The 102,492-nt window shown below is 32.4% G+C and overlaps 13 protein-coding genes across 20 annotated transcripts; 2 read left to right on the forward strand and 11 right to left on the reverse strand.

The window, feature by feature from the left end:
- Window positions 1–239: 239 nt before the first annotated feature.
- LOC7491717 (NAC domain-containing protein 73) lies at window positions 240–2,636 on the reverse strand. The gene is made up of 3 exons (XM_002309731.4): window positions 2,070–2,636; window positions 1,790–1,979; window positions 240–1,224 (listed from the first exon to the last, which is right to left on the reverse strand). Exons 1-3 carry the CDS (start codon window positions 2,217–2,219, stop codon window positions 668–670), a joined length of 897 nt encoding a protein of 298 aa, XP_002309767.1. The 5' UTR covers window positions 2,220–2,636; the 3' UTR covers window positions 240–667.
- Window positions 2,637–6,363: 3,727 nt separating this feature from the next.
- Window positions 6,364–9,992, reverse strand: LOC7469568 (receptor-like protein kinase HSL1). Its single transcript, XM_002309730.4, has 2 exons — window positions 7,245–9,992; window positions 6,364–7,114 (listed from the first exon to the last, which is right to left on the reverse strand). The coding sequence occupies exons 1-2, from the start codon at window positions 9,961–9,963 to the stop codon at window positions 6,720–6,722; spliced, it is 3,114 nt and encodes a 1,037-aa protein (XP_002309766.4). The 5' UTR covers window positions 9,964–9,992; the 3' UTR covers window positions 6,364–6,719.
- A 15,102-nt stretch (window positions 9,993–25,094) lies between these two features.
- Window positions 25,095–38,345, forward strand: LOC7491716 (homeobox-DDT domain protein RLT2). 4 transcript variants are annotated; one of them, XM_024604818.2, is made up of 18 exons: window positions 25,099–25,914; window positions 26,398–26,871; window positions 28,424–28,506; window positions 28,739–29,167; window positions 29,240–29,329; window positions 29,413–29,577; window positions 29,663–29,885; window positions 30,085–30,185; window positions 31,153–31,239; window positions 31,320–31,472; window positions 31,567–31,722; window positions 32,681–32,890; window positions 32,990–33,673; window positions 33,754–34,314; window positions 34,557–35,183; window positions 35,466–35,570; window positions 36,401–36,664; window positions 37,345–38,345. In XM_024604818.2, exons 1-18 carry the CDS (start codon window positions 25,776–25,778, stop codon window positions 38,140–38,142), a joined length of 5,349 nt encoding a protein of 1,782 aa, XP_024460586.2. In that variant the 5' UTR covers window positions 25,099–25,775; the 3' UTR covers window positions 38,143–38,345. The 4 variants fall into 4 exon arrangements, with proteins under 4 accessions (XP_024460588.2, XP_024460586.2, XP_024460584.2 ...); XM_024604816.2 differs by having other exon boundaries at window positions 25,100–25,914; window positions 37,342–38,345; XM_024604819.2 differs by having other exon boundaries at window positions 25,101–25,914; window positions 26,398–26,862; window positions 37,342–38,345.
- A 1,199-nt stretch (window positions 38,346–39,544) lies between these two features.
- LOC7459973 (uncharacterized) lies at window positions 39,545–64,015 on the reverse strand. 2 transcript variants are annotated; one of them, XM_052454417.1, is made up of 4 exons: window positions 63,920–64,015; window positions 41,861–42,039; window positions 40,696–41,138; window positions 39,545–40,285 (listed from the first exon to the last, which is right to left on the reverse strand). In XM_052454417.1, the coding sequence occupies exons 2-4, from the start codon at window positions 42,023–42,025 to the stop codon at window positions 39,847–39,849; spliced, it is 1,047 nt and encodes a 348-aa protein (XP_052310377.1). In that variant the 5' UTR covers window positions 42,026–42,039; window positions 63,920–64,015; the 3' UTR covers window positions 39,545–39,846. The 2 variants fall into 2 exon arrangements, with proteins under 2 accessions (XP_052310377.1, XP_052310376.1); XM_052454416.1 differs by having other exon boundaries at window positions 41,861–42,050; window positions 63,934–63,951.
- Window positions 43,088–44,404, reverse strand: LOC7459972 (uncharacterized). The gene is made up of 2 exons (XM_002309727.4): window positions 44,024–44,404; window positions 43,088–43,772 (listed from the first exon to the last, which is right to left on the reverse strand). Exons 1-2 carry the CDS (start codon window positions 44,293–44,295, stop codon window positions 43,334–43,336), a joined length of 711 nt encoding a protein of 236 aa, XP_002309763.3. The 5' UTR covers window positions 44,296–44,404; the 3' UTR covers window positions 43,088–43,333.
- Window positions 46,681–71,115, reverse strand: LOC112325789 (uncharacterized). Of its 3 annotated transcripts, XM_052454420.1 has the most exons (3): window positions 70,648–71,115; window positions 70,111–70,411; window positions 46,681–46,958 (listed from the first exon to the last, which is right to left on the reverse strand). In XM_052454420.1, the coding sequence occupies exons 1-3, from the start codon at window positions 70,953–70,955 to the stop codon at window positions 46,821–46,823; spliced, it is 747 nt and encodes a 248-aa protein (XP_052310380.1). In that variant the 5' UTR covers window positions 70,956–71,115; the 3' UTR covers window positions 46,681–46,820. The 3 variants fall into 3 exon arrangements, with proteins under 3 accessions (XP_052310380.1, XP_052310381.1, XP_024448617.2); XM_052454421.1 differs by lacking the exons at window positions 70,111–70,411; window positions 70,648–71,115 and adding an exon at window positions 47,500–47,828 and having other exon boundaries at window positions 46,821–47,262; XM_024592849.2 differs by lacking the exon at window positions 46,681–46,958 and having other exon boundaries at window positions 69,555–70,411.
- LOC112328137 (uncharacterized) lies at window positions 55,102–59,715 on the reverse strand. Its single transcript, XM_052454418.1, has 3 exons — window positions 59,342–59,715; window positions 58,510–59,103; window positions 55,102–55,200 (listed from the first exon to the last, which is right to left on the reverse strand). The coding sequence occupies exons 1-3, from the start codon at window positions 59,647–59,649 to the stop codon at window positions 55,194–55,196; spliced, it is 909 nt and encodes a 302-aa protein (XP_052310378.1). The 5' UTR covers window positions 59,650–59,715; the 3' UTR covers window positions 55,102–55,193.
- On the reverse strand, window positions 55,139–56,321 carry LOC7459971 (uncharacterized). Its single transcript, XM_002309726.4, has 2 exons — window positions 56,015–56,321; window positions 55,139–55,781 (listed from the first exon to the last, which is right to left on the reverse strand). The coding sequence occupies exons 1-2, from the start codon at window positions 56,278–56,280 to the stop codon at window positions 55,343–55,345; spliced, it is 705 nt and encodes a 234-aa protein (XP_002309762.3). The 5' UTR covers window positions 56,281–56,321; the 3' UTR covers window positions 55,139–55,342.
- Window positions 63,394–63,920, reverse strand: LOC7459970 (uncharacterized). The gene has a single exon (XM_052454422.1). It carries the CDS (start codon window positions 63,903–63,905, stop codon window positions 63,573–63,575), a length of 333 nt encoding a protein of 110 aa, XP_052310382.1. The 5' UTR covers window positions 63,906–63,920; the 3' UTR covers window positions 63,394–63,572.
- On the reverse strand, window positions 64,920–66,292 carry LOC112325785 (uncharacterized). Of its 2 annotated transcripts, none has more exons than XM_052454419.1 (2): window positions 65,830–66,292; window positions 64,920–65,641 (listed from the first exon to the last, which is right to left on the reverse strand). In XM_052454419.1, exons 1-2 carry the CDS (start codon window positions 66,177–66,179, stop codon window positions 65,131–65,133), a joined length of 861 nt encoding a protein of 286 aa, XP_052310379.1. In that variant the 5' UTR covers window positions 66,180–66,292; the 3' UTR covers window positions 64,920–65,130. The 2 variants fall into 2 exon arrangements, with proteins under 2 accessions (XP_052310379.1, XP_006380278.3); XM_006380216.3 differs by having other exon boundaries at window positions 64,920–65,569; window positions 65,830–66,287.
- Window positions 71,116–72,619: 1,504 nt separating the features above from the next.
- Window positions 72,620–75,007, reverse strand: LOC7459968 (uncharacterized). The gene is made up of 3 exons (XM_002309723.4): window positions 74,660–75,007; window positions 73,693–74,129; window positions 72,620–73,304 (listed from the first exon to the last, which is right to left on the reverse strand). Exons 1-3 carry the CDS (start codon window positions 74,822–74,824, stop codon window positions 72,869–72,871), a joined length of 1,038 nt encoding a protein of 345 aa, XP_002309759.3. The 5' UTR covers window positions 74,825–75,007; the 3' UTR covers window positions 72,620–72,868.
- Window positions 75,008–78,911: 3,904 nt separating this feature from the next.
- LOC7469567 (signaling peptide TAXIMIN 2) lies at window positions 78,912–79,712 on the reverse strand. The gene is made up of 2 exons (XM_002309722.4): window positions 79,523–79,712; window positions 78,912–79,144 (listed from the first exon to the last, which is right to left on the reverse strand). Exons 1-2 carry the CDS (start codon window positions 79,618–79,620, stop codon window positions 79,021–79,023), a joined length of 222 nt encoding a protein of 73 aa, XP_002309758.1. The 5' UTR covers window positions 79,621–79,712; the 3' UTR covers window positions 78,912–79,020.
- A 12,752-nt stretch (window positions 79,713–92,464) lies between these two features.
- LOC7469566 (transcription activator GLK1) lies at window positions 92,465–95,586 on the forward strand. The gene is made up of 6 exons (XM_002310377.4): window positions 92,465–93,408; window positions 93,748–93,888; window positions 94,270–94,632; window positions 94,748–94,801; window positions 94,945–95,061; window positions 95,160–95,586. The coding sequence occupies exons 1-6, from the start codon at window positions 92,929–92,931 to the stop codon at window positions 95,307–95,309; spliced, it is 1,305 nt and encodes a 434-aa protein (XP_002310413.4). The 5' UTR covers window positions 92,465–92,928; the 3' UTR covers window positions 95,310–95,586.
- Window positions 95,587–102,492: the final 6,906 nt, after the last annotated feature.

Consider the following 102,492-nt stretch of genomic DNA (forward strand, 5'->3'; position numbering starts at 1 on the left):
TCTCCTTGTTTCAAAATGGTGACTTGTAAAAACAACAGCATTTTGTTTTTTTTTACCTTTGTGTCGATATAAATGGGTTTTATTAGATTATCGGGTATATCTTGAACGGAGTTAACCGTGTCAAAAACAAGCTAGAAATGCCTATTGTACTCTGCATAAGACTAATTAATGGACTAGCTGTTCAACTAGTTACCATGATCAATCTAACAGTCTACATAATTTGTGAGGGCATAAACATATAATCACAAGGCAGCATGGGAGAAAGGGAGCTGCATTCTTATTTTGAGGAGTAATCATTACGAAGATTTTACAAAACGAAGTGTGCGTGCGCGCGCGCGCGCGTGTGGTTGAAGAATCATCGATCTTTGTACAGTTCCAAAGTTAACATTCTCTCATAGAAAAAGTGTTAGGACCCATGTGAATTTTACATCAATGTCACAGTGCAGTACAAAGCATGAATTACAAAAGAAGCTGTGAAAGAAGAAGAAGAAGAAAGGAATTAAAGTAGCCAAAAACTTCAATTCTCTAACCCCTGAAGAATCCAGCTCCTTTATTCTTCTCAATGTATCCTGCCTTTTGGCCTCTCCTACGTTTTTATATATGTATATATTAATTTATTTCACCAAGGCTCAATGATTGCAGCCTTACTTTCCCATTTCTTTATTTTTCAAGGGATAAGAGAAGATCCATCATGAAGTGCAAAATGGGGAAGTAGTTGTTGAGGAGGGTTAGGGTTTGTTGATCTATTTTGTCCACTTTGGTCAAAGGATATAAAGGAAGGATTATAGTACTCGACAAGAGTGGTACTGTTCTTAAGGTTAGAGCCCTCATGTCCACTACTTTGTACCTTCAATTTTGAAGGAACTGGAACAGAATCCTTGATGAGTGAACCACATTGTCTAGGTTGTGTTTGGTAGAAAACTTTTGAAACAACAAGCTCTCCATCTTTCTCTTCTTCATTGTTTCCAAGATGGTATTGATGCATTACCCAATTTGTTTTCTCTGGCTTCCTTTGCTTCCCATAGTTGGTGTAAAGCACTAGTATCTTCTTATACCCTTTCACTTTTCCAACAACAACAACTGGCCTAGTCTTGCCTGTTTTGTGCCATCTAGTCTCACCACCTTCTGTGTCTGTGTGTACCTTTCTCCTCTTTCTTGTTCCAGTTGTGTATGCCTTTGATGGTCGATGGAAGAAGTGGCGAATTAGCCCATCTTTGCTCACTCCTGCATGGTGATCACAGTAGGCCAACAGGTCTTAATTCATACAACGTTAATACATGTTAAAAAAAGAAAGATTTTCATAAGCATGCATGAGGGAAAAGTCATTTTTGGGCCTAATAAGCTATAATATTACCATCATTGGAAAGCTAATCCTTCTAGCTAGGAATTATATATCTTTTATGTCTAGGGTTGGTTGGGGGGTTTCTTCATGTCTAAAAGCAAATGCTAACAAATATACAAACGTTAGGTGGTGGGTTTCTTCTAGGATCTAATGGCAAATGCTATACCATAAAGTTTTTGGTTGGTGCTTCAAAGGAGAAGAGTAGGTGAAAGAAGGCATGGTGATCCTCATTGAATCTAAGATCACGAAGAATTTATTATCTTCAAATATGGCAACCTCTACATTGTTTTTCCCTAACAGCATTGTGGGTTAGTTTCTCAAACAACGCAAGGCCTCATGATAAATGGCCTCTTAAGTTGCATGCAAACACTCAAGAGCATGTAAATCAAATTGGATGGTATTATGAACTAGCTAAAAACTGTTGTATTAGTATCCCTGGAATGTCACCTGGTAACTTTTCTGGGTGTGTATAGCAAATCCCATTCTCTCCATCAATTGTAGGGATGAACTCATCAATCAGAGGGTGAACCTTACACGTATCAGACTTCACCTTCCCCTCCAAATGCTCAAGCAGCTCTAGATCAGTCGGGTCAAACTTCACTCCGGCTGGTAGCCCAGGCAAGTCATGAATTCTTGCCTATGCAAACATTATATCATAAACTATTATAGTTAAGGTATTCCAAGCACACAAGTACTATACATGAAGCAAAAAAGGAAAAAGAAAAACCTGGTCTTGGCATTTCATTTGGTGCCCACATGAAGGGCAACTCCTGATCAAACATTCTTTGTGTCTTTGAGCAATAACACTTGCGTTACAAGGTGGAGGTGAGCTTCTTTCAATTGTTTGCACATCGTTGCAGTCATTGCACCAAGTCATTTCCTTAGGTTTCCTCTTATGCCCACATATTCCACAACAGAAAGAAAGACCTCTCCTTGCTAGCCCTCTCCCTCCACTACTGCTACTCCAAAATAAACAAAGACCATGAATGATGTGAGAGAGAGAGACAAAGGGCTTAAAAGAAAAGAAGGGAAAAAGCAATTTGTCTCTTCTAAAGCATGTATTGTCTCTCTTCAAGACATGGTACTTAATCTTTAGGGTAGGGAAGGAATTAAATTCTCCTCCACTTTTGCATGAGAGAACACATGCACATTGCACGCTACCCCCTCTCCCCTCCTTGTCCTTAATTTCTCAAGAGAGACAAAGCTACACCTAAAAAATCCAAATATAGTGTAATTTCTAAAAATGTAGTAGTAATTTGTTGCAAAGAAAGGGAAAAATTTAGGGTTGCTTGGATCTTAAGTTTGGTTGTGTGAGCTCATGGAAATTAATGGGATGCGTATGAAAACTTGTAGGACAATAAATGTAGTTTTAGGGTCTTTTTTACTCTCTTTCTAAAGGCACCATTGTTTTCTTGAAACAAGTTTAAGGATTAATAAAAATTAAAAAAGAAACAAAATCAAAGATTAATCATGGCTAGTTAGGGTTGAGTGGAGATGGGGCAATCTGATTTGTGAGTGCCATTTCACCACCTCTTGGAGAGGGAGAGATTTCAGCTCCAATGTCGACCTAGAGTGTGCACAAAGCTAATATATATACATATAAACTCCTTAAATATTGAAAAAATGAAGACGAAAAGAGATAAAATGGAGTAATAATTAATACATATATTAACAGTCAATATTATCCAACCAAATATAATTATATTTCTTCACGTAGACTTCTCATGTAAAGCAAGAAACCTATCTATCACAGTAAACTGACAACCTCCCTCTCAGCTTCCATGGTTTTATTTAGCCCTTACCTACATGTGCACGATTCAAGAACAGTGCTCCATGTTTGCCACTGCCCCTTCTTCCTGAAAAAGAAAATCAAAATGGGGTGTGTGTGTGTGTGTGGCTGAAATAAGTTGCCCAAATCTAAAGAAGGTTGAATTAAAAAAATCAAAAAAAAAATTAACAAGTTAAAAGTTGAAAGCTGAGTTGTAAAAAAATCAAGTCCAGGTTAATTGGGTCATCAATACAGGTCTTTTACTTAGATTAAATAGGTTTTTTTATTTTTTTAATTAATCTGTATTGATTTAGATTTTAAATTTTTAATAGGTTTGCTTTGTTAGCATACATGAATGAGTTTTTTTTTTATTTTAATGGTATGCACAAAACAAAAGGGGGTGATATATATATATATATATGTGTGTGTGTGTGTGTGTGTGTGTGGAATTTAATTAAATACCACCTTTATCAATATTTCATAAGAAGATAATATTTAAAACAAGAATTGATTCCTTGAAAATGTATGGTTTTTTTTTCACGAGCCAAATATATATATACAATTCTTTTTGTAATCATATATAAATATTTATAACTTCGAATCAATATATATATATTAATTAATAATTTCCAAAAGAAACTATATAACTATGTAATTACTACATCCCTCGTTGAAAAATACATCATATATATTAAAAAAGAAAAAAAAATCTAGCTGTATATCCATTCACTAATATATTTCCCCTTAATTGATTTGAAGAACAAAACGTGCATGTATCACGAGCTTGAGAGGTCATGGGAATTTGAGGACCCTTTACGATAGTTTTTATTCTCTTTTAGCAATATTCATTGATTTTTTTTTATTTTTTTATTTTTTTTTGTGGGGGTTAAAAGGCAACACCTACCTTCATTATCTGGGAAAAGGAAACAAAGCATAAATACCATCGTACTGATATATCATTGTCATGAGTGGGAAATATAATAAAGTAAAAGAGAGGTGCACAAGTAGTAAGAATCCAGCAATATATATTTAATTTCTCCTTTGAATATACTTAGTCCAAGTATCAAGGAATTGTGCTGCCCCACTCCGACCCACACTCTCTTTGTTAGTTTTATCTTATTTAAATTGATCGAGTTTTTCTTAAAATGATGGGTTTTTATTTAGTTTAACGTTGAATCTTGAACTTCCCTTCTAATTATCAGCATTCAAATCTTAAGTCAGTTTAAGAAATATAACTTTTTTATGAATCTTTTTCATATTTTATCGAATTAGAAGAACATATTAATTAATCTTAATCCATAAAAGCCGGTCCGAGATGGATGTTAGTGCCCTTTGTTTTTGTGACGTGCCGTGCTTTTTTAAAAATATATATTTTCAAATAAAAATTATTTTAAAAAATAATCACTATCACAATCTTAAATAATATCATCATATAAGCGGTTATAAAAAAAAATATTATCTATTTTTATTTAGAAATTAAAAACCATATTTGTTAATCTAGTTGTATTCGGATGTGATGAAAAAGGGAAAAATTATAGGTTTTCTCCCATTAAATTGAGAAATGTTCTACTTTTAGCTTTATAGTTAAGACAAGACTTTCAATGTTAGTCCTATAGTTTTTAAAACTTCCAATATTATGCTTTATGTTTATATAGCTAATATAATTTAACAAAAAACCTATTTTTTAGTTTTATTATTATTAATTATTATTATTATTATGAATTTATATTCTTAAGATCTTTATGATATATTAATTATCACATGTAGGGTCTGAAAAGGATAAAAACAATGAGAAAATAAGAAATAATTTTAAAAAAAATTGAAAAAAAGTGAGCCCTCTATTACTTTTTTTTAATTATTTAACAGCTAGGGATGATCTTAAAAGTTTTTCAAAACTATAATGGCCAAATGAACATTCATCATACTATAAAAGTAGAAGTGCAGAAATGTAGATTATATAAAAGTTACTAAACCTAATTGACAGGTTGATTTAATATAAGACTGTAAATAAGGTGAGTTTAAAAAAAATAAAGGTTAAAACCACATTGTTTAAAAAAAATAAAAAAAAAATTAAAGAGTTTTGACTAGATTATGGGTTAACTTGGGTTTTTTATTGGTTTAGTCTGTTTGGGAGTGTGATTGCAGTTGCTTTTTAAAATGTTTTTTATGCTGAAATGTATTAAAATATTTTTTTTATTTTTAAAAAAATATTTTTAAAATCAGCGAATCAAAACAATTCAAAATATAAAATAAAAAATTAATTTTTAACAAAAAAAAAATAATTTTTTTAAAAAACATGAGTTAATTCTATCTAAAACTTGAGTCAACGACTCGTTCGGGTTCACGTCAATGATTTATAACCTCAAAAAATTGTGTTGGGTAAGCTAGCTGGAACTATTCAAAGCCCAAAACAAATAAATGGCCTGAGAAATCAGAATGAAAACAAAATAAGATTCAACCAAATAAGGTTAGAGTCCTCATGCAGTCCAAACACACTTTTTTTTGTTTTTTTGTGTCTTGTCATTTTCCTCAGAAACACATGCATCGTCCTCAGTCCTTCACTCCCGTGGTGCCTCTTGCTTTTACAGAGAAAAGGACCCAATTCTCCTAAAAGAGGGACGACCGAGGAAGACAAGCACCTACATGCACCTATCTCCATTAAATTAGCTCAGGTGTCTCTTGCTACTTGGAACCTTTCCAGGTGATTTCACCAGGCACTGCTTGCAGGCATGGCACTAGAGAACCTTCAAGATTGACCTAGTTAGCAAGTAAAATGATATGGTATTATAGAACCTCGGCTCGAGATTTAATACAAAAAATAATGTACATCACTGAATTGTTGAGTAACTTGAGTCCATTTTTCTTATCTACAAAACTTCATTTTAATTTATTAAAATAAAATTCTTGATTTTAACCCTCGATTTAGCCAACAAGCCAAATCAATCAAGTTTTTGGTCAATTTACTAGATTTAACCAAATCAATACTAAAACCAAGCCAAATTATAACTAGTTAGGCCAATTAATAGTTAATGAGGCCAAGTTCAATGATTAAACCCCCACTTTAGTATTGTGTTTTAAATAAAAAATAAGCAAAAGTTTTTAAAAAATTATTTAAAATTATTTTTTTATATTTTTTTATCGTCTTCATGTGTTAATTGTAAAATTAATTTAAAAATATATATATTAATTTAATATATTTATAAATAAAAACTACTTTAACAAACATAAAGATTCAAAATGAATAAAGACGAGATTGGATCCCCTAAAAAATGTAAAATTGCATAACAGCTGTTACTGATGGAAAGAAAAGTTTCAATCTTGACAGCTCTCATGTGTTTTCGTGTTACAGTTACCTAACCAAAGTGGATAGTGGATAACTCCGGTAAAAGTAGAAGTGCGAGATGATAGAAATAGTTACAATCTATCTGCTATATCTAAATATGTGGTCTTAATACAGCTACTACTTTTCAAGGGCGGCATGCGGCAATCTACCTCAGGTCATTACATCAATCGTTTTCCCTTCGCCCCCATGAAATCAAACACATCTTGAGGCAATTCACTAGAAGAAGTGCTATCTAGCTACTTCAATCATGTCTAAACTCAAAATTCTTAAACTATCCTTGCTTGATCGGAGACGACTTCATAGTAAAAACGAGAGAGCTTCCCGTCACTCTTGTTGGCTTTAGGCTTGTTTCCCATGCCGGCTTCCTGCAGCATTTTCACCACCCTTCGCATTGAGGGCCGGTCGATGGGAAGTGAGCTTGTGCAACGGAGACCGACATCAAGAACCTCGGAGATTTCATCCTTGTAACGTGAATCGAGCTTGGGGTCAATTACAAGATCCATGCCATTCTGGTCTACTAAGGTTGTGCAGACCCATTTGACCAAGTCTTTCTCTCCGAATTCTGGATCTATGGGGAGTCTGCCTGTTACCAGCTCTAATATGACCACCCCAAAACTGTAGATGTCGCTCTTTTCATTCACTCTAACAGTATATGCATATTCTGCACCAAGGCAAGTTCAAACTAATTCAATTACAGTAATGATTTGGAGCTTAAACGAGTAGATATAGCAAGCAAAAACAAAGCTTAAATCGACCAAACTGTAACAATCCAATAGACAGAAGTGAAATACCTGGTGCAATGTAACCGCAGGAGCCCGCAATAACAGACATGGATTCAGTCCCCTTGTTAACTCCTTGAAACACCTTAGCAACCCCGAAATCCGCAACTCTAGCACCAAATTCTGCGTCTAACAGTATGTTGTTTGATTTTACATCCCGGTGAACTATCGGAGGAACACAATCGTGATGCAAATAAGATAAGCCCTCAGCTGCATCCAAAGCTATCTTATACCTTGTAGGCCAATCCAACAAGCCTCCCTTGCTACTATGCAACAAATCCCCCAAGCTCCCATTTGGCATATATTCATAAACCAGAAGCTTGCAATCTCCAGCATTGCAACAACACCACAATCTCACAATGTTTTTGTGCCTGATGTTTCCCAAAGTTTCAACTTCTGCTTCAAATTCATCTTTGATGGAACTGCGACTTGTATCCTTTTTCTTGCTCTCTCCACTTATTTTCTTCACTGCTACAGTCTCCCCATTGCTGAGCACAGCTTTGTAGACTTTCCCAGAACCTCCACTTCCAATCACATTATCCTCTTTAAGATAATCAAGGATCTCAAATTCACTGAAACCAATCTTATGGAAGGATCTCCACTTCGATGCAATAACAACTCTCTTTGCTTTCTTGAGATTCTGGTACTTGAAGTAGAACCAAACAACACCAACAACAAACACTATACCAGCAAGTATAAAAATCGACCGAAGAATCCACAAGTAACTCTGCTTCTTAGGATCACCTTCCTGTGGACAAAGATCCTCCAAGTCACCACACAAACCTGGATTTCCCACAAAGCTACTCCGATACATCTCTTTAGCATAAAGTGGAGGGAGCGCCCCGGAGAGCATATTGTTCGACAAGTTCAACAAATTGAGCTTCAAATCGTCCAATTGTATCGGAATCTTCCCCGAGAAGTGATTCCCAGAAAGATCAAGATAATTAAGCACTTGCAAGCTCCCTATCTCATTTGGGATTGAACCCGATAACCTATTATTCGCCAAACGAAGCTCATTCAAGCTCTTCCAACCCTGAATTCCGGATGGAATCCCACCAGACAATTCATTGTCATCAAGCACAAGCGTACTCAAGTTACTCAAATTAACCAAACTCCCTGGAATTGGACCCGTAAACAAGTTATCACTAGCCGAAAACTCAATCAGCTTGTCTAAAAAACCAATCTCCGCAGGTAAATTACCCGAAAACTGATTTTTTGAAATCTTCAAAACAGAGAGATTATAAGCAGAGGCAATCCTATTAGAAACTTTCCCAGAAAATGAATTACCTTCAAGCTCAAACAAGTAAACTCTTGGTAGCCCCCAGAATTCCCCAGGAACAATGCCATTGAACCTATTATTCCTTAACCGAACCCGGCCTAAACTGTTGCATTTTCCCAGACTTTCTGGGATTTTTCCGGAAAATGAATTGTAAATCAAAATCAAGTCCTCCAACTCACCTTTTGCACACAAGCTCTCTGGTATCGCACCGGAGAATCCGTTGTATGAAACATCTAACCACTTCAATGGTGAGTTAAGCCCGAGCTGACTCGGTAACTCGCCAGTAAATTTATTGTTGAACAATTTGAGATCGTATAAATTTGGTGACTTTGCTATGCTCTCTGGCAAAGTCCCTTCAAATCTGTTCTCAAACAAGTGCAGCGACTCGAGCTCCAACTGAGTCAACTCATTCGGGATTGTCCCAGTTAACTCATTCGTTGAGACATCAAATCTTCTCAGCAAGGTCAAGTTCGAAAAACCCAGAGGCAATTCACCTGATAAAGTGTTATTATAAAGCTCAATTTGCTCAACGCTCTTCAGCCAAGTGAGTGAACTCGGTATCGACCCAGTAAGTCGATTCAGTGACAAATCAAGATTAGTCAACCGAGATAGCTTGCCTAAACTCTCGGGAATCGAACCCACGAGATTACAACCAGCAAGCCAGAGCTCTACCAGGTTAGTCAGGTTACTGAGCTGACTCGGTATCTGACCCGGGGCAAAGGGGTTATAACTCAGTAGAAGATACTGGAGTGTGGAAATGTTACCAAGCACACTGGGTACTGTCCCGGTTAGCAAGTTCTCAGCAAGTGAAATCCACTCCAGCTTCTGGAACTCACCGAACTTCGCCGGAATACTGCCGGAAAAATTGTTCGACGCCAAATTGAGTTCCTTGAGGTTTTTCAACTCGGACAGTGACTCGGGAAGGGACCCCACCAGAAGATTTTCACTCAAGTTAAGGGCCTCGAGACTCTGACACGCGGCAATGTCAGAGGTGAGAGACGAGTTGATGGAATTGTTCAGCAGATTAACCGACGTCAGATTGGTCAGGCGGCAAAGGAAGTAAGGGAAGGGTCCCATGAGCCCCAAGTTAGAAAGATTGAGGGAGGTGACTCGTTGAGTCGACTCGTCGCAAGTAACACCATACCACCCGCACGGGGTGTCGTCCCTGTCGTTCCAAGAGGAGAGGGCGCGAGATGGATCGGAGAGACCAAGCTTGACTTGCTGGAGAAACAGGCCATCCTGATTCAGCGAGTTGGACGTGAAGAGTAGAGAGAGAAAGAGAAGGGAAAGGTGAAAAAACATGTTTTTTAGAGGGAGAAAGAGAGGGAAAGTGGTGGGAAAGTGTTTGAGTGTTTGGTTTTTTTGGGATAAGGGTTTTGAAGGGTACAAAAGTGGGGGCCAGTTACAATAGTCTTGGAAAAACTTGGGTGGTAAGGGTAGATAAAAAGACATGGGATTTGCAGTTCAAAGGTGGTGGAAACTATGGGGAGTCAATGGGAGTCAGTAAAGAGTTGATAAAGAAACAATCTTGGAAGTTTCTATGCTTAGATTTTGGGAGTTTAATTAGAAGTTGGGTTCGTTTCATTAGGTTTGTAGTTAACCAAGAAACTTTATGCATCACATGGCCAAATAGTGCTGCATAATCCTATCGTGCGGTGGTATACAGTGTTGTTATTTTTTAAAATAATTTTTATTTTAAAGTATTTTAAAATAATATTTTTTTTATTTTTTTAAATTTATTTTTCAAGCTAATATATCAAAATAATATATAACCATTAAAAAATTAATTTAAAACAAAAAAAATTAAAATTTTATAAAAACCATGTCGGCTACAAACAAGAACTATGTGTTGATGAAAGCGTTTTAAGAACCCATGAAAAGTAATTTTTCTTTAAATGATTTTTGTAAAAAGTGAAATCTTTAGAATAAGTTATTTTTTGAATTTTTATGGTGCCATAGAAAATAAGTTGCAAAATATTTGTTAATATTTGATCATGTCATAAAAATAAGTTGAAAAAATATTTTTTTTATTTTTTTTTCAAATTTATTAAGAAAATAAGGATAAAATATAACAAATTAAAAGGTTGAAGAGGAATGAAATTGAAAAAAATAATAATTTTATAAATTATTTCAAATAAAATAAATAACAATTAAAATAATAGAGACCGAATCCGAAGGATAAAAAAGCTGAAATATGATAAATTAAAAAAATCATAAATTATTTTAAATAAAATAAATAGCAATAAAAAAATATATATCAAATTTGATAGATAAAAAATATGAATTAAGAAAATTATAAAAAAAATAACAATTAAAAAAGTGATGATCAAAGCTGATATAAAAATCAAATTAAATCAAATTTTAAGGGATTAAATTAATTAAAAAATATTTAAAATAAAATATATAGCAATCAAAATAATGAATACTAAAGTTGATATAATCAATAAATAACAAGATATTTTTGAATCTATTGCAACTTTTAGAAAGTGTTTTTCATCCAAAATAAATTTAAAATATTTTTATGAAACCAAGCTAAATTTTCTTTTGATAGAAAAATATTTTTCGTTAACTAACTTGTTTAATAGTAAACAAACACATAAAAATTCAAAAAATAATTTTCAAAAAATCACTTTCTATAAAATGAACAAAATCTTAGATAAATTACTTTAGATAAAAATCATAATAGATAGATCGTATTTGGAGATTGATTTGAAAAAATAATTTGGGTCATTAGATTAACCATTGTGTCATCAAAACAATCAAAGTCAATTATTTGTATTAAAACCCATCACCCAAAAAGTTATGAGTTGTTTGTATTAAAACAATATTAGCCTAACATGTAACATAACGAAGGGAATGAGTTTAAAAACTTAATTCAATATTCATCTTATGAGTTGTTTGTATTAAAACAATATTAGCCTAACATGTAACATAATAAAGGGAATGAGTTTAAAAACATAATTCAATATTCATGATGGTGTGCTTGGGAGTGCGGTTGCTTTTCAAAGTGTTTTTTGTGCCGAAATGTACCAAAATGATGTTTTTTTATTTTTTAAAAATTATTTTTGAGATCAACACATCAGAACGATCCAAAACATAAAAAAAATTAAATTTTAACAAAAAAAAATTTTGAATTTTTTAGGTACATGGTTTGCACCGCGTTCCCAAACAGCCTAATCATCCTATCAACTCAATCTCGATGCTCGCATTTTAAAAATGAGAATTGGGTTTTAAGACTAGACCTAATCCCAAATTAAATTTTTTTAAAATCTATATTGAATTTAGGTTATTTTTTTAGAAAAAAACCTGATAAGTACTTCATTATAAATTCAGAATATAAAAGCAATTTATTTTAAGTATAATATTTTAGGATAATGAGTTTTTCCTATGCTATATATAACTAGCCCTGACATAGGAATACCTGAAGCCGTAGGAATTGCTGCTAGCTATCCTGTAATTGGTTTATCTAAGAATAGAAGTCTTTTGAGCACGTTTGGTGCTGGAAAAAGAATATTCAAACGCAGACCAAGATATTGTACAAGCAAGCCAAACAAAATCCAAGACGAACATGAGAGATCACATCAATTTGGAATCTCTCCTGGGCTTGAAAGTGGGTGTGTATAGTGCGCCATTTTAACTTGTAGAAAAGACATTTCTTGGGATAAAAACTCCCCCTTTTGCTGTAAATTATTGCAGCCCTGCGAAGAGTCAGTGTGAACGAGAGAAAAGTAAACGAAAAGCTTGCATGCCTTTTTATGTGTTCCTTGGAAAGTGAAGTCGAAGACACTGTGATGTTTGAACGTTGAAAAAAAAGGGTTTTTTTAACAATGATTGATGACACTGTTTTTGTCTTGGTCTCATGTGTAATGAAATAATGCAGCTGGCTATTGAGGTTACCGGTATCATAAATTTAATTTTAGGGTCACTATATATATACTTATATAATTACATATTTATTTATATGATTGTTAATTTTAAACTTGTATAATTAGTTGAATTGTGTACAAGTTGATTCGAATAATCATATTAATTAAAATAATAATAATGCAGCTGCAGTATCATCAACCTGTAAGTCCCAATCCTTTCTCCGTTTAACTATTTTTTAAAATTTTATCATTGAAAATCAACATTAGAGTTAATGAATATAATAAAATAAAAAAACCTTAAAAAAATAATTATTTTTATATATTTTCAAGAAAAATATATTTTTGAATAGTATTTCACGCTAAAATATCAAGCACACACTCCAAGTTAAATGCAATTCCAAATACATGTTTTATAATGCGACACGGAACATTTATTCATTTAAAAAAATATTAATTTAATGAATTTTTAAATGTTTCTTATAAAAATAATCTAAAAATATATATTTAAAAATACATAGATTTAATGATTTTTTAAAATAAGAAACATTTTAAAAAACACATGAAAGGTAATTCCAATTGATGTCTAAATAGTTAGATAAATCGAGCATGCAAAGTTATGATTGTGTACACATGAATGCATGTTAATGGATTTTTACAGATTAAGAACTTAATTAATATTTGATGAACATTAAGGCCCGTTTGTCTAGACTTTTCAACCTACTTCTTACTTTGCAGATAAAAGAAAGGTTTTAAAAGGTTATCCAAACGAATTCTAAGAATTATTGAAGCTAGCCAGCTATTCATGATTTTAATATTGACAAGCCCATTATGCAGAGCAAGTTGTTCTAAAGTTGTTGCTCCAATCGCCAACCAACACGCAAAATTGGATTGCCTTCCCAGCAAAGAAAGGAAAATCTTTTTTTTTTTTTTAGTTTAACGTGGGTGTCCAGGCCAGCTTGCACGCACCTCGACTAATCCCACGGGCTCTGAAGTTAACGACCATGTAAACCTCCAGTGGCTATCATATGAGCAACCACAGGGCTTGAACCTGAAATCACAGAAGAAGCAAAATCCTTGCATTGATTGATCTTAGGGCATCGTACACCACATAATTTTCAATCTTATGTCTAGTTTGTTCAATGAAAAGTGATTCTTTATAAGGTTTTTTTTAGAATTTTTTATGTTGATTTGTTGTTAAAAAAAAAATTAGTTAACAGAAAATATTTTTTAATCAAAGAAAAATTTGGCTTTAATTTTAGGAAAGTATTTTTTTTTTATTTTGAGCGGAAAATAATTTTTAAAAATTGTGAAAAATTTAGAAATGTCATGTTATTTACTGATCATATCAAATTTGGTCTTTAAACTTTTGATTGTTATATGTTTAGTTTTGACTCTTTTGTTTTCTTCAATTTCATCACTTAGAATTTGATTTAATTTGATTTTTATACCAACTTTGATCTTTTTTTTTATGAATGTTATTTGTTTTTCTCTTTTTATTTTTTAATTGAAATTTTTTATTTATCAAATTTGATCTTTATTATTTTGATTGTTATTTATTTTATTTGAAATAATTTATGAAATTAGATGTTTTTTTTTTTTTGCAATTTCATTCTCATTTAACCTTTTAAATTGTAAGATTTGTTCTTCATTATTTTAATAAACTTGAAAAAAAAATATTAATAAGTTATTTTTCAACTCATTTTCCATGATATAGCCAAATACTGAAAAGTATTTTTCAAATTATTTTTCATGACACTACAAAATATAAAAAAATAATTTATTTTTCAAAAAATTATTTTTTAAAAAAATTATTTTTCTAAAAAAAATTATTTTCCAACAAATTAATAAACAATATCTTAGAAGTTGTTGTATCTTTAAAAGCACTACTGTTATCGGATATTATTTCAAGTGGTAAACGACTTTGTTTCCAATAATTAGTTCTCGTGTTGTCATCTCATATTTGATTAATAATTTGCAATAATAAAACTTTAAATCTTAATTTCACAAGTTTTTATCTCAGTTTTTAGCCTTTCTTATAAATTATTTGTCTAAAATCATATCTAAAAACTCACTTTAAACCATAAATACTTGCTCGAACATAATCATAAAACCTAGCTTGGGTCGATTTATAATAAAGTTTGAGTTGTGAATTGAAAGAGTTAATTTAAATTAAAAAAAAATAAAAATAATCAAATAACAATGTTTTGATCAGGATTTTTACAAAAATAAATTAACAGATTGACAGATAAGTTTTGCCCTGAGTCGAGCCGGGTTTTTTATAGAATCACTCTTCCTTCAACAAGTATTAATCTAAATCATGAGTATATCAGGTTTTAGATCTACAGTTAAGTCAATTCAGATTTTAATAAATATACGATGAAGAACAACTTAATCATTAAAGTAAAAAAAAAAAAGTGAAGGAAAAAAGAAAGAAAGTTGTCAATGATATGGATTTCTTAATTGTAGAATGTACAGGGATAGTAGTTGATTCCTAGCAAAGCTAGATGGGTTAGTGGGAGTAATTAGCAAAAAGGAGGAGTGTGATAATGATTATGCGGACAATATATGAACTTGAACATGTGAATCCGGCAGATCTGCTTCAAAAAAGAATGGCTGCAATTGTTGAAAATTATGCTCCTCCTCCATTAATATAATATTTTATTACAAAGAAGAAGATCGAACCTTTTTTTTCCTTTTTCGTAGACTAATTGTTCTTGGTGTACAACTGGTACCGTAAGCCAGTCATGATGTCAAATGCCTGGTCTCCCTCTTCTCCTCTTTTTGACCAGTGATGCTCCCAAATGGCCTGTAAAAGCATCGGTATAAATAATTTATCGAAACATAGCATGAGCTAAATTTTAATTTAATTTAGTTTGAAAATTAATCTAAGTCAAATACAATCTATATGGTTGATTAAATTAAATATAAGGAAGACTTAATTAACTAGATTAATTTTGATAATTTATTTTTTAAACTTTTATTTAAAATAACATCGTTTTAAAATCTGAAACATGACATGATGATGCTCAACAACATGGGTCTTATAGTGCTATAAAATATGTATCGATCAATCTTCATTATATATTAAATTTTGATTTGCACAATAACTAAATCATATTATTTTTGGTTTATCCAACATCGTATTTAAAAGAAAATAGAGAAATATTTATGTTTGGTTGTGGTAGAGGAACCAAGTTTTCTTTGTATAAAAGGTGAATTGCTTTCTCTAGAAAAAAGATGAGGAATTGTATTCCTGATAAGGTTTACAAGCTCAAGAATGTTTCGTTTCTAGGAATAAAATGCAAGAATTCGAATACCTAGAAATCTTCTACAATACTCTTTCTTTCCCTTCTACTCCAATTTGATCATAAAGGTTATTGATTGGATCTAAAATGGCATCTTTGATCTCTCTCTTCTTTTAATTCCTCCCATTGAAAATAAATAAAAATATTTTATGTGTTTTTGTGTTCAAATTCTAGATGATGGAGTTATGATGATCTGGTAGTGCAGGGCATCACGCAATGCACCGTACTAAGAATATAAAAATAAAGTTTTTAATGGTGTACATTACATTAATAAATAAGAATGTAATGTTCAGCCCAATTTACGTGTATCTCGATTAAATTTACAGGTTCTGAAGTTAATAACCATGTAAATCTCTAGTGACCATGAGACTTGTAAGATTCGAACTGGTGACTTCTAACGAGCAAATTCAGGATCTGACCAATTAAACTATATCCCTCAAAATTTAATAAATATGATTTTCAAAACAAGCAGAGCTACCTTAACATTCATTAATTTTAATCCTAAAGTTTTTAAAATTACAAAATATCAGCTGTAATTTAAAGCTTTTTACATGGAAATACATATTTTACCCTCTAAAAAAATTATTAATCATTTATGAACCATTATTATTAGTTTACTTGATTTCAGAAGTACCATAATAGTAAAAAAAAATCCCCTTGTATTTAGATAAACACCACCTAAAAGCTCTTTTTATGTGAAAATCCCCTTGTATTTTTAGGAATCTGAGAAAGTTAACGCAGCAGCCATTTTAATGAATATCTCCTAGCACTCAAAGATCCGTTTTCCTTTCTTTCTTGGTCACAGTTCTCTCAAAGATTGATACAAAAAAAAGCCAAGAGTATTAAATTAATCTGTATCAATTATTTTAATTAAAATTACACTTGTTTTGATTTTTAAAAAATTTTAGAGTTCATTGTACTGATTTGAATTAAATTTAATTAAAAAATTAGTTTAATCAACCCAGTTTCATCGAATTAATATTGTTACCAATCCAACTCAAAACTCAATATAAATCAAACTCTAGATTAGGGGATTTTAGGATCTACATGCTGAAGTATACCGAATTTAATATTCTTTCTCTGCCTAAATTTAAAGCTTCATTAAATGCCACTACAGATAGGCAATAGATTAGTTGACAGTGTAGCATATATTTATCAATGTCTAACATGGGGTGGCTCACTCCATCGTGCCGGCGAAGAAACGCTGATTGAAATATTATTGACTCATTGCATCGATTTGGAAAACGAAAACTCAAAATCGATGAAGACATTACTCCTCCGATCCATTGCCATGAGCACCATCCATCACAAGAGATTCAATGATCGACTCCACTTCCTATATTGTATAGTATTTTAGCTTTACTTTTGAAATAAAAGCTCAAATTAATAAGTAGCTTAATTCTCTTTACATTATGTTACAACTTTCGGTTGAGAAAGCTAATATAATAATATTAATGGATATAAAGAGTTTAGGTTATTATATATTATCATTTTAAGTTTAAATTTAAATTTTAAACCCAACACAATGATATTTTGAATAATTAAAATAATTAACTTTTCTATCTGTGAAATACCAACAACAACAAAAAAATTCAATCCTTTTATTTTTTATCCATCATTAAACTTTATTTTAGAGCATCTTCAATGTTATAGTAGTGATTGTTCTTTTAAATAATTTTCACTTGAAAATATATCAAAATAATATATATTTTTTATTTTTTAAAGTTTATTTTTTATATCAGTACATAAAAACGATCCGAAAATATATATAAAAAATAATTTAATAAAAAAATAAAAAAATATTAACTATTTCACCGACAGCAAATAGTCATTACAAAATACAAATGCAAGTGTGGAAACTAAGAGAGAAAAATATATTCGAAGCCCTTCCATTAAATAAAGGAAGATGTCACAATCAACCAGAAAGCAACAAGCAAGAATTGGGTTATAGTATTTGGCACCGAAGGGTCACATTTCTGTGGTTTTATTTATCACTAATGAATATTAACCAGGACCTGAGTGGTGGATCATGGATGCATGACTCCAATTTCTTCACCTCAATTATTTTGCCTCGGACGAAGGGCCCCGACTCTCTGTGTTTTTTCCTCTCAATTGACTCGGATAATACTGCCGTTGATTGATTTATTTATTTATTAAGGAAATATAGAGACGCTAAGCACTTGCCACATTAACATCATGCATTGTCTTTTCTTACTGCAATAAAAAGTGCGATCCCTTCACAATATATCACTTTCAGTGACCATCTCAATCGTGTGCAGGTTAAGAAAAATCTTCTACTTGATTTTTCGTAGCTTGCAATCTTGCTAAGCATGTGATAACAAGCTGCTATTATAGAATTACTCCTTGATCCAAGGTGTTTTCGTAGTATTTACATCGCCCTCCCATGTCAACCTCATGCATATATTAACAGATCTAATTGATTTTTTGGACGTTGTTGCCGAAGTTTAAATCCAAAAATACAGTAAACATTCTTAATCATCATGCTAACCTCTTAAAGTAAGCATTTTTTTTCCCTCGAGATAGAACTAGATATAATAGCACGAGAAATATCAAATATAGTTGTCAAATCTAGTCCAGATACTGGCTTGAAAAGAAACCTAGTTCATTAGATCATCGCGTGTGAATTTCACCGAGTTTATCAGGCCATTTAGATCGAGCTCCGATTCAAGCTATTTCCATGTAAACCTATCATGGAAGTATACCAGGAGAAGTATAGGACACCAATCGACAGCTACAAGTGATAGAATTGCTGTTTGGACAAGATGAAGCCCGTTATTGAGGATACCAATTAGCAGAAGACTCGCTACATAACACAGGCCTGATTTACTGAGAACTGGGTAGAAAAGCCCATGAAAAACAATGTTAATATGAAGATACCATGCCAGCAGCCTTGTAGTGATTCTAGTCAAATACGAGTACATAATTAGTGAGAGCTGGACAAAGAAGACCAGACACGAGGAGGAATGGGCCTATATGCCTATATGAGTTTCAACAAAAGTCCCCAAGATTCTCAAGTATTGTGACAGCAGGAAGGATTCTGTGGTGGTGTCTGGTGAGTTCTATTTTCTGTGTGGGTAGATGCTGGTGAGTTGCTCTTTGAATTTAGTTATTTTTCCAAGCCAATAGTTGAACTGTCATGTCATTTGAGTTTGACTGGATTTACTTTAAATTGTTTAAAATATGTTTAATATTATGATGTATAGTAGTTTTCATTTCAAAAATATCAAAATAAATTTTTTAAATTTTAATATCAGATATCAAAACTATAAAAACACTAAATATGAATTAAGTAATAAAAAAATAATTTTGAAAGGTATAACTTAACTGTTCAGACTCTAAGTTTGCTCCCTAAAAGTCACCAGTTCGAGTTTTACAAACCTCAGGATCATCAGAGGCTTATATGGTCGTTAACTTTAAGGTATGCGGGATTAGTCAAGGTGCACGCAAACTGGTTCAGACATCCACGTTAATAAAAAAATATAAAAATATAAGTAAAAAAATTATTGAAAATTTCACCTGTGTTTTTGAACAAAACATGCAAGCAAATGGAGAAATAATAAAGGACGATTTGCTGTGCCTCCACATTTAAGAGAAAACCCTATTTTGAACCTAAGAACATGACTCGGAATTAGTTAAAGAAGAAAAAATGTGGCTTGAAAAGGGCAAATCATGCCCCCCATTTCGTGTAATCCTAAATCCTTACAAGTCTTTCTTTGAATTGGAATTGATTGTTGCCCAGCAACCTATCCCGTTGCTATTAAAGAAAGAGTGGACTTCTGATCTAAAGCATTTCAAACTTCCTTCTTTTTTATAATAGTTTAAATATATTTTTTTATATCATTTATCTACTCGTTAGATTTTAAACAAATCACTCGCCAACTTGAATGTTTTATTTTTTGGATACAAATTGCATGCAATAAGAAATAGAGTGAGTGTTTAGCTAAGTGGTTGAAATCATATTTTATCACTGAAAAACAATAAATGACCATAAATTGATGTTTTTATTTATTTTTACATCGACATATTAAAATCATTATAAAAATATCTTAAAAACACTAATGTAATACTTTTAAAATGAAAACCAATTTAAAAAACATTTTAAAAAATAAAAATTACTATAATATCAAACAAGTATTCGATTGAAAGAGAATCTATTGCAAAACCAAGCGATACTGTGAAAAAATAGTAGATTCCACCAAACTAAATTATTGAAGAGAATATAACACCATGATTTTGGTCATCTGTGGTTCAAATCTTCCATGGTGCTATTAAAGAAACTTTGACTGTGGAGAAAAGGAGAAATTAAAGAAACTTTGACAATATTGGACGTGGCTTCTTTTGCATTCCAAATTATTTTCAATATCCCTAGCCTAAGCCAAAAAATCAGAAAAAAACTAAAGGACAACCACAACTTCATGGCTCCAAAGTAGGCATAGAAATTTCATGGTTAGCCATGGGGTCGAGGGCTTGAGGCAGTTCTACAGAGTAAAACTTGTCCTGGTCACCATCAAGCAACATCATAAATTTCAAATTATGATTTTTTATACAATAAAAAATAAGAAAGAAAACAATTTACACCAAGATATTATTGCAAACTGTTTACCACGGACTTGGCTGATAACCCTATAATCTTCACCGAGCCTAAAAAAAATCAATTTTAAATTGATTTTTAACATGTTATTTAATCGATTTAATCAAACTCATTAATTTTTTTAATATTTCTTCTCTTAAAACTATTTTTTTTTTTACTTTTTAAATATTTCTTATCGTCCTGCATTAATATAAATTAACTAACTCAATTAAGTTGTGCACCAAGTAAACCACATATTGAATTTAAATAATTATGTTATTGCTTCAATCTAAGTTAGTGTTTAATATTATAATGTATGATAGTTTTTTTAAAATATTTTTTTGCTTTAAAATATATTAAAATAATTTTTTTATTTTTAATATTAGTACATTAAAAAATAAAAATTTATTTATTTATTTTTAAATTAAACACAATTAAACAACAAAAACAAATTCAGATAATATTTGATATTATAGCGACGGTTATTTTTAAAGTATTTTTTATTCAAAAATACATCAAAATAATATATTTTTTATTTATTAAATTTATTTTTAATATTAATACATTAAAACATTTTAAAAATATAAAAAATTAATTTTAAATAAATAATTTTTTACCGAGTAACATTTAGGCCGCGGTCCCGTAAGCTTACTCAGCCCAAATAGATGTCTATTCAAAGAGAGAAACTAATAATAAGAAAAAGGAATAAATACGATGTGGGCCCCAATATTCAATTTTATACAATGAAGGTGGGCCCATATCAAGAAAAAGAGTGCACTAAGCCACTCGTTTCTTCAGCCGCGTTAAATGCAATCTCTTAAAAATTGCATGAGAAAGTATAAATTATCCATTAGTCAAGGAGCACTAGCAAGGATTACATTCCAATCTGAGTTCTCAATTTCGACTTTCATCTAGTTGCTTCTAGATGCTTCACCCTGAAAAAAAAAAATTATATACAAAAGTTTTTTTAAAATATTTTCATAGTTAAAAAATTTTTAAATAAAAATGAAAAACTTTTTATATATGTGTGTGTTTAATTAAATAAATCAAGAACTTTATGTTTTAATAAATAAAAATAAAGTTGTACATGATAGCTAAAAATAAAACTGAAAAAATCAAGAAATAAGTGTAGATCGAGATATTTAATATCACAAGATGAAACATTTATCTGGTTGTATTTATTCAATTTGTTTATTAAAATAATTTATTTATTAAATCAAACGATAATATAAATAGACATATATATTAAATTGATTGAATAAAATAAAAAAATAATAATAAGCAATGCTACCCATTTTGTTAGGGCCCATGTAGGCTCGCACGACTTGACCTTTTTTTTTGTTTTCATATCCAGGGCGAAAGACATGTTATCCTCTCCGATTTATTTTGAAAAAAATAGTCAAACAATGCATCGTCTGTATTGCCCAATTTCCTGTCACTATGGTAGCCGGAAAAACAAGACTAATGGTTTTTTCAACCCGAAAACCGAATTCCAACTCATGTTTTACCCTAAACACTTATAAAACACTACACGCAACTTGAAAAACTCATTCACAGCCTCAAAAAATCCATAACACCATCCTAAAGCCGGGAATCAACTTGAAATAAAAAAATCTTACCAATATCGGATCTATTTTTGTTGGCAATCTCAAGGTAAGAAAAAACCTTAATGTGAGCTCCCCTCATAAAAAGGAATAATCTGATGTCCATTTCAATCATTTTGGTGGCCGGAATCATTGTCAACAAAAAATTTCTCTTTCTAGCGCTAGATTCATACAACTTTCTCTCACCTCTTTTACAGTAAGCCCTATAAATAAAAAGAATAAAGTTTTGGATCAAAATTAATTTTTTATTTTAAATATAAAAACTGAAAGGAATCAACATCTATAATCTGTAAAGTATAAGGACCGTAATAAACATATTGCCCAAACTTTTAAAGTTACCCATTCCCTACATGTTTTTGTTTTATCTTGGTCCCTCATCTTTCAATCTCACCCTCCCCCAACAAATTGGCTTATAATTTGGTCCAACAAGGGTCAAATGAAAAAAAAAAAAAAAAGGCGTTGTGAATAGCCCATCCACAATGCTATGTGATGAGGTCCATAGTGTATTTTGCAAAGTAAATCCTCCACATGTTTTAGTTTTTTAGTTAACTAACTCTTTAAAAATATAATATGTTCACACTTATCATTTATATCGGTCTTAAAAATTATTTGTTTTGTGTTTTAAAGCGTTTTAAAAGTGTATTTAACATGAAAAACCGTCTAATTAACTTGTTTTATTGTTTTTTTAATGATGTGGATATACTGATATTAAAAATAAAAAAATATTTTTGATATTTTTTAAAGTAAAAACACTTTTAAAAAAACACTTTATATTACCATATCAAGCACACACGTGGTATATATTGAAGTTAAAGGTCATCATTTTTTTTTATTGAATTACGAGGAGTATCTTAAGTAAGTTTGCATCTTGATCGAAACTAGTTTTTTTTTTTTTTCCTCAAACGATTAGAGTGCATCGTTTACATTGATTTCATATTTCTTTATATTTTGAACGTTATTAGAAGCATCATCGATGAATGTGAATTCATATGTCTAAGTTTAAATGATCGTTTCTAGACTAACATGTTATATTATTATATCTTTTAATTCCCATCACTCATTTTCATCCACTCAGAACTCTTGAATGTTCATCACCTATGACAATTACACTTAGCTATTGTTATCTCATTCCATCTGTTGATTTTCGTACTTGTTGGAAAAATATTTTGAAGGTGTACTTTTGATGCCGAGTTATAATTTAAAATATTTTGAAATGATCACGTTGTAAAAATATACTATATACTAACAAGCAAAAATATAAAACTTGGATTTAGAGGTGAGAAAAAAACTGAAAAATCGATAAAATTAGAAAAAATAACCAAAAAAACCGAACCGTGAAAAAATTTCGGTTACATAGTAAAAAAATTTCGGTCTAATAACTTTTTTTTGATAAAAACTGAACTGATTTGAAAATAATCACCTCTATTTTAATTGACGCATTACATTGTTCTGCCACTTGAATACAGATTTACTCATTGAGTATTTGAATTTGATCAAATCAACTATTTAGATAATTTAAAATCAAACCCGACCCAAGTTAGACCTTGAATTATTAAATTATATGATCAATTCACTGGGTTAGATAATATTTAATTTAATAATTATAATAATCGACTATTAGAATTGTGGAGAAGTCATGCGTCACTCCTATCTCTCTCAGAACCCCTCCATCATCAATAAAGCAAAGTCAACAAATCCTTTCAACTATAGAATTACTCTCTGGATTAAAGGTAATTATGTTTAAATCCTAGCATAAATCATCCATCTCTAATGAAAAAAAGAAAGATTATCATGTCAATGAAGAGTAGTGTCCACGCACTCCAATTGGTGTGGTAGAACTGTAGAAGAGCTTTTGGACAATTTTTTTTTTTCGTAGCAAGTACTCTGGACACAAGTTGATAGTACCTGGTGAATGTTTAATAGTTTTGTTTTTAGATATTGGTTAAGATTGTGTTTATTTTAAAAATATATGCAATTATTTTTTATATTTATTAATAATTTTAATGTGCTGATATTAAAAATTACAATAAATTATTTTGATGATTTTTTTAAATAAAAAATATTTTAAAAAAATATTCTATTTCGCAATACCAAACATATAAACCCTATTTAACATCTTGGTATAATATGATTAGATATATTTTTAGAGTGATCGTAATTTTAAAAATTATTTTATTTTTATTGCTTAAACCTTTTTTTTATTTTAAATTGTGATAAAAAAATTAATTAAAAACAAACTATAATTTATAATTTTTTCAAACTATAATCACCGCAACATTAAATAAATACAATTGGTGCATTAAATAGATCTCTTAAACAACAAAGAATCAAGAAACCTAGATAACCACACCACCCAGTATGAAAAGCCAAAACACCACCCAACTGGTGGATTAATCTTGTTTTGTTTTTGGTTTATATATAAATGAGAATTAGCAATTTATTTTTTAAATATAAAAATAATAGATTTATCCCTAATTTTTTTATTATTATATTAGTAGTTAACAATAAGCTTCAAATGAATTTAAGAATTATAGATTGAGGCTGAAAAGGTGAGATTAGAAGTTAGATAGGTAGGTGATTTAAAGTGGAATGAATATCCTAGAATTAGATGAAATTAAATGATATAAAAACTAAAAAAATTGGTAAATTTAGATATTTTTTAGGGTAAAAATCGGATGCCTAGCATAAAGTTGGGCTCAACAAGTGCATGGAATATAAATGAGGCCAACAACCTTGTTGGTTGAATTAATTGACATAATACTAGGACAAGATTGATAATCCTTAAGATTGATTAAAATTTATTAAGTTTGAGGAGAAGTTGAGATTATCATGTCAAAAAAATTAAAATAATAATCGGGGAAAGATGATACATTCTATAAGTACACAGTCAGTAAATTTAATTTAATCAAATTACTTATGAGTCTTAGTCTAGTTGATGCTAGTTTTAATAATGAGACTTTAAGTGTTAAAATTAAATAAAATTTATTAATTTTATTGTTTAAAAATCAATTAAAATAAATATCATTTTAAGGAAATAAAAAATAAAACAAAAGCAAAAACAATATCAAAACAAAAACCTTTCCAAAAACCATGGAGTTGACATTGAAAAGGTAACTCGTGAGTACTGAATTGAAACATTTTAAGACTACAGGAACTAAACATTACTTTACCACCCATTAATAAAAGTATAAAACTTGGAAAACAAAAGGGAGAGAGAGATAAAAACTTCACCTCCCTTCCTCCCTCTCAGACACACAATCCAAAAAAAAAGCCCACAATTTGTGAATCAATCTAAAACAATTCCAATCTCTCTTTTTCTTGGATTTCAAAAAATCAAAAAGTAGTCTTAGTATCATCTGACAAATACCAAATTTTATTATTATTATCACCTCAAAATCAAATAAAAAGATTTAAGAAAAGACAACATGAAAGAAGCAATTAGAGAGAGAAACACTGCAATAGTATCACTTGTTCAATCATTAAATCAAACCTTAAAACAATCTTCTCACCATTATTTTTTGTTACTACTTTATCATCATTTTCAACAACACAAAAAACAACAATCTTTATTATTAATCTTTATTATTAATTGCTCTTTTATTCTCTCATCAAATCTAAATCTTACCCTCACATCAAAATCACAACACTCACCACAAACAAAAACATCATCACCACCATTGATTCTTCTCCTGGAGAGAGAGACTTTACCTAAAAATTCTTCTCTTAGAGAGAGAAAGCTTGAAGCTTTATCCATGAATCAATCTGTCAAGTTTTATTTTTTGGGATTTCGTTGAGTTTAAATTTGTGGGTTTGGATCTATTCATTGATTTCTGAAGTGGGTTTGTTTTAAAAGTTGGTATTTCTGTTAAAGTTGGAAGCTTTTTGGTGATCTTGACTAATGGAGGAAGCTGGTGGTGGTGGTGGTGTGGAGGTGGAAGCGAAGAAGAAGACACCAGGAGAAGGAGAAGGAGAAAGTAAGTCTAAGAGGAAAATGAAATCTGCTTCCCAGCTTGAGATTTTGGAGAAAACTTATTCAGGTTTGTTTGTTTCAAGTTCTGAACTTTTGCATTTTTTTGTTTATGGTTTTGTTGTAAATTTGTGATTTTAACTGTTTTTTCGGAGAAATTATGATTTTTTGGAAGCTAAAATGTTGTGGTAGTTTGTAAAATGTCGAGCTTTTTAATGGGGTTTGTGTAATTTGTTTCATTTGTTCTGCTTTTTTAGACTAAATTTATGTTTTTCTTTTGTTCATTTGTGCAGGTTGGGTTTGCTTTTATTTATTTATTATGATTTTGTACAAAATTGTTTTCTTTAACTATTTTTGGTGGTTTATTTTGATTTTGGAAGCTGAAATGTAAAGCTTGTTTGTGAAATGCTAAGTTTTGTACCTATTTTGCTTTGTTATTTTTGCAGAATTTGTTTATATATAGTAATGGTGTGTTGTTATTATTCTTAATATATGTTTTTTTTATTATTAATTTTGTTGCTGGTTTGGTGTAAATTTGTGGTTTTCTTATTAGTGGATACATACCCATCAGAAGCAGCAAGGGCTGAGCTTTCAGTGCAATTAGGACTGTCCGACCGGCAGTTGCAGATGTGGTTCTGCCATAGGCGTTTGAAGGACAGGAAGGCACCTTTGGTGAAGCGCCCACGTAAGGAGTCACCATCACCAGCAGGGATGCCAGGTGGAGGGGAAATGGGAGTGGTGGCTGAGGTGGGAAATGAACACGGGTCAGGGTCAAGTCCATTTGTGCTTGGTGTGGATCCACGGCGAGCAGTTGGAAGGCCCACTGGGGTGGCTGTTCCAAGAATTAGTGCTGATGTGCAAGCAATGAAGAGGTATTATGAGCCACAGCAGTCTATTGCGGAGCTTAGAGCGGTAGCATTTGTGGAAGCACAGTTGGGGGAGCCTCTGAGAGAGGATGGTCCGATTCTTGGGATGGAGTTTGACCCCTTGCCACCGGATGCATTTGGTGCACCTATAGGTACTGTTGGTTTTGAGTTTTGTTGTCTGCATTCTGCACCTTTTTATTCTATGATCACAAGTTGAAATTTGAAGCCATGCAAGAAATTTATCAAATCACCTGAATGTGCTTTAATCAACAACATTGTAGATTGTTTTCCTTGGATTAGTATTTTTGGTTTGCACATGATATGTGATTATTGAATTTGAGCCTATTAGATAACTCTAATCAAATTATGATTATTTGTGAGATATATTGGCCCTGAAGAAATTATCAGTATAATAGAACATGTTAGAAATGGTTGTGATTTTTGGAGTATGAATGCATGAAATCTTAATTTGCTAGAAGTGTTCATTAGAGATGATGGTGGAAGTGGTTGTATAAAAAATATTGGATTTTTTTTTTGAAACTAAAAGGCCAACAGACAATTCCACAAGGCCCTGCTTTTAATTTTTTTTTTTGGTTTCTTTCACTGGTTCGGTATGTTGGGTTTATTTATTTATTAATGCACCTCATGTCTGGAATGTGTCTATTAGTGGCAGAAGTGATGTTGCCAAAACTTAGACAGATCTTTTCTATAAAATTTTGAATAAACAAGGGTATGTTGAGATTGACATGCTTTAGTAAATTTAACTTTGAAACCTTTCTTTAGGCTATAGTTTTCTTTACCATTGTCTTCCATCGTCCACAGATTTGGCTAGTCCCAGGTCTCAATGATTTTCTCACAAGATAGTAGAGGAATTTCAGAGTTGGTACCTTTTCAGGGTGTCTTTGATCGGAGAATGAAAGGTTCTTGTGAAACTTTTTAGTACCGAGTTGCGAGTTAAAGGCATTTGATATGAAAAAAAAGAAGAAAAAAACATGTCTTTTGCAATCTGAAAATGAAAATAATAATAACAAAAAAGACAGAAAAGAATGCATATGCACTGCACAAGCTCAAAATCCAAGTGTCATAGCCCATGGGCACAGAGAATAGCTTGATGATCCAAACTTCCCTCAGTTGTTCCCCTACATCTTTCTTTTACATGTTCCAATATGTGGTCATCTTGGGAAGGGCAATGGAGAAAATATTTATCAGGCTTCTTGTTGAGAGAATGTAGGTGGTTAAGGTGACATTTTTCAGTGCTTTAGCTAGGACTTGTAGAGTTGTTTCCATGAAATGAGGGAAGACTTCTCAAAGAACGATGTTTTGCTACCTGCAGCAGGTTTTTGTTCTGAGTTGATGTCATGCATGCTTCTAGTCACAAGATTGTTTAATTTCCTGGACTTATGAGTAAGAGATGTAATTTCTATGAATTTAGGGATCGACTATCTAGAGTGAACACTTTCAGAAATGTAGGTCATGCCAGCTTTTTGGGATATATAGTATGTGAAATGTTATTTAAGTGATAAGTTCACCTCTTTTGTGCATCCAGTTTTGATCTTTCTTCTTTTTTTACAATGAACATTAATCATGCTACCTTGTAGCTCAAACTTGAAGTTACCTGCTGTGGTTTTTTGCTGCTTTATGTGCGCCACTATTTGATGGTATTTCTGAGAATACTAGGTTTGAGCATCTGATGAGCTTTTTATATGGTTCTAGGATCAGCAACAACAGGGCAGCAGAAACAATCTGTAAGGATTGAGGCCAACCTATATGAGCGGCCTGATGTAAAACCCATCAAGGTGAAGATGCCCATCCTTTTACTCACTGAAAATTAAAACTAGTTTTCTCCCATTATTGTTTTTTTTTTCCCTGGCTTTTGCAATACTTTTCATGACTTGGTTTCTTTTGTTTTGATGTTTATCTGTTGGTAATGTCATTTACTTTTGGTGAATTGTGGAGTTTATATATTGTCCCCTTTAGGCCCTTGAATTTTGATGGGAAATAAATATGTTCTTCTGTTTCGTTTTTCAGAGTACTACAAGGACTCTGCATGAATACCAATTCCTTCCACAGCAGCCAACTGTTAGAGCGGAGGCATATGAAAGAGCTGCCCCTTCATGCCAGTATGGCTCACCTGCTGATGTTCATAATGTGAAGACTGAATCAATATCTGCCACCCTACCATTCATGCATGCAAACAAACAAGTGTCCTCTGGATATGATTTATCAAATCAAGTGCCCAGTCTAAGTCTTATGCCTCAAGAAAGCAGGCAGGGCCATCTCTTGCCATCTACTACAGGAGAGTACGAAACTGTAATACAAAAATGCTCGTTTACAAATATTGGTATGGATGCACAATCTGGTGCTCACCTGGTTACTGCATTGGACAATCCTTATATGTCATCTGACAGGAGAGTAACCCATGACGAGGATGCTTTGCGAATGCAGAGGAAACGCAAGGTATTAAGTGAAGCATTTCATAAGTTTTGAACTGTAGACTGGTAAACAATGCACTTTATTGACTTTTTGCAGAGTGAGGAGGCAAGAATAGCACGCGAAGTTGAAGCCCATGAAAAAAGGATTCGAAAAGAGCTCGAAAAGCAAGATATTCTAAGGCGAAAGGTCCGGGTCTCATATAAGAGTTTCCTTTTTAAAATCTGTAATTTCATACTGATAGTGTTATGTAACTTGTATTGTACATTCAGAGAGAGGAGCAAATGAGGAAAGAAATGGAAAAGCATGACCGTGAGAGGCGGAAGGAAGAAGAGAGGTTATTGCGTGAAAAGCAGCGAGAGGTGGAGAGATACCAGAGGGAGCAAAAGCGTGAACTGGAGCGCAGGGAAAAGTTCTTGCAGAAGGAGTCTATCAGAGTAGGTTCAAAAACCTTATTTAAGACTGTCCTGTTATGTTTGCCTGTGAGGAAAAATTGTCACTTTTGTTCATTTATGCACCCAGGTTGAGAAAATGAGACAAAAAGAAGAACTGCGTAGAGAAAAGGAGGCAGCAAGGCAAAAAGCTGCTACTGAGAGGGCAATTGCACGGAGGATGGCAAAAGAGTCAATGGAGCTTATTGATGATGAACGCTTGGAACTCATGGAGATGGCTGCCTCCAGCAAGGGATTGCCTTCGATTATTCCTCTGGACTTTGAAACTTTGCAAAATCTAGATTTATTTCGAGGTTGGTAATGTTGGATTTAATCAAACATACATTTGCTATTCTCATGCAAAATATTGATTCAGAGCCTTGGAAGATTTTACTGCTGCACAATATTTTATATATATATATATATATATTAAAAGGCACATGCATTTGTTTTGATTTATTGTGGGTCAATTTTCATTCCACTTGCAGCTTAACTTTTTATATTGCTTTTCAGATAAGCTGACTGAGTTCCCTCCCAAATCTGTGCTATTAAAGAGGCCTTTTCTTATTCAACCTTGGAATGATTCTGAGGAGAATGTAGGAAATCTTCTTATGGTGAGTTTCTGTAGTTTTTCCTAGTTTTTGTTCCGCTCTGCTTATCTTGGAAAGATGGGAATAGTTGAGACTGGAATGCAACGAAAGACTTTCTTCAGTACAAGATCACAAATCTTCTTTATACACTTTTGTAGTGTTCATGATGCATAATCTCATCTCATATTTTCCATAACTCTATGGAATGTGCTGGCTGCTCTATAGGGAACAGAAGGAAATCAGAAACTTCAGCTTTTCCTTGAGGCATATTTTAATCTTGTGTTATGCTTTTGTTTCAGATATTGATCCTCTGCCTGTCATTTATATTTTGGTTCGAGTAGGCACAGAAATCATTTTCTTTCCATGAGTTTTTTTGCTGCTTCTTTGAGGATAAGCATGATTTTCTCTTTCTATGTTTTCCTATGTCATTGTATTTTGGTTCAAGGAGGCACAATAATCATTTTTTTGCCACATTTTATTTCTCCTGTATATCTGTAAATCATTTATGATTAATGGCGTGCGATGAGTTTTCAAGTAATTGTTATGAAAATACTATTTGATTTATTAATGCCTGAGTTAATAAATGTGTGGTGGGTGGTGTTAATGAATTAAAAAAAGGAGATAGAATGAGTTTTCATTATATGTTAATATATATATATATATATTTTTTTAATCTTATTATCAATACATTGTTTATTTAATCTCCCTCAACACAGAGCCCATCTTTTGAACCGAAAATCTCACCTCTTCTATATATAGTTGAACCCTGATTGTATTGTTTCTTGTGGGTGTTACTGCTATGCTTTCCTTTTTAACCTAGAATATCCATGCCACTGTTTTCAATAAATTCCACTATAGAGTACATGTTCATTTATTTTGGACAGGAGTTTATTTCTTGGCAGGAAATGCAGCATTCCACAAGATTTAGAATTCCTAATGCATAGGCATATCTTTTTTTTTTAAGCATTTGAATTAAACTGTAAATTTATAGGTTTGGAGGTTCTTAATCACATTTGCGGATGTTCTTGGGATATGGCCATTCACTTTGGATGAGTTTGTCCAAGCTTTTCATGATTATGTAAGTATCCGTGGCATATGATGTAGGGTTACTTACTTTTTGTGGAATTCAGATGTGTTTCCTGCTCCCTGTACTTTCAGGATTCAAGGCTATTGAGTGAAGTACATGTTGCCCTATTAAAATCCATCATTAAAGACATTGAAGATGTTGCTAGGACACCTGCAACTGGGTTGGGGCCAAATCAAAACGGTGCAGCTAATCCTGGTGGTGGACATCCTCAGATTGTCGAAGGGGTAGGTCTTCTTTGTTGCCTGTTTCGGTGGCAATTTGATCTCCTCACTTATGTTCCTTGTTTCCATCCTAAACTATTTTGGGCTTCTATGTCAGGCGTATGCGTGGGGTTTTGATTTACGTAGCTGGCAGCGACACTTAAATCCATTAACTTGGCCTGAAATATTGCGGCAATTCGGTCTTTCTGCAGGTTTTGGGCCACAAATGAAGAAAAGGAATGTTGATCAGGCTTATCTCCGAGATGATAATGAGGTGGTTGCCTTTTTCTTTGGGTCATTTTTTTTTTTTTCTTGCAGTAACTGTTCTCCTATAGTTGCTCATGTTCCAGGTTTTGTTATTCATTGCGGATGGGTTATGCAAGCTATGAAAGCTTGAACTGTTTTCCAAGTTTGATTGTTGCTTTACTCTAAAGACGAGCATTTATCATAGTTTTGTACAACATATATCAGATTTTTTGTTGTCTAGAATGCTGTAGTCCTTGTAGGGTGACTTATTTACCAAACAGCTTATACTAAGGATTACTTCTGCTTCAGTATTTGTTATATTGTGAAACCGGTGTATCTTATTGTTTGTTCCATTGGTCCTTAAGCTTTCTATTTTTCAATATGGGGGCATACATACTGGTACTCGACCTTATTTTCATTTCTGTTTTGTCTTAAAATTCTCTCCAGTTTGTGGTTGGCTAGCTCTACTTCTGTTGTTTGACTTGTTGGTCAAATATATTTGCTTGACCACAGGGGATCTGGCATCTGATAGTTTGAGATGTGCTGTCACTTTTGATTGACATGAGAATTGTCTGATAAATGTAAAAATAATGTAGCTTGTGCTATCGATTTTTTATGCTGCACGTGCATGGTGGCATGGTTGCCTGTCCGAATGAGTTCCAGTTTTTAGGCCAATTTTGAGGAATTTCAATTTATCTACAATTTTGAGGAATTTCAATTTATCTACTTAGGAAGCTTGGAGGAACACAATCTCGTAATGATTCAGATTGCTAAGAAGTTCTATATTCTGCTTTCCTGAAGTCACATGTTTTCAAAATAAAAAAGAAAAAAACATGTCTAATAATTGTGCAGAAAATTTCTTACAATAATACTTAGAGATATTGCATGCATTTCAGGGCATACACTTCTCATTCCTATTGTTATTTTTTTTTTACTTTGGTTTTCCTCATAGTTTCCTTTTTTTTTCCTTTGTCATTAAAATTCAGGGTAATGATGGTGAAGATGTAATTACTAATTTACGGAATGGAGCAGCCGTTGAAAATGCTGTTTCCATTATGCAAGAAAGGGGATTTTCTAATCCACGCAGATCTAGGCATCGCTTAACTCCTGGTACTGTTAAATTTGCAGCATTTCATGTTCTCTCTCTTGAGGGGAGCAAGGGTTTGACGATATTAGAAGTAGCAGACAAGATTCAGGTACTTTTATAATGGCAACTCTTTATATTCTTCCCTCCATTGCATAAAGTTGCCTTATCTATTCACTTTGCTCTTTTTTTTTTTTTTATGTTTGGTAAGAAATCTGGGCTGAGGGATCTTACAACAAGCAAGACACCTGAAGCGTCAATTGCTGCTGCTTTGTCAAGGGATTCTAAACTTTTTGAGAGGACGGCTCCTTCAACATATTGTATACGTCCTGCATACAGGAAGGACCCAGCTGATACTGATACAGTACTTTCTGCTGCCAGAGAAAGAATTAGGACATTTAAAAGTGGTATTGTAGACGGAGAAGATGCTGATGATGCTGAAAGAGATGAAGATTCTGAAAGTGATGTGGCAGAGGATCATGAGATTGATGATTTAGGTACTGGATTGAATTCTAAGAAAGTGGCTCATGATTCTCCTGAAACTAATGAATTTAATGGGAAAACAGTCTTGGGGAATGGAAAGGAGAGTGGTGGTCTCAAAACTCCACAAGTCCGCCTTGAGAAAGTCAGAGCGGGTTTGACTTCCCTACATTCTGAAGGCACTAATGAGTTAAAGGGTGCTGGTTCTTCAATAGATGAATCTGTAGATGTTGCTGAAATCCACACCATTCCTGATCAAGATGTAGATATTGATGAAAACAACCTGGGTGAGCCATGGGTTCAAGGACTTGTAGAAGGGGAATACTCTGATCTGAGTGTTGAGGAGCGTCTAAATGCGCTTGTTGCATTGATTGGTGTGGCAATTGAAGGAAACTCCATCCGTGTTGCCCTTGAGGTATAATTTCCTTTTGTTTCTAATGAAATCTTAAAAAAATGCTATATGCTTGTCTCTAATCTCAGATGAGACTTGTTCAGGAACGCTTAGAAGCAGCAAATGCTCTAAAGAAGCAAATGTGGGCAGAAGCACAACTTGATAAACGTCGTATGAAGGAAGAGTTTGTCACGAGGACACAATATTCATCATTTACAGGGAACAAGATGGAACCTAACCAAACAATTTCTGCCACAGAGGGTAGACAAAGCCCAATGGTAAGTGTTGATGACAGAAATAACGGGATGCCTGTGAATGTATCTGTTCAGCAAGAACAGTTAAGTGACCAGCAGAGTGACATGAATTATCTAAATAATATGCCATTTGAAGGAAACATGCAAATGCAAGATTTATCTGCCGGTCCAGATAATCTGACATATCAGCAAGCAGGACATATTGCTGAAAAATCACGTTCACAGTTAAAATCTGTTATTGGTCACAGGGCAGAAGAGATGTATGTATATAGATCATTGCCCCTTGGTCAGGATCGCAGGCGTAATCGATACTGGCAGTTCACCACATCTGCTTCCCGCAATGATCCTGGCTGTGGCAGGATCTTCGTTGAGTTACATGATGGTCGCTGGAGGCTTATTGATTATGAAGAGGTATTTTACTTTTTGAACCCATATGCTTCACAAGTCTCTATGTACAAGTCAGACCACTTGTGCACACTTATGCATGGTGTTGATTTTACCATGTATGTGGAACATATAAGTTCCCTGTTCAAGTTCATTTTAAACTTTTTTCACCATCAAACAATGGCTAGTGCTCTATAAGTTCTCTGCCTACAAATGCATTTTTCATTTTTCTTTTGTTTGTTTTCATCATTTTTATGATATTCATGCAGGGTTTTGATACTCTGCTGTCATCTTTGGATGTACGTGGGGTTAGGGAATCCCATTTGCATGCAATGCTGCAAAAGATTGAGGTGCCTTTCAAGGAAACTATGAGGAGGAGAATGCTACGTGCTAACACCGAAGGACAAAGCAAAGATCCAATCAAAGCTGAAGCTGTTGAAATGACTGCTGGCCCTGAATCTGGCACTGGTATGGATAGTCCACGCAGCACTGTGTGTGTTCCAGATTCTGATATGTCTGAGACCTCAACATCTTTCACAATTGAGCTTGGAAGGAATGAAATTGAAAAAAATCACACCTTGAAGAGATTTCAAGATTTTGAGAAGTGGATGTGGAAAGAATGCTTCAAGTCTTCAGTCTTGTGTGCCATGAAGTATGAGAAGAAAAGATGCACGCAACTGCTTGGTGTTTGTGATTACTGCCACGACACTTACTTTTTTGAAGACAACCATTGTCCTTCTTGCCACAAGACGCACGCCTCTCAGACTGGCTTGAATTTTTCTGAACATGTGGCTCATTGTGAAAGGAAGCTAAAGATGGACCCTGACAGTGCTTTGTGTAGCTTATCTTTTCCACCGAGGATCAGATTGTTAAAATCGCTACTAGCTTTGATAGAGGCAAGTGCCCTCAATGTTATGGTTTGAATTAGACATATCCTCCTTGCCACATGTCAATATAATGGCTCAAAGCGTGGCAAGAAAGTCCACAGTTTTAAATAACAGCCATTATTTACAGAATCAGAGCACCTCGTAATAATTATAGTTATTCAGTGTTATAGTACTGTTATTGGTGATCCTTGACCGCAACCACTATTGCGATCAAAACCCGCAATTTAAAACTATGAGTATGTCACCTCTTTATTATTGCTTTCTTAAATTTTGTGTGCTTTGGGTTGGCAGGTTTCGGTTCTGCCAGAAGCTCTCCAACCTGTTTGGACCAATGGCTACCGGAAATCTTGGGGTATGAAGCTGCAGTCCTCATCATGTGTTGACGACCTACTTCAGGTTTATGTTTGGCCTTGTTTGTGGCATGAATTTTTGTGTTCTCCTGTCTACTTGGATTATGAAGACATGAACCTAGGATATTGGAACTACTGCTTAGCATTTGAGATGATCCTTGCATCCTATGATGATGATTATGTTTTCATGTTGAAATAAGTGCAACTGGCCAATAGACAATAGAGGAACACCCCCCCTCCCTGTTTTTACAGAAAATTTGGTGTCAAATGATGAGTGTAACACTCATTCATGGCGGCAGATTTAATAGCAATGATAGTGGTAGTCCAGAAATATTCACAGCAAAAATAAATGCCTACTTATAACTATATGCTCTTTAATTTTCAGTTCCAGAATACCATTGATGGATTGGTTATATTGCCATCTCGTTAAATCTTAGTGTGTGCATGATCGGGTCCATGGAATGCATCATGAATAGCGTGAAAAAGTAAATTGCATTATCTGGACAGGTGCAAGAGTTTGAAATTTATTTCATGCTTCCAGGGACTGTAATATTGGTATCAATTTGTTGGATAAGCTCTGTATGTAACATCAAAATGAGGGTGAAATTTGAATGTTGATTCATTATCTGTTCACATGTTGAGTGGAAGTTAATTGAAATCACTGTGTTTATTGCATTTAGAGTATTTCTAATCTACTTCCGTTAACATGTAATGCTACAACACTACATTCACTTGGTGATTTTTTACTTTTACCATTTGTCTTTTTTTGACAAAATGCTATACTGAGCTAATTGCTTCTTTCTCCTTTTCTAGTCTCCTCGTTAAAATTAATTTGGAGAACATATTAAGATGCAAGTGTACATTTCTCTTCCTCAGATTCTGACACTGTTGGAGATTGGCATGAAGAGGGATTATTTGTCCTCAAACTATGAAACCAGCAGTGAACTTTTGAGCTCATCTGACCCATCTGGATGTGCTGCTCATGATTCTTTCAATACAGGAACTGCTCCTGTTCTTCCATGGTTACCACAAACAACAGCTGCTGTAGCTCTAAGGGTCATTGAATTTGATGCATCCATCTCATACATGCTGCATCAGAAACTGGAGTCTCAGAAGGACAGGAGCGCTGGGAACTTTATTGTGAGTAGCCCACCATTTCAGAAGTTTTGTGCTTGATGATATGATAAACAAAAACCATTTGCATGTTTCATTAGTTTGTCATTTGAGAAAAAAAAAAGAAGAGCTTATGCCTTTTTTAGCTATAGACTGATGTCATGAAGTCATGCTTCCAATGAGTTGTCTCTTGGTCATTAAATGTGCATCTTGAAGTAGAAAGAAACCTGAGATTAGTAACACGACTACTAAAAGCAAGGGATGTAGGTCTGAAGCTTTTAGAAAGCTTTTGGTTACTGTCTTGAGATAGAAGAAACCATGTATGGGATATTGTCTCTGTCTGTCCCTCCAATCAAACATGTTTCTATCCTTCTGTCCCGGAACACTAACCAAATACAACCTTAAATTCTCTTGAAGCAACATAGTTTATTGGTTTCAGATGTAAAACAAGGCACAAAAATGATGGGCAGAGAACCACTATTAATTATCCCTTGTTGTAAAAAGCTTAGAGGAAAGTGGTAATTATGACATTTCATTTTAGCCTATAGAGGGTGTTTAAGATGGAACTACTGGATTTTGGGAAGGTGTGTTCTTCTGCAATGAACTTTTACACCTATGCTGGCCCAGAACATAAATCTCTCATTTGAAAATTCCAAGTTCACTCGTATTATATTGCCGACTCTTTTTTCTTAACTTTTTATTAGAAGCTGCCATCCAAGTATGCTGTCATGAAGTACACCCCAGATAATGAAACTACAGAAATCCAGCATCAAGCTGGGTTACTCCAAGAAGATGATTGGGTTGATGTAGGGATTGGGTTAGCTGGGTTGGGCCGTGAACAAGGGATCCGGGGCAGGGGTCGAGGTCGCACTCGTGGTGGGAGATCACAAACAAGGATTATTGGTTCCAGATCTGAATCCAGCAAGAGAAGTGCTTCCAGAAGTAGTGACAGATTAGAGAAGGTATTGTCATGGACGGGACGACCTCGTGGCCGTGGAGGACGTAAAAGTGGACGTCGCAGCATTAGAAGTAGGCAAAAAGCAGTCAAGAAAGCGGCTGAGATCATTCCTGAGAGAAAGATCCCCAAAAAAACTCTGTATGAACAATCGACAAGACGCATGGGAAGGCATGTCCGGAATGGTGATGAAACAAGGTTCCACACGGAGGATGCTGAAAATGCCAGCAGCTCTGAAAGATCCGAGTACAATGATGAAAATGAAAATATTCCTGCATCAGGAGATGAATATGATGACCAGGTAGTGGATGACTATGCAGGTGGTTTTAATGGCAAGTCTGATGACTTGCTGGAGGGAAGTGATTATAATATTGACAGCAATGAAGAAGATGATGATGATGATGCCATGAATGAAGATGAAGATGAACATGGGGACTTGGATGTTGAGGAATACATCAACAGGGACTCCGATGAGGATGGAATCAGGGATGGAGTACAAAATGGGGCCCAAGATGGTACCGAATCTTCATCTTCAGATTTCAGTGACTAGAGAAATAACCTTAAAAGTGTAGAATATTGCTGATGCAGGAGAAATAGTCAATTCCTTGATTTGTATTCTTTACTGAAATCTGCTGCACACACTGTAATTGAAGTTAATGTAATTATAGAGGAAGCAGTAACTGTGCATAGCTCAAAGCACCATCACTGTACTGGAAATCAAAATATCAATGATTTGTTCTTTGGTCTAAGAAATTTTCCTCCAAGTTTAGACCTTTTGCTATCAAAGTTCAATACAACCTTAACATTGCCATCATGATAAACAAAAAATCAGTGTAACATATCGAGATTTCAAGATTCATTGAATAGTTCCTCCAGCAAAACAATTAAAAATAGAAAATTTAAATTCAATGTACCAAACTAAAACTGTTCTTAAAACAAAACTTCATTGCAATAATCATAGAAAATCCAAGAACAGACTTGTGCAATCTGCGCAATTGTAACCTCAACCTCTACACCAGGTCAGCAGAGCTGAAAAACATACATGTATGCACATTGAACCATCCAGATCCATTACACAAAGAACCAAGTTTTCAAATTCCAAAAGCAACTAAGATACAATAATAAAAAAGACAGGTGAACTAATAAAGTCTAGAATTTAAATCAATGTTTTCACCACATGAAACTTTTCGAGTCGTAATATGAAGGATTTTGGTTGGTATCTTAACTCTCAAGCTCTTATCCTTAACACCATGAATAATATCAGCACACATTACATATATTAACAAAAAAAACAAAAAACAAAAACACAAGGAATTAAAAACGAAAGGAAAAAAAACCCAAGTTAATAAATTGAAAAACAAAGTAAAAACAACCTTTTTTAAGATTCTTGATGTTCATTGAAGAAAAAATAATCCATATTCGATGAATTTGTTCTCGAGGTTTCTCCAAACCAAGCTTAACAGGTTTCTTAGTAGCAACAGCCATAGCTTTTCACTTTTGTTATTTAAAAGAGAGAGTGACGTGCTTTGTGAATAGGGGGTGTTTGTTTACGTGGCAATGTAGTTTTTTTATTTCAAATTAATATTTTTTTATAATTTTAAATTGTTTTTATATCCTATATTAAAAATAAACTTAAAAAATATTAATAATTTATTTTAATTTATAAAATTAATAATTAATATTCAACTTTTTTAATTTAAAAAATAAACTTAATTTATAAAATAAACTTAAAAAATATTAATAATTAATATTCAACTTTTTTAATTTATAAAATTTATTTCTCATTATTTTAATAAACTTAAAAAAATATAAATAATTTATTTTTAAACTCATTTTTCATTATATAATCAAAACATTAAAAAATATTTTTCAACTCATTTTATGTTACAGTATTAAACATAAAAAATAATTTACCTTTCAAAAATTAAATTTTACAAGAAAACCGAAACCACTTTCCAACTAACGGAGCTGAATTATATAATGCACCAAGTGTTTTGCAGAATTCAGTGGAAGTTTTGCCATAAAAGAAACACTTATTACGCGAAAAAAGAAAAGCATTACAAGGGTAAGGGGAAGGCAATATAGAATTTACCAAAAATAGAAACTATCAAAAGCTGACACCATAAATAACAAGTCATGTATCAAGAAAAGCCAATCCAATCTGAATGCTAAATTCTGTTCCGTAATTCCTAAAATGCCTATTCACAAAAAGCGTTCCATTTCTGTGAAGGGGCGTCGCATTCTAACATTGATCTCAAGGTCCCATGAGAGATTTGATTCCTGCCTTCTGCTCTGAAGTTAGCCTTGTTGGAAACTTGATGCTGAACTTGATTCTCAAATTCCCTCTCTTTGTGGGGTCTTTTGGGATTGGCATCCCTTCCCTTGGAACAACCTCCTCATAGTTTGGATGAATCACGGTGTTGATGGGAATAGTCAAATTCCTTCCATCTAAGGTTGTGAGATGGACAGTGTAACCTGTCAGGGCTTCAGATAAAGATATCTTCTGTGAGAGGATCAAGTCGTTACCATCTCGACTGAACATAGGGTGGGGTTTTTCATCAATAATGAAGACTAGATCTGCTGGTATAATATGTTGCTGTTCATTCCCTTTCTCAGGGAAGGTGATCTTAGTGCCTTTCTTCCAACCTGGCTTTATGTCAATGGTTAGAATCTCCTCCACTGGCACGAGCTTGCTGCAAAAGAAGAAAACTAAAAGTTCAGTGAAATGAACTAGCAAGTAGCAAGTAGAGCTCTGAACAAAAAACATCATTGAAAAAGCTTTAAAGGCTTTCACTAGATTGCAAAATGATCTGCCAACTAATCCCACAGATCTCTGGAAACATTAAAAGAACATTGATTACGCTAAACGAATAAGAAGAAAGTGATATCTCAGAAAACAAAATGCTCTTGATTCTTTAATCTACCAAGTAAATCCCATTAGGCAATGAAATGTTGAAAACAAAATGGGAAGTTGATGCTCAATTTGATAAAAAAAATAAAAAAACAGAAATCCCTTAGAGAAATCCAAACTAAAAGGAACCGTATTTCAGATACAAAACAAGGAGAAAGGTAATTAACATAAAAGGCAATTCTTAATGCTCACCCACTAGCATCAAAAGTCTCCCTGGATATCTTCATTCTCCTGCTAGCTCCCTTGTAAAGCTCTTCAAGGCTACAACGCAGCTTATTCTCAATTGGAGGAGCTTTTCTAGGAGCACTTTGATGCATTGACCCTCCACCTCCTTCACCAAAAGAACTAAAGATATCATCACCAAACATCCCACCTGGGAACCTTGTCCCTCTCATGCCTCCACTGCCACCTCCCATCCCACCAAATGGACTTGAAAACCCGAAAAATTCAGCAAAAATGTCATCAGCATTTCGAGGATTGAACCTAAATGATGTGGGCCCATCTCCAGCAGAAAAGAATGAAGCTCCACCAGGACCAGGACCAGCACCACCAGCACCGGGTGGTGGTACTTGACCCTTTAAACCCTCTTCACCATATTGGTCATATACTGCTCTTTTCTGTGGATCACTAAGAACCTGTATGATAAAACATTACGTTTCAATACAAAAACAATCAAACAATATATCTTTACTGCGAATTTCAATTTTGACCGGTCTAGAACTGCATTACAGAGAATTCCTTGCGCCTTTATAGACTCAAACTCTGGACTTATTGTTTTACAAGAAACAGTTAATTCCTCTTGATAACTCTAATAAACACAACAGAACTTCAAATCCCAGAAGTTTAAGCACGAGATCACAGTAAAGATGCAAACATTTTTATCTAACCATGAACAAAAACAATCAAATTCCGCAATTTTCAGTAAAATTATGCACCCTCAGCATTGCTTCTAATTGGGTAGTCTACAGATCCAAAACACAGAACCCACAAGGTTTTATGATGATTAATGCCATTAAAGATTGAAACTTTGAAGTTATGATTTACAATACACAGATAATCCTGAAACAACAGGCTAACGTGAGAACCCGATACAGGGAAAAAAACCCAATAAAAGAATTTTTTTTTTCATTTTAATCTAAACACTAACCAAAATAATCAAAATCCGCAAATTTCAGTACGATTATCAAATTTAACAAAAACCCAGATCACAGAATATATAATGTCATACAAGCACACATCTAAACAAGAAATAAAGCAATCAAAGCCAACAAATTTCAGCAAGGTTATACAATTTTAAAACAAACCCAGATCACAAAATCTAATCATAAAGCAATTGGCATCAAGGGTAGGTGCATACATCATAGGCTTCAGAGATTTTCTTGAACTGAGCCTCAGCTTCTTTTTTGTTATTTGGGTTCTTATCAGGATGCCATTTCATGGCTAATTTCCTATAAGCTTTCTTCAAATCATCATCTTTTGCGGTCTTATCAACTTGCAATATCTTGTAGTAATCCACTCCCATTGCGTTGCTGCTGCCTCGTCCTCCACCTCCTCCTCCTCCTCCTCTCTTTCTCTTCTTCACTTTGCTTATCTTGGTTTTTCTACTTCAAAAAAAATCCTGGGGTGCTTTGCTCGCTCGCTTTTGTTCTGTTAATTTACGGTAATGTGATGATGGTGGAGGTAGAGTAGTAATATTTGGGGGTTTGTGGTGTTTAAGATTTGGGTTAATGCTAAATTTGCACCTCTATTTTTTTATTGTACCTTGCTTTGTGTTGCTGTTAAATCCATCCTTATACTTTTAATCTTTCTCTAGTTTGGTCCTTTTGCTTATGGTTGGGTCAATACCCTTGAATCGACTTGATTGTCTTTTGTTGTATTTAGGTCCAAGTTACTAAATTCAGCTTTGCTTAGGGCTCAACTCAGTCACGGATTGAACATGTTAACTCGATCAATTCAAAATAAATTTTTTTTAAATCAAATCAAGTTTTAATCTAATTATGAGTTGATCTATTGGATCAGTCAAGTCAAATCAAATCAATCTTGAATTATTTTTTTTTAAATCAGACCTGGACCAGGGGTTGGATGATTTTTTAATTATTTTTTCTTCGATGTAGTCTAAATTTCAATAGATCATGCCATCAACTGGCAAAAAACATTTTACAAAGGGACCAAACTATAATGTATTCATAGAATTAAGAATGGAAAAAGAGAAGTAAAAGGACTACATAAAGGAAATTTCAAGATTAAAAGGTGAGAAATACTATTAAACCTGAGTTTTACTTTTGGGAAATTGTAAGTAACTAAGGAACACCAAAGTTACATTTTGAACCTCAAAATCTATATGTTTGCAATAACAGGTAAACCCAAAAATCTCTACTTTGATTCAATCATCATTGAGACCATCGAAAAGCTCTTCAATCTTCTTTGTTAATCTTTTAACAAAAAAATCTTTTTAATCCACCAACTATTTTTTGATCGACTCAGATGTTCAGTATCATAAAAAAATAATATAAATTATATATTTGAATCTGATCCATCGGCACAAGATTTTATCATAATATGAGAAATTAAATGAAGTAAATGCTGTTTCAAATTGTACCTTTTACTGTCAAGAAAGGAAAGATTCAACAACAATCAAGGGAAACCAGTTTTCATTAAAAACATTATTAAGAAGATGGTCAAACCCTGCATTAAAACATCTCAGAAAGATGCCATACTTCACACAGACACACAGACACAGACACAGACACAGACACAAACTGCAGCAAGAGGATACCAATCCAAAGGCTTCCTTCCCATACGAGATGTCTCACATGCTGACATAGAGATCTCAAGGACCAAAGAGTCTCCTCATTCCTGCCTTCTGCTCTGCATTAACCCTTGTTGGGAACCTGATGTCAAACTTGATTTTCAAAATCCCTCTCTTTGTTGGGTCGCCGAGGATCGGCATCCCTTCATTCGGGACAAACTTCTGATAGTTGGGATGGATCACATCATTGATCGGAAGGGTTAAATTCCTGCCATCTAAGGTAATAAGATGGACAGTGTAGCCTGTAAAGGCTTCAGTTACGGAAATCCTTCGAGTGACGATCAAGTCATTTCCATCACGAGTAAACTCAGAGTGGGGTTTTTCATCAACAATGAAGACAACATCAGCAGGTGTTATATTTGGTCTTTCGTTCCCTTTCTCTTCGAAAGTGATCTTCGTGCCTTTCTTCCAACCAGGCTTTGTGTCAATGGTTAGAATCTCCTCTATTTTCCTGGTCAAGCTGCGCTCCATCCCACAAAAAAAGAAAGAGCACAAGAAACACCATTAACAAAGCTCTAGGACCTTTCAGAAGACTGTAAAATGATGAAAAATAACTATCTCACGCAAATCTTTGACAACAGGAAAGCATATCAAGTCCAGGACCAGTGATCAGAGTCAACATGTTTGATCAAAACTACAGAGCAGTTGACCATAAAACAGGACCAGTTGACCATAAAGCAGGACCAAAGAGGTGATGTTTAGGACACTTACCCACTTCGATCAGCTACTTCTCTAGTTATTTTTACCCTCTTGGTAGCCCCTTGATAAAGCTCTTCAAGACTACAAGGCAGGGTGTGCTTAATTGCAGGATCTTTTCCAGGAGCACTAACCACGAAGCTTTGCTCAAAGGATCTAAAGATATCATTATCATCGCCATTTATGTTACTGGAGAACCCTGCTCCTCTCCTGTTTTGATTTGGGCTATTAGACCTCAAAAATTCAGCATAGATAGCATCATTTATTGCCCGATACTGACTATTCATCTCGTTGATAGAAGGTGGATGAAAGAAAGGCAAAGAGAATTGTTGTAGCTCAGTGTAACGCAACTGCTCTTAAAGGAAAAGGAAAAGTAATTGTCGTACGTACCTCTCATACTTTAAAGTGGTGGAGAAATTGTTGAAGGACGGTGGATTGGCTAGGCACAACATAAAGCTTAAGTTGTTATGATTTGCATAGGAGACACAAACTACAACACTTACCTTTTTTTCTTCAATTAATTTATTTAATTAAAAGATTAAGTTGGTAAATTTCAGACTCGCCTTTGTTCTTATTAGTAAAACTCTGATATCATTAATTATTTTTGCAGTAATCTTTCATGATTTAGAATATTCTCTCGTACAGATTTCCCAATAATAATAATAACAGAGTTGATGGTTTGGACATATAATAAAAGGTTCATTTGCGTGTCTCTCATTGATAATTGGTGGCCATGTGATGTGGAAGAAAACATTGAAAAGGATAGGTACGTGTGGATGCCTCGTTTGCTTGTCCCTTGAGAGTCGTTGAATTGACCCATGACATCAGACCGAGTTTGGTATAAATAAATAATTGTGTCTTGATTTATCAAATTTAATTTGATTTGTCTTTTGAATTCATTTTTTTTAATTTTCTTTTATATTGATCATATTGTATAGCTTATTGATCATGTTAAAAAAACTTAGTATATAATACTGCATATAAGCCTTCATAATAATAATAATAATAATAACAACAATAATAATGATGAAAATATTCCGTGGTAATAATAATAATAAAAATAAATAAATAAAGAAGAGGAAGGTTAGTTTTAGGAGTTAATTGGAATAAAAAATTGAGACGGGGTTAAATTATAATGTTTAGATTCTTAAGGATTAAGGAAAGAGCTAAGGGAGAAATAAAAGATTTAATGGGGGCTAAAATAGGATTACAAATTAGTCAACCTTGCTTTTATTTGCGAGGGATGCCGACGGCAGCTATTAGAAGAAGGGGGGAGGGGGGAGGGTTTTCTTTCAAAACTACCTCTAGTTTTTCCTTTAAATTGCAAGAGATTCAGGGTTAAAGGGGGTCGTGAGGCTAGTTTACGAAGGCTAGGGAAAATATTTTTAATTATAATTAGTTGGATTTAGATACGTATTTGATAAAAACTGCGGTTCAAATTTATGTGTAGCAAAAAACATGTATAAAATATTTGGATAAAATGTTTAGGCTTTTTTACAAACAGTAAAAAAAAAATTAGTAAAGAATATTTACGAAACTCAGTTAAAAAAACATGTTAAAACTGATACATAAACCTGCGTTTTGAACTTAATTTTTTAATAAGTTTCGCAGTATAAAACTCAGTTCTCTTAATACTAAACAAGTTGTTGTATTTAATTCACCCCTAACTGTTAACGTGAAAGCAAACAAAGTCTTAAACTTCGAATTAAGAGGGGTTGGAGAGAAAGAAAGTGAAGGTAACGAGAGAAAAACAAAGGAAGAAGGAGAGAGCAAGGAAATTATGGTGGCTTGTGATGAAGGTGGCCGGCCAAACTAAGAAAAAAATTGGGGAGTTCTTGAAATTGAATCGGTGATGTAAACAGTATTTTGATTTGAGTTATGATGGTATAAGTTTGTGGTGCTATCTTGATAAATTGTGAGAATTTTATAAGTCATTGTTTTGTGAATAAGATGATTGAATAAGTTATGAAAGTCTTTGATAGCTAGTAATTGCTGGAACATCACACACGATTGCTTCTATATTTTAACACATTGAATTAATAAGCCGCGTAATAGAATAGTATAATTATATCTTAAAATTTTATTTAATATTTTAAATTTTTAAATTGAATTAATTATTTGATATGATATTTAATATAAATTTATATAAATTTCAAGTTTGAAAAACTTACTGCCCCGTTTGTTTGCTGGAAAGTAGTTTTCTTTTGGAAAGTGAATTCCGGGAAAGTATTTTTCGATGTTTGGTAATGTAATGGAAAATAAGTTAGAAAACACTTTCCAGTGTTTGGTTATGTCATGGAAAATAAGCTGGAAAATAACTTATTAATGTTTTATTTTTCTCAAGTTTATTAAAATAATGAGGAACAAATCTTACAAATTAAAAAGTTGAATGAGAATGAAATTGAAAAAAAAAAATTTCATAAATTATCTCAAATAAAATAAATAATAATCAAAATAATAGAGATCAAATCTAAAAAATTAAAAAAAATAAAAGGTGAAGAAATTAAAATAATAATAATTAACATTTCATAAATTATTTCAAATAAAATAAATAACAATAAAAAAAATAATGATCAAATTTGATAGATAATTAAGAAGTCGGCCAAACCCTACATTAAACATCTCAGAAAGATTTCATACTTCACATATATATATATATATATATATATATATATATATATATATATATAACACAACTTAAAAGTCTGAAACTGTCAAATACCACTGCAATTTATCACAAACTGCGTCAAGAGGATACCAATCCAAAGGCTTCCTTCACATAGGATATGTCTCACATGCTGATATAGAGATCTCAAGGACCAAAGAGTCTCCTGATTCCTGCCTTCTGCTCTGCATTAACCCTTGTTGGGAACCTGATATCAAACTTGATTTTCAAAATCCCTCTCTTTGTTGGGTCGCCGAGGATCGGCATCCCTTCATTCGGGACAACCTTCTGATAGTTGGGATGGATCACATCATTGATCGGAAGGGTTAAATTCCTGCCATCCAAGGTTTTAAGATGGACAGTGTAGCCTGTAAAGGCTTCGGTTACAGAAATCCTTCGAGTGACGATCAAGTCATTTCCATCACGAGTAAACTCAGAGTGGGGTTTTTCATCAACAATGAAGACAACATCAGCAGGTGTTACATTTGGTCTTTTGTTCCCTTTCTCTTCGAAAGTGATCTTCGTGCCTTTCTTCCAACCAGGCTTTGTGTCAATGGTTAGAATCTCCTCTATTTTCCTGGTGATCAAGCTGCGCTCCATCCCACAAAAACGAAAGAGCACAAGAAACACCATTAACAAAGCTCTTGGACCTTTCAGTCGACTGTAAAATGATTAAAAAAAAAAAACTATCTCACACAAATCTTTGACAACCAGAAAGCATATCAAGCCCAGGACCAGTTGATCAGAGTCAACATGTTTGATCAAAACTACATAATGGTAGTTGACCATAAAACAGGACAAAAAAGGTGATGTTTAGGACACTTACCCACTTCGACCAGCTACTTGTCTAGTTATTTTTACCCTCTTGGTAGCCCCTTGATAAAGCTCTTCAAGACTACAAGGCAGGGTGTGCATAATTGGAGGATCTTTAGCACTAACCCCGAAACGTTGTGCAAAAGATCTAACGATATCATCATCATCACCATATACGTTATTGGTGAAGATTGTTCCACTCCAGTTTTGATTTGGGCTACTATCAGTGGAGGAGAACATCGTTCCTCTCCAGTTTTTATCTGGGCTATTATTAGTGGAAAACATTTTTCCTTGATAGAAGTTTGATGAGAGAGGAAGGCAAAGAGTGAAACAAAAGAATGTGAAATAGAGGAAAACAGAATTGCAGAGAGAAATTCCTCATGTATTTTGAATGATGCAGCTCGTCCAATTATATACAGCAAGCAAAGAATATTCTAACTAACTTATCCCATGCAATGTCAACATTACCCTTTATGTACAGCTCATTACAGAAGCAACAAATAATAAGTAACAGAGTAACAGAATTCAGGTAACCATGCCATCCTTCTCTTTAGTGACGTGGGGAGGTGATGATTCATCCTCTAATACCCCCCCACAAGATGGAGTGTAAAGATTTACAACTCCCATCTTGGATAAGTGAAAATTAAGAACTGAGGATGATAAAGCTTTTGTCATAATATCAGCAAGTTGATTGGAGCTGGAGACATAACGAGTGCATATATGGCCGGCCTGAATCTGGTCTCGAATTAGATGGCAGTCGAGTTCAATGTGTTTAGTCCTCTCATGGAAGACTGGATTTGCCGCAATATGCATAGCAACTTGGTTGTCACAGTGTAATGAAACTGGTTGAAAATGCTGGACATGGAGGGCAGACAGAATGTATTTCAGCCAAGTTAATTCAGCGCAAGTGACAGCCATGGAACGGTATTCGGCCTCTGCCGAGGACTTGGAGACCACAGATTGTTTCTTGGATTTCCAAGAGATCAAGGAAGAGCCAAGGAAAATACAGTAGCCACTAATAGAACGTCTGGTATCGGGGCAAGAAGCCCAATCAGAATCGCAATAAGCCTCAAGATGTAAAGATGAAGAACTAGAGAACAAAAGTCCTTGTCCTGGTGCACCCTTAAGGTAGCGAAGGACTTTGTGGGCTGCATGTAAATGAGCATCAGTAGGATTAGCCATGAATTGGCTCAAATTGTTGACACTATAGCAAATATCTGGCCGAGAGACTGTAAGATAAAGGAGCCTGCCAATAAGACGTCGATAAACACTGGGATCAGATAATGGAGTGCCAGTTGTTTGAGTAAGATTGAGGTTTTGCTGCATGGGAACCTTAGCAGGGGTGCTGCCTAAGGTGCCAGAATCTGCAAGAATATCCAGTGTGTACTTCCTCTGGCAGAGATAAATGCCTTGGGAGGATCTTGCAACCTCTATGCCGAGAAAGTAGCGTAAGGTGCCAAGGTCCTTGATCTGAAAATGCCTGTGAAAAATAGATTTCAATTCATGCACAGCAGCAATGTCACTGCTTGCAACCAATATATCGTCGACATAAACAAGGATAACAACAAATGTGCCATTAATGTCACGGGTGAAAAGGCTATAATCAGCCTTGGATTGAGAGAAACCTGCAGCAAAAAGAACATTAGAAAATTTGGAATACCATTGCCTTGAAGCTTGTTTGAGACCATACAAGCTCTTGAGCAATTTACAGACTTGAGTAGGTGATCCTTTTATGTAGCCAGGAGGTTTATTCATATAGATATCTTCATGCAAGTCCCCATGCAAGAACGCATTATTTACATCGAATTGATGTAAATGCCATCCTTTAACCGATGCAGTAGCCAAGAGACACCTCACAGTAACCAACTTAGCCACAGGAGAAAAAGTCTCGTGATAGTCCACTCCCTCAAGTTGGGTGAAACCGCGAGCCACAAGTCTTGCTTTAAGTCGTTCAACACTCCCATCAGAATTATACTTAATTTTATAAACATATTTGCAATCAATAGGAACCTTGCCAGGAGGTAAATCTGTAAGTTGCCAAGTCTGATTTGCCTCCAAGGCTGCTAATTCAGTGTCCATGGCCTTACACCATCCGGGGTCTTTAAGAGCTTGTTTATATGTTTTTGGTTCAATATGAGTGGAAATACTGGTTGAAAAAGCTTTATAAGTAGGAGAAAAATGCTGGTAAGAAATAGTAGTATGAAGAGGTGAAGATGTACCTGAAGGGGAACATAGCAGCTGGTTCAACAACGAGATAGGAGGAGTTAGAGTAGTCTGATGGCAATGGTAATCCTGCAGGTACTCAGGAGCACGTCGGGTTCTAGTTGACCTGCGAAAAGGGGAAACTGAAGAAGGAGGAGAAGCTACGGTAGCAGGAGATAATGTAGGTGGAGAAATAAAAGTTTGTGGTGGGGAAGGTGTAGGAGGGGGAGAACCTGGAGCTAAAAATTTTTGAGATGAAGACTGGTTAGCAGGAAGGGCAGGGGAGGGAGTAAGGGAGGAGAGAGAAGGAGGAGAGGATGGTGAAATAGGAATAGAAATAGAAGAAGGCAGTGAAGAAGGTAAAGGATGTGTAATAGAGTTGGAAGGTAGAACAGAAGGCGAAAAAGATGAATGGAAGGGAAAAATAGATTCATGAAAATGAACATCTCGGGATAAAAAAATTTGATCAGTTTGTAGATCAAGTAATTTATATGCTTTAACTCCAAAAGGGTAGCCTAAAAACACACATGCTCTGCCTCTAGGATCAAACTTCTTACGCCCATGGGACAAGGTAGAGGCATAAGCAAGGCAACCAAAAACTCTCAAGTGTTTGTACTGGGGAGGGGTTTGGAAGAGAGATTCATATGGTGTTTTGTTATGAAGAAGAGGGGTAGGAGTACGGTTAATAAGGTAGGTTGCTGTGAGAACACAGTCAGTCCAATGTTGGGGTGGAAGGTGAGATTGAAACATTAAGGCTCGGGCAATATTCATTATGTGTTGATGTTTTCTCTCGACCCTTCCATTTTGTTGGGGTGTGTCGACACAACTCCTTTGGTGGATAATGCCCTTAGTTTGAAAAAAATCTGTCATGCGGAACTCGGCTCCATTGTCACTTCTAATGATTTTGATTTTAGTGTGAAATTGAGTTTCAATTAAACTGTAAAAAGCCATAAAACAAGACCGGGTATCAGATTTATTTCTAAGCATATAAACCCATGTTGTCCGAGAGTGGTCATCAACAATTGTAAGAAAAAAACGTGATCCATCCACTGCAATAACTGAGTTGGGACCCCATATATCACAGTGGACAAGATCAAAATTATTTAAAGCAGAATGTGCAGAAGTTGGAAAAGAAACACGCCGCTGCTTAGCCAAAGGACAAATGGAACATGGTATTGGATTATGAAATGTTCGATTGTGTGTGATAATGGGATCAGTGATTAAAGCTAATCTGGAAAGGGAAATGTGTCCTAAACGATAATGCCATAAATCACACAATGAAGTAGTGTGAGTAGCGGAAGCGGAAGGAAATGAAGTTGAGGAATGAAGATGAGGCAGTGCATCAACCAAAGCAGAGGGTGACACCCGAGACCTGAGAAGGTGGTACAGACCAGTTCTAACTTCACCCATCCCAATCGTTGTCCATGATGCTAAGTCCTGAAAAAAACAGGCATTGGATAAAAATATGAGACAACAAGAATGATGTTGAGTAAGTTGCTTGGCAGAAAGCAAATTGAAGTTAAAAGAAGGAACACACAAAACATGAGTTAAGACAAGGTGCTCAGATAATCTTACGACACCAATGTGGGTAACAGGAACATCTTGGCCATTTGGAAGTTTAACTTGATAGGAAACGGTGGCTGTGATAGATGTAAAAAGGGAGGTACAACAGATCATATGATCCGTCGCACCAGTGTCAATAATCCAAGGTGAGATGTGTGTGGGATGAGATGAGTGTGTGCTTGTGCTGAAGCAAGTGGCCATACCAGAAACACGAGAGTTGCTGACGTGAGGAGTGGGAGAGGAAGAAGATGGTTGTGTAACAGATAGTGAAGCCATGGCTGAACTAGTCTCCTTGGAATGCAAAAGAGAAAGTAATTGCTGGTATTGACTCCTGGTAAGCATCATTGATTCAGTTGAATCCTCCTCATGATCACCATCCGAGAGTGCTCGGGATTGAGTAATAGTTGCTGCAATGCCTTTAGTTTTCCCATGGAGTTTGTGACCAGGTGGGTAGCCATGCAGTTTATAACATCTCTCGGCAATATGGCCAGTCATATTACAATGAGTGCATTGTGGTGGATCGGCATTTCCAACCTTAAAACAATTTTCAAGAGAATGACCAGGAAGCTTGCAGTAAGAGCAGTATGGGCGATTAGTTTTCTGGGAAGTAGCCTTGGAGAAATTTTTGCTAGAGTTAAAAAATGGTTTGGCCATCATTGCCATAAGGTCAGGGGATTTGATAGAAGGAATCATCAAATGTTGTCGTTCTTGTTGTTGGATCATGGAAAATACACGGTTAAGGGATGGGAGAGGATCAAGTAACATTATCTGATCTCTGGTGTTTGAGTATGAATCAGACAAACCCATAAGGAATTGAATGACACAGTCTCGGTCATATCGATCATGAAGGATTTTTAATTTCCCACATACACAATCGGGAAGGGGGTCATAAATAGCAAGTTCATCCCACAATGCTTTGAGGTGACCAAAATAGGTGCTGATATTATCTTGGTTTTGAGATAAGCTAGCTAAATCACGTTTGAGTTGAAAAATTCGAGGGCCATTTTGATGGGTAAAACGATCCCTGAGTTCCAGCCACAATACTCTTGAATCCTCAACTAAAGCAAGACTAGATTTAACAGAAGAACTTACAGAATTTTGTAGCCACGAAACAACCAAGTCATTGCATCTCTCCCAAGCTTCAAAAAGAGGATCTGAGATATCAGTAGGTTTAGACAATGTACCATTAACAAAAGCAAGTTTGTTCTTCGCGCGAAGAGCTCGAGAAATCGCACGAGACCAACTGACATAATTATCAGCAGTCAAGAGTTCAGAAACGAGAGCAGCAGCTAGGTTATCACCATTCTCAATTCGGAATGGATTGAAAGGGTCAGAGAAATTGAGGTATTTGTTTTTGGGGTTTGTATCGTTGAAGGACTGAGAATCATTTTCTGTATGAGCGTTGGCCATTGATCGGCAGCTCTGATACCATGAAACAAAAGAATGTGAAATAGAGGAAAACAGAATTGCAGAGAGAAATTCCTCATGTATTTTGAATGATGCAGCTCGTCCAATTATATACAGCAAGCAAAGAATATTCTAACTAACTTATCCCATGCAATGTCAACATTACCCTTTATGTACAGCTCATTACAGAAGCAACAAATAATAAGTAACAGAGTAACAGAATTCAGGTAACCATGCCATCCTTCTCTTTAGTGACGTGGGGAGGTGATGATTCATCCTCTAATAAAGAGAGTTCTTGCAGCTCAGTGTCACGCAACAGCTCTCCTTAAAGGAAAAGTAACTGTCCTATGCTTTTAGTTGTGGGAAAATTGAAGGACAGTGAATGCCTTACAAATAAAGGCATACCTTCAAGCCGAAGTTGTTGGACTCTGTGGAAATTAAGCTGTGAAATGAATTTTATACCATTCTCTCTCACAATTTATGCTCAACTTTTTCTTCAATTAATTTATTTAATTAGAGGATTAATTAAGAGGGTAAGATTAATTAGACTCCTCGTCGTTTTTATTAGTAAAATCTTGATATGATGTTAAAAATATCTTAACTTAAAATCCAGAGAGTAGAATAAAAATTCTAGAATGATTTTAAAGATTTACGCATAAAGATTAGAAAGTAAAAGGACTGGATTAAGAAAATTTAAAGATTAAAGGGTGAAATGTACGATTAACCAGGAGTTTCACTTTTGGGAAATTGTAAGGAACACACATAAACCCCAAAACTACAGTTTCAAGTACAAAAAAAAAAGCTATTTGAGATTATTATGCACAAAACGGATAGCCAACTTTAATAACACTAAACCTATTAAATTATAAATAAAATATTATAAAGATAGATAATCCTGATAATGTTATAATGAAACCCAATTAGGTTAGAAATCCTAGCATTGCAGGCAACATGAGTGCATTTTATATTTTTATCAGTGCCTTGATTTTCTGCTCAAATCCTGTGTGCTTTGATGCTTGATATGGCATGTTTTTTTGTATTTTTTTTATTTTAAAAACACATAAATTTACTTAAAACTATTCTGAAAACATATTTATTTTATGTTTTTGTCTTAATGTTTTTAATCAACACGTTTTTATCTCTTTTATATCTATTTTTTTTTATATCTTGAAACACTATCCACAACCTGACAGATAACAGTGTGATTTCTTGTTTTTTTTCCCTGCTTGCAATGAATTCATTGTCGGAATACTTTAATTAGTTGTTTTAAGATTGGCATATATTACAACAACAGCTGCTGTAGTTCTAAGGGTCAAGAAATTCAATGTATCCATCTCATACATATACTGAAGAACACATCAACGTGGACTTGGATGGGGATGGAACCAGGGAGAGAGATGGAGAGCAAAATGGGGATCCAGATTATGGCTCCAAATCTTCTTTCTCAGATTTCAGTGACTAGAGAAATAACCTTATAGTTTTTAGAGTACTGTTGATGCATGCGAAATACTCAATTTCTCAATTTAACCTCCTCCGAGCTCGGGTTACAGAAGAAGGAGAAGGAACCGACAGGAAGGTATAGGCAACAACAGGTTTTATTACAGGGCAGCTCATGTTTCTTACATCGTATGTCCTTTAACTGCACTACTATGTAATTGAAGTTCCATGTATTTATAGAGGAATCAGTGCCTGTGCAAAGCTATAAATCACCTTCACTGCAATGGAGATCAATCAAGATGTCAACGAACTAGTACTTTGGGGTGCTTTGCTCGCTCGCTCGCTCTTGTTCTGTTAATTTATGGTGGTGTGATGATGGTGGAGGTAGAGTAGTAATTTTTGGGGGTTTGTGGTGTTTAGGAGTTGGGTTAGTGCTAAATTTGCACCTCTATTTTTTATTGTACCTTGCTTTGTGTTGCTGTTAAATCCATCCTTATACTTTTAATCTTTCTCTAGTTTGGTCCTTCTGCTTATGGTTGGGTCAATACCCTTCGACTTGATTATCTTTTGTTGTATTCTGGACTAAGTTACTAAATTCTGCTTGGAATACGGCCCAAGTCACGGTTTCTACATATATCAATCCAAAACAAAAATATTTTGAAGAATCTTTTAAAATTAAATTAGATTTTAACCGGATGATAAGTTGATTTATTGAGTGAATCAAATCAAATCAGATTAATTTTGATCTAAACTAAAAATTAAATCAATCTAATTGATATGTTAGATCAAACCAGTTTCACAATTATAATTCAAGAGTATATAGATTTTTTTAATTATTTTTTCTCTGATGTAGTCTAAATTTCAATAGATCATGCAATTAAGTATTTTTTGATCGACTCAGATATTCAATAACATAAAAAAAATTATATAAATTATATATATTTGAATCTCATCCATCGGCACAAGTTTTTATCATGATATGAGAAATTAAATGAAGTAAATGCTCTTTCAAATTGTAACTTTTACTGTCAAGAAAGGAAAGATTCAACAACAATCAAGGGAAACCAGTTTTCATTAAGAACATTATGAAGAAGATGGTCAAACCCTGAATTCAACATCTCAGAAAGATGCCATGCTTCACACACACACAGACACAGACACACACACACACACAAACTGCAGCAAGAGGATACCAATCCAAAGGCTTCCTTCCCATAGGAGATGTCTCACATGCTGATATTGAGATCTCAAGGACCAAAGAGTCTCCTCATTCCTGCCTTCTGTAGTGCATTAATCCTTGTTGGGAACCTGATATCGAACTTGATTTTCAAAACCCCTCTCTTTGATGGATCGCCGAGGATCGGCATCCCTTCATTCGGGACAACCTTCTGATAGTTGGGATGGATCACATCATTGATCGGAAGGGTTAAATTCCTGCCATCTAAGGTAATAAGACGGCCAGTGTAGCCTGTAAAGGCTTCAGTTACAGAAATCCTTCGAGTGACGATCAAGTCATTTCCATCACGAGTAAACTCAGAGTGGGGTTTTTCATCAACAATGAAGACAACATCAGCAGGTGTTACATTTGGTCTTTCGTTCCCTTTCTCTTCGAAAGTGATCTCCGTACCTTTCTTCCAACCAGGCTTTGTGTCAATGGTTAGAATCTCCTCTATTTCCCTGGTCAAGCTGCGCTCCATCCCACAAAAAAGAAAGAGCACAAGAAACACCATTAACCAAGCTCTAGGACCTTTCAGTAGACAGTAAAATGATGAAAAATAACTATCTCACACAAATCTTTGACAACAAGAAAGCATATCAAGTCCAGGACCAGTTGATCAGAGTCAACATGTTTGATCAAAACTACAGAATGGCAGTTGAACATAAAACGGGACCGTAAAGGTGATGTTTAGGACACTTACCCCCTTCGATCAGCTACTTGTCTAGTTATTTTTACCCTCTTGGTAGCCCCTTGATAAAGCTCTTCAAGACTACAAGACAGGGTGTGCTTAATTGCAGGATCTTTTCCAGGAGCACTAACCACGACACTTTTTTCAAAAGATCTAACGATACCATCACCCTGTATGTTAATGGAGAGCTCTGTTCCTCTCGTGTTTTGATTTGGGCTATTAAACCCGAAAGATTCAGCAAAGATAGCATCAACTGCTGCCCTACTATGACTAGTCATGTCGTTGATAGAAGGTGGATGAAAGGAAGGCAAAGAGAACTGTTCTAGCCCAGTGTAATGCAACTGCTCTACTTATAGGAAAAGTTAATTTCCTACGTAGCTAGCATACTTCAAGTTGTGGAAAAATTGAAGCACAGTGATTGGCTTACAGATGAAGAAAACTTAATGGCTAAGCTTTTAAAAAAATTTAGGAAATATAAATTAAATACTTTGATTTACATTTGTTTTTTAATTTTTTTAATTTTAATTTTAGTTATTGTTAATATTTTTTTATTAAGATATATAATTTTAAATTTATTTAATTATATATTCGAATAGGCTTTTTAATTTACATTTTATCTTTTTTTTATGTATAAAAATACAATGAAAAAACTTTGCTATACAATTTTATATATATATATATATATATAATTGCACTATTTTCCATATTTTTGGAGAATAATTTCATGAAAAGGTGTGACTGTGAATGAATTACAAGGCAAAACACAGAATCCTATGGGGGCGATGATAAATATTTGTGCACTGGAATGTCAGGAATATAAATGCTCTTTACTTCTTTCTTTAGGTTGAGAAAAGGGTAGTTTTTGTTTGTCATTATGCTATTTTTTATAGTTATGGATTAAAAAAAAGTAATTTTTTTTTAAAAATATTTTTTTTATTATAATTTAAAAAACATAGGTTTTTAAAAAATACATGTTTAATTAAAATTATTAGTGAGATAAATTTTTATATGAAAATCATATATTAATAAATAAAGACAATGTTTGATATTATGTTAACGATTGTTTTTTAAAATATTTTTCGCTTGAAAATACATCAAAATAATATTTTTTTTAAATTTATTTTTAACATCAGCATATCAAAACTAGAAACACAAAATTTTTTTTTTTTTTAAAAGAGAGTCATTACCGCGTAAACAAATCGCTTCGAAAAACCAGTTAATTGATCTTCTATATAACTAAGGTTTGAAATGCAGTTATAAATGGAGCTCAGTACGAAATACATAAATTATATAGCTAGCTAAATGGTTTTTTCTCTGTGGTTAAGCAAAAAAAAAGCTATTATAATATCTAATGGTTTCTAAATGTGTATTTGATATTGTAATGCAAGATACTTTTTAAAAGTGTTTTTTACTTGAAAATATATTAAATTTTATTTTATTTTTAGCATTAACTCATCAATATAATTAGAAAATATCAAAAAAATAAATTTAATATTTTTTTCAAATCAAACGTACTTTTACAACACACTGAAATACAACTTCAAGTACAAAAACAAGCAGGCAATAAGTGTTTATTTGAAATTGTGGTAAAAGTTGCAATTCAAAATATTTTTTGCTTAGAAATATATCAAAATAATATATTTTTTTAATTTTTGATATATCAAAACAATAAAAAAAAATATCAAAAAATAATAACAATTCAACCACAACAGACGAAATAAGCATCAAGTTGTCTAACCTAATTTTATGTTACTTTGGACTGAAGGAAGTAACAGTGAATCAATGGAACATTTAGTCCTAAATACATGCTAACAAAAGCAAATAAGCTACGTATGCTTGATCTCCAAAAAGTAAAAGCAATTACTGATCTAGATGATACTATACTGATCATTGATGATTTTATTAAGCTCGATGTGCTGAAAACTGTCACGTTATTCAATAAGTTGATTCTGATGAATAAAATTCTTTCATTTGAAGAAAATATACGTTGGTTGGATTCCACTACTCCCAAAACAAGGTGGTTGTGTGGATTTGGTTTTCATGGGTGAGATTCTGCATCTTACAGAATCACCATGGTTTTGTAATAGCACGTTTCTTGTTCTTGAAAGGGGAAATAAAGAAAAAAGAATGGTTAGCACAGCTGATTTTAATCATGTCGTCTTCTTGAATTATTGAATTAATCATGTTAAACCAGTTTAACAATTATAATTCAAGAGTATATAGATTTTTTTAATTATTTTTTCTCTGATGTAGTCTAAATTTCAATAGATCATGCAATCAAGTATTTTTTGATCGATTCAGATATTCTCAATAACATAAAAACAATTATATAAATTATATATTTTTGAATCTCATCCTCCAGCACAAGTTTTTATCATGATATGAGAAATTAAATGAAGTAAATGCTCTTTCAAATTGTACCTTTTACTGTCAAGAAAGGAAAGATTCAACAACAATCAAGGGAAACCAGTTTTCATTAAGAACATTATTAAGAAGATGGTCAAAACCTGCATTCAACATCGATCTCAGAAAGATGCCATACTTCACACAGACACAGACAAACACAAACACAAACACAAACACAAACACAAACTGCAGCAAGAGGATACCAATCCAAAGGCTTCCTTCCCATAGGAGATGTCTCACATGCTGACATAGAGATCTCAAGACCAAAGAGTCTCCTGATTCCTGCCTTCTGCTCTGCATTAACCCTTGTTGGGAACCTGATATCAAACTTGATTTTCAAAATCCCTCTCTTTGTTGGGTCGCCGAGGATCGGCATCCCTTCATTCGGGACAACCTTCTGATAGTTGGGATGGATCACATCATTGATCGGAAGGGTTAAATTCCTGCCATCTAAGGTTTTAAGATGGACAGTGTAGCCTGTAAAGGCTTCCGTTACAGAAATCCTTCGAGTGACGATCAAGTCATTTCCATCACGAGTAAACTCAGAGTGGGGTTTTTCATCAACAATGAAGACAACATCAGCAGGTGTTACATTTGGTCTTTCGTTCCCTTTCTCTTCGAAAGTGATCTTCGTGCCTTTCTTCCAACCAGGCTTTGTGTCAATGGTTAGAATCTCTTCTATTTCCCTGGTCAAGCTGCGCTCCATCCCACAAAAAAGAAAGAGCACAAGAAACACCATTAACAAAGCTCTTGGACCTTTCAGAAGACAGTAAAATGATAAAAAAAAAAATAACTATCTCACACAAATCTTGGACAACAGGAAAGCATATCAAGTCCAGGACCAGTTGATCAGAGTCAACATGTTTGATCAAAACTACAGAATGGCAGTTGAACATAAAACGGGACCGAAATGGTGATGTTTAGGACACTTACCCCCTTCGATCAGCTACTTGTCTAGTTATTTTTACCCTCTTGGTAGCCCCTTGATAAAGCTCTTCAAGACTACAAGACAGGGTGTGCTTAATTGCAGGATCTTTTCCAGGAGCACTAACCACGACACTTTCTTCAAAAGATCTAACGATACCATCACCATCTCTGTTATTGGAGAACTCTGCTCCTCTCCTGTTTTGATTTGGGCTATTAAACCCGAAAGATTCAGCAAGACGGTAAAAATAACTTGAAAAGATTCCTCTTTTGTTTTCAAAAGATTCATCATCTGCTGCCCTACTATGACTAGTCATGTCGTTGATAGAAGGTGGATGAAAGAAAGGCACAGAGAACTGTTCTAGCCCAGTGTAATGCAACTGCTCTACTTATAGGAAAAGTTAATTTCCTACGTAGCTAGCATACTTCAAGTTGTGGAAAAATTGAAGCATAGTGTTTGGCTTACAGATGAAGAAAACTTAGTCCCGTACTGGAAAATATTTTTTTTTAAATGAATTTTAAAAAAATAAATTTTAAAAAAATAAATTATTTTCTGATGTTTGGTAGTATAATAAAAATAAATTGAAAAATACTTTTCAGTGTTTAGTCATGTCATGGAAAATAAACTGGAAAATAACTTATTAATGTTTTATTTTTTTCAAGTTTATTAAAATAATGAGAAACAAATCTTATAAATTAAAAAGTTGAATGAGAATGAAATTAAAAAATATATATAATTTATTTCAAATAAAATAAATAATAAAAAAAATTAAAAGATGAAGAAATTAAAATAATAATAATTAACATTTGATAAATTATTTCAAATAAAATAAGTAACAATCAAAAGAATGAGGACCACATTTGATAGATAAAAAGTTTCAATTAAAAAATGATAAGGGAAAAGCAAATAACAATTATAAAAATAAGGACCAAAGGTAATATAAAAATTAAATTCTAAGGGATGAAATTTAAAAATAAATATTCAAAATAAAATATATATTGCAATCAAAAGTTTGAGGATCAAATTTGATATAATCAGCAAATAATATGACATTTCCAAATTTTTCACAACTTCCGAAGAGTGTTGTCCGCCCAAAATAAGGTCCCGTTTGTTTGCTGGAAAGTAGTTTCCTTTTGGAAAGTGAATTCCGGGAAAGTAAATTATTTTCTAATGTTTGGTAGTGTAATGGAAAATAAGTTGGAAAACACTTTCTAGTGTTTGGTTATGTCATGGAAAATGAGCTGAAAAATAACTTATTAATGTTTTATTTTTCTCAAGTTTATTAAAATAATGAGGAACAAATCTGACAAATTAAAAAGTTGAATGAGAATGAAATTGAAAAAAATATAATTTCATAAATTATCTCAAATAAAATAAATAACAATCAAAATAATAGAGATCAAATCTAAAAAATAAAAGATGAAGAAATTAAAATAATAATAATTAACATTTCATAAATTATTTCAAATAAAATAAGTAACAATCAAAATAATAGAGATCAAATCTAAAAAATAAAAAAAATAAAAGATGAAGATATTAAAATAATAATAATTAACATTTGATAAATTATTTCAAATAAAATAAGTAACAATCAAAAGAATGAGGACCAAATTTGATAGATAAAAAATTTCAATTAAAAAATGATAAGGGAAAAACAAATAATAATTATAAAAATGAGAATCAAAGTTAATATAAAAATTAAATTTTAAGAGATGAAATTGAAAAATAAATATTCAAAACAAAATATATATAGCAATTAAAATTTTGAGGACCAAATTTGATATAATCAGTAAATAATATGACATTTCTAAATTTTTCACAACTCCGGAAAGTGTTTTCCGCCCAAATTTTTCAGGAAAACACTTTCCTGAAAACAAGGTAAATTTTCTTTTGACTGAAAAATATTTTCCGTTGACCAACTCTCTTAATGACAAACAAACAAAAAAAAATTTGGAAAGTAGTTTCCCGGAAACCACTTTTCGGGAACCAAACACATCCTAAAAGGAAAACACTTTCTTGGAAACCAAGCCAAATTTTCCTTTGACTGGAAAGTGTTTTCCGTTGACCAGAAAATGTTTTTCGTTGACCAACTTTTCTAATGGCAAACAAACACAAGAAAGTTTCGAAAGTGGTTTTCTGAAAACCATTTTTCAGGAAACAAATGCAGCCTTAATGACTAAGCTGTTAAAAAAATTAGGAAATATAGAAGGTCACTAAATTAAATACTTTGATTTATATTTGTTTTTTATTTTTTTTAATTTTAATTTTAGTTATTGATAATTTTTTTTATTAAGATATATAATTTTTAATTTATTTAATTATCTATTTGAATAGGCTTTTTAATTTACATTTAATCTTTTTTTATGTATAAAAATACAATGAAAAAACTTTGCTATACAATTTTTTTTTATGTTGGTGTTGCACTATTTTCCATATTTTTGGGGAATAATTTCATGAAGAGGTGTGACTGTGAATGAATTACAAGGCAAAACTCAGAATTCAATGGGGGCGATGATAAATATTTGTGTACTGGAATGTCAGGAATATAAATGCTCTTTACTTCTTCCTTCAGGTTGAGAAAAGGGTGGTTTTTGTCTTTCATTATGCTATTTTTTATAGTTATGGATTAAAAAAAAGTAAACTTTTTTTTAAAAGTATTTTTTTATTATAATTTAAAAAACATAGGTTTTTAAAAAATACATGTTTAATTAATATTATTAGTGAGAATTTATATATGAAAAGCATATATTCATAAATAAAGACAGTATTTGACATTGTGCTAGCGATTATTTTTTAAAGTATTTTTCATTTAAAAATATATTAAAATAATATTTTTTTATTTTTAAAAATTTATTTTTAATACCAGCATATTAAAATAATCTATAAACACAAAAAAATAATTTTTTTAAAAGAGAGTCATGGCCGTGTAAACATATCACCCCAAAAAACAGGTTATTTTATCTTATATACAACTAAGGTTTGAAATGCAGTTTTATATGGTTCCAATACAAAAAACAAAAGTTATATAGCTAGCTTAATGGTTTTTTCTCTATGGTTAAGCAAAAAAACAGAAGCTATTACAATATCAAACGGTTTCTAAGTGCGTGTTTGATATTGTAATGCAAGATGTTTTTCAAAAATATTTTTCACTTGAAAATACATTAATTTTTTTTAGTAATAGTTCATCAAAACCATTAGAAAGTACTAAAAAAATCAATTTTATGTTTTTTCAAGTTAAAAATGCTTTTAAAACACACTCAAATGCAGCTTCAAACACAAAAACTAGTACACAATAAATGTTGTTGGAGATTATGGTAAAAATTGTGTTTTAAAATGATTTTTATTTAAAAATATATTAAAATAATATTTTTTTGTTTTAGATGTTAGCACATTAAAACGTTTAAAAAAATATTAAATTTTTTTTAAAAAAAAAATAAAAACAATTACCGTTCAACCACCACACCAAATAAACACTAAGTTGTGTAACCTAATTTTATGTTACTTTGGACTGAAGGAAGTAACAGTGAATCAAAGTAACATTTAGTCACTAAATACATGCTAACAAAAGCAAATAAGCTAAGTATGCTTGATCTCCAAAAAGTAAAAAGAATTACTGATCATTGATGATTTTATTAGGCTCGATGCGCTGAAAACTGTCACGTTATTCTATAAGTTGATTCTGATGAATAAAATACTTTCATTTGAAGAAAATATACGTTGGTTGGATTCCACTACTCCCAAAACAAGGTGGTTGTGTGGATTTGGTTTTCATGGGTGAGATTCTGCATCTTACAGAATCACCATGGTTTTGTAATAGCACGTTTCTTGTTCTTGAAAGGGGAAATAAAGAAAAAAGAATGGTTAGCACAGCTGATTTTAATCATGTCGTCTTCTTGTAGGAATCCACTCATATATATTCACCATCTTTGCATAAAGTTGATGGCACACTGTTCTGAACTAAAGAGAAAGAAAACAAGGATGCACCAAAAATCAACAAGAGCTAATTTTAATTGAAATTGTAACTGATAAGTTCCTCAGTACACCCTTAAGCACATCGATGTATTTAGAAAGATGGCATTCTTGCTCTGAAACAGAAACTACTAAAAACTGGGAGCGTATATAACAAGTTCTGTATCAAAAAGAACCAATCTAAATACTACGTTTTATGTAATTTGTATTTACAAAACTGCTCCATTTCTATGGAGATGTGTTGTGCATTAAATATTGGCATTGATGTTCTCAGCCCAAGAGTTTTTTGATTCCTGCCTTCTGCTCTGCAGTCAACCTTGTTGGAAACTTGATGTTGAACTTGATCCTCAGATTTCCTCTCTTTGTTGGGTCCTTTTGGATTGGCATCCCTTCCCTTGGGACAACCTCCTCATAGTTTGGATCAATCACGGTGTTGATCGGAATGGTCAAATTCCTTCCATCTAAGGTGGTGAGATGGACAGTGTAACCTGTCAAGGCTTCAGCTAAGGGAATCTTCTGTGTGACAATCAAGTCATTTCCATCACGAGTGAACACAGGGTGAGGTTTTTCAACTTGCAATATCTTGTAGTAATCCACTCCCATTGCGTTGCTGCTGCCTCCTCCTCCTCCTCCTCCTCCTCTCTTTCTCTTCTTCACTTTGCTTATCTTGGTTTTTCTACTTCAAAAAAATCCTGGGGTGCTTTGCTCGCTCGCTTTTGTTATGTTAATTTATCCTGGGGTGCTTTGCTCGCTCGCTTTTGTTCTGTTAATTTACGGTAATGTGATGATGGTGGAGGTAGAGTAGTAATATTTGGGGGTTTGTGGTGTTTAGGATTTGGGTTAATGCTAAAAATTTGCACCTCTATTCTTTATTGTACCTTGCTTTGTGTTGCTGTTAAATCCATCCTTATACTTTTAATCTTTCTCTAGTTTGGTCCTTATGCTTATGGTTGGGTCAATACCCTTGAATCGAATTGATTATCTTTTGTTGTATTTAGGGCCAAGTTACTAAATTCTAGCAAGTGTTGCTGTTAAATCCATCCTTATACTTTTAATCTTTCTCTAGTTTGGTCCTTTTGCTTATGGTTGGGTCAATACCCTTGAATCGAATTGATTATCTTTTGTTGTATTTAGGGCCAAGTTACTAAATTCAGCTTTGCCTAGGGCTAAGTGACGGATTGAGTATGTCAATTTGATCAATTTAAAACAAAGTTTTTTTAAAGATTTTTTTTAAATCAAACCAGATTTTAATTAGAATTAATCTATTAAAACGTTGAAGTCAAATCAAATAAATTTTTATTTGATTATTTTTTAAAATTAGACTTGGACTAGGGTTGAATCAGCTTGATCCTATTAAATCAAACCAGTTTAATCATTGTAATTCAAGAGTATATAGATTTTTTTAACTATTTTTTCTTTGATGTAGTCTAAATTTCAATAGATCATGCAATCAAGTATTTTTTGATCGACTCTCAGATATTCAATAACATAAAAAAAAATTATAAATTATATATTTTTGAATCTCATCCATCGGCACAAGTTTTTATCATGATATGAGAAATTAAATGAAGTAAATGCTCTTTCAAATTGTACCTTTTACTGTCAAGAAAGGAAAGATTCAACAACAATCAAGGGGAACCAGTTTTCATTAAGAACATTATGAAGAAGATGGTCAAACCCTGCATTAAAACATCTCAGAAAGATGCCATACTTCACACAGACACACAGACACACACAAACACAAACACAAACACAAACTGCAGCAAGAGGATACCAATCCAAAGGATCCCTTCCCATAGGAGATGTCTCACATGCTGATATAGAGATATCAAGGACCAAAGAGTCTCCTGATTCCTGCCTTCTGCTCTGCATTAACCCTTGTTGGGAACCTGATATCAAACTTGATTTTCAAAATCCCTCTCTTTGTTGGGTCGCCGAGGATCGGCATCCCTTCATTCGGGACAAACTTCTGATAGTTGGGATGGATCACATCATTGATCGGAAGGGTTAAATTCCTGCCATCTAAGGTAATAAGATGGACAGTGTAGCCTGTAAAGGCTTCAGTTACAGAAATCCTTCGAGTGACGATCAAGTCATTTCCATCACGAGTAAACTCAGAGTGGGGTTTTTCATCAACAATGAAGACAACATCAGCAGGTGTTATATTTGGTCTTTCGTTCCCTTTCTCTTCGAAAGTGATCTTCGTGCCTTTCTTCCAACCAGGCTTTGTGTCAATGGTTAGAATCTCCTCTGTTTCCCTGGTCAAGCTGCGCTCCATCCCACAAAAAAGATAGAGCACAAGAAACACCATTAACAAAGCTCTTGGACCTTTCAGAAGACTGTAAAATGATGAAAAATAACTATCTCACACAAATCTTTGACTACAGGAAAGCATATCAAGTCCAGGACCAGTGATCAGAGTCAACATGTTTGATCAAAACTACAGAGCAGGTGACCATAAAACAGGACCAGTTGACACTAGTTGACCATAAAACAGGACCAGAGAGGTGATGTTTAGGACACTTACCCACTTCGATCAGCTACTTCTCTAGTTATTTTTACCCTCTTGGTAGCCCCTTGATAAAGCTCTTCAAGACTACAAGGCAGGGTGTGCTTAATTGCAGGATCTTTTCCAGGAGCACTAACCCCGAAGCTTTGTTCAAAGGATCTAGAGATATCATTATCATCGCCATTTAAGTTACTGGAGATCCCTGTTCCTCTCCTGTTTTGATTTGGGCTATTAGACCCGAAAAATCCAGCAAAGATATCATCAGCTGACCTACTGGAGATCCCTGTTTCTCTCCTGTTTTGATTTGGGCTATTAGACCCGAAAAATCCAGCAAAGATATCATCAGCTGACCTACTCTGACTAGTCATCTCGTTGATAGAAGGTGGATGAAAGAAAGGCAAAGAGAACTGTTCTAGCTCACTGTAATGCAACTGCTCTTAAAGGAAAAGGAAAAGTAAACTATAGGCTATAGGTGTAATGCAACTGTTGAGTTTATTTTCTTAGTTAGAGTTTTATAAATTTTAGAATGATTAAAACTTTTATAATTATTAATTTTAAAATTTATAGAATTAATAAAGATACCCACAATCCAATAAATACATTCACATTAATTAAAAAAAAGAAAAGTCTCTCAGGATTTAAAGTGGTGGAGAATTGAAGGACGGTGATTGGCCAGGCATAACATAAAGCTTAAGTTGTTGGACTGGGTGGAACTATTTGAAAACGATTTGCTTAGGAGACACAGACTACAACACTTACCTTTTTTTCTTCAATTAATTTATTTAATTAAAAGATTAAGTTGGTAAATTTTAGACTCTGATATCATTAATGATTTTTAATTTTTTATAGTAATCATTAATGATTTAGAATATCCTCTCGTACAGATTTCCCGATAATAATGACAGAGTTCTTGGCGATGTGATGTGAAAGAAAACGTTGAAAAAGATAGGAACATGTGAATGCCTCGTTTGCTTGTCCCTTATAGTCAATATCAAATAAGATAACGGAGACCGAGTAGAGTCGTTGAATTGACCCATGATATCAGACCGAGTTTTATATAAATAAATAATTGTGCACCGAGGCTTCTGGCCCAGCGGCAGAGGCAAGGTTTTCTTGCCTCTGTCATCTGGATTCGAGCCTCAGCATGCACACCTGTCACCCTCGCGGTGTCTTACCTGCCTACTGGGCTTGCAGGGTGTTCAGTGGATCTGGGATTTAGTTGTGGTGCGCGTAAGCTGGCCCGGACACCCCAGGTTAAAAAAAAAAATTGTGTCTTGATTTATCAAATTTAATTTGATTTGTCTTTTAAATTCATTTTTTTTAATTCTTTAGTTTTAAATTTTCTTTTATATTGATCATATTGTATAGCTTATTGATTATGTTAAAAAAATTTAATATATAAAACTGCATATAACCCTTCATAATGATAATGATAATAATGATGAAAATATTCCGTTCTAATAATAAATAAATAAAGAAGAGGAAGGTTAGTTTTAGGAGTTAATTGGAATAAAAAATTGAAATGGGGTTAAATTATAATGTTTAGATTCTTAAGGATTAAGGAAAGAGCTCAGGGAGAAATAAAAGATTTAATGGGGGCTAAAATAGGATTACAAAATAGTCAACCTTGCTTTTATTTGTGAGGGAGGCCGACGGCAGCTATTGGAAGAAGGGGGGAGGGTTTTCTTTCAAAACTACCTCTAGTTTTTCCTTTAAATTGCAAGAGATTCAGAGTTAAAGTGGGTGGTGAGGCTAATTTATGAAAGGGAGAACATTTAGGGTGTATTTGTTTTTGAGATAATTTTTGTGGTTGTAGTTTTAAAAAAATAATTTTAGTTATAGTTAGTTCGATTTAGATATGTATTTGGTAAAAATTATAGTTGAAGTTTATGTGTAGCAAAAAACATGTATAAAATACTTAAATAAAATATTTTGACTTTTTTACAAACAGTAAAAAAGAGATCAGTAAAATATATTTACAAAACTCAATTAAAAAATTATGTAAAAACTGTTATATAAAATCTCCATTTTAAACTCAATTTTTTAATGGATTTTGCAGTATAAAACTCAATTTTTTTTTAATACCAAACATGTTGCTATGTTTAATTCACCACTAATGTGAAAGCTAACAAAAACAAACAAAGTCTTAGACTTCAAATTGAGAGGGGTTGGAGAGAAGGAAAGTGTAGGTAGCGAGATAAAAGCAAAGGAAGAACGAGAGAGCAAGGAAATTATGGTTGCTTGTGATGAAGGTGTGGCCGGCTGACGGTGTTTGTTTACGCAATAGCTTCTGCTTTTAAAACTCATCGTGTAAACATTAAGTTTGGTAACATAAAATTCAACTGACTTTTCATGTGGGACCCATATATATTTTTGTTGAAATGCTGGTTCGTGACGTCTGCAACCAGGTGAATATAATTCACCTGACACTGTTCGTGTAAACAGTGCCCAGGTGAATAACTACTTATATTAAAAAAAAATATTTTTTTAAAATTATATTTTACTCGAAAACTAGTGTTTAATATTATTTAATAATACTACATAAATTAGAAGAAGATCGCTTGATGACGTAGCATTTGCAGAATTTGATCGCAAGCCCAATTATGTTCTTGTCGGGTCCGACCTAGTTAAAAAAAATTCAGTTTTTATTTTTATTTGTAATTATGTTTTATTCAAAAAAATTAGAAGGAGATTGTTTGATGACGTAACAAAAAATTCAGTTTTTGTTGTTGCGCGCTTAAGAAACCATGGAAAATATAATCCTTGTTAGATAGATTTCGTACGTGATTAAATTGCACATAGTTTAATGGAATAATAAAAAATATTTGATATTAATATTATTTATTTCATGATGTAATAACAGTAATTAAATCTACAATATTTAAATTAAAAATCATCAATATTAATATATATATATATATATATATATATATATATATATATATATATATATATATATTAATATATATTATTTTATAACCTCAATTTGAAAAGCATTCTTTTAACCAAACACGTTAAACTACTTTTTGTTCAACCTCAATTTCAACTACAGTTTTAACCAAACATATATTTTTCCAAATCAACCTCAACTAAAAATATTTTTTATAAAACAACTTTTTTCAAACCACAACTACAACAGCTACCACAATACCAAAAACAAAAATTAGAGAGTTCTTTAAATTGAATCAGTGATGTAAACAGTATTTTTTTTTTATTTACGTGGGGTGTCCGAGCCAGCTTACGCGCACCACGACTATTCCCCACGGCCCACTGGACATCCTGCAAGCCCAGGAGTAGGTAAGGCACCGCGGGGGTGACAGGCGTGCACATAGAGAGTCGAACCCGGGACGGGGGCGGAACAAGTCACACGATTGATCACAGCAGCTAGGCCCTCAGTTGCAATGTAAACAGTATTTTGATTTGAGTTATGATGGTATAAGTTTGTGGTGCTATCTTGATAAATTGTGAGAATTTTATAAGTCATTGTTTTGTGAATAAGATGGTTGGATAGATTTGGCCATGTATATATTGACAGGAAACTCTTTGATAGCTAGTAATTGCTGGAACATCACACACGATTGCTTTTATATTTTAACACATTGAATTTCATAATAAAATAATATAAATTATATCTTAATATTTTATTTAATATTTTAAATTTTTAAATTAAATTAATTCTTTGATATGATATTTAATATAAATTTCAAGTTTGAGAAACTTACTTAAAAATATACGTTAATAAATAATATAATCATATCTGAGCTTTATTTCATTGTTTGACAAATAGTGATGGTTTGGGATGGGAAGCAGGAAATTAATCCTGGAAGGTGTCATTTACAGGGAAGTGACTCATGTTTCAGGATATGGCAGGAGGGAAACGCTCTCCAAGCTCGACCTTTTGAACTGAAGAAAGGAAGGATTCAACACCAATCAAGGGGAAGCATTTTCCATAATTGACACCATAATTAAGAAGTTGGCCAAACCCTACATTAAACATCTCAGAAAGATTTCATACTTCACATATATATATATATATATAACACAACTTAAAAGTCTGAAACTGTCAAATACCACTGCAATTTATCACAAACTGCGTCAAGAGGATACCAATCCAAAGGCTTCCTTCACATAGGATATGTCTGCCATGCTGATATAGAGATCTCAAGCACCAAAGAGTCTCCTGATTCCTGCCTTCTGCTCTGCATTAACCCTTGTTGGGAACCTGATATCAAACTTGATTTTCAAAATCCCTCTCTTTGTTGGGTCGCCGAGGATGGGCATCCCTTCATTCGGGACAACCTTCTGATAGTTGGGATGGATCACATCATTGATCGGAAGGGTTAAATTCCTGCCATCCAAGGTTGTAAGATGGACAGTGTAGCCTGTAAAGGCTTCAGTTACAGAAATCCTTCGAGTGACGATCAAGTCATTTCCATCACGAGTAAACTCAGAGTGGGGTTTTTCATCAACAATGAAGACAACATCAGCAGGTGTTACATTTGGTCTTTCGTTCCCTTTCTCTTCAAAAGTGATCTCCGTGCCTTTCTTCCAACCAGGCTTCGTGTCAATGGTTAGAATCTCCTCTATTTCCCTGGTCAAGCTGCGCTCCATCCCACAAAAAAGAAAGAGCACAAGAAACACCATTAACAAAGCTCTTGGACCTTTCAGAAGACAGTAAAATGATAAAAAAAAATAACTATCTCACACAAATCTTTGACAACAGGAAAGCATATCAAGTCCAGGACCAGTTGATCAGAGTCAACATGTTTGATCAAAACTACAGAATGGCAGTTGAACATAAAACGGGACCGAAATGGTGATGTTTAGGACACTTACCCCCTTCGATCAGCTACTTGTCTAGTTATTTTTACCGTCTTGGTAGCCCCTTGATAAAGCTCTTCAAGACTACAAGACAGGGTGTGCTTAATTGCAGGATCTTTTCCAGGAGCACTAACCACGACACTTTCTTCAAAAGATCTAACGATACCATCACCATCTCTGTTATTGGAGAACTCTGTTCCTTTCCTGTTTTGATTTGGGCTATTAAACCCGAAAGATTCAGCAAGACGGTAAAAATAACTTGAAAAGATTCCTCTTTTGTTTTCAAAAGATTCATCATCTGCTGCCCTACTATGACTAGTCATGTCGTTGATAGAAGGTGGATGAAAGAAAGGCACAGAGAACTGTTCTAGCCCAGTGTAATGCAACTGCTCTACTTATAGGAAAAGTAATTGTCCTACGTAGCTAGCATACTTCAAGTTGTGGAAAAATTGAAGCATAGTGTTTGGCTTACAGATGAAGAAAACTTAGTTCCGTACTGGAAAATAGTTTTTTTTTAAAAATAAATTTTAAAAAAGTAAATTCCAGAAAAGTGAATTATTTTCTAATGTTAGGTAGTGTAATGAAAAATAAGTTAGAAAACACTTTCCAGTGTTTGGTTATGTCAGAAAAGTATTTTTTTATTATAATTTAAAAAACATAGGTTTTTTAAAAATACATGTTTAATTAATATTATTGGTGAAAATTTATATATGTAAAGCATATATTCATAAATAAAGACAGTATTTGACATTGTGCTAGCGATTATTTTTTAAAGTATTTTTTATTTAAAAATATATTAAAATGATATTTTTTTATTTTTAAAAATTTATTTTTAATACCAGCATATTAAAATAATCTATAAACACAAAAAAATAATTTTTTTAAAAGAGAGTCATGGCCGCGTAAACAAATCACCCCAAAAAACAGGTTATTTTATCTTATATACAACTAAGATTTGAAATGCAGTTGTGTATGGGTCCAATACAAAAAACAAAAGTTATATAGCTAGCTTAATGGTTTTTTCCTCTATGGTTAAGCAAAAAAATAGAATCTATTACAATATCAAACGGTTTCTAAGTGCGTGTTTGATATTTTAATGCCAGATGCTTTTCAAAAATATTTTTCACTTGAAAATGCATTAATTTTTTTTAGCAATAGTTCATCAAAACCATTAGAAAGTACTAAAAAAAATCAATTTTATGTTTTTTCAAGTTAAAAATGCTTTTAAAACACACTCAAATACAGCTTCAAACACAAAAACAAGCAGACAATAAGTGTTGTTTGAGATTATGGTAAAAATTATGTTTTAAAATGATTTTTATTTAAAAATATATTAAAATAATATTTTTTTTGTTTTAGATGTTAGCACATTAAAACGTTTAAAAAAATATCAAATTTTTTTAAAAAAAAAATTCAAAAAACAATTACCGTTCAACAACCACACCAAATAGACACTAAGTTGTGTAACCTAATTTTATGTTACTTTGGACTGAAGGAAGTAACAGTGAATCAATGGAACATTTAGTCACTAAATACATGCTAACAAAAGCAAATAAGCTAAGTATGCTTGATCTCCAAAGAGTAAAAAGAATTACTGATCTAGATGATACTATACTGATCATTGATGATTTTATTAGGCTCGATGCGCTGAAAACTGTCACGTTATTCTATAAGTTGATTCTGATGAATAAAATACTTTCATTTGAAGAAAATATACGTTGGTTGGATTCCACTACTCCCAAAACAAGGTGGTTGTGTGGATTTGGTTTTCATGGGTGAGATTCTGCATCTTACAGAATCACCATGGTTTTGTAATAGCACGTTTCTTGTTCTTGAAAGGGGAAATAAAGAAAAAAGAATGGTTAGCACGGCTGATTTTAATCATGTCGTCTTCTTGTAGGAATCCACTCATATTCACCATCTTTGCATAAAGTTAATGGCACACTGTTCTGAACTAAAGAGAAAGAAAACAAGGATGCACCAAAAATCAACAAAAGCTAATTTTAATTGAAATTGTAACTGATAAGTTCCTCAGTACACCTTTAAGCACATCGATGTATTTAGAAAGATGGCATTCTTGCTCTGAAACAGAAACTACTAAAAACTGGGAGCGTATATAACAAGTTCTGTATCAAAAAGAACCAATCTAAATACTACGTTTTATGTAATTTGTATTTACAAAACTGCTCCATTTCTATGGAGTTGTGTTGTGCATTAAATATTGGCATTGATGTTCTCAGCCCAAGAGTTTTTTGATTCCTGCCTTCTGCCCTGCAGTGAACCTTGTTGGAAACTTGATGTTGAACTTGATCCTCAGATTTCCTCTCTTTGTTGGGTCCTTTTGGATTGGCATCCCTTCCCGTGGGACAACCTCCTCATAGTTTGGATCAATCACGGTGTTGATCGGAATGGTCAAATTCCTTCCATCCAAGGTGGTGAGATGGACAGTGTAACCTGTCAAGGCTTCAGCTAAGGGAATCTTCTGTGTGACAATCAAGTCGTTTCCATCACGAGTGAACACAGGGTGAGGTTTTTCATCAATAATGAAAACTAGATCTGCTGGTTTTGAATTCGGCTGCTCATTCCCTTTCTCAGGGAAGGTGATCTTTGTGCCCTTCTTCCAACCAGGCTTTATGTCAATGGTTAGAATCTCCTCCACTTGTATGGTCTTGCTGCACAAGAACAAAAGTGCAAGTTTAGTGAAATGATCTAGCAACTAATGCTCTGCGCATAAACATCATCATCAAAAAAGCTCCAAGACTTTTACTAGATTGTGAATTGATCTGGCAACTAATCCCATGAATCGCTCACAACGGAGATCAAATTTCTTGTGTTGTGAGCATGGACAGCAAGTAAAATCCACGAAAACAACATGCATTTATTCTTTTGGTAGGCAGCACCTCCCATTAGGCCATTACATGTGGAAAATCAAAAGGGAAAAACTTGATGCTCAATTTGATAGGCAGAAACCCCTAGCAGAAATTTACACAAACTAAAAGGAACCATACTTCAGAAACAAACCTAGAGCAAGATAATTAATGTAAGAAGATATATACTTACCCACTTGCATCGACAATGTCCCTAGATATCTTCATTCTTTTGGTAGCCCCCTTGTAAAGCTCCTCAAGACTACAAAGCAGCCTTTTCTCAATTGGAGGAGCTTTTCTAGGAACACTTTGATGCATTGACCCTCCACCTCCTTCACCAAAAGAACTAAAGATAGCATCACCAAACATCCCACCTGGGAACCTTGTCCCTCTCATGCCTCCACTGCCACCTCCCATCCCTCCAAATGGACCTGAAGACCCGAAAAATTCAGCAAAAATATCATCAGCGTTGCGGGGATTGAACCGAAATGTTGTAGGCCCATCTCCTGTGGAGAAGAATGAAGCTCCACCAGGACCAGCACCACCAGCACCAGGTGGTGGTACTTGCCCCTTTAGACCCTCTTCACCATATTGGTCGTACACTGCTCTTTTTTGTGGATCACTAAGGACCTGCATAAAAAACATTGAGTTTCAATACAAAATCAATCAAATAAACAATCTTCACTAGTAATTCCAATTTTACATAGAAAATTCCCCATGACATCAATGACTGAAAATCCAAGTTAATACTCCAAAGTTTCTATGTTGATAAACGCCATTAAAGATTGAAACTATGGTGTTGTTGACTTATAAGAACCAGATAATTATAATGATAATAGTAACGAACACAATAAACTACAAATCCCAGAAATTTAACCATGAAATCCCAATAAAGATAGAAACTTTATTTTATCCAACATGAATAAAAGCCAACAAATTTGAATATTTTCTAATATGAAACAGAGAGTTCCTCAAGATAACAGTTAAAAAAAGCACAATAAACTACAAATCCAAGAATTTTAACCATGAAATCCCAGTAAGGAAAACATTTTTCGATAAATTAATAAAAGTTCACAAATTTGAGCAAGATAATCCAATTTAACAACAAACCCAAATCCCAAAATTTAATCTTGAACTGTTAAAGGCAGGCAGGTACATACCTCATAAGCTTCAGAAATTTGCTTGAACTTTGCTTCAGCTTCTTTTTTGTTATTTGGGTTCTTATCAGGATGCCACTTCATGGCTAATTTCCTATAAGCTTTTTTCAAATCATCATCTTTAGCAGTCTTATCAACTTGTAATATCTTGTAGTAATCCACTCCCATGGTGTTACTGCTACCTCCTCTCTTTCTCTTCTTCACCTTGCTGATCCTTGTTTTTCTAATTCAAAAAATAACAGAGATTCAATTTTTCTTTTTTCTTTTTTGGGTTTTTGATTATTTGAGAAACATGTTTAAAATAGAAACAGTGTGGTTGTTTATAGTTTAAAACAGAACAGTGTGGTTGTGTCTGGAACACTCTACACTGTTCTATTTTAAACTTCTTCTACTTCTAGTTTATACTCATTAACTCGCTACGCGCTTTTTTAATTGAAAAACTTAATTATAAAATTAAAATATAATATATATTGGATATATTTTTTTAAATAATAGGATAATATATTGAATAATATTTTTTTAATATTAAAATGTTAATACATTAGATATTAATATGTTAAATTTATTACCCAGATAATAAGATAATTATAAACATATAAAAATTAAATTAAAATAATTTATAAAAACCTAATCTTAAAATTAAAAATAAAAATAAAAAATAATTTGAATCAACTTGAATTATATTTTTTTATTTTTTGGTTAATAGAGTTAATTATAACTATAACTATAATTTAGTTTTTTACAGTTTATGAAAATTAAGTAATTAATATTTATAGTTTTAAAAATCATATATTTTTAAATCTATTCATAATATAAAAAAAATAGATCAATAAGAAATAAATATTTTTTTAGAAGGAAATAGTGTTATAAGCATGACTAATATTAATCAAATGACTATTTAAATGTTTTTCAAGCTATAAGGATTTGTTAATTTTTTATACTATAAGTCTTGCTAGCATTAACTTTAATATATCAAGTTTTTTTCTAGACAATCTTAAATAAATAGTGTTTTAATATATATTCAGACTAGTGTTTTTATAAAATCATTTTCCCTTCCATTTTTTTATATTTAAATCTAAGATGATAGTGTGAAAAATACTTAGATTGTGTTTAGTTAGTGTTTTATATATAAAAAAAAAACATGTATAAAAAAACATAAAAAAAATCTAGTTGAAAGGCAGAGATATAAATAATTTTAAAATAATTTTATATTATTTTAAAACATGAAAAATAAAAGGATGTGTCCATTCTATCAAACCATCTCAATCTTTAACCAAATACACTATCTTATACCATGAGCAACACTCAAAACTGCTTGTCGCTTGCTCCATGATTGTTGGATGAGACCTAATTGCCTGGTTCGTTTACAAAATTATATGAATCAGCGATCATACAACTGGGGCATATTGTTGCATAAAGCAAGGTGGCCTGCAAATTAACAAATGCTAAATGTGATGGGCAATTGAGTGTTGCAATTGTGGTAGGACAAGACTCGATTGCAGTGTAGATTCGTATAGTGCTTTTTTGTTTTCTTTTTGACATGTTACTTTTTTCATTTGATCTTTTTGTGTTGATCTATTTAGCAATTAATCTTGATATTTCGTTTCTATTTTTTTTTGTTTAAGAACATCCTATTCTAATTTTGAAGGATGTAATTTAATTGCTGATGTCTTAAATTTGTTCCTAGAAGTTACCAGTTCGAATCCCACAAACTTCAGAGTCACTAGAGGCTTATATGATCGTTAGCTTCAGGGTCCATGAAATTAATTAAGGTGTGCTAGAAACTGGCTCGGACACCCACATTAATCTAAAGAAACAAAATATCTCGTTCTTGGTTTGTACTTATCATGTGAAAAATTTGATAGGTTTTTTATTTTTAAAGAGATTTGAACCAGAGGATTGAAATTGACACGGTGAAAAATAAAGGTTGTAAAAGAAGGAAATAAGCATTGCAGACGCCACATTGTGAAGATTTAGCTCGCACGTGCCATCATGGCATAACAGGTATACCAAAATTATTTCAGAAACACCATGAAAGACAACTTTTGGAGGCAGAATGAGACCTCACACATCGCTCAAATAAGGCGAGACTCTTCACATAATGGCACGTGCAAGCGTCAACCTTTCTTCCTCCCTTTTATTCACTTTGGTACCTAATTTGATAATACCTCTTTAAATAAGCCATGGATCTCATTTAACCCGATCAATTTAATCCATGTTTCACTAATAACTTTGCAATTCAGACCACAATCTCATTCAATTTAACCTCTAATTCAAAAATGACTATTCAGCTAGGGAGTAATCTTACCTCACATGAGACAAGCCATCTTCTTTTAATTTAGCCCATTCTTCTCCACTAAATATTCAATTTAATATGATTTTCATTTGATCCAAGCCCAAATAAGCCCAAGTGATGATAAAATAGGAGAGGAGGGAGTGAAATGAAAAGGAGAGTTGGTTGACTAGATAACACATTATGATAGTTTATATGACTTAGGTGAAGCATTTAACTTTTACCTTGGTGGACTACTAGAGCATTATGATTGTGTACATGACCTGGATCACACATTTTACATTTATCCTGGTTAATTGTTAGCGCTTTATGAATATGTATATGACTCAGGTCACATATTTAATGTTTATCCTGGTTGACAGCGTGTTATGTAATATATCACCGCCTTATTATTAAAAAAAAAATACCATTATATTTTTAGTTTGTGCCATATTTTTCTAGGTAATTCAAGTTGGCTTTTTACTTGCCAAATCAACTGGCTCGCATCATAGCAACTTTCATATGTTTAATTTAAAATTTAACCTAGGCAAGCAATCAAATCAAAATTTCTCAAGATTTGTTCTTTGGCCAAATTTATTGATATAATCAATGTGTTCCACATGACCTCCTTGTTTTTTATATAGATTTTTTCATGATCAGTGAAGTTTAACTACCATCAACTTATATGTTATAGGTTTACATCATTTGTTAACAAAAAATACCCATGCATTCATTTGTTACACCTCGAATATGAACTCGCAGTGGAGCACATGCAGCAGAACTAAAGCACATGCAGCAGAACTAATCCTAATTCTAAAAAGAATAAATTGACTATAAATTTTTTTTTTATTTGTTGAAACAAAACATGACTATCAATAACCTCGAATCATTGTTGTAGAACCTAGATCGGTTATGCCAGTTGACATGAGACTTAAACCAATCTGGGTTAAAGAAAAAATAGAAAAAAAAACCCTGGTTAAGTTGTTCATAGACTCAGGTTGACTGATGTATTGTAAAGAATAAAGGAAATAACAAACAAGAGAAAAACAGTGATAATCTTTCCATGTTGAAGAAAATATACCATAACCATAACCAGTTTTGAAATTGATTGAGGGAGCTTTGATGAGATATGTTAGTTTAGAGGTGCATTGTATGGAACTGATACTGCAACATTATGAAGTTCCTTTGTCATAATCGATCAAAATCTTGCTTCTAGAAAGATGCATGGAAGCTGAGATTACAGATCAATAAAATTATAATTTAAAATAAAAACTTTTCCACTCCATCTCATTAATTCCATCCTCATAGTAAGGATTTTTCTTGTATATTTGATGTGAAGGAGCATTTCTTTAATTTTTCGTTAACATGAAATTAAAAAAATCGAAACAAATAGAAAATAATATGAAGTGATCCAAAATTTTTTGGGGCTAATAAATTATATAAATTTTGAGAACCACATACACAAATATTTTAAAAACCTAAGTGATTCTAAAAATATTTATATGGTCGATTATGTAATGCCTAATCAAACTTAAAATAGGTTAATTTTAGGAATTAAATTCAGAAACTTAGAAAATTGAACTATATGTATCGTAATAATATTTTAAAATGTGATAATTATTGTTTTTCAAAATGTATTTTTTTAAATATATCATAATAATATTTTTTTTATTTTTCAAGTTTATTTTTGACATCAACACATCAAAACAATCTAAAATCATAAAAAAAATAATTTAAAATAAAAAAAAATTCAATAATTTTAAAAATTATTTTTTAAACTAAAAAACAAACACCCTCTAAATTAAATTGATAGCATATGTTTCAATGAGCCACGAAACCAATAATTTTGAAAGAAAAAAAGCCATTAAACCCACATTAGTAAGATAATGAAATCTTGAATTTCAAAAGCTTTTCCTATCACTATTTATCTATAAATTATTAAATTCCAAAGTTCGAAATGAGCATAAACAAGATAACAAACCATTAGAGGAATTAAAAAGTTTATTTGGGCATTAAAAATTCCAACAGAAGATTATGGAGGGAATATGCAATTAGCGAAAAGAGAAAATAGAAATTATCAGCAGCAGCAGCATTAACAAGGGATTTGATCAATGAACCATGTAAGTATCCTAACAGGAAGCTTCACAATATCCACTGCAAAATTGGCCAGAGCTGCACAGCATACACAACATGGGCACAAGCAACTCAATATTGTCCTACATTACATCAAAAAAGAAAAAAAAAAGTGTCAAGCACACAACAAAATGATAGTTATTTACTATAAAATAAATAAATAAATAAAAACATGATATTATCATCTGGGTTTTCTTCAAATCAATCTTCTTAAGTCAAAACCGCCCAGTTTTTTTATTGAAAAAATCAACACTATACATTATACTTTTCTGGGCACCAAACAAGCACAAGGCAATGGACAGAGTCAAGATCAAACTAAATCAAGAAAAAGAGAAAAAGAAATCAATGCCATGATCAATTTTCTTGACGTAGAGCAAACTAGCATGGTTCATGAACAGGTATGGAATCAAATTCTTGAAATTGTAATCAAGAAAACAAGAAGAGAAAATGAATGGACTCACCCAATGAGCCATATTACTGTACCAACAATGGACAAAACTAATGCAAGCAACGCAAAGGGAAGTCCTAACAAAAACCCTAATGGCTTGCAATCTCCCATTGTCTTTCTCTCTTGCTCTTGAGTTTCAATTACAGTAGAACAGGGAGTAGTTCTATGCGATATGTGTTACGATTTTGAAGTAACTATGAAGAGATTCCAAAACCTAATGAGAAGTGGAACCGGAATATAACTACCTTCCTGGGCGGTTTTTGTATATTGACTAAATCACCCTACGTGGAATTGTGATATTTTGCCTTGGTTATGGTTTAGGATTTGGTTTTCAGGTATGTAATGTGAAGGGTATTTTGGGCATTGTGTTTACGGAATCTTCATTGTTGTTTCTTTTTGGTCACCACTCACTTTGCAAAGGCTTGGCAAGACTTGTCTATCATTTTCAAATTGAAACTTGAACAATATTCTCCTTTCAATCCATGAAAATGAATTATCATCCGACTAAGATAATAGGTGCAAATATATTTATAAGAATCAATCAACTTCGTATAAAGCTCACGTTCCGATCGTGAGTTATATAACTGATCTATGAATCGACATATTAACTGAAATCATTATCTAAAAAAAAATGTTATTTAAAAAAAATAACAATTAAAAATTAAATTTGATCACATCAAATTTCAAATCAGCAAATCAGTAAATCATTGAATTGATTCATCAATCCTAATAGAGTTTTATAACTATAGATATAAAAAAGAAAATGTAAATTCAATCCTACCAATTTCAGTTAAATTTGTTGTTATAAGAAAAAAAATAAAAATTTCAATTTGCTTTTAGCTAGATATAACATAAAGAATTAATCTTCATATTAGAAAGATGAATATTAAGATATCCTAGCTTTAAATTATCCAAATAAATTAATTACCTTAACAATGTCATTATGCCCAAGACACATATTACTATTTATTATAATAAAGTAATTACTATTTTGCCCCTTTGTGAATTTATCTTTAGCCTTTGCTTCAGATGTGAGGTGGTTTTTTCACCGTGATATAAATTTCTTTTAAGAATTGAGCGAAATTATTTTGGTAAATGTGTTTTGTAATGCACAGTAAAACTATTAATGTCACCCTTTAATAAAATAATCTAATGTCTTCTACACAAAGATGATTTTGTATTTTCATATTTTATATAACAGTTGAATTACTACATTACCCTTACAATTCGAATTTTAACCCTATTCATTTTTTTGCTATTTTTTTTTTATGTAAGTTTTTTTGTTAATAGTTTTTTCAACGATCTCATCTTTCAAAATTAAATTAGATGATATTTAAATTTCTTAATTCAACTCGAGTGCATAATTTAAAAAGTTACAAGTTTTTTAGATTAGATTAGGTTTAGGAGGTTCACCTAGATTTACTTGGTTTCTTCGGCCTTTTTTTTATGCCGATGTTTTTTTTTTTTAAGTTTGACTCTTTTTTCTGGGTTTTTTTTCAATTAGGTTAGTAGTGAGTTATCTGATAATCTAAATAGGCTCGAATGTGGGTTTTTTTGTTGTTTTTTGTCCGTTTATTTATTATTATTTTTTCCATGAATATTTAAATTGTCAATTTAACCAATTACTTGAAACTTGAATTTTTTCTAGCCTATCACTTCTTTTGCTTTAAATTTGTTTTCGGCCAATTGCAACCCACGAGCAACATGTCTAGTAAATAAATAAATAAATTAGAAAGGTTTATGCTGGGCTTAAGTTGTTGTTCTGGACTGAGTGAGGCTCGTGGTTTTAAGAGCACCTGGGCTTGATTATGTACTCGATTTGAGGTTCGTAAAGCCCGGAGCTAAGTGATGTTTGATGGTGGGCTTCTCTATTTCGCTAATGCCACGGGGCAGTAGGGGAAACATGATCTGACATGTCGTTTACTTCTCTAAACCGTTTTGAGTAAATTATTTCCATTATTTCAACCAAACTTTGTTGACTTTTGTAACAAGTTAAATCTAGTTAAATAAACCGTCTAGGATTTTTCTTAAATAAAAAACAATATTGTTTTTGAAAAAAAAATAATAATAATAATTGGGATGAGTTGACTCGATAAACTATGCAATGATTCAATTTTTTTAAATTCAAATCTCGGACCAGGTTGCTTGGTCAATAAATCATTGTTTTTTTAAAAAAAACATTTTTTTATGGGATATATAACTTATCTAAATTTTTTTAATTTTTAATAAAAAAAGGTTTGAATTTAAAACTTTAAAATGAAAATTCTAACTTTTAATCCCTGGAACATCCCTTTCATAAATAAAAACCTGAAAAAAAATCATGAAAGAAGAAATTATTGGATGAGTACTTTTGAATTTAATGTGGTAGCTTTTTAAAGTGATTTTTAATTGAAAAAGTATTAAAATAATATTTTTTTTATTTTAAAAAAATTATTTTTGACATCAACGCATTAAAATGATCAGAAAACATAAAAAAAATTAATTTGAAGTAAAAAAAAAAATAAAACTTTTTAAAAGTAATTTTAAAACGTAAAAATAAGTAATACTTTCATCTTTCATCTTTACAGTGACGAGATGCACAATCATAATACAGCGAATCCCCCAGAATTTCTACTTGAATTAGTTAAGGGAGAGAATCATTGCATGAACAATTCTAAAAATTACAGAGAGGTGGCATACGTATCTCCCAACAAGAAGTATGGCATTATGTGTGTATATAAATACATATAATATACGTCTTTGTACATGCATACGTACACAAGCATGCATATATAGACTTGGCTAATGTCCCCACACGTAAACTCTCAAATCCAAACAAAGCACTCTTCACCACAAAACTCTTGGATTTGAAATATATATTTCAGTGAATGACAAAAAGCTCTTCTCCACACATACCTACCTAATATATGGTGTTTGGAAATGTAGTTATGGTTGTTTTTCAAAGTGTTTTTCATTCAAAAAAGTATGCCAATAATATTTTTTTATTTTTTAAAAATCATTTTTGAGATCAGCACATCAAAATGATTTGAAAATATCAAAAACATATTACTTCAAACTATAAAAAAAAATTTTAAATTTTTTTGAAAGTGCTTTCGAAAAGCACTCCTGAACAGGCACATAGAAACCAATTGCATGTTCTTTAAAATATCATATCCCTAATTTAATTATAGCTGACAATGCAAAACAATCTTCGATTATATGAATGCATGTTTGCAGCATTAATTAATTAAATTCATCATGCTTTTCTTTAGCTAATCCATTTTCATGGCGAGAATCGGTTAATCTGTGGAGCTCAATGGACATAAAATGATTTCTGATGATCAACAAGATTAATGTTTATACGCAGACCACCATCATCCCTTGTTTGATTTAATGTATTTTCAGATTAAACCAAAAAAAAAGAATTGTTAAATCATTATAAGGTTCACTCGTGAGTCTTGGTTTTTTTTCTCGGTCTTTGTTAAATCTCGTTTCTTTAAAAAGAATTTTTTTTTAATTGAATTAAATTTATTGATTTTATTCTCTAGTATTTAATTTGAGGCAATACCTAAAAGAATTCTGTTTTTTTAATTAATATTTTTTGGAAATCAGTATACTTTGTTTTATTACCTTTTTTTTCTATACGGTTATCCTGATGTTATGTCTCGGATATTCAACATATTTACTAGGTTTAATTTAAATTTTTTTCACTGTTTTTTAATATTTATTTATCGGTAGCATGGATCAAAATCTTAAATCTTAAAAAAAAACAAATTTATATTTTCTTGATATCTTTTCTTAAAATAATAATAATAATATATAATATGCCTGCTGCGGGCTACTTATCCTGTGGATTCAGAACTACCAGATACAGCATGATTGACGAGGCAAATCCTCTTTGAAGCATATCAAAAGTGGATATGTCAGATGTCTTGTCAATATTCGTAATCCATCATAACTGGCCACGAGGGGTACACAGAATAGTTGCGCGACCCCAAACACCGACTCCGAAAAGATGGCTCAACTTGCGATTTATCAGCTAAGTTTTCATTATAATATCACTTTTTCTTCTTTTTTGTTTTAAAGAAATTTATTGAAATTAATTTGGTTGAGCCGAATAATATCAACCGATTTCACTTGAATAATATTTTATCCGATCCAAAATAAAATCTGAGCAGGGTTGGGCTCCGAATCCCTTTTACATTTTTCGAGACTGTTAAATAAATTACAAATCTTACCAATCTGAATTCAAATTGTTTTCACAGTGTGGTAAGAACTGATACCACTCGACAAAAAGATTTAAACAAAAAAACAGTTATTTTTCTTTTGTTTTTTTTTTATCATTAGGGTATCCTTTAATAGGTATTTGTGGACCGATGTAATTTTGTAATTTTTGATAGATTATGCGAATAACTTAACACATATATTTATAGACTAGCGGTGCTTCAAGAGAAGGTCTGATTGTGTCAAAATATAATAATAACTTAAAAGATGCATAACTTTTGATTCGACTGTTGAATCATGCTTAGATTTTTACAAGAGTATCTGGAGACCCTTTTCCTATGGTAGCAACTGTATTGATACGTGGACCATCAGATATTTAAAAAATCTCGCATAAACCCTTCGGTGTTGGCGGTTTCAGTGATTTTCCTTCTTATTTTTTAATTTCTTTGTTATTTCGAATTTTATATTTTTTTTCTTTGTAATTTCAGGTTTTTATTTTTGTTTCATAGTTGAAGTGGGGTTTTTAGCCTATTTAAAGCTTTGTAAACCTTCTAAGAAAGCAAACTTCATTGTTATTATTTTAAAGAGTATAAACTTCCGGATTTAGAGCTCATATCTATAGCTCATTTCACCCATTAAAATATTATGTGTTCTTTGTTTAATGTTGTTTTTAGCTTTTGTCTACTTCAAGAAATACATATAAAACTATTTTTTTATCTCACTTAATAAAATAATTTTTTTTAGAATTAGATAGGTTTTTGACACACTTTTATAATTACCAAATAGAACATAAGACTTTGGGTCAATTTTGACTATGAACCGTAGATACAAGATCCGATCTAGGAGTCAACCTAATTTAAAATATGGGTTATATATCGAGAAGGTTGTTTCTTATTTTTGCGTTTTAAAAGCGTATGTTTTTTTAAAAAATATTTTTTTTTCTTTGTTTCAAATTATTTTTTTTATTTTTAGATTATTTTGATATGCTAATATAAAATATAAATTTTAAAAAATAAAAAATATTATTTTTATATATTTTTAAATAAAAAAACATTTTAAAAAGGAACAAGATTACACACACCCTAATTCCTATAAAATTCCTGAAATGCTTTGTTGTTTTGGCAAAAAAAAAAAAATCAGGCTATTTCACTGACTTGACCTAGACTAGAGCCGGGAATTGACACTCCGGATGAGGGCACTACTGCAAACTAGCTGCATTGATCAAGAAAACAAAGATTCTTCTGAAACTGTGGTTGATCTATCACATTACTGACTAAGGAAAACACAGGACAATTTTAGTGGAGATTTTGGTTTTTTTTTCGAGTCGGGGAAGGGGGGCCTCGAGCAGGACGAGGGTTTTGGATTCTTCTAGAGATTTTGATAGAAAGGTAGGGGACCTCTCTTGGAGAGAGACATGCTGATAAAGAAAGTTAGATTCCTAATTACAGCGTCATCGATCACCAGCTTCATCAATTATTGTTTCTTTCTGGGACCCCCTCCTGTAACATGTATGTTCTTGTCTGTGATTTCTTGCGTTTATCAAGAAATCAATGTCCTTTTTACCTGTAGGATTACTTCAGCAGAAACTGTTTAGGGTTGGTATCACAGGGCAAGATGTTTTTTAAGCATAGTTGAGCTACCGTTTACTTTGACATTGGCAAGATAGATTCCATGTTCATAATCACACAGTTTGCTCCATGGATATGGGTCCAAGTTGCTTTAAGATTGACGATCTTGTTACCATTGAACATTAAGTTTACTAGCATGCACCTTTTGAGTAGCTAGGAAGGAAGAAATAGGTTTTGAATTTTGGCTCTGCTTTTCCAAGTAGCCATTTTATGCTCATATCGCGATGAAAAACATACCTGGTTGGAGTTGACGATGATAAAGTAATTTTATCTTCGGAATTATGATTTTGAATTATTGAAAATATAAGGAGAAAATATTTTTTTTCATGGATTTACTAGTCTTGACATGGATGATTTATTTAAAATCCATAGCAAAGAGAAACTTAAATCCAGTACAAGAAAAATGATTAAAAAAACCTTAATTATTGAAGGTAAAAAAAAGAGTGTTTCCAGAAGAAATGGTCCTTGAATTGCCAGCTAAAATGGGTAACAATAAAATTATAATATAAGGTAAAACCTTGTGGTAATTATTGAGAATGAAGTGGTGATAGTGACAAATAAATTAATTCTTGGAGAATGAGAGTGAAATTACATTGATGTGGACAAACCAACTTTAGAGAATATCTTATAAATGTGGCCACTGATTTTCTTCAGATAATTGTTTAATGAATTTTGCCAGCAATTACTACTCTTTGACGGCTTCAACTTTCTGACAAAAATAAAATCCGACATTATCAAATATCACTATTGGCCATTTGTCGAATATCTTGTTGTTTTTTTTAACAAAAAAAACAAATTGTCATTTTCGTGTTATTTTATGCATTAATTTAACGATTCAAGCCTTGTCTAGGAATCTCCTGCTGGTTGATGCATGCCATAGGGTATTGTACATGTATGTTACTTTGGTAAAAAAAAAATGACTATGATAGAAAATGACTATGATCCAGTTTTCGTTCTCATATGTTTTTATATATTCATATTTTCTTTTCATGATACTTTTAAATTATTATTTGAACCAAAATACTCCCTAGATTATTAAAAAAAATTTCAAAGTATAAAAAATATAGAGTAATTTTTAAAAACTCAACAAAACTTAAATAAAAAAAAAATCAATTATTGATGATCGAACCCATATTTAAGGGCTCAAAAAACCTTCATTGAGGTCAACTAAGAAAAGGACTCGTCCTCTTTTTGGCTCGGCAAAGAAAGAACTCACCCTCCCCTGAGTTAAACCAAATAAAGGATAAATCTTCTCTTGATCACAACTACATTTTAAATTATATTCTCCTTATACCTACCTTTTAGATGTATAAATTTTTTTCAAGGACCCACCATACTTTCATTGATATTAGTGTTATGTAGAGATAGCGTGTAAAATTTTTTTAAGAACCCACCATATTTTCATTCATATTAATACATATGTCAAAAATATTTTTTATCATTAATACTTATGTCAGGGATATTTTTCTTATTTAATACTATCAAAATAATATTATATTTTAGCCTCTTCTCTCCATAAAAAGACTCATGGATTATAAATAGACCATAAGTCTTTTAAATAAAAGATTTGGAATCTTTATTATCTACTGTACATTTATTTTTAAAGTATCTATCTGTAATATTATTGTATTTTCTCTTAAAAAATTATTGATTTAATCATCAGAAAGTCACCTAATTCATAAAAAAAAAAAAACCTTTTACAAGTATTAGATGCTAGATCACCTCAAAAAAAGAATAAAATAGATTGTCAAAACTAGGAAATTAATCAATTGGCCAAAATATAAAACTTACCCCTAAACAATTTAGAATTTTTAGGACATTATCAATTATACACTTTCCGGAGCACCATTTGTTAGCATGATCGATCTTGTGTCTTTCTGCCAAGATTTATCTTCTAATAATTAGTTGATTCAATGTTAAAAATGAGAGTATTTTCTTTTAGATTAATGGTGAATTGATACTCGAATTCAGCACTAGCTTGGTATTAAAGAATATTTGCTCATTTCCCATTCCAAATTAATTGGTTGATCATTGTCTTGTCATCAGCTACCAAGACAATTAATTGTCTTTGATAGATCATAAAGGTTCCACTATTTAACATTAATATTGATTCAAGCAAGATTGAACAGAGTGCAACTATCAGTCGTTGGTGTCTTTAATGAACAACAACAACACTTTCTTAAAGCTGGTCCTTATCACAACAGTGGCAGAAAAGGATCTCGAAAAAAAATCCAAGTATTTTCACACGAAGATTCCTTCAAAGAAGACACAAATGCCTAAAAGTTTAAGTAGCATTTAAGACAATCCAAGTTCGAACAATATTTCATAGTTTTATTAACCTGTCAGGCTTGAAGAGTTAACTTGATATTACTTTATTTTTATTTTAAAATTTTAAAATGATGCTATTTTGGATTGGTTAATTAGGTGAACCTACTTAATCTATAAAACAGGTTTTAGATCGAATCATGAGTCAAACTGAGTTTAATAACTTTGATATTGAATACTTTTTGTTTATGATTGTGTTTTAAAAGTACGTTTTATTTGAAAAAAACATCAAACTAATATTTTTTTAGTAATTTTTGATGATTTTGATGTACTCGTGTTAAAATAAAAAAAATATTTTTATATATTTTCAAATAAAAAATACTTTTCAAAAGTACCTTGCATCACAATATCAAACATACACTAGTCAATTGTGTTACGAACGAGAAAAAAGATGAAAGAAAAAGGAAGAATGACTCACTTGTCTTATTTAACTCAAATAAACTTATATATAAGCCACAAAATTTTCAGGAGTGAGATATTTATGTATTCATATGAGATGGAATCAAATAGAAAGGTGTGAACAACAATTTTGAGAACCATCAATAGATGTAACAAAATTTACATCCATCTAAATGGTCCACAATATATATATATATGACAAGGAAAGGGAATATATCAAGCACAAAGTATAATGATGCTGCTATTTTTCAATGAGAAATTAATTATTAGGTAAAATTAATTATCTATATATCCCTTATTCATAAATTAAATTAATAAATAAAAGTCATGTAAATAAAATTACATGAACTTTAAATATCATGAAATGATAGATTTAGTTTATCTAATAATTAATTTCTCGCAATCCATAGAGTTACTCATAAATCTATCTATTTATTTACATATCTATTTATAATAACAAAATGGACGCAATTTTTAGGGAATTTCGCTGTTTTGACACATAATTCCATATATTTAAGTTCTATCCACTAATTACTTTATCATGGATCCCATAGATTATTTATAACCTTATTAATTATAATTCTCAATTAAACTCTTTACTAATAAAATTATGAAATCATATAATATAATCTATAACATTAATTTTTGTAAAAAGAAAATGATAACAATTAAGAGTTTAAAAACTATATATGTAATTATAATGAGACTTTGTATAAAGAACTTTTCATACTTTCACTGCATTGTCAAAGATTCTTAAATGTATTCCATATTGGAATTTCTTATTGCTTGATGCCGATCGATGGAGGCATATTCCTATTGGGTTTTTTGCTGTTGTAGCTTCACGGGTAGTGATTGGACACAAGGAAGAGGCCGAAGACCTTTGTGAAGTCAAAAATTAATGCTATGATCTTATCCAGTTTATAACATGACCCGCGATGTAGACTATTCATGAGAATTTTGTTAGGGTTTATTAATACAATTTATTTCCTAGCTAGGCTATCAAATTATTGCAATTCATTAATTTGATTCAAGGAACGACGCATATCTCCATATATGTGGTTATTATTGTAAGAGAATAAATTTATTTGATGTTTTTAGCTTTGTTTTTCTAACCGCACACATTTATATTTTTCTATATTCATCTAATTTTTTTTTATAATAATCAAGCATATTAATTAAAAGATAGTCATTCAAAAGATGATCCTTGAAAAATTAAATGGTTATTTACAAAAAAATAAATATATAATAGGAATAAATAACTAAATTAATGACACGTGTTTGTTTACATCCGAATATCATCTGCAGTACTATAAATGAAGTCGTCGTTACCATTATAGTTGAAATTAAATTTATTATATTTTAGCCAAATCAATACTCAATGCAAAAACAAAGAGAAATTTGAATCCCAATACGATTATACCCTGTTAAAAAACATATCATTTTATATGAGCTAGACACTTTATATTATATAAAAGGAAAGCCCCTGTTAAAAAACATATCATTTTATGTTGGCTCTTGATTTCTCGTGGCTCAACACATTTTATAGAACATTTGGCACCATCCACCAATATTGATTGCTCACCATAAACTATATGGTGACGAAGGGAGCTCCACCAAAAGCACCATGTGATGGATAATGACACCTAGCTGTCCTCTCTTTGTAATCCCCCAAAGAACAAAAAAGAAAAGGAAAAAAGAAAAAAACAGTTTAGGAACTTGTATTTAATGCATTTGCCCTAGATATATTAGGTTCATAAATGTTCTTAAAATGATTTTTTATTTTATAACTTAGATACTTGGTGGTTTTTGGGTTGTTGTGATGTGATGGGGAACTTGAGAATGTGATATTTTCTGCTTTTAAATGGGTTTAGAAATGTGTTTCGTTTAAAAAAATATTAAATTAATTTTTTTAATATTTTTTTTATAGTTTTAATATATTAATGTTAAAAATTAAAAAAAACTTAAAAAATTATTTTAATTTATTTTTAAAAAGTATCGTAGATCATGTTAACAAACACGTTCAGTTGAATTAAATCTATTTCTCTAATGCAAGAGGCAATTATCTTCCTTAATTTACTTTTTTTTTCGAAAGAGCCCTTGATAGGTTTAGGAGTTCGAATTTGACCCTTCCTTTTCGCTCATCCCCTCGTGTATTTATTAAAACAAGCTAGCCCATCAATGCCCGATATATATATATATATATATATATATATATATATATATATATATATATATATATATATATCTATCGGGTATAAGTTTTGTGGAATAATTAATTTGCACATGAAATTCTGGTTTAAAATCAGACTAATTTTGTGTTTATTTCATTCAACTTCCAATCTAAACATTATTATTTTGTGTAGTTATACCAAACATGGTTATAAAACGCAGGTTGACTCATGACTGATGCAGATAAAAAATAAAGATAACAATTAAACAAAGAATATATAAAAAATTTTACGGGCGAAAAGTGTTGTGTGCAGATGTAAGCCTTAAATTCACAAGTTTATTCAACCTAAATAATAATAATAATGAAGTTAGTCATCTGAGAAGATTTACAAAGCTTTAAATAGGTTAGAAACCATATCTCAACTAGAAAACAAAAAAATTTAAAATTACAAAGGAAAGAAGCATAAAATCTAAAAATAACAAAGAAAATCACAAAAACTATCAAAACCAGGGGGCTCTCGGTGAGTTTTTTTATATTTAAATATTTATCGATCTGTGTAGCAACATGGTGGTTACAATAAGAAAAACACCCTCTAGATACTCCTATAACATTCGAGCACGATCTAATAGTCAAATAAAAAATCATTGCTTTTTTGAATTATTATTTTATCTTGGTGCGACCAGATCTCTTCTTGGACCTAAATATGTCTCACTAATCCATGTGTATATATATATATATATTGTCTTTTTTTTTTAATTTAAATTTGAGGATGATACTTAAGTTTCTTTGAATACATCTTACCATATAAAATGATGTGTATTTAAAATAACTTAAAAATAATTAACATATAAATTTATATTTGAGAATACTTTTTATTATTAAAAAAAAAAGAAGAAGAAGAAAAGAGGGTAAGAATTCAATGATACGATTATATGTATAAAGGTTGGTCAAGGCATCCAAAGAGCCACTAGGTGAAAACGATTTAACTTCCATTATAGGAAAGGACGAGAAGACCCAGACTTGGTAGAAAGTGATATGCCCGTCCTAAATTAAAACTTGACCTGCATTAATTTCAAGGGACAGAATGAATATTTTAATATATTCCTTGATTATATATATAAAAAAAAACCTTCAAATTGAATTTTAAATTTGAATAATATATTTTTCTAAATTTAATGTCCAATTTAGATTTTGAATTATATGATGAGAATATATAGTACTCCTTGATTATATAATTATAGCTAAAAATTATTATTATTAAGATTCGAATCTTTCTATAAAATACATGAAATTTTTTATGGTATTTAAAGAGTAATTAATAGTATTTTATTAGTTATTTATTAATTATTTATATATATATATATATATATATAAAATTCTACGTAAAAATATTTTTATAACTTTTAACGAATTATAAATTTTATTTTCTCTTTTCTATTTATTTCTTCTTTACAAGGGCAGCAGTCCACAGGAAATGCTTCATTAGTGTTTGCCAAATCTGTCTGCAGGTGCTGAAAGAACATGTAAGTGCCCCTATCCAATGATAATACCCTATGAGGCTGCAGTCTTTTCCTAATCCCATACATCCCTATCCTTTTCACTGCACCAAAAGGCATACTGTACCTCTACTTGCTAATTACAAATAAAACTAAAATGCATGGATTATACACAGTGAAATTCATAGTAAAATGATCGATATTTTCCTTAAAGCACTAAATGGTTGAACAAATATTCAGAGATAATTTTGTATTTTCATATATTTATTATATAGTATAATTACTCCTATATCCTTGAAAAAAGAAAAACGCAACTAGTCTGAGCGAGGGTTTTTTGTTTTTTAATTTCACATTTTTTGTATAGTCTAATTACTCTCCCTTGAAGTCAACTTTTTTTTTGCCTGGTAAAGGGTATTTTTAGTTTTTTTCCTCTAGAGTTATCCTTGATCGCTAATTAATTAAATTCGAATTATCATGATTTATAATTTGAATATTTTTTTATATTAAAAAATTCTAGTAATTCTTATAACCCATGTTGCAATCAATGTTACACCCTCTCCCTCCCTCCCTCCCTCCCTTCCTCCCAAGACATTCATAAAGCTAGCTCACGAGCACTTTACAGATTTTCAAGTCTTCAGAAAAATGACATCCACAAACCCAAATATATATATATATATATATATATATATATATGTGTGTGTGTGTGTGTGTGTGTGTGTGTGTTATTATGCTAGCATGCTCAAACAAACAACGACATAAAAACAAACGATTGTCCAGAGATCTCAGCACAAGTTGTGGTTTAGATCCAATCTCTCAACTTACACTGAAAGAAAGGGCAACAAATACCACATTAACACATCAAATACTATACTCATTGTCTCCCTCCTCTTCATCATCAAATACTACTCATTGTCTCCCTCCTCTTCATCATCAAATACTACTCATTGTCTCCCTCCTCTTCATCTCCCTCCAAGTCACCGGAAAAACAAAGAAAATCGATCCCACTTCTGATCCTATCAATATTTTCTATCGCAACTCTCCTCTAATTCTTTTTTCCATGCAATAAATATAAGTCTATGTGCGTATAGTTGCACCATATCTATGGTATATCTTGGTATATATTTGATATAATATCTATATAGTGTGTGCGAGCTTCTTTAATTTGGGGTCCTTTCTGAGTTCTTTTTAGTTGGAATTAATGCTAGCTGTATCACCCTTGAGAAACACACCAGCCACCAAGGATGAGAGCCAAGAACAAATGGAGAGTTATTCTACCATTTTCAATGGAGAGTTCCCTGACTTCTCCGAAGGGAGCTTGCTCGAAAGTATCGATTTCGATGATCTTTTTGTTAGTATTGATGATGAAGATGTGTTACCAAATTTGGAGATGGATCCTGAAATCCTTGCTGAATTCTCTGTTAGTGGTAGCGGAGGTGAGGAATCGGATGTAAACACATCGGTATCAAATGAGAAAGTGGAGGATAGTATTCATAGAAAAGATGAGGAAGATAAGTTTTCAGGTTTGGACTCGAGTTTGAGCACTAGAGGAGAGGAGATAGTGAGTAAGAGAGACGAGTCCGTGGTTGTTAATCCGGTGCCTAACAAAGATGGTGAGAAGGGAAGAAAATCAGCAGCTCATGCCAAGAACAACAATAATCAAGGGAAGAGGAAAGTGAAGGTAAATTGGTTGAAGCTTTTATTTAATTGATCAGGTTTTTTTGTTTTTTGCAGTCTTATGTCTCTTCGATTCGTTGAAGATAAACAAAAAATAATTAAACACTAGATTTTGTTTGTTCATAAGTACTTCATGCATGTGCTAATTAAATACTAAATATATATCTCTCTCAATCAATATGGGGCTACTCAGCAAACTTCATCAGGCCAAAGTGGTCACGAGAATCATGGGAAACTGAATTATCCATAAGATCAGAAGAGCTCTCATATATTTTTTGTTTTTTTTTTCTTCTTTTTATAGTATGATAATGAAGAGAGAGTAATTTTCTTGAACTGTGTGTAGGTGGATTGGACACCAGAGCTGCACAGGAGGTTCGTGCAAGCAGTGGAGCAGCTAGGGGTGGATAAGGCAGTGCCTTCGAGGATTTTAGAACTCATGGGAATTGACTGTCTCACTCGCCATAATATTGCTAGCCATCTTCAAGTACATATACTGAAAACTTCCTTCTGCTATTAGTAATTTTTCTTCGTTTTGCTCATGCTTATGCCTATATTTCATTTCAACAGCCAGCAAATTTTGACTTCCTGGCTTTACTCTATTCGAGATGCGTTTTCTTTCAAAATAAGAAATGTTCAATCACAAACAAGCCAATAGAGAATTTGTTTGCTTCAATCACTTTTTAATTACTTTGATTTTGCATAATTTGGTTTAGCATATACTCCTTTTTATAGCAAAGGAAATGGGCTTGAATTGAAACTAAAATATTTAACAAATGTATTAAAAGTTGTTTTGGAGTTATTCTATATTGTATGGGATGGTTAATTTTGATATATACGATTGAAGGAATTTGATGAATTTATGTAGAAATATCGATCACACCGGAAACATTTGCTAGCGCGCGAGGCTGAGGCAGCAAACTGGAGCCAAAGACGGCAAATGTATGGAGCCGCGGCAGCCAGTGGAGGTGGCAAGAGAGACATTAGCGCATGGCATGCACTCACCATGGGGTTCCCTCCCATAACTCACCCCATGCACCACCACTTTAGACCGTTACATGTATGGGGACATCCTTCCATGGGCCAATCCCCAATGCATATGTGGCCTAAACATCTAGCTCATTCACCTTCACCTTCACCGCCTCGGCCGCTGCCGCCACCACCTACATGGCACCCACCACCACCACCACCACCAGATCCTTCGTATTGGCACCACCACCCTCACCAAAGGGTAAGCCCTAATTATTCCCTTCTTCTTTCAATTCAATCAATCAAGAGAAAAAAAAGAAAGGAAAAGTAATTGGATAGCCTTCTTTGTAATCTGGCCATATCATTTTTTTAAGCAGGTTCCGAATGGACTAACCCCAGGGACACCTTGCTTTCCACAGCCACTGGCAACTGTAAGCAATCATTCCAACTCTTTTGGAGTCTTTAAATCTGTTTGTATCTTCAGCTTTGGATTCATATACAACACGGGCATATGTTGCAATTAATAGGTGTGTATAAAAAGCTTACTTATGGATATACTCCATATCTATTGCAGAGATTTCCTGCACCACCTGTCCCCGGCATCCCGCCCCATGCCATGTACAAAGTAGACCCCGGCATCGGCCTCCTAACCGGACAGCCAGGCCCCAGCCCTCTCTTTGACTTTCATCCGGTGAGTACTACTCTCCCTCTTCTTCTCAGCATATATATATAAAAACATGATAATCAACCTGTTTATCTAAATATTCATGGCGACATGTTTTGCAACAGTCAAAAGAGAGTGTAGACGCAGTTATTGGAGATGTTTTATCAAAGCCATGGCTGCCACTTCCTCTGGGACTTAAAGCTCCAGCTACTGATAGTGTGCTGGTGGAGCTGCAAAAGCAAGGAGTTCCGAAGATACCACCAACTCGTGCTTGAACCCTAGCTAGAGAACAATATCCTTCCTATGGCAGCTAGCTTGTTGATAACCCGCCTTCTAGCTAGACCACCAAAAAATAGCCCTAAATTCGACGACATTTCCTGCATTAGATGTGCACCTACATCTCATGATCGAGTTCTTCTTCTTAATTTTTCCCCTCCCTTCTTTCGTCCTTCACTAAGTTAAACTGAGTGTTGCTTCTTGTCTTGTTCTAGCAAGGCCAAGCCTTGTTCATTAATTAACTCGAGCACATCCTTGCTAAAGTTTTCCATTGAACTTACTCTTGACAACTATATCTATCATCTCGAAACAAAAATAAATAAAAATAATTCAAACAAAATAGACATGTTCCTTGTTCTTTTTATTTTAAAATAATAAAAATTTATTGTAAAACTATCACGAAAATAAATTCATTTTATATCCTTGTCTCTATTTTGCGATAAAAAAATTCAATAGTTGCAAATAAATTCCAAATCTTTCTGTTGTGTTCTGCATCTTTTGGGTCTCTCATCTATATATTAATTGGATTTTAATTACCCAACTAATCTTATAAAAAAAAATTACCTTTAAAATCATAGAGAGATGAGGCCCTATTTATCTTAAAACGACTTTGTGTTTATCATAAATCTTTTTTGTAATGTGTTTTCTATAAGGCCAAATGCGATTTAATAACAACAAAGTGAACAATAAATCCATTTTTAGAGAAGAGAACAAAATCTGAATAAATACAAAGAAAAATTAACTTTTGCTTGCTAAAATCAGGGAAAATATAAAAAAAATAAATAAAAAACAACATAAAAATTTATCCCGGCAATGGCAATATATATATATATATATATATATATATATATATATATATATCACACTTCACACTTTAATGTAGAATATAATATAATAAATATTAATAAAAAAAACATCATAACACAACGCATTACAACTCAAAAATAAGTTATAGCTAACAAATGAATAAATTTCTTTCTCCATTCTAATGCCATATATTTTTGGGTTTAATGCTATTTTACTAGTAAAAAAAGAAGAACAGACTATAGTATATCAAGAACTTGGGAGGATCCTCCTATCCAATAACTCATGACTCTTTATAATTTCTTCTTGTATTTTTTTTTATCAAATTAATTATAACTCATACTTATTTTAAGTGGTAAAACAAAAGGTTGTTAAATATAGCTAGACCCAAGTTGATTTACGAATTATATGAGTTAAATTTAACCTAGAATAATCAAAATGATATTATTTTAATTTTAAAAAAATAAAATAATATTATTTTAAATTTTATTTTTATTATGTATCTAATTATTTTGATTTGGCTGAATAATCACGTTTAGCTTTTTTTAACACTTTTGAGTTCACCTATCAAACTTTACCAGTTTTAATAACATCGTGCGAAGTACTATTTTATTTATTTATTATGTACATTAACAATTTATTTTGAATAAAATTCGAATTTCCTTACGATAAATATTTAAGCGGTGAGGTTGACGCGAGCGCATTGCCGCGTAGAGGAATTCGTTAGAAAACGAAAGCGGTGAGGTTGACGCGAGCGCATTAAACTTTTGCGGTCCCGTTCGTATCGAGACAAACAGAGTCAGCAACTAATCGCCACTAGCCACGTATGGACCACACACGGCCGACACGTGGTACTTACAGAAGACATGGACAAATTTTGATTCTCTGTTTCATGGCCCACTGTATAAAGATAATATCAATAATTTAAATTTGAACACGCATTACAAGGGGGGCCCAAAAATAAGAGTATTTTAAACTATTTATTTAGTCCCTGAATTTTTCGAAGTTTTACAATTAGCTTCCATATTTTAAACTTCCTCATCCAATTGCTTCCCAGGAGTTTCACGTATAATTAACATATATGATTTATTAAATTTAATTCATCCATATATTTATGAAATGAAACAATCAATATAATGCCAATTATAAGTGGCAGTAGAAAAAAATTATATAGCTTGGTAATACGATTTATAATAAAATATAGTATTTTTTTTTAATTATAAAATGGAACAATTTACTGAACCAATCATAAAGATATTATTAGAGTATTTTTTGCAAATCAAGAGTAAACCTATTTCAAATTGGAACTTAGAAAGGATATTTACATCAAATTGCACAAATTAAAACAATGTAGACCAAAGTATAATATTATTAAATCTATAGGAGCTAATAAAAAGTCACATGAGAGCCGCACGGTGGTGCTCTGACACTAATCAGAGGCAGAGAAGTCCACCGTTGAAGAGGAAGGTGACATGGCATGTAAATCCCACGTAAAAGCACCAGAACATGGCTTTTAAATATCGTGTGTGATATGATGTTGATCGGACTAACTGGAGACGACTAAACAAGACATGACTTGATAAATAACTATTCTGAGTTTGCTGTCTCTGGATAGATTAGATTGGATTGGATTATTTGCTTTTTTTCTAATTAGCACATACTGTATGGAAGTTGACTGATATAAAACCTGGATTGGGTTGGGTTTAAAAATCTTGTAAAAGGAGGATTTGATTTTTTTAATATATATTTTTTTAAAGTTAAAATAAAATTGTTTTAGTTTTTTTATTTGAGTAAACTCATGTTGAATTTTTTTATCCCTGACACGGGTCTTAAATTATTTAAGGTCGTTCAATGATTTTGAATTTTAAAATTAGACTAATAATTATTTTTATTTTTATGTTATTTTGAGTCAATTTGGATTCATCATCCTAACTCATGATATGTATCTTATCCAAGGTTAATAGTTAGCCCGATCTATGACTTGGGTATGACCGTATACTATTTCCTGAGTAAAGTTTTAAAATTATGATAATAATTATTTTTATACTTGTGTTGACCGCATCAATAATAAACCAGACTAGTGACCTGGGCTTTTCCCCAAATTATTCTCTAGTCATGTTTTAAAATTATGATAATAATTATTTTTATTTTTAAATTAATTCAAATCAATTAGATTAATTTGTGTGCATAAAATTAAACAAGGTTGTTCTATTTTTTGTAATGAGACATAAATTTTTCCACTAAAATAATCTTAAAAATAACAAAAAATAATAATTTTTATACTGTTTAAAGATGCACAGAAGAGCTTCACAAAAACAATTATCATCAATTATTTTCTAGCATAGCAAACACTACCTGAACATCATGTCGTCTTTCAACTCACAAAGCTGGAGAAATTGTGGAGTTGATTGGGTCTACCATCCTGCCCTATAATCAATCAATCTAATGAGAATAAGACATGAAAATAGGTCTGAAATTGAAATGGTTTTGTGTTGTGATTATTGTAATGAAAAAGGTTTGCTCAATTTTTTAATTTATTGAGTTTAAATCTTAAAATCAGTTCTTGAATATATTAAATTAATATAAGTAACACGTTTTTAAAATTATTATTGTTATTATTATTCAAATTCATTATTATTTTATTCAGTATTTGAAGTTATTCAAATTAATCTATTCATGTACATTGCAATTTTTATTATTTTATGAAATATTTGAATTTGAAGAGTACTCTCAATCCACACACACACACACACATATGCACACAGTTTTAGGAAATCCAAGGGTAGCTATCATAAATGTTTCTTAAATAATAATACAGTTAAAATAACAATGATTTATAATCAAGCGGGACACACACACACACAGAGACATATATATATATATATATATATATATATATATATATATATATATATATATATATATATATATATATATTGGTTATACAGCAAACTTCACCATACAAGATAAGAAAAATAACTAATAAATAATAATTCAGGTTAGAAAGTAAACACTAAAATATAAAAAAAATTATGGTGCATCAAAGTAACTAATTACATCATATTAATTACTCTCTTGAATCTATTTTTTGTTTAAAAGATAGAGACATGGATAAGAAAGAAAATCAAATACAAAATCCATAAAAAATAATAAAAATATCTTTATTTATGCGTTTTTTTTATCCTTGTATCTATATTTTTTTTAAAAAAAAAAAGAACTTGAAAAAATAGTTAACAAAATATCGCTAATTACAATATGGAAAGTTTATCTCAATTCGCAAGCATGCCTTTAAGGTAGTGTTTGATATTATGGTAGCGGTTGCTTTTTAAAGTGATTTTCAATTGAAAATGCATCAAAGTAATTTTTTTAAATTTTATTTCTGAGATCAACACACTAAAATGATCCAAAAACACATAAAATAAATTGAATTGAAGAAAAAAAATCATATTTTTTCCAAAAAACACGGTACCACAACAAAAACAAACATGATCTAAGTTTGTGTTTGGAAATACGGTGCAAGGTGTTTTTTGAAAGTCTTTTTCTATTGAAAATATATCAAAATAATATTTTTTTTATTCTAACCATTGAAAAGCACCTGAAAAGCATCAATTGATATTTTTTTCAAGCGAGAAATAATTTAAAAAATATTTTGAAAAGTAGAAGCTATCAAATTAAAAAAAAAAAAAAACACTAAAATGGGCTCATTCTCAAAGGAAACTTCTTCTATCTATGTGAAAGACTAAAAGGAGCCCATTTCTTTTTGAGACTTTTCCATATCTTGTTCTTGTCTCCCCATGCTACTTTACTTATCCAGAATACATTAATCTATATATATACACGTTCCATGAAATTTCCCTTAGAACCCACCTCAAAACAATAAAGATGGATTAACTGATTTATTAGTATGGTATGAACACATCAAAACAATTCAAAAAAAATAAAAAAAAAATAGCGATGTGAAGACAGAGAGAGAGCATGCGTAAAGGGAAAGGTTATATCAATTTGTAGGAATGCCTTGAAAAGGGCCCTTCGCCTGAAGAAACTTCTTGGTGAGGTGATTTAGAAGAAGCCCATTTGTTTTTTCCGAGACATCTTCCATGTCTTCTTCTATTGATCCAGCATTATGTACATCAGCCATGAAATTTCCCTCGGAACCCAGTCCATGCTTCTCCCTTACCCTTCTTCTCTCTTCCTTCAATTAACACACAAAAATGCAAAACCATGGTGTTATTAACCCCAGTCTGCCAGCCAGGTGAGTTAATTTTAGAATTTTAATAATTCATGATTCCAAATCTAACTTAATTTGAGTTTCAAGTTGGAGTTCATTCGATAAATCTAACATAGCTAACTTTAATATTTTAAAAAAAAAACAAAATTGCACTTTTTTAATAATAATAAAAAAAGATTCAATTAAACTATGATTTAATATCCTAGATTCTAAATATTTTTTATTTTTATTAACGTGAATATCTGGATCAACTTGCGCGTACCTCAACTAATCTTATAAGTCCTGCAGTTAACAATCATGTAACTCTCAAATAGCTCTAAAACCTACATTCTAAATATATTTTTTTAGTTTAACGTGGGTGTCCGGGCCAGTTTGCGCGCACCTCGACTAATCCCACGGGCCTTGAAGTTAACGACCATGTAAGCCTTCAGTGGCCATCATATAAGCAACCACAGAGTTTGAACCTGAGACCACAGAGGGAGCAAACCTCTTGATCCCAAACTTTTACCACTGGACCACCACCTAAATATTTAATTATATGCAAAGCTGCTCTCTTAATTCGTAGAGCAAACTATAGTCAATTTATTCTTTCAAAAAAAAAAAAAAAGACAAAATGGTCGGAAAGTCTAAATCTGAGCTCCGATCATCACGCAAATTGGCCTCATGATTTTCTTTACATTACTTAAGACATCGTCAAAGATAACGGTCAAACATGTCTCTAACTAATCACTAATTATATTTGGTCACGTGGGCCACAAGAACCTGTTTAGATATTTAATACCATCTTATGTACTTGTGTGCTTTTCACTCTTTCAAAAGGTTCATAATATTTTGATTCTTTATTTTATATTTTAAAATACAACAAAACCTAAAGCTGTCGTGAAGTCTACTTTACTTTATTTTATATTTTAAAGGGTGGTTTATATGTAATTTTTTACCCTAACTTTGTATGTAATACAGTAGTATTCCTTCTAGCAATGCAAGCTAAAACAAACAAGATTTGACAATCTCATTAGATTATAATGATTTCGATATATATTGTGCTGCTACATCCATGAAAATCGATCCTACTATGAAGACGTTACTCATTTAATAATTTTTATAACACCTGATTAGCTAATTTTTTTTTATATTACTATAGGTATTCAGATTAGTTTTCATGTACCTCGACTAATCTTATGGGTACTGAAGTTAACGATCATGTAAGTTTCCAATAACATTAAAAAAACTCAAACTCATGATCATTGAAAAATAATTCAAGACCTGACCAATTAAGCTACTTCTCAGGATTAACAAGTTAATTTAATGATTCGTTAACTAAGAATTTAGCCTTAACAAATAATTTGTTTAAGCATCGAGTAAGACTTTGTTTAATTTTTAAACTAAAAAAAATAACATTATTTCAACTTAAAAAGAAAAATATTAAAATGACCCCTCATCAATATCATCGTGGTTTGTATTGAGAAAAATTTATAAAACATGGGTTTTATACCTATTTAAACCAAGTCTTTTCATATCACATTTGAGCTAAAATTTGCGTATTTTTTTTAATCAATGTATTCATGATTTTTCTTCTCTCTCAACATTTTCCTAGATTGAAGATCTGAATAATTACGTGTGAAAAGTAATTATTCAATTAACATATAATCATAATCCGGAAAGTAGATGGGTTTGGGTTTCTTGAGGTGTTAGGGACCAATCATAAATGGTATTCATGAGAATTTAAAGAGCCTTTTCAATTCTCCATCTTCCATTTTAATGAACAATTACCTGAACTCGCAATTCAAGTTATCGATACCCTTTGCATTTACTTTACTTTAACATCAATAAATAGATACATTTTGCTTTAACTATTCAGCTTGGATCAAATTATTAGAAAAAGACTTGGCATGTGTATCAAGACAAGAATTGGGTTATAAGTTTAGTGGGTTAACTTGTATCATTTTGAAATAGTATTGTTTTAAGATTATTTTTTAAAAAAAATTAAAACGATATAGTTCTAAAAAAAATTAAATCGAGTTTTGATTAGGTCGATTGAAATGTTAACTCACTGAATTATCACTTGCCTGGTTTAATTTGAAACCTCAATTTAACCTAAATTATTAGTTCCAAGTTGACCCAACATGTTAAACTAGGTTTAATTAAAGAAA

The sequence above is a fragment of the Populus trichocarpa genome, chromosome 7, assembly GCF_000002775.5.
Source record: "Populus trichocarpa isolate Nisqually-1 chromosome 7, P.trichocarpa_v4.1, whole genome shotgun sequence".
In the NCBI taxonomy this organism is placed as follows: domain Eukaryota; kingdom Viridiplantae; phylum Streptophyta; class Magnoliopsida; order Malpighiales; family Salicaceae; genus Populus; species Populus trichocarpa.

Bases quoted from the DNA above. Each gene is read 5' to 3' on its own strand.
- LOC7491717 (XM_002309731.4), bottom strand. From the start codon at position 2,219: ATGACTTGGTGCAATGACTGCAACGATGTGCAAACAATTGAAAGAAGC. The intron at 1,980-2,069 runs GTTTTTCTTTTT...ATGTTTGCATAG, and splicing joins AAATGAAATGCCAAGACCAG to GCAAGAATTCATGACTTGCC. The intron at 1,225-1,789 runs GTGACATTCCAG...ATCACCATGCAG, and splicing joins ACACCCAGAAAAGTTACCAG to GAGTGAGCAAAGATGGGCTA.
- LOC7469568 (XM_002309730.4), bottom strand. From the start codon at position 9,963: ATGTCTTTTTATCTACCCTTACCACCCAAGTTTTTCCAAGACTATTGT. The intron at 7,115-7,244 runs GTATTTCACTTC...GCCTTGGTGCAG, and splicing joins CTGCGGTTACATTGCACCAG to AATATGCATATACTGTTAGA.
- LOC7491716 (XM_024604816.2), top strand. From the start codon at position 25,776: ATGGAGGAAGCTGGTGGTGGTGGTGGTGTGGAGGTGGAAGCGAAGAAG. The intron at 29,578-29,662 runs GTAGGTTCAAAA...TTATGCACCCAG, and splicing joins TGCAGAAGGAGTCTATCAGA to GTTGAGAAAATGAGACAAAA. The intron at 31,240-31,319 runs GTAAGTATCCGT...CTGTACTTTCAG, and splicing joins TCCAAGCTTTTCATGATTAT to GATTCAAGGCTATTGAGTGA.
- LOC7459973 (XM_052454417.1), bottom strand. From the start codon at position 42,025: ATGGGAGTGGATTACTACAAGATATTGCAAGTTGATAAGACCGCAAAA. The intron at 41,139-41,860 runs GTATGCACCTAC...TTTATCATACAG, and splicing joins AAATCTCTGAAGCCTATGAT to GTTCTTAGTGATCCACAGAA. The intron at 40,286-40,695 runs GTGAGCATTAAG...CTTCTTTTGCAG, and splicing joins GAGACTTTTGATGCTAGTGG to CAAGCTCGTGCCAGTGGAGG.
- LOC7459972 (XM_002309727.4), bottom strand. From the start codon at position 44,295: ATGAATAGTCAGTATCGGGCAATAAATGATGCTATCTATGCTGAATTT. The intron at 43,773-44,023 runs GTAAGTGTCCTA...GATGGAGCGCAG, and splicing joins GAAGTAGCTGATCGAAGTGG to CTTGACCAGGAAAATAGAGG.
- LOC7459971 (XM_002309726.4), bottom strand. From the start codon at position 56,280: ATGACTAGTCATAGTAGGGCAGCAGTTGATGCTATCTTTGCTGAATCT. The intron at 55,782-56,014 runs GTAAGTGTCCTA...GATGGAGCGCAG, and splicing joins CAAGTAGCTGATCGAAGGGG to CTTGACCAGGGAAATAGAGG.
- LOC112328137 (XM_052454418.1), bottom strand. From the start codon at position 59,649: ATGACTAGTCATAGTAGGGCAGCAGATGATGAATCTTTTGAAAACAAA. The intron at 59,104-59,341 runs GTAAGTGTCCTA...GATGGAGCGCAG, and splicing joins CAAGTAGCTGATCGAAGGGG to CTTGACCAGGGAAATAGAAG.
- LOC7459970 (XM_052454422.1), bottom strand. From the start codon at position 63,905: ATGGGAGTGGATTACTACAAGATATTGCAAGTTGAAAAACCTCACCCT.
- LOC112325785 (XM_052454419.1), bottom strand. From the start codon at position 66,179: ATGACTAGTCAGAGTAGGTCAGCTGATGATATCTTTGCTGGATTTTTC. The intron at 65,642-65,829 runs GTAAGTGTCCTA...ATCATTTTACAG, and splicing joins GAAGTAGCTGATCGAAGTGG to TCTTCTGAAAGGTCCAAGAG.
- LOC112325789 (XM_052454420.1), bottom strand. From the start codon at position 70,955: ATGACTAGTCATAGTAGGGCAGCAGATGATGAATCTTTTGAAAACAAA. The intron at 70,412-70,647 runs GTAAGTGTCCTA...GATGGAGCGCAG, and splicing joins CAAGTAGCTGATCGAAGGGG to CTTGACCAGGGAAATAGAGG. The intron at 46,959-70,110 runs GTTGTCCCGAAT...AACTATCAGAAG, and splicing joins TCCATCCCAACTATCAGAAG to GTTGTCCCGAATGAAGGGAT.
- LOC7459968 (XM_002309723.4), bottom strand. From the start codon at position 74,824: ATGGGAGTGGATTACTACAAGATATTACAAGTTGATAAGACTGCTAAA. The intron at 74,130-74,659 runs GTATGTACCTGC...TTTTTTATGCAG, and splicing joins AAATTTCTGAAGCTTATGAG to GTCCTTAGTGATCCACAAAA. The intron at 73,305-73,692 runs GTAAGTATATAT...GTTCTTGTGCAG, and splicing joins GACATTGTCGATGCAAGTGG to CAAGACCATACAAGTGGAGG.
- LOC7469567 (XM_002309722.4), bottom strand. From the start codon at position 79,620: ATGGGAGATTGCAAGCCATTAGGGTTTTTGTTAGGACTTCCCTTTGCG. The intron at 79,145-79,522 runs GTGAGTCCATTC...GATGTAATGTAG, and splicing joins ACAGTAATATGGCTCATTGG to GACAATATTGAGTTGCTTGT.
- LOC7469566 (XM_002310377.4), top strand. From the start codon at position 92,929: ATGCTAGCTGTATCACCCTTGAGAAACACACCAGCCACCAAGGATGAG. The intron at 93,889-94,269 runs GTACATATACTG...GAATTTATGTAG, and splicing joins ATATTGCTAGCCATCTTCAA to AAATATCGATCACACCGGAA. The intron at 95,062-95,159 runs GTGAGTACTACT...GTTTTGCAACAG, and splicing joins CTCTCTTTGACTTTCATCCG to TCAAAAGAGAGTGTAGACGC.